This window comes from Mus musculus, chromosome 18, assembly GCF_000001635.26.
Source record: "Mus musculus strain C57BL/6J chromosome 18, GRCm38.p6 C57BL/6J".
Classification (NCBI taxonomy): domain Eukaryota; kingdom Metazoa; phylum Chordata; class Mammalia; order Rodentia; family Muridae; genus Mus; species Mus musculus.
In genome coordinates, this window is record NC_000084.6 from 14,226,823 (window position 1) to 14,371,001 (window position 144,179).

Consider the following 144,179-nt stretch of genomic DNA (forward strand, 5'->3'; position numbering starts at 1 on the left):
TCCTTTTCTCATTAACATCACAAACTACCTGACAGCAATGGGGAAAGGAGAGGATTTTCTGGATTCTTGGTTTCAAAGGCATTGCAGCCATTGACCATGCACAAGGGTGGCAACTGTCGCTTTCTTTCAACAGGAACATGTAGTTTAGCAGGAAGCAAAATGTGTGACCAGAGTCAGGGCAGGTATAACTCAAGGTCACACTATTCAGACCCTGCCTCATAAACATGCCATACCCTTCAAAGCAGCACTGTAGGCTGGAGGTCAAGTGTTCAAAACAAATGATTCTCTTCTATCGGCCATTTTATGTTAAATTGACACAAGCACGCGAACACGCGCGCGCGCGCGCACACACACACACACACACACACACACACACACACATATACACAGAGGTCTAGCCACAAGAATACATATGTACTCACACCATGAACAAACAGAGAAAATGTCTCAATGACAGATTACTACTGGCTAGTGAGCAGCATTAGAAATGGTTAAATTGGAGCACTTATCATAAGTATCTTGCCTTCAACAAATATGTCAAAGAGACCAGTTTTTTCAGAAGGTTCTTTTTTCAGTGCCTAATCACCTGCATTTTCTCTAGGACATCGTTCAGTGCAGGTTTGTTTATTTGTTTTTTTTGTTTGTTTGTTCGTTTGTTTTTTCTGTGATGTTGTTTTGTACACAATCCTTAGAGCCATAGACAAAGCATCACCAATGGCACATTGGCAGAGTTCAAGTCCAGTAGATTTTCTTTCTAGCATTTGGGTCTGTGTTCACCAGGGCAGTGGAGACACATCCGTTTTCTCATTCAGCACCAAGACTTCATTGAAACCAGGCAGTGCGCTGTGTTAAAGTTTCTTTCTTTCTAACTAGAAACATGCTAGCCAGCTAATATTAAATTTATGGCTTTACAGAATTCCCCAAGAACAGGCGAAGTGAAAAATTGTACCCACGTTGTCAACAAATTCCAAGAATAACGTTCCTGTCTATCCATCCATACCAGGAAGCTTACATGCCATAAACATATGGATAAAAACTGTAATTCACTAGCATCACAAGAAGGTGTTTTTTAGCGTATGGAGAAACCACAGTAAATTTTAAAACCTACTTTTAAAAAGTAGGATCTAACTCCCTGACCCATAATTTTGCACCCTGTTCCTTACTCATGTGAAATACATTCAGAAAACCCAGTGTAAAGTGTGCCCTGTCAAGCAAAATTTGTTAGTTTCATAAAACAGTGGGATTTATGAGCTTATGCGTAGTAGCAGAAGGAAGGCATTACACATGTGTTTACGCATGCCTGGGACTTTGTACAATAGGTTCTTCACAAAACATCTTTTTAAAAGAAGGGTTTTTAATGATGTGTATGCTGTGTGTCTGTGTGAGGGGTGTACGCACATGAGTGCAGGTGCCCATCAGGTTCTCACATCCTCTGGAGCTGCTGATACCAGAGGTTGTGAGCCACCTCCTGTGAGCATTTCAGAACCCAATTCAGATCGTCTGCAAGAGAATCTGTTTCTTAACCATGGAGCCTTCTCTCTAGCAAGAGTCTTTTTAAGGACAGCATTGCTACCTACCATTTTATAGTTTAAAGAATATATGAACAAGAAGCTATAACTAGAGAAGTAGTCCCAAAGTGTCTTCTACCTGAACCTTCTTGAGTAACACTCAGTCCTAAAAATCGTGGATATACATGTCTCTCAGATTTTCCAGGACAATCATTTTCCACGCCTATACAAAAACCACAAAATGGGATTTAAAAATTGTTACCATAACCAGAAGGTGGGGAAAAAAAAACCTTAATTGTTTAGCACATTTGTTTGTGTGTGTGTGTATGTGTGTTGCGCACGCGTGAACGCGCACATTTCTCAATATATTCTAATTCCGAACCACAAAAGGGCAAGCAGCCACTAAATATTACCTGTAGTTAATAACTACATGCATATTCAACACTTCCTGCTGCTCTGCCCTCCCTCTGCAAGGAAAATGTTGCAATTATTCGGGGACTTGCTTCAGAGAAGCGATGGAAGAGGAGACAGACAAGCTTACTGAAGTAACCATCCTCAGGACCCCACGAGGATGATGGAATGAGATGCATAAATGTATGATAGCCATCATTTTGAAGCCATACCAAACTCCAGCTTTTCCTGTCCCCATTCTGGCTGGAGAGAGAACTATTTAGCAAAACTAAGCAAATAATAAGAATGATAACTCGTTCTATTTACAAAGCACTTATCTGTCACTCCCACCAAGGTGTCTGCCTTGAAGCACAGCTGTAAAACAATTAACTTCACAGCTTTGTCTGATCCTACCCAGGTGTAGCTGCTGGCTTGTAGGAGAAGGAGTCTTTTGTACAGGACTTGCGTTTCCACCAGAGCCACTGTTGATCCTTTGTGTATCTCTAATTTCTTTTCATAACACCAATAAAAAAGAATATTGAGGGGAGAAAGGTCTTTTCTAACCAGGGGGTCTGACTCTTGGCTGTGATTTGCTTGGCAATTGGAGATTTTTGTACACTGTGTCTTACAGCAAAAGGTGAGGACTACAGAAGCAATGGCTTTTAAAAAAACAAGGAGGACTGCGGGAAGCCCTCTCTGCCCAATTACAGGGTGATCCCAGTTCATTTTTACGGTTTGTTTCTTTCTTACTTTTTTTTTTATATCACATGTTTTGCAACACAGTCTCGATATCCTGCGGGGCTGTTTTTGTAAAAAGCCATAGCTTCTGATTTAAGGAGCTTCAAAAATAGCTCTCTGTTTCTTCCGTCTGAGAGAGAGCAGTCAAGCGGCATTTATTCTCTGGTATAAAATAGAAAGATGTCGAAAGCAAAGTTCACAGAGAATTAGCCCGATTTGTTTTGCTCTTTTATGATGGTTGTAACAAGTAAACAAGAAAACAAAAACTGTTTGGCTTGTTTAATAAGCAAAACTGCTATTAAAATGAATCTCTTACTCAGAAACTTATCCTGGAGGGAAGACCACTGATATACAAGCTTCCATACAGAAGCTTCGGGAGGTCACCACCTGAGCCGCAGTCTCCATGTCATCCGGTCCTCTCGCTCACTCTACAACATTGTACAGTCAGTCCCCAGATTAAAACGACGCCACTTCTGTGGCTCGAGCACAGCTTTGATGCAGGTACCACACTTCCATCCCAGCCTTGTGGAGATGTTTGTATGCTGGGTCCCACGTGACTGGTGAATGCAGCTCTGACCGCCAGGGAAATTGCTGCAGATTTCTTCCTGGAGTCCTGCAGCTGATACCATGCTTCCCACTGTCAAAGTGATAGAGGTTCAAAACTAATCCTAAGGAAATTCTTTTCTGAGAAGTAAGACATCATGTCTGGTTTTAGATAAGATACACAAGGCTGTACTGAACTCGATCGGAACATGCTGAAACCCTGAGGTCTGAGCCCGTCATCTTCATTTTTATGACATCATCCCTAGAGGTGGGAAGTGGAAAATGGCATAGTGAATTTCTCAGGTTCTGTGACACTATGGTTCTGATCCAAGCAGACTTTTTGAAAGTCTATTTTAAAAACTATGATAGTCCATTGCTAAGCCCCCTGGAAAGGCCTTGTGCCCCCTGCATACATATAGTGGCTTTTCCTGAACAGACCCTTCTGAAGTGCATATGGGTGCCTTCACAGTTGTCAAGGACACTGACCTCTGCACACCACGGGGCCACTGCATATGTTACTCCTGCTGCTCAGGGCAGGCTTCTTTCTTGACAGTCCAGTGGGCGCTTGCTCTTCCGGCAGATTCCAGCATGGGAATTAGGCTTCCAGCAGCACTTCCCTGGCTGCACTTGACTGGATGCCATAGTAGCAACGCCCCACCCTTGTTATCACTGGTCACATGTATTATTGCACTGTGTGTGAGTCATTCATCCTTTGTCCACTAGCATAAACACACCAAGATTACAGTATAATGAATGCAGTTTGCACGTGGCTACTTTCCGATCATCAAGGGTCATAATTCATTTAGTCAGTCATTTAGCGGTATGAAACTCAACCTGTGGCCAGTGTAAAGTTCACCTCCTCACTAAGCACCATCTCTTCGCATGTTCTCCTACACTGTACATTTCTAAGAGGAACCAAATAACTCACCTGTCCCCTTCCAATTTACTGTGCCAGTTCTCTCAATGAATATTAAAACTGTCATCACCAACAACATCAAGTACAAAGTTACTATGCTCCAATGGTGAGGTAGCAATTGAACCAACAGCTGAGCAAGTGAATCAACAACAAAGGTCGTAATCTAAGATTTAAACCTTGGCTCTTCATAACTTGCAGTAAAAAGAAGTTTTGTAGTTTTATTTCATATCTCTAGCTCTACTCTTCAGATAAGTTTGTGAGTAGCCTAGGGTCCTTTTGTTAATCTTCCTTGTAGATAAATAGATAGAGGGACAAGCAATCAGATGATAGATAGGCCCAAAGCCAAGTGTCCTACATAGTATATTTTATGCAAATTTGTTCACCAGAATAACTTGATGTTCAAAGTACTGACATATTCTCAAATGCCTTCACGATCGTTTGAAGCTCTCATGTTTCTCCCAGCTGGACCTCTCCACTTCATCCCACCCCACATCCATTTTTAGACATACCAATGCCTGGCATTCCCACCACCAACTCACCTGGAGTCATCAAATCGCTTTCCCACGTAGGACTTTTTGGTCCTACTGTTATGAAGCTGAAAACAGATGGAGAAACATTAGCCACTGACGCAATGGACAATATCCTGCGGACCACTCTGGTGGTCTGGGTGGAACTTGCTCAGCTTCTCCAAGAGCTAAGAAGCTTCGAAGATTGGAGTTGTAAACCGCAGAGTAGTGCAGAGGCTGGCCAGAGCACCACGATGCGAAAGGCTTTCCACGAGGCAAAAACCCATTCCATTTGTGGCTTTCGCTAGTTTTACACTATCAAGAGAAGTATTTTTAAAAGTCCCTTTCTGCAAAGCTAGCAAAAGCCACAAATTCGATAGCTTTCGTTGATAGGCAAAACGTGATGCCCTATTCTGATTGGGTTTTGCACTGCATTAGCTAATGTACTAAAACTTCTCCAAGAAGTTGCAGGTCGACCAGCTTAGCCTCCACATTTCAAATACAAATTGATGTGAGACCTCAGCAAAACATCCAGAGTGCTGAATGGCAGCATAATTGTAGAATTTCAACCTTAAAAGATTTAAGTGGTCCTTTGCCACAACTGTATCTTCCTGATGGGCTCTCGTGAAAATCATAAGCCAGAGTTGACATTTGGCTCCATTAATATAAAAGACTCAGGTTTATATCATAAGAAGAAGAGGAAGAAGACGAAAACACAAGTCAGAACCATTCACTCAGGGGTGACCTGGGTAAAGGGCAGATAGCATAACACGGGGACAAAACAAGGATGGTCCACATATGCTACCATGGTTGAAGGATTTATGTTGCACGAAGGTGTCAGGTTGCACATCTTACAATAGAAAGCCTGAAACAGGCCTCCAGTATTAGATTCTGAAGCTTAGACGAATGGAGGTTCTCCCCCATTGCTCCCTGAGATGAAATTCACTGTTTAAAAACTCTCTTCAGCTAGACTTGCTAAAGTTCTTGCTTTCTCCATGGATCTCAGTGCTAGCTAGCATGGGTCAAGTGGCGACCTCCTTGTGCCCTGCAGTCTTGGCAGTGACGACCTCTGTTGGGTAAGTAGAACTGTTGTCATTGTCCCTTATACGATGTGTGACATGTGCTTGGTATAAAGTTTTAAGGTGACTTCTTATTGTTATTAGAACACCATAATTAGGTAATAGATAAGAAACACCTAAGAATTTATTGGTCTTTCCCTATTAACTCGGTTTTTATTATTCTGATTTAAAAAATGGTTGAAAGAGTAGAGGAAATTTTTTTTTGAGAAAATATGTGTCTCTTTTATCTACTAACACACCATTAAGCTTTGGAATCACAGAAACAAAATGGCCTGAGTTGATGAAGATGTAGATTATGGACTGAGGGCTACATAATTAAATGTAAAATATCAAGGTGAAGTTCCAGAATACATAAAGAGGATAATTTCTTTAGTCAGCAAATGGGCAATAACAGGAAAAGAATTTTTGTCTTGGGATAATGAGCAGTTGTATAAACATATGATGCAAAAGCTTTTTCAAATAGACATAACATTGCCATATGCTCCCTCCCAGAACTGCAGAGGAACTTGGGGAAATGAGAATGATTTAAGATCGCCTATCCACATCTCCACCATCACTTGGTTAGCTGAGCCTAGGCAGCTAGAAGTAAGAAGTCACTTAATAGAGGCATGTTGAGAGACCATAGTGCACCCCAGAGATGGTTGTGCTGAGATAAAGAAAGCCATCAAACATCCCCGACAAACTGCTGTTCCTCTTAAGACAAGGTAGCTCATGTGTTACTTCTCAAAGCTTGGCTCCTTAGTAGTCTTCCAGGTTCAGGCAGGAGCCGCTTAATGTGGCAGAGGAAGTTTAGACCACGGGTAATATGTGGATGTATCCGTCTTCAGCAGGAAGTTATGAGAAAGAGATGCTGCCACCAATGTGTCAAAACAAATAAACCCTGTGTAAGAGGAGGGCAGGCAGAGGCAGGCACAGTGCAAGCACTGGCTTTGTCTGCACACTCTCGAATCCACCAACCAAAGGGGGAAAGCTTCAACAGAAACAAATGGTTTGTATGTGTAACCCAGCTCCTATGTTTGCGCTCTCTCTGTGACTAGGGTGAGTAATTGTTTAGGGTACCATGTAGGCGCTGCCATCAGGCAAAATCAGTCATCTGAAAGGAAACCTTTCAATGCTCTTGGTTTAGACCTCTGCTCTCCATTACAGAGACGAAGGAGGGGAGTGGGCCTGGTGTGGGAACCAGAGACCAAAGCCAGTAGTGTGCATTGCAACAGCCCATTTGCTGCCCTGAGCTGGCTTCCTTAATCTTGGCCTGGTCCAATTAATCAGTAAGATGAACAGTGCTGTTTCTTTTAAAAGCTGGTTTTCAACACACAGAGGATCAGATCCTGTAGTCTACATATATATATATTTTTTTACCATCCAATTCTTTTGTAGAAAAAAGCTATAGGACTTTCTTAGGCAGAGTTAAACAGACTTCCCTGAAAGCCTTGATTTACCCACTCATTACTTTGAAATTCATTTCAGATCACTTCTGTTTCTACTGTCAGCTTTCCTCAAGAATCTTTGAAAACCACCTACCCACATAAACGTGACAAATGCCAGGCTGTCCAACACGGTACCTGAAATGCATGCTCATCAATGAGTAAGTTTTGTTCCTTATTTTCCATTCTGCACGGCTCCCAGAACACTTGATTCAAATCTTCCATCACTTCTGGAAATGGTCAGAATAAGTTCTGTAGTTGCAGATTGTGTCTGTCTGTGTGGCCTGGTTGTCACCTTCCCAATGCTGTCCCCTAACAGTTTTACACAATGAAAGGTGAGACCCCATGTCCTTCCTCGTGGCCTGATCATCACCTATATTCAGGATGCTACTCAACACATTTCATGATTGGATTTTAATTTCAGCAATGATGTTTTTCATTTCTAGGAAGTTATAAACTGAGAGATCTTCCTTCCCCTGAGCCTCTTGCCACTTGCCTTCTTGGAATATCATCTGCATTAAAAAACAAAACAAAACAACAACTTCTATAATATTCTTAAATTTATTGTTATTGTTTTTATTATTTTTCATTTATGGTATATCAAAATTTTTACTAGTGTCAGTGAAATCTATCATCTATCTATCTATCTATCTATCTATCTATCTATCTATCTATCTATCTATCTCTATCTCATTGACCATATTGAGATATAGGATAATGTCTGTCATATATCATCATAGTTCCATCTCCCTAGAAACATAGCCTGTAGAAGGATTGCAAGTGGTTTATTTGAAAGGAATCCTTAGAAATCAGACAGAAGAACAGGATGTGGCTTAGGGACGTGAACAGGAACATTTAGAGGCGACCTAATTACCTTGAAGAAGCATACCAGATGCTTCCCAGATTGAGACAGGACATCTTTCTGATAGAATTGAGTGTCACTCTGGAGTACTTGGATGTGGTCTATACTTTTGGTGGTGTTTTCTCAGGAGCCAATAAGGTTCTATCAGTTTTGGAAAAGACTGTGATGGAGAGAAGCAATGAACTTCAGGAAGAACATGGTCAGGGTGAGTCCTGTCACGCATGAAGCTCTCCCAGGTTGTCGCAATTGAGATTGAAGTTTAACAGTAGGATTGTCTGTGGCACTCACTGTGAGAGGCTATTGAGCAGGTGTCCTGGGTTAAGATGTTGCCTGATGGAATGGCCTTTCCACAAGGGAGCCTTTGGCCAGCTACTTCAAACGCCATCTGCCAGCAGAGGCATCCAGTCTGTCTCGGCAGTGAAAGCTTCATGTTGCCGCTGTCCTTCTAGAATGTACATCCTTACTTTTAGCAAGGAGTATGAATATCTTATTTTTAAATATACTTTCTGTAATAGTTTATAAAAAAGATTTCCACCTATGCTCAATAGTCTGCCTAATATATTCATCAGTTTCTTACAATCTGTCTTAAAACCTCATTCCTAAGAATCCAGAAATTCTCCCCTTTTCCAGCATACTCTGAATTTGAAGCCACTCCTATATTTAAAATATCACACCAACCCACCTGTTACAAAAGTATTGAAAACCCCTGTCTCTCTCCTCTCTCATCTCAACAGAGGCCAAAGTGTTAACTAGTAGAAACGACTCTGTCAGGTTCCAGAAAGTTCACAAAAACTGCAGAGGCTGTTCTACCTGCAGTGGTAGCAGGAAGAACAACTAGCAACTCTAGCAAAAATCATTTATTAGATGTCTGCTTTTGTCTAAGGCATGAGGTTACTCTGTGTAATCATTTAAAAGGGTGAAGAAAACTGGTGTATGCAACAGGAACATATCACACACACACACACACACACACACACACACACACACACGCACACGTGCATGCACATGCATGCACACATAGCTGTGGAAGGCATACATTTAAAACCCAGTTATGGGCAGACAGGTTTCCTTCTTCCGTGGCTTATCTATGTCTACCTTCTTACACCTTCACAACAGCTTCCTTTCTGGGTACGTCTCTGCCCAAGTCTCTTCTTACATACAGATCAGGCATGTTGAATTAGGACCCACTCTTGTGACCTCATTTTGACTTAATGTCTTCTTTAAAGACTTTATTTCCCAGTTTGCTTACCTTGAAAGATTTGAGTGGTTTGTAGTTAAGTGTGGGGATTAGGTGAGAGATACCATTCAGCTTAGGTGAGGGATACACACGCAGAGGGAGATTTCTGCAGATAGAATCTGGGCTCTAATGGAATGGTAGAAAACTTGCCTAGCAAAGGAAAGACCCTGGATTTGATGGTCAATCTTGAAAAAATAAAAGAACTCTTCAGATTTTATTTCAACATTGTTTAAAGACAATGAAACACCATTGTAATTTCCACTTCATTTTAAATAAAAGCAGTTACCTTGTCATGGACTTTAAACCATGACTTTTTTTTTCTTTGACTTTTAGTAAAAAATACTTCTTTTAGTGATTCCTTTGAGTGTGCAGAAAGGAACACAAGAACATACAATGAAGTGGTGGGACACACCTCTAGGTCAAACAGAAACACAGGAAAACCTTCTGAATACGTGACACTTTACAGCTTAAGTGAGAGGAGGAAACTGTTCTAAAATAGTTTTTAATTTATTTTTAAAAATAATACATACATATTGTTAAAAATTAATCAAAGAGTTCAAAGGGATATGAGTATAAAGAATGTCTTCCCACCTCAATGCTCAGTTCCCAGCTGTCCTTCCCAGAGGCAACCACTATTATCTGATTCTTAATTATCACTCCAGAGATATTCTATGGGAATGCAAACATGTATATTAATGCATCTTTTCTTTCTTTTCTTTCTTTATTAAGCTGAGCTTCACTTTCCACATACTTTGTATTGTGCTTTTTTCACTTAAAAGTCTTTGAGATTACTCTATATCATGGAAAGAAGCATCTAATTATTTTCAAAGACTGCCAGGTTTTCTGCTGTATGGACACATAAACGATGCCCCAGTCACTGACTGCAACCAGTGAGCTCTCAAGTCCTAGCCCCTTGTTTCCATCCATAATGAGATGATGGAAGCCCACACTCCACAGCTTTGCAATGACACATAAGTATTCCTAAGGATAATGTTGTATTGGCAAAATGGCAAGTTTGAGGCTCTTCACATTTTCAACTTGTGGGGCACATGGAAAAATTTCACTCCAAAGATTTCACCATTCACAATCTACCAGCAGTGGAGGTGGTAGCAGCTTTCCCACATCTTGACAGAATAACATGAATCTTTTCAAACTGTCATGATCAACTACAATCTATGGTTATTTTTAAAACTCAATTTTTTTCTACTTTGAGGAGAAATTTGACATTTTCCTATACTTCATAACGTTATTATTTTTTCTCTTTTGAAAACTTCAGTGCTCACAGTCTTTGTCCATATATTGTGTTAGTTTTTTAGTTATAAAGTAAGTTTTAAATAATTCCAGGGGAGTATTTCTGTGTTTATTTATTTGTTTGTTTGTTTTTTTGTTCTCAAACGAGTATCAAATGAACAGTATAGATTACTCAGTCTATTTGGGTCATGAACAGCAAGTGAGGCACGGTGGCTGCATCTCTAGGTAAATGGTTTATGTGTTTCCACTATTGACAACAAATCCTCTCCAACAAATCTACATGTGTACATATATTCCAATAAAAAATCCCCAGTGGGATTAGGAGGGCTTTACAAACTCTGAAAATTTATTGTGTAATGGTCAAAGAAGGATAAAAATTACAAAGAACCAAACTGATTTTTAAAAAGAAGAACAAAGATAAAGGAGAAAAAATATCTGATATTTTAGTAATTAAAACATGACAGTAACAGAAACTTAATTAAAATAACATAAAAGATTTAAAAAATAGAGGGAAAACTGATTCACTCTGTTTACAAAAATAATCTTGAATTTCTATATTAAAAGTAGATCCAGAGTTAGATATGGTGGTGCACACTAGAGGTGGGAACAGGAGGATCATACACTTGAGACCACCCTGGACTACATAGTAAGTTTCATATTATCCTAAGACAAATAGCAAGACTTTCTCTCAAATAACATAAATAAATAAATAAATAAATAAATAAAATTTAAAAATGAATACTGGATGAAATGAACATGTAAACAAGATAAAATTATAAAGCTAGTAGATCAAAATTTTTAAAGCTTACTTAAAACTTTAGGGTAAGAAGACACTTTCTGAAATAGATTCCCAAAGCACACAATGTCTAGATGTCTATAAAATGTGGAACACTGTTAACAAATCCTGCAAAAAGATGATGGCTCCAGACAAGACACTTAAAATGTCTGAAACTAAGTCAAGTATTTAGAGACCATCTACAATTCCTGCTGATGAATAAGACAAGGATCAGAAACACAGGAAAAAAAATGAGTGAAGGGTGTGGTCCTGAAGCCTACAGCAAGGGAGGACTAGAAGGCTCCATGGTTGTTGAAGGCCAGGTTTCCTGGAAGACAAACCAGGCAGAGAAGACAATGATGAGAAAGGGAAAGAAGGAACTCAAAGGAGGGACTCACCCTGGTGTACTCCCAACAAAGGACTCATCTACTTTCAGAGAGTTCAGAAGCCAGGAGACTATATAGCTCTATTTTCCACAACTCACCTGATACCACATGTTAGTGTTACGATGGGAGTGTGTCATTATTCCAGAGGAACACAGACAGTGTCTTCTTTCCTTAGAGTTTCACAATCTTTTTTCGCTGTTTCAATCAGCAGCAGATGATAAAAAGTGGTATGTGCATTTCAAGGTTAAGTAATAAAGGCTGACACACTTCGATGTTGTTCACTTGAACACTTATTCTTAGGATGTTCAGTTGCTATAGAAAGATTCAGACTTGCCCTGAGATCACCCTGCTCTGAGGAAGCCCAGGCTAATGGAGAAAAATGACACAGAGGCCCTGAGGTTACATGGAATGGGGAGAGATAGTCAGCTTGATTCTCTGTTGTTTTGGATTTAGGTTATTCTGGTGGAAACCACGCAAAACTCTCCAAGTCCCAACTTTCTTCCTGACCCTCCCCAAATTCCTGACCTACATAAGCAGTGCAAAACAGTCAAGCCATTCTTCTTTAAATAATGGAATTTTGGGGTGACTTGATAAATTGGGATGGATGAGGTGAACAATGGCCTTGCATCTGTATTAGGGCCCAATACCAAAGGTTAGATGCTTACTTCTACCAGTCATTGAGTAATAGCTGATCCAAAGGCAAGAGTGACTTTAAGCAAAATGGATATCTTCATACAAGGGCAGTTTCTAGACTTACAGAAATTCAAGAAATAAATAATCCCCAGCCTTGCAGGACCTTTTGGCAGAGCACAGCATCCTTTAGTTTCTACCTGCAGCTGCAGCATTTAGGTCTGGTCCTTACTGCAAGGGGTTTCAGGCACCCACCCCAGGCAGGTAGGACTAGGTCAGCTCTGTCCCTCTGCCATCATTTCTAGATTCCTATCACCCCAGGACCTCTTCTGATCTATGTGACTATAAGGGTTGGTATCTCCCCCAAAGTTCATGTGTTGAAATTCTAACCCCCAAATTCATGTATTTATAGTGTTTGATGTGGTACCTTGGGAGGTGATTGGAATTCAGTGAGGATACTGTGGCTGCCACCCAGATCGTGCCTGCCTTGCTTCTGATTGTTCAATGCAGACATCTCAGTGTCTAGTCTAGGCACCTTGAGCCTAGTTCTATAATGTATTACATATCAATATGTTCATATTGGCATAAATCAATACTCATTCCGTCTAAAGATACTGTAGGTTAGCAACTCAGGCAGGGCTCGGCTAGGCCATTCTATCTACGTGGTATCAATTGGCGTCACTCAAAGTCATTTAGCTGGCTGCTGAACACAACAGAATACAGTGTCATACTATTTGAATAACTAGCTCTCTGTCTGTCTCTCTCTCTCTCTCTCTCTCTCTCTCTCTCTCTCTCTCTCTCTCTCTCCTTTCCCTCTACTCCCTCCCTCCTGTCCTCTCTCCCTCTTCTCTCTCTTGCTGTACTGTGCTATCTCACCAGTAAGAGCTGAACTTCTTGCATGATTGCTCAAGGTTCTACTAGGCCTCAAACAACTGTGCAAGGTCTCCTGTGATCCAGATTGTTGACATCTCAGAACTTCCTTTGGCCTTTGTATGAAATGTCAAGAAGCTTGCCAAGTCCTGTCCAAATGCAGAAAGAAAATCAGCCACCATCTCATAGTTAGTAGATAGAGTACTTGAGTCCAACCTTAACCTGTTACAATGGAATCTCACTATCAGTCCTAGATTAGCAAAGAATGCTGTTTGGGAGTGTTACGTTATCTTTTGGTCTCTTGAATTTCTGAAGTGCTGAGTGACTTTGTTCCTGACACTTTATGGAAGGTGGGGGGCGGGGGAGGACAGTTATGTGTGTACTAACAGCCTTGCTAAATATAGTGTCTCTTTCTTTAAAGTAAAAGTCAGACAAGTTTATTGCACATTGGAAAGAAAAGCTTTAGGGAAAACTTTGTCTCTGGCAATGCAGCTTACTATAGGCACAGGTATCACGTGGACCTCTTTGCTCTGACACAATTGAAGCTAGAGGAGCCAATAGGAATGAGCGTTAATACACTCACCACCACTGTTGCCATGAATCCATGAATGATGAAATCTTCCCTCTCTGACCTAAGCATCACACATCTTCGGCAGAATCCCTGACACTATGATAGCTAACTTGTTAGCTGATGAATAGCATAAAATTTCAAGTCCCTTAAGCTTCCTGAAACCACTACTGAACTGCTCCAAAGTACTAGCATTTCTCTGCACAGCACATTTCTTGCTGCATAGTTAGATATTCTCTTGGCCTGCAGGCCTGTCAGATCTTTCAGAATCTATGTACTCTCTACTTTTTAAAGTCTTCTTTTAAATCCCCACTGTAATTCCAATGTTTAAACTCTACTCTGGGCTATCAAGAATGGGAGAATTAGTACTGCATTAGAGCCATCTCCCATTCTTGAGCAAGTATTACAGGTCTTTCCTCAGGAGACCACTTCATGCTGGTGACTCTCCCTTATCCAGTCTAAGTTCTGTCGTTCCAGTCTGACCATCTCATGAGCAATCCTGCTTGACCTTTCTCATGTCCTACTCGCGTGTGTTGATTCAAGCCATCTCTCCTTGATAGCACTATTCCAGCATTTCTCCAGCTAGGCTACCTCTTATAGGCAGAAAGGGGGTAGAGAGACTCCTAATGAGGGGAGGTTTTAGTTGTAGGCTTTGAGTAATCTCCAGTAACAGGGAATTCCAGCATCTAGCACGATGGAGTGATCATGTCAAGATCTTCAAATGCATCTATTTGGACAGTTCAAGGTCCTACTCTTTCCCAAGTTGTTTGTCTGGTCTTGAAATGGGAGACCTTCTTAGGTTGACAATGAAAATTCTCCAAAGGTATTTTTATACTTGAGTCCCAGTCTTAGAGTTTAGTCTTTTTCTACTCCCAAGTAGCCAAATGGGTTTTCTTGATTTCAAATTTAGCTATAGCTGTTTATCAATCCCTAGTTACTATCTACTATCTTTTCCTATAGCAGACATTTCTCTTAGAAGCTACTATCTAATTCCTACAAGCTAACTGTTTTCTAGTATTTCTTAAGCAGTGGCATATGGCAGTCACTAACATTCTTCTTTCATTCTTTCGGCATTTTAGTGCAGGACTAGTGGAACTTCCAACATCATTGACACCTTTCATTGGTGTTTACTATGTTTTCCTCACTTCTGGTCTGAATTCTCTACCAGCCAGGTGGCCAGAGGGTTCTTGAACTCAAGGCTCCTCCCTTAACATGCATTGTCTCAAATTATTCCAAATCTTGACACCAATGTTCACAGATTATATTCTCCAAAGGGCAAATTCTACGATAAAGATTAATATGAAGAAAATGTTTTAAACACTATTCCCAAGATCAGTACATGTGAAGGGAAGGATATCTCTGGATTGGACAGAGGAGGTGAGTGGTAATTCGGTCTCAGCAAGGTATTGAATGACCACAAGAGAAGACTCTAGGGCTGACAGTCCTGACTTGGCATGAGTTAGGTGACAGAGCTGGAGTGGGTGAGATTTCTGTAAAGATGCATAAGCCTGGCAAAGGAGTTCTTTCTCCTGTTATTCTTAGAGAGGATTCTTAGAAAATGGTCAGCCAGAAGTATCCACAGCTCCCAGAGGAACAAGTTCATTCCTAAAGAAAGATCTGTAGTATCTGCTATGAAGTAGAAAAAGCATACAGATCCATCAACAATTAGAAAAATACAAATTTAAACCATTACCTCTCTCTTACAGCCATGTATTAGAGAGATGTAGAAAAGCAGGAATTCCCATGCATTATGGATAAAACATATAAACAGGTAAAGGTGTTCTAGAAAGTATCTGGAAATACATTAAGAAAATTAAGTAAAATGTAAAACAAAATTCAACAGTTCTACAAAACTTCCCATGCATGAATAAGAATTCTCAAGACTTTTGGTTGTGGCAAAGGAATACATAGGTATATATCTTTTGAGAAATACGTGAGCAAAAGAGAGCAGTTGCAACTGCAGAATTCTATAAAGCCTTGAGGAGCCCCAGGCTGGATATATGCACAGAAGCAGGAAAAGATAGGAAAAAGAATTCCATGAAAATATGTTTAAGATCAAGACCTATAGTATGACCATCATTCAGTAAGTAAAACACAACCCACTTAGCATATTTAATAGCACACATCCCACACTCACACTTCACATATTTTATGTGTGTACATGTAAACATATATGTGTATGTGTGCATGCATGTATGTGTGTGTGTGTGTTATTGGAGTGAGTGAAGTATAGAAGAAATAAAGAAAAATAAAGATAAAAATATAATTAATCCAAGAGGTATCTTGCACGAACCAGCTCAACCTTTACACATAAGATCCAAGTGAGAACTTTAGTATGACCATTTGAAGTTGGGTCAGATTTGCTTTTACCTAATTTAGAAATTATAAGTCTAAAAGGTAGATAACCAAGCCACTGAACAGCCTGTTCCCAGGAGAAGAAAATATCTCTACTCAGAGAGTTGCCCACAATGCCTACACTTTCCACGATGATTTCCTCGTCTCTAGACACTGGGGTCTCTCTCCCTGCAATATGGTGGATGTTCTACCAATGCTGAGTGAATGTTCCAGGTGAGTAACTCTCTGAATGAGGGCATGCAGTCAATAAGCCTTCATGGGACACACGAGAGAATGAGGAAGGGGGTGTAAGCAAAGGGCCACACTTAAACCACACCGAAGAACTCATAAGTAGGGTCTAAAAATAAGGGTTTTCTTTAAGGAAAAAGCATGAGTGAGGGATTTAAAGAGAAAATTCCAGAGCGTTTTCCACACTTGTCTTCATTTTATCTGAGATTAAAAAAAAATCAGCTATAAAAAGTGTGCATTTGCCTCTTCTGTAGACTCTAAGAGATTCTTATCTCTAATTATTTCATAGACGAAAAAAAGGAATTTTAGCACCCGTTTCCTCCATACCCAACCAAGAAGAGAAGGATCTTTTGCTAAATAACACATTTACATTTTAAAATTTCTATTATTTTGGGATTAAAATTACTTATGTTCCCCTCTCCCTTCCTTCCTCTCTTTAAAATTCATGGTGTCTTTTTCTACTAATTGTGATAGCTTGCACATATATATGTATATCCATATATATTCCTAAATGTAACCTGTTCAGCCTGTATAACATCATACAGACTCCGTGTAGGGTTAAGGCCTCGTGGGCTTTTCCCTGTCCACTTTGGCATGACTATCGTCATCCTTACTCAGCTTGTGTTTAAGTAGGCATGTTGATAAGACTGTTTTAGTGCAGCTTCTGGCATTAGTAGGAAACACAGCCTCACTGAAACCTCTCAGATCTTAGACTCTTTCTTCCCCTTATTACTTGATGTTCTGAGATTTAGGTGTGGGAGTACTTTCTAGATAGAACCATTGAGACTGGGCTCCACAACTGGGAGATAATCAGTTGGGGTTTTCTATAATGGCCTCTTTCTGTTGCAAAGAGAAGTTTTCTTAATGAAGGGTGGGGGTAAGGGTGACTTACCTGTGGTCATGAGGACAACATTTAGAGTGTAGTTAGGGGTTGTGCTGGTTTAGTAAAGCAGTGGTTATAGGTTCCCCTCCAAGCCCCATGACTTGACTAGCCCTGGGTAGTTGGATAGGTTTCCAGTACCAGGCATGATTTCCCTCATTTGGGTGGGTCCTAAGTCAAATTAAAGATTTGGTTATTGACAAGGCATGCATGCCTTTACTGCACCCTTGGGGTTATAGTCCCATGCTATGGTTTATAGATGGCAGAGCAGGGTAGAACTGATGGTTGCTTGCTTCTTTTGGAAGCTTGCAGGTTCATTCTAGAACCATGAAAGCTAGTCTTAAAGAAGGAAGATTTCAGGTCAGTTTCAGCTCATGGGTCTCTGGGCCCTATGTCTAAAGTGCATGGTATCTTCATTTATAGAGACTTATCTCCCACCTATGGTGGGGGGGGGAACCAATGACAAGTATTAAAGCTCTTCAATCAGTAATCCATCCTTGATGGATCCTAGTAATAGCAACCAGATCTAAATAAGGCCTTAGAACCTCAAACCAGTAGGCAATGAAGACAGAAATTACTGCCTACCCCTACCTTTTACAGGCCCACCTATGGTGATTTCCCTAACAGTTCTCAAGGGCTCCTGAGTCATTTCTCTGCTCCTCTTCTGATCTGTTCACTTGCCTCTTCCATGTTAAAGGTCTCCAAGGTAACCCACAGTATAGAAGAAAATAGAAAGTCCTTTTACATTTAGTTTGAGCCTCTTTACAAAAGAAAAAGCTCTTTATTTGTATATGTCTTATATTTACACTGTTATATATATGTATATAAAAGCACTACTACTGTGCTAAGGATGCATAACTTTTTAGCACATACTTATAATACATTCATAATAATGCATATAAGCACAACATTCACAAATAAGTTCTGCCTCCCCCATTCCCCATTGCAGGTACCCCGAGCCCTTCTGACGTGCTCCTGACATCTTCATTTCTATAGCTTCTTATTGTTTCCCTTTGCCTTGATTCTGTATTCTTTAGAGTTCTGGTGTGCCCTAGTTTCCTTTCTCTGATGCTGTGATAAAACACTGGCCAAATTCAGCTGGGAGGAAATCATTAATTTCTTCTCACATGTTGTAGTCCATCCTCAAGGAAAGTCAAGGCAGGACTCTGAAGGCAGGCTGTTGGAGCAAGAGCTAAAGCAGAACCCATGGAAGTCCACTGCTTACTGGCTTGCCCAATTAGGTTTGCTCATTTACTTTTCTTCTACAACCCAGACCTACCTGCCTACGAATGGCACCACCCACAGTGGGCTGAGCCTTCCTGCACCAATCAGCAATTAAGAAAATGTCCGCACAGATATCTCCACTGGCCAATTTGGTGGAGAAAATTCCTCAGCTAAGGCTCTGTCTTCCCAGGTGACTCTGTGTCAAGTTGACTAACTAACCAGCACGCTGTTTCTGATGCCTTATCATGTGCCTCCACTATTAAAGCTCCAGTTTCTTACTCTGACTGCAAGGCTTTCCATTCTCACTATTCCTTCTGAGACTACATGCACTTTTCCTTCCTCTTTTGGGGCTTGGCCTCCAATCTATGGCTGGGTTGGTGGGGAAATACAGACCAGGGGAGCTCTCCCTAATTTTCTTGTGCCTGTATAGCTTTTTCTCTCTTCATTTATTGGTTCCAAAACTGCTAAAAGGAAAAATCCTGTAGCTACTTCCTCTGTATGGAAATGTGCCATATATTATTCCAGAGGATCTTTCCTTTCCAGACTATCTGTGTTTGTGCAGCCTCACTAAAAGGCATCGTAGGTCAGTTACAAGCATCTCATTTCCAAAGTAGCACAAACCTAATAGAAGAAGAGACACTCACTTACTTCTGTAATACCCTATTCATTATAATTACAGAAACATTCCAATACTTGAAAGGAGAGAACAGGTAGAAAAACTAAAGGATGTAATGACCGATAAGAGCCAGCACCAAGTTTTGCGAACTAAATCAAAGCAAAACAGCTAAATGCTAGCATAAGCAGAACACGGGAGTCGGAACACAGTCCCTTACCATAATAGGTGGTCAATAAGATTGATTATTTATGATTGAACATTATTCATTCAAAGCTGGAAAATAATCTTTGCCTTCATACTCTGCCTCTGACTGTGTTTTCATTTTTTAAAAAAATCCATAAATATGTCTCCCATGATTTTCTTATAATTAGGCCTGGAGCACAGAGCAATATCAGAGTCTGGAATGGATCACGTTACCACCTGAGCAGCAAGAGATGAATTCTGGAAGAAAGTAGAGGCAGTGTATCCACGGCATAGAAAACTCTTTTATTCTTCTGTCTAATAGAAACACATCTGAGAGTAAATGGATCTAGTAACAGTAGATACAATGGGGTAACAAATATGATGTGATCATCCTGGGGAAAAACAGACATAGTGTGGTCATCCTAGATGAACTGTGCAACAGTGGTTGGTTTAAACCTGGTCATATGACTCATTGTCACCTAGCCAATGATAAATGCAGAATGGTTGGTCAACATCAATTGGGAAATAAAGATTTAAATTTGAATAAATGCCTGAAGTCACCATAATGCTTCATTAATATTTAACCAGACAAGTTCTCACCAATTTCTTCTCTAAGCCAATTGCCCCCACTTTGTCATCAGAGATGTTTGCTGAATTTCTATAATTACTCATCCATCTTTCTTTTCCTGGCCTCCCCAGCATTAGAAATGAACAAAGACACACCTTTCAAATCATGGCATCTCTATTGGTTTTCAGTACCAAATTCCTGTCCCCGCCCATCCCAGTTTCTCATTCTTTCTCCATCTGTTTCTTTCTTCTCGTACTTTGCACCTTGGGAAGTCCTCTCCCAGCTCTCCAGCTGCACTGCTGTCTACCTACAGCTGCTTCCTATCCTTTCTTCCCTATGAGCACCTCTTCTTTCCCAAGCTGTTTACTTGATGGCTATTGGACTTTCCTCCTAAAATATGGAAAACACCAAAGATCAATATGTTCAAATCTATATTTGCCCTCAATAATGGTCCAATCTAATCTCTCTCAGTGTTTCTAGCAAAATAAGAGACATCACCATGAAATCTAAGCTATTACTTTCCCTGACTCTGTATTCCTTCTCCTCCTCACAGATATTGGGTCACCATGCTCTGCTAACTCTATCTTGCAAACACCCTTTTCTCTCCATCTCCACTGTCATAGAACAAGGCAAATCTGAGACCACCTTTCTGCTGTCTCGTAGGCAGAGTGAATTTCTACCAAGAAAGCTATGTTGGTTTCTATTTAAAACTGTTTCCTGGTTTTTAGATGTAGCTTGTCATTATTCCTCCACCATCTGAACTCTGCCTTCCTCCAAAGGCTTTTCCCAGGTGTGGTCTCCTCCTCTTGTACCTTTGATGGTTAATCTTGATCATCCATTTGATAGGATTTCAAATCACCATGGAAACAACCCTCTGGGTTTATCTATGAGTGAGTTTCCAGAATGGTTAACGGAGTAGAAAAGACTTACCCTGAATGTGAGTGGTGTCATCTCATAATCTGGGGTCCAGGACTTCATAAAACTAGGAAGAGAGTTGGGTGGTAACCATTTATCTTTCTCCCTTCTTGATCATAGCTGCAATGTGACTAGCTACCCCATGTTCATGTTCCCATTCCTGCCTGCTATAATGGAACATTCTCTCAAACTATGAGCCCAAACAAACCCTTCTGTGATTTAAGTTGTTCTTGTCAGGCATTTTGTCATAGCAATGAGAAAAGAAACAAGTATAGCAGCTACCTTGGAGATTGCTGGTATAACGAGATCTTACTGGCCTCTGAGCTGGACCACAGGCTGGGACTGATGCTAGATTCCTGCTTTCCTCTCCTCTACCTATTGGCTAACATGTCATTCCTCCCACAACTATTTGTCCCTATAAACACTGTCTTTGTATTAAGTTGAAGCACATGAAATTTGCTTGTTTTAAGGGGTTAAGAGAAGTCAAATAAAAGAAAATTCATACCGGTCAAGCCAATGCTTGACCTTTTAGACATGAATTTCCTCATGGAAGGAACTTTGATCTATCTTTTACACTGATTTACACAAGAAATATTTAATTAACATTTACTGACAGAATAAGCCTGAAATTTAATTTTTTTACTACCGATTATTTCAAATTGGCCTAATTTAAAAATAACATTTTCATAAACATTGACATATTTTCTTCTGTTATAAAAGTGCTTGCCTACTTTACCTAGTGTGATTAAGTACTTGCTAGCTATAGTTTGCCTTTTTGCTGACAGCAATTATACAAAGAGATACACAGAGTCTTGCTCTATAGGGCACAAACTTGAAGTCATTTTCCAAAGTTCTTCTTTCTTGATGGAAGAAAGGAAAGCAGAGAATCCATGGGAAACAGGACTCAAACTCTAATGAACTCTGCGACTGTGCGGCCCCTTCAGTGACACTTCCGAAACCGTAAGTCCCCTGGTGCTGCTCGAAAGGGACCATAAGAAGAGGGCACTTCCAGTAAATGACATTCAACAGGCCTCTCACTTCGAATATTGTACAGCCTCTCCACAGATGAATAAGGGCACACTAGCGCTTTGCTAATTCCCATTAACTACGGCAGCCCTTAGTGAATTGCTGCATTAATGAGGAAGTCATTGCCGATACAGTGCCTGCAAACAGAAGAGGATGTATTTGCCTCTGTTCTTCTGACGAGCATAGCTCTGCTTTAATTATTTATGTACATACCCCACAGCACGAGAGCGCTCAGGAATGTTTTGTATGAGTAATGAAGTTTGAGTAATACTAGCCTTCACTCCATCTTGCTGCTGTTAAAGCTTACAGATGAGAGGGGTGAGAATTTAAGGTTTTTGTGGATTTGACAACTGGGAGTTAGCAGGATTCCCTACGATAGACTTGTAAATAATACAATGGAAATAAATATCTACTAGTACGATTCTTATTCTTTCAAGCTCTTTAATAGCCCTCAGAAGACCCTCGATGAACCACAAGGAAAATGCTAAGAAATGAAGCAGCTAATGATAACAATAATTACAATAATAATATTGCTTATATAATAACTCTTTATGGATATATCTCTGTCAACATGGGAGATGGATGTCGAGACAATTTCTAAATAATTCAGAACAAATAGCTGATAAGTATAGGCATAGAGACACTGGGAAAGGAGAGCGCATTTGGTCAGAATTCTCCGGCCTGTGCTGGTCAGGTTTGCTGAATGATTTATTGTAGAGTCTGCAAAGCCTCCAATGCCACTATTCAATCTCACTTCTGCACATCACTTACTTTTCACTGAGGCCAAACCTCGACAATCTCTGGGAATAACGTCCTGATGTTCAGTGAGACTGGAGATTGTTGAGACTGTTGGCAACACCCTTCCACATCCTGCTGCTTTTTGACTGGCAACATTCATAGCTGTTTCAATGCCATCTATTCTTTGGATGATAATTTATTTAGCAGCACCTGCCATATAACCAAGACGCTCATTCACAGAGTTGTCTAAAGACATTAATAGTTGGTCATGACAAAATCCTTCCATATGTCCAACTTTATGTCATACACATGCATAAGAGACAACACACATACACTAATTGTAAACAACCATATTTTATTGTTTGATGTATGTTTTAGTCAAGATCACAGAGAAACATGAAGGGATTGATAAGGTTTTGTCAGGCCAAAGAATAACTGAAGCACAAGCTACATGGCATAGTCTTCCTGGTTTTTGTTTGTTTGTTTGCTGTTTTTGTATGTTTGTTGGCTATTTAATGACATCATTGAAAATTAAAACTGGTAGCCATTAAAGATGTATGATTACTGTTTTGATATCCATAAAACTTATAAAATAATCACACTACAATTCTTTTAATTAATATATCCAACAATTCACACAGTTGCCCCCCTCTTCCCCGCACTGTTCTTAGTTCCCCCTTAGCACGTTTCATGCTTGCTGTTCAGTCACCACATACACTTCCAGCACTACTCACCTTGCATATGTGAGCTCTGAGCCTTTCCCTTCCACTTCCTCTAGCCCCTGATCCACCATTTGATGACTTCGAAACTGTACAAATCCACAGGTGAGTGCCATTCCATGACTGGCTTGTTTCACTTAGCACTTATTTCACTGTGAAGCACCAGCTCTGAGAACAGTCAGCTATCCTCACACACATGCTCAGATGAGCACAATCACATCTGAGAACAGAGAGATTTGAACCAGTCAAGTAGGCAGAAACCACTGGTGCTTGTTATGGGTACTTCATGCTCAAGTGCTACTGACTCACCCTTAAGAATGAAACGTGAACTAAAGGTGCTGAAAGAAAATTAGATGACATAGGATACACTGAGGAATCTTTGCCACCTAGTAAGAATGGCCACCCAAAGCTCCCCAAATAAAGGAACAAATGACCTTTCATCCTGGACAATAAGATGAACAGAAAATATAGAATAAGGAATGATATTGTAGATTCCTGCATCTGCCAGATTTCATTCTTCAACCTTCACTCAGATAAAGAAGGACACAGTAACAGTTTCACATTGTGTTTTCTGTTCTCCAGTTCTGGAAAACGGTGAGAATCCTTGCTCTCAGATGAAGAACTTAGGACTTGAGTTAATACTATAATTTTTGGCCTTTTAGATATTGTTAAGTACATTCCTTTATATCAACAAACCCTGGCAATTTAAAGCAACGATGATCTCCTAAGCATTGAAATACTCACTGTGTGCTGGTGAGGAGTCAGAGGAGTGGCACCTGCTATATAGGAGCCAAAAAGACAAGCCCCTCACTGAAGGTGCTCAGGCCCTACAGAGAAGTATATCCCATGCACAAACACATGCTCATGTACATACATACATATAATTGTGATTAAAACCTGGGTTTTCCAAAACAATATGATGCGGACAACAGTTGGGAACATCTAACTAAAGGCAGACTTCCTGGAGGAAGTTACACCAAAAAATGAGGAGTCCGTGGAGGGGACCAACTGTACTCTCATCAGAACACCTTGGGCTATGGAGAGAGGGTTCTGTGTTTGCAAGTGGCCATTCCCACTTCCAAATGCTACTTTTGCACACAAAAGGAAAAGAAACGCTTGATTTCAGCCAGATACACACTGGAGAGGTGGGAATAACTGACAGCAATCAAAGAGTCCAGTTTATTGTCAAGGTTAAATAACTCATCTAAATGACATGGTCCTTCCATCCATTTGGGTATTTGTCTTATTTTCATGCTTAATTTTAAAAATTACCTACAAATCTATGGAGACTCTCTCTGGCCTTTTTTAGCCATCTTTGGTGCTATGGAACTGTTCCCCATGCCTACCTTGTGTCTTCAAGGTACACCGTCATGGTTTGGGTTGTGTTACTGTAATAAAACTAACGAAAAGCATCATAGGGAGGTAAAAAGGTTAGTTCACTTCTGAGTTACAGTCTATCATGAAGGTAAGTCAGGACAGGAACTCAAAGCAAAGGCCACAGAGGACCACTGTTATTGTTTGCTTCCCTGGGTTACCTCACTTACATAGGCCAGGTTGACCTGCCTACAGCTGGTACTTTCCACAAGAGCCCCTACATCAATCAGCCATCCAGAAAACGCCCCACAAACATGTCCATAGGTCAATACATTCTTTAACTGAGAAGTCCTCTTCCCAGTCAGTTGTGACTAGGTTGTGTCAGATTGTCAGGAACTAATTTTAATACATAATTACTGTACTGTTTCTTATGTATCTCTTCAATGAGAATATGCTTGTGATTATACATACATATATATATGTATATTATATAAATTATACAAATTATATAAATGTATATTTTTATGTATATTATACATATATTATACAAATGTATAATAAAATATGGCCATCATTGTGAACATATTTGCCAAAAGACTATGAAATATTTAGAAGACTCTTAGTCAATTCTCTCTCTCTTCCCTGTAAACGACATTGTATAGTTTCTTAAGAATATATAAAGCTATTCCATAGAATTTGCCTTGCTTCTATTTCAATGGTAGTTAGGAAATTATCATTATATATGTTTGTATGTACATGTGCATATATGTAGTTACCTATGCATGTATGATGCTGAACCAACATGTAAAGCAATATGATCGTTCATAAACATTTTATTCAGTCTGAGCTGTGAAATGGGTGCAGAGCCAACCCCCACCCTACCCCCCCCACCCCCACCCCTGTCTACAAAACATCCCCACACAGAAAATTCATCCAGCGCCCTTGGGCTTACTGTTTTTCTTAGAAGTTTCTCTGCTCTATCCTCTCTCATGCATCCCCCTCCCCCGAATCCTGCCACACTTACACCATCAGTGGTCCATCAGTAATCCTGTTCTCTCCTCTTAGGCATTACCACCACAGGCTCTCAACATTTACATTTTCCTCCCATATTTATCCATTATCCCTTCAAAGGCTCTTTCTTTCAAAACTGAATTCTTGACCTGAGAAACAGTAAACACAGCAGAGGTGTCGCTGAGTGTGGCATGGCCCTGACATAATTATATAATTGCATACATGTTGCATTTGTAATTTCTCTGCATCCGTGTGCCTGTTCAGTTCCCACCTCGCTTCTCTATTACTGTCTCAATGCAACACACTCATAAAAGCTGTCAAAACAACATGACCTGTAAACTCTGAACAGATTCAATGAACTGTTCAGCGGCTTTTTCTTCTCATTTCCTTCCACTTGCTTCAGGAATCCTTGGGCTTTGACAGTGGGAATTGAAAAACCCTCAGGGCAAGTCCCTTTGTGGCTTGCTCTGCATCTTATTTAGTGCTGGTGTCCAGAGGCTGTAAGTAATGCTGAACAGGCTGGTGTCATGGCAGCTCAGGTGACTCACAACATCATTCAAATTTGTCAATAGTCTCCCTTAACTCTGCCAGCATAATGTGTCAGCCATCAGGATGGGTATGCAAGCAAGCAGGTCTGTAACCCTGGGGTTCAGCCCCACATGCTGACATGTCCAAATGTAATGAGTCCAAATAGGAATAGTCTCCATTCTTCTCTCTGCAGAAAAGAAATGGTTTTCAGGGCGGTAGGGTGGACACAAGTTAGAACAAAGATGAATCCCCTGAGTACGTGGGTTAGTAAACACAGGAATATGTTACCAAAGGAAGCAGAAGAATATGTTTTCCCTAGTGAATGCTCGTTTATTTTTCTTAAGTACATTTCCCAGTGTCTGGACTCGCTGACAGATGGTCCTACTCGAATTCAGGAAAGCAGCCTTGGTGACCTTTGATGTATACCTGGCTTGCCCAGGTCTCTCCTTAAATGTCACTTCTGCTGAGAGGACCTTGCCTTCAACCCCTGCTAATTAGATTCTCCTCTTTGCATTTCTCTCGCTCCCCTGTTATTTTCTTTGCCTTCTCTTTTAGCAAATTCTAATTCTGTTTGTTTGCTTATTTTTGTCTTTGCAGAGCTGGTTGTTAAACATTTGCCAGCACACCAGTCCTCCTGTTGTGCAGCTGACTCCCCCCTTGGCTCCTACACAGCAGCCAATGTGCTCCTTTAAATACTTGAATCTGCTCAAGTCATCCCCTCGACTCAAGAACTTCCATTGGCTCCTCGGCTGCCTTGATTACAAACCAAACTTCTCACCAGGACTAAATGCAGGCATTCTGTCTGCCAAGCCTTGTTCTGTTCATACTTCTGATCCTATTCTCTTCTCCACAGCACACAGATCCAGCCATACCTCATCAAAACTGTCTAAACAGTCTCCTTCCTCAGCACCAGGCAGTGACTTCTCTACCTGGAAAGTCCTACCCAAAGAGGAGCAAAGTTTGATGTCATTTTTCATATACTTATTCCCTTCCTCTACTTGATCAAAGCCACCCCTGATTCTTGTATACAAAATGGCAGTCCATGGCATTTTCCACTCAATTTTTCCTGGGTTTTGTTTCCTCTTATGGCATGGACATTGCTTTCTTCTATTTAATTGGCAGATAACATAGTGTTGTGCATGACGTAAATATGAAATAGTCCCTACAAGTTCAAGTGTCTGAACAGCATTGGAAAGTCACCAAAACTTTAGAAGATAGGGACTGGCTAGGAAGACGTGGGTTGCTAAAGGACAGGCCTCAAGGGTTATAGGCCAGCCCTGCTTCTGGGCTCCCCAATCCCAGGTCAACAAGCAGCAGCTACCTATGATAGCAACCATACATTCCAGTGCCATGGACTAAACCGTTCTAGCTGCCCTACCCTCTCTGTGGTATGGACCAAAGGCCTTTAAACCATGGCTTGAGAGCAATCTTTCTTTTTTAAGTCATTTCCTCCCGGTATTCTGTCCCAGAGACAGGAAATTGTACCATAAAGTATGGCCATTGCTCTGACAAGCCTGCCATGTGGTTCCTAGGCCTTTGGACCTGGTTCATTGGGAAAAAGTGGAAGAGTTCAGAGCTGTAGGCTAGAGAAGCCCAGAAATTCTGTGAGCCAAGTAATGAGCTACTGCAATGGGAGAGCAGAGGACTGAAATGCCAGCAGACATGAAGCTACTGAGTGTCCTGTTCGCTCATGAGGTTTCAGAAGGATATAGGCTATCAGCAATTATGCTAGAGGCTATTCTTGTGATATTCTGGGGAAGTATCGGATCCAGGACTGATTGTTTGAGTGAACCTTAATTTAAAGGTAATGAACTAATTTATTTAACAGAGGAATTTTCAAAATGATATATCCCTCAGAGTGTGGCAAGGGTATTCACTACTTTTAGCCTGATTTGAATGAGATGACAACTAGACTGGTGAAGACAAAACTACCACAGCAGTTAAAGAGACTGTTGTCACTAAAGAGAAATCCCAAATGTCTCCATAGTACAACACCAAAGATTCCTTTAGGGCAATATTGCATCCACCGAGGTCTTTAGGGTGCAAAACTGAACCCTAGTTGGAAAATAGTCATTTAACAGGATTCAGGGTGCCTTTGCTGGAAACTAACTCCTAAGGAAGTGGTTTACCTAGTTAAGCCACACAGACACTCTGAGGCCACTATACTCCTGAGATTGTACTTCAGGAGGGTCAGTTTTCAGCTCCAGTTGGCAGCAGAACTCAGTATTACCAATGCTGGTTACATTGAAACACACAGGTGCAAGATATAAGAGTACTGGATCACAGAGCCTTGCACCATGCTTCCAGAAATAACCCCATGATGCCAGGCAATCTCTAGAAGACAGGGTCCTGAAGAGAAGACCTGAGGAATAATGTGTGAATCTGTGTATAGACGCATAATACACACTGGGGAATCCCAGGAATATATGATATCCATAAACGATAGCTGTAGGCATGAGGAGAGAAAGAAGCCATGCATAGGTAGTTCAGGCATTGAGCCTGTATGAATGAGGACATCCAAGCTTCCTAGAGCCTAGGTGGTATTACCAGGAGCCCTGGATATCAGATGGAGAGTTATAGTTTGGTGTTTGCTGTACTGTTTTGGGACCTTGTTCTGTTCTTGCCTTTCCTTGATACTCTTCATTTCATTTCTGAAATGAAGAAGTTTATTCTGTGCTTTGTATATCAGAAATGTGAAATTGGCTGTGGGTCTTTATTTGTTGGTTTTGTTTGGTTGCTTTTCATATTACAGTGGTTCACGGCTCAGAGCTTGCCTTGAGTCTCGAAAGAGACATGATTTACATAGGGATCATATAGATTAGAGGGACAGGGCTGGTGAAATAGCTCAGCGATTAAGAGCACTGACTGCTCTTCTGGAGGTCTCGAGTTCAAATCCCAGCAACCACATGGTGGCTTGTAAATCACCTGTAATGAGAAACAAAAAAAAAAAAAAAAAAAAAAAACAAAAAAAAAAAAACCCAAAACAAAACAAAACAAAACAAAAATTATGGGGCCATTTGAAGTTTGAATAGATGCATCTTGAGTTATGTGATGGCCACAAGCCTATAGAGGCCAAGGGCAGAATGTCATGACTTAAATGAGAAATGTCCCCTGCAGGCTCATGTACTTGACAACTTTGTTTGTGTATGTTTTGCTAGGTTGTAGACCATTCAAGAAATGGGATCTAGCTTGAGGAGGTGGGTTGCTGGGGGCTGTGCCTTAAGGATCCTAGCTTTTAGCTCAAGTCACATGTCAGCAAAAGCAACACTTGCGAACTCCAATCACCATGTACCCAGCTGTGCCAATTGCCATTCCTTTCCTGCCTTAAAGGCTGTGAGCCAAAATAATTTCTTCTTCTTCTTTTATTTTGCTTCCGTTAGAATTGTTTCAAAGCAATTAGAAAGTTCTAATGTGTGTTCTGTTTTTATTACATATAATATAATGTTATGAAGTACACACATATATTCTATAGAATGGATAAATAGAGCTAATTAACATATCTCCTCCAACAAGACTATATCTCCCAATCCTTCCCAAATAGTCCCACCAACTGAGGATCAAACATTTAAATATATGCCTGCAGGGGCCATTCTCATTCAAACTGCCACAGTGCTGAATAAGAAAGACAAGATCTACATCATAGCTAGACAGGCAGTGGGGGGCTGTTATTATACAAATAAATAAACAAATGAATGGCTACTAGCTGCTCGGCAATGGAAACATAATGGAAATAAAGAAGGCTGTAAAAACAAGTCCTTCCTGTTGGGAGCTAGGAAAACATTGAGCCAGAAAGATGAAAAACATATTGTATCTACAGAATGGCCCCCATAGGCCATCCCATTTGAGTATTTGGTTCCTGGTTAGTGGAACTGTTTGGGAAGGATTGAGAGGTGTGTCCTTGCTAGAAGAGACATGTCACTGAGGGTAGGGTTTGGGGTTTCAAAAGCCTACATTTCCCCAGTTTGTGCTGTCTCTCTGTCTATGTCTCTGTTTCAGTCTTCCTCTTGCCCCCCCCTCCTTCTCTTTCTGTGTCTCTCTTTCTATCTGTCTGTCTGTCTTTCTCTCTCTCTGCCTGGAGACGGTTGTTGTATCAGCATATAAGCTCCCTGCTACTGCTCCAGTACCTGCCTGCTTGCCTACTGCCATTCTTCTTGCTAGGATGATCTGTGACTCACCCTCCAATACTGGAAGCCAGCACCCAATAAAATGCTTTTCTTTTATAAGTTGTCTTTCTCATGGTGTTTTAATATGGAACAGAAAAGTAACCAAGATAGACATATTTCCCTGGCTCTTGTTACCATATCCATCCCATATGAGGATGATCTGTTAAGTGTGTTTGCATTCAAGGACAACTGAGCCTGGATTGCAGGCTCACAGGAATCATTCTAATACTTGGCCCTATAAAGTGCTCAATAAACAGTTATAGGTTTGATTAGTATATATGGCTCTGAAAAACTGTCAAGGCTTGCTAGGATACAATGGTTTCCCATCAGTTTCAGAGGATATATCTCTCAGAATATTTTCCACTCATGAGAATACTGATTTACACACAATTGTGTCACATCAAGAGAGCTTTTTTTTTCCCAGAATGCAACATAAAAATGATTGAAGCAAGGGGCCATAGGATTTAAGTCTATGTGTGGTGGGGCACAAATGGAAGGAGTTAGGAAATGAACTATGCATAGACAAACAGTCTTCCCATCAAGATTCCTCTTTGCAGTGGTTTTTGGTTATTTTTGTCTTGTAAGGCGTTCTTGGTATTTTGAAGGGACAGATTGTCAATTTCATTTACTTTTCTCTAAAGCAGACTAAGTGATAAAGGGTAAGACCAAATTAGTACATGACCTTTTTTGTTTAAAATAGTTGCCATGTTCGGGTTCCTGAATAGGTATTCAACCTGTACATCAATTGGTCTTTATACTCTTCTCTTTGCTCTGATGCTATTTCTAAAGTAAAGTGAACGCCTCCCATGAACACAGAAAAGTCTATCATGCATCATTTTTTAAAACTTTCCAATTTCTATTTGCTGCTTTGTTCTCCATACTTCTCTGTCCTCTCTTTTGTTTAAAATCTCATTTAGCATTCTCTTGAGGGGAGAACACAAGATTACAATCTAATGATTGTAATGGGAACGGGTTAAGTTGGTGCCATTCCCCGTTTTCATTACAATCTTGGTGGCAAGGATAATGTAACAGAATTTTTAATGCCTCATATATTACATGAACATTTTCCCTTGTGTACCAGCTCCCGGTCCACGGACAGAACTGTGGCTTTGTGCTGTAGGACTTTGATCTTTTTATATTCTGCATTATAATCAATTGGCCATTTTGCCCCTTCCCCATAGGTTCCAGTCAAACAAGTAAAAAATATTGTGATCTGTAGCCCACCCCTACATCTTGTGCCTGTAAAATCCTATCAACCACAAAACATCAATGCAAAACCTGTGCATCCAGTCACTCAAAGCATACAGAAGGCACAATCCAGGTGTTCATCTGGACAGTCACTTCTCTGCAAAGCATCCTGGGAATTGTAGTTTTTGTCAGCTAACATATAGTTTGTTCCTGTTGATATCCCGTGTTCTTGATGGGGTTGGATCTTAACCCATAAGGCATTGCTGCTAGGAGCAGGAAGTCTTACAGATCTCTGTTATTCTAAGGGTGTTCCTCTGGTCCGCAGGGTATGAGTTTCATCTGTAAGCATATGAAATAGAAATCCAGATTTACTTTATTTGAATCTGCATTATACTAAGATCTTCCCATGGTCACTGCAGAGAAAAAATGTGGTATTTCTTTCAGGGCACACTTGGTATAAATAGTAGGATGCAGCTCCCTTAACTTTGAGTGACCTCTGATGGTCAGTGTAGGAGCCCAGACTAGAAGCACACCCCAGAACAGCACACCCTGGCTTCTCAGAATCACCCTGAGATGTCAGCTCCACATGGTACTCTGGTTTCCCTACCAACTTTTTGGGTTCCAAAATTTAAAGGATTCAAATATTTTGATACATTAATTCTCAAATCGTCCTTCCAAAGGAAATGTATCGATCCCAATCTCAGTTGAGGTCACTGCATTCAAAATTATTTCGCTTTTCTGTGCATCAGTACCTTTGTTTATAACCCCCAAACAATAATATTATTAATAAATACTAGGAAAATGAGAACAAACTACTGGAAACCAAGATCCCCTCCTCTGAACAAACACAAGGACAAACTGTGCAAAAGTGTCTTACTTCATAAAGCAGCCTTTGTGCAGGAGGGCACTGCCACCCCAACTCTTTCAGAAAGTGAGTTTCTCTCTAGCCCAGTACACTGGAATTCCCAGGGTACTGTCCCTTTCTGCTCCACTGAAGCTTCATTGCCACAGGCAGAAAGGGATTAAGGTCCAGATGGGTCCTACCTTAGCAATGGATGTCACCCAGCTGGAAGAGATTGGGAAATGTGGTCTTCATCCAGATGTTTCACTCTACTGCATGACTTTGAAATCAAATTGGGTGTTTGGGTGGGCACCCGCAGTTCCCACTACACTCATCTAGTTGGTTTATCCTGGAAGTTAAAGGCATTATGGAGATAAATAATTTAGCCTCCAACCAATACACATTGGCTACTCAAAGTAGCTGTTTTTCCTTTCTTTCTTTCTTTCTTTCTTTCTTTCTTTCTTTCTTTCTTTCTTCCTTCCTTCCTTCCTTCCTTCCTTCCTCTCTTCTCTCTCTCTCTCTCTCTCTCTCTCTCTTTCTCTTTCTTTCTTTCTTTCTCTCTTCCTTCCTACCTAAAGATTTATTTATCTATTTATCAATTCATTTATCTATTTATCAATTTATTTATCTATTTATCTACTTACTTATTTATTTATTTATTTATTTATTTATTTAATGTAAGTATACTGTCGCTGTTTTCAGACACACCAGAAGAGGGCATCGTATCCCCATTACAGATGGTTCTGAGCCATCTGGTTGAGGGAATTGAACTCAGGACCTCTAGAAGGGTAGTCATTACTCTTAACTGCTGAGCCATCTCTCTAACCCAGCTATTTTCTTTATCATCTTATTATTAGGCTTCTAGTAACTATGGTATTTTATCTCTGTCATGGCTATTCAAAACTTCAACTCATAGAATACAAAGAGATTGAATTTCAGCCCAGTTTGCCTGAGGGGTATATGGATACCTCAGATCAAGTAACAATGGTAACATGGGGTTGACATGGTGTTAGCACCAAGAGATTTGATGTCTACAGAGGTAGATAGCCAACCCTCTTGGCTATACCTTGCTTTATACCATAGTTGGTATAAACTATACCCTTGGAACCTTCATGGTCCTCAGAAATGCAGATGCTCATGGCCCACCAATGGAAGGCAGTTTTTTGGAGAAAGCTCTGAGGGAGTCTGGACACAGTGAACTGCACTGACTTATAGCAGAGAATTAAATCTCTCCTATACATGTGGCACTTTAGGCTGTGGCTGCAGGTAAATAAGGTGAGCGAGGCAACTTGTTACCCTAAGCAATCAAGCACTAGCTGCTACTGGGGTGCAGGTGGGGCCTACAGCTCTCATTCTCTGTGGGTATCTGTCGTTTTCACATAACCACGAAGTAGATGGAATCACAACAGAAGAGAACTTCTCTGTGTGGGTGGATCAGCAAAGCCTCTGATCTCAGGGACAGACTAAACCTGTAACTCCAGCCAGCACTTAGCCACAGGGGAAATCACAAAAAAGTCTGACTCATTCAATGTCATTTTTACCCTTGCTGGAAAGTTTATTTCTTCCACTTCAAGAAGCAAAATGTTTTCTACAAATACACATCCGAGCTACTGATTATTTGACTTCTGAAAGCAGCATCTCTTTTAGAGACATCCTAGGCCCTTTAAAGGAAGTTTATGTCCCTAAGTAAGAAGATGAATTGGTCCAAGTCTAGATAAATTAACACAAAATAGAAATAAAGTTTGGGTCCTGCAAGGAATTTATTAGAAAGATTTCAAGATACTTACAAACAAACATTATATATTATCCACTTTCTTGCACAGCATCTCTTCCACCAGGCTCACTAGTCTAGGACCACCATCCAGTGCCTTATCACTTCACACACGGATCACAGGCTCCAATGGAGTCTCTTTTGCTCCTGACTCTAGGGTGAATCCCATGTGGTAGTGTTACCTCCTGTCACATTGAACTGGGCTCTGTATGGTTATTTGTTTGGCTTGTTAGTTTTATATTTGTCCTTGTTTTGTTTTGAGACAGGGCCTCTTGTAGCCCAGGCTGGCCCCAAGCTTGCTGTGTAGTCAAAACTGACCTTGAGCTTCCATTTCCGTCTCCCAAGTGCTGGCACTGGAGGTGTGTGCCAGCATTCCTGGTTTGACTCAGTACTGGTGACCAGGGCTTCACACATGCCAGATAAGCAATCTACTAAAAGAGACCGGTGGCCAGTCCAGACTCTGGGCTTTGTCTCACCATTTTTGTACAACCGCAGTGTGCCCTGTTTCTAATAGCTGTCTCGGTGTTTCTCCATGGCCATATTTTCTGCTCAATTCCTGGCTTTCTGCTCCAGGTCCCTCAGGACTGGGTCCGTGTGTCCCTGAGTCCATTCAGAGATTTGCCTGATCACCAGTCCTGTGACTTCCTGCTGCTTGGTGACAGATTCCCTGGGCCACCTGCCGCCAGCCTGCCCACCTGCCTGCCTGCATCTGCACCTATCGTCTGCTGCCAGACAGCCATCCTCCCTACGGAGGGGTAAGAACAGATGGAATGCTCTTAACAAAGCACTGTAACGAGAGAAAATGCCAGCTAAACTGCTAGGAAAAAAAAAAAAAAAAAAAAAAAAAAAAAAAAAAAAAAAAAAAAAAAAAAACGAGGGTTAAACTCTTTCATTAGGAAAAGGAAGTTGCTTTAGATGAAGGCCAAGGACACAGAGAGGCTGCTTCCATGCAGTCTGGACAGCAGTTGTTCACAGGCTTGGCAGAGCACAGGGGTCAAATATTGTGCTCTGGAGTTGCACCGATTGAGCCTCCCAGTCCACCTTTACTAACAACTAAGAGGGGACAGATTATCATCTCTCCCAGGTTCAGAGTCCCATCTACAAGACAGTGACACCACCCTGTGGACTGCCAGTATTCTTACTGATGGTGAAAGACTTCGGGCATAAAGAGTCTCTTCCAATAGTTCCTTAAATATGGGTCTGGATATAGAGCAATCAGTCGGTTTTCAGATCCATCAGTTCTAGGGGAATGATACCAGCGTAGATTTTTCTCATGGGGTGGGGGAAGGAATACTGTACAGAAGAGCAGCAAAACTATGGCTGGATGAGTCACCAACCTGTAAAAGATCAATACATTCAAAGAAAGTGTAAGTGATGGAGCCAGTGAAGTGGGAACCAGCCCTAAAGTCGGTGTGTGGCAGAGAAAGAAGAGCACAAATGGCCACCCTGGGAGACGAAACACTAAGCCTGGGGAAAGAGTCATAGTGGAGACCTTTCAAACAGAGCAAGTAGGAGGGAGGGGGCACCCTGCGTTTACGGAGTATCAGCATAAAAGCAATGCTTCCCAAGGCACCAGGAAGGGAAGCAGACTGGCTTGGAAGAACAAGTGCATGGCTGAGGAAAGGAAATGATACAAAGTATCCGTAGCAGCTCAGATAGGGAGAGCAGGGTAAGGAAGTCTACAGAGGCAGAGGTAAACAGGCAGTCAGCTGTGACAGAGAGAAGAGGCAACCAAGAAACATAGTAATAGAGAACACTGCTCCAAACAGCAGCTGGGAATAGGGAATTGATAACAAAGCAATAAAATACCAGCAATGAGGGAGCCAGATACCATTAAAGTACACAGTAGTTAATAACAGGGAGGTCAAAGTTAGGAAATAATTAATAAATTGATAAACAATAGCGAGGTTTAAAATGAATGTAGACAAAAAAAGAGGTTATCTGGGGTGATCTCTTCAGTGCGTGAAGGGCAGGGGCTGCCTGGAAGTAATGATGGCATGGTTCAGCTGTGTTGCTGTGCCCATGCTGCTGGCTCTGGGATGCTGAGACAGGAGGAGACAAAGCTGGCCCTCATTAAAATAAGAGGGGAGTCACAGTCAGTATTATTCTCTGCTGACCCCAGAGAGACTCATATTCCACTAGAACGGGAAAAATTGCCTCAGAGTCTGCCTACCTCAATGATGCTGACAGCCATGCCAACTTAAGTGGAACTTCATTCCGAAGATGCTCACAGAAGAAAGTACTAGAGAACTGTTCTCAAAATGTAAGTCTAGGGCCAGTTAGAGACCCTACTCTCACTCTCCATGCCCAGCCATCAACATCAGTACATTGTTTTGGGTAGTATAGGAAATCATCAGAAAACTATAAGCCAATACGAGTCTCCAAGGGTCACATGGCTGCCCATTAGCAGAAACTCCAGCCCTAGAGCTGAAAGCTCCCACCAGTAAAAAGTACCTCAGCTGAGTATATGTTCTACAACATGGTTTGCTTAATGGAGTACAAGAGACGAGTGAACAAAAGTATCGTAATAAAACCCTTCATCTTGTATAACAAATATATACTAATTACAATTTAAAGTATTATTTTTCTTTTTCTAACACAATGATAGCACTAGGAACTGCAAAGGTCAAGGCTTCAGAGGCCTTGGTTGGAGTGTATTTTCTGCTCCTAGGAACATCCCCAAAGCAAGACTGGAAATTGCTAAGTGGATAGAGTAGGCCAGTCTTCATATGGCTTTTATAAAAGCTGTCCCAGCTCTGTGTCTGTGTGATACAAGATTGCTACTCTTAGCATTTTCCCCAGACATGTGTCCAGAAGGCAGGGTCCCTGTGTCAGTCTCCCTTGCCTGCCAGGTGGTTCGTTTCTGCACGTTGAATGTTTCTTCCTCTGCCTATTGCTATTTGTTCTGTGCTCAAGAGTTGGCATTGTAATGTTGGCTGTCCTGTGGATGAAGAAACTTGGTTCTCCAAAATACCCAACTGAGGAACATAAAACCTACAGAGATATTGCACATTTGTCATCCAACGATGAGACTTAAGTGTGAGGGAGAGAGGAATAGAAGTAGAGGCTGCAGCTCATTACAGATAACCCAGGCTTACAGAAAGAATAAAGGAAAGAGGCAGAGGAATTGGGAGTGACTGATGTAAAATGGAAGGACAGGGAGGAAAATAAACAAGCAAGAGATGAGAGAAGGAACATATGGACAGGAAGGCTTAGTGTCACAAGGTGATATGCCTTCCATATTGTCATAAAAATGTTGATATGATAAATAAACTAAAATCAATAAGAAACTCTCATTACATGGCATGTATAATGTATAAAGTAATATCAATAGATTTCCAGCTTAATAAATATGAAAGTGTTTTCCCTGAGTCTGTTGCTGTAAAGCACACATTTCTCATCTTAAATAATGTTAAAATAATTGATTAGGTGACCATTAAGCTGAAGCAGCTTGAAGCCCTGGATTCCTACATGGAAGTTATAGGTTGTACTCACATCTGGAAGGTCACAAAAATTTGCAAGAGTGAAAGGTTCACATTAGAACGTAACTCAGAACCAAAGAGTAAACTGAGTGGTGGTGATTCTGGCAGCATGAGCCTGTGCTGCTGTGTCACGTGACCTCACTGCTGCCCTGATTCAGAAGACACATCATGAGAATCTCACACAGTGTGTACTGTGACGCTATGCCCTTCAGTGGCCACTGTCTGGAACAGCTCAGATTCGAAACTGCAGTATGGGAGAAAACACGGTGTTTTTTTATGGTACATACAAATTTTTCTGCTCTTACCGATATAGAATGGTTTAACTGTAAAGCCAAACATTTCTCATATTTTCCTATCTCTCCTTGGCAGCTAAGTATCATATACTGGGTTAAAAGGCTTGCATTTAAAAATGGAGTTGTTAGCTTAAGTCTCAGTTTTTAAAACTCATTAAACAAGTTTTGGTTTAAAATTGGAACAGAATTTTCAACCCTTTCTGAAATGACTCTAGACTTTACTTCTGTCATTTTATACAATGCATTTATGCAAAAAATGACAATCTCAACAATGACACTTTAAAACCAAGTAAACAAATGCATCTCTCTTACAAGCGTGAAAGTTCTCTTTCATCTTTAACAAATACTAAAATCATGTATGTGCCCATATAGTTATGTGGACAAAAACACAGACTAATGCCATTGGAACATAGTTTGGTTTTTGGTCTCTGACATCTGTTTAAGCAACTTGGTTGACGAAAGAGGACATCAGGGTCACCGAGTCTGGTTTTAATTCCATCACAGAAGGATTTTATATGGCTCACAGTATGCTTTGTCCACACCCATGGACTACAATGAGGACACACACACTGTGCAAAGATTGCAGGAAGTAACAAAGAACATACACTACAACTCTCCCAGGCTGGAAAACTGGCCTACCCTACCCTCATCCTCCGGATTCATGGGGAAAGCTGGGCATTCGTGTTGTGCCAACTCTTGCTCTTTCATCTCTGCCCTTGACTACTTAAATAAACTCTCGTTTACAAGGCTTATCTCAGTGGTTGGCATGCTGCTCCCTAACAATGCTTATCCATTTCTATCTACCCCAAGACACTGACAATTACTAATGTATCATCTGTCTCTATAGACTTCACTATCCACTAAATATTCACTATTCTGAATATTTCATATAAATAAAATTATACAATATGTGGTCATTTTCCATCTCAGCAAATTATATTTTAGGTTTATCCAAAATATAATTGTATGAGTCAATATCCATTGTCTTTTATGGTCAAATAATACTCCATGTTATGTAAATGGTTGACCTGCTAATCAGGTAACACACATTTGTATTCTTCTGACCTTTTGGTCATTGCGAACAGTTCTGCTGCTAACATTTACGTACACAATGACATGTTTGTATTTCTCTTGTAGATATGCTGTCTTAGTCACCAGTCTACTTATATAAAGAAATGCCACACCCAAGGAAACTGTTATAAAAGAACAATTTAATTAGGGTTTGGGGGAGCTTGCTGATGGTTTTAGAGTCGTAGTGCACTGTCATCATGGTGGGAAACATGGCAGCACACAAACAGTATCTGAGACCTTTATTTCCTGATCAGCAGGCAGGGAGAGAAAGACACTGGGGCTGCTGTGGGCTTTCAAAATCTCAAAGCACATTTCCAGTGACATACTTCCTTCAACAAGGCCACCTCTCCTAATCCTTCTAATCCTTTCAAACAGTTCAATTTCTGTTGACTAAGTATTCAAATATTTGGTCTATGGGGCCATCGTTATTCAATCAGCCACATACGCATATAAGTAGAAGTAGGGCCACATGGTAACTATACATGGAACAATTTTTAAAAATGCTGAGCTATTTTCCATAGCAACTATAGCATCTTTATCCCACTACCAAGGATATTTGAGGGCCTTTCTTCTCAACCTTGCTATACTTTTGATTTTAGCAACCCTAAGGGATGTGATGTGATATCTCACTGTGGGTTTGATTTGAATTTTGCTAATTATTCAACATCTTTTAAATAGCTAAGTTGTTATTTGATTAACATTAACAAAATAGTTTATTAACATGAATTAAACATTAATATTTACTTCAGTGAATGAAACATGAAAGATTTCAGTTTCATTTGCACTTAGGAGAGTTCCCCAGGGGCTGGAAAATAGCTCAATCAATATGGCTTGCCATGCAACCATGTAGACCTGAACAGGACCCCTAACACTCACAGAAAAAAAAAAAACTAAATAGAGCTAATCATGGTGGATAACACTTATAATCCAAGTCCCATGAATGAGGTGACAGACTACTGGAACTCACTGATCAGCCAACTAATCTACTTGACAAGTTCTAGAACACTGAGGAAAAACCTGTCTCCAAAAACAAGATAGAGAGTTTCTGAGGAATGACATAGAAGTTGACCTCTGACCTCCACACAAAAGCATACCCTCATCAACACACATCAGAAAAAAATAAGTGATCTCTGACCTCCACACACAAGTACACATGCATCTACACACACCAGAACAACATTCCAGTGCGCTGATAAATGTTTCAAAATTACAGTGTAAACGCCAAATACCTGTCTACTTAGAATTTTAATGTTGGAGCTGGGGAGACTGTCAGAGGGTAAGGCACTTTATCTGGCCTCATGAGATAGAAGGTCCATAGAAGGTTTGTCAGACTGGATGCCTGCTACTATGTGTCTATGACCGTGAAGCACTTATTGTGAAGTCATGAGGATTCCAGAGGCCCAAGCCACCTAACCTTGTATACAAGCAGCAAATAAGAGCTCCTCTCTTTAAAAAGATAGAAGGCAAGAGCCAAGACCCGAAGTTGTTCTCTGACCCCTCCACCTAGCATGCACACACCGGTACACACACAAAACACTCACACACACACACACACACACACACACACACACACACTCACTCACTCACACAAGATATAAAATGTAGCTGTAAATTTAAAAATCAAATTCAAAGGCAACTTAACAGTGCTCTCTCTTTTTTTTTCTGGATTCTGATGTCTATAAGGTTTAAAAGATTCTATGGATTGCTTGTCCTTAAAATAGTATCCCTACTCTTAACTGGCAATGTTTATTTAATTTATTGAGCACAACATAAGAAACATATTTCCTATCCATCCACTATATTTAAGAATGTTGTAGGAGTTGGAGAGATGATTCAGCAGATAAGAGCACTGGCTGCTCTTCCAGAGGTCTACACGGTGACTCACAACCATCTATATTGGAATCTGATGCTTTCTTCTGGCATACACAAAGACAGAGTACTCATACACATTAAATAAATAAATAGATAGATAGATAGATAGATAGATAGATAGATAGATAGATAGATAGATAAAATAAAATGCTGTGATTTCCCCCTGTTTTTTGTCATTAGCTCCTCTTTCACCGAGACTCAATATCTTATTATAGTTTATTTGGCCGTATAATACTTTTTCAAATAAACAACCATTTTTGAAAGAAAAGTATTTAAATTTTTAAATATATTTGCATATATGGGTGTGACACATGCCATATATGTGTGTGTGTGTGCCCTAAGATGTCAGAAGAGGGCATCAGATTCCTAGAAACATTGAGAGTCACCAGCCTGGGTGCTGGAAACTGAACTCAGGTCCTCTGGGAGAGCATCTCTGTTAGTTCTATCTCTCTAACTCCATAAACAACCATTCTTAGGAGCCTTAGGAAGGGATAGGAAGAGTAGGTGCTAAAGCGATAACATGTTTGTTACATGGCTGACAGGGGTCTTTATTCCTGAGTTGGGAATAAACATCCTTAGCCTCTGTGGTGCTCTGGATAAAGGAGAACTGCAAATTGTTTGCACAGCAGAGGTTTTGTTTCAAAATCAAATAGTATCAAACAAAAAGGAAGAGGCTCATTCATTCATTCATTCATTCACTCACTGTACAAATAAGAATCAAGAATGAGCCATGTGCCAGCCATCAGAGCTTCGCCTGAGAAGAGCACACACACACTCTGATGACGGTGTGCTGCACACCAACCTTTCACTGCCGTCCTGTCCTGTGAGGATGAAATGTCTGGCTCTACAGCAGCCATTTTGCCCCTTTGGGGACAAAAGTCAACACACTGTAGATGACAGAGCTTCAAAACAGAAAGAAACGCGTTTAAATGAGTGTGAACGGCTCAAGGCCCCCAAGCAATTCCCATGCAGCGGCCATGGCTTTTCTATTTCTAATTCTCAGAGCTTACTTTCAGAGCGCTGATGCCTACAGAGGAAAAAAACACTGAAAAAAAATCATAAAAATCAAACTCATTCTGACTCTCCGGATCATGGCCCCAATTGCTGGCTGACACATTTCTGAGGAGGCGGTAATGCAGAAGGGGAATTTCTCTACATACACCTTATTCCAGGCTGGAAATAGCCAGCTTCTAGAACAGCTCCTGTCCCGTGAGGTTAATTCCCAAAACTGCAGCGCTCCAGTCCTGCAGACCTTCCAGTCAGGCAGTCTAGGGTCCCTGGGACCTGGAGGCACCACAAATAGCTCAGAAGATTTCTAAAAGCCTGGGCCTGCAGGATGCTTCTGGCTGAATCTCCAAGTGTATCAGCGCTTTCTGGGTAGAAACAGAGCAAGACTTTGGGGATCTTTAATCTGAGACCATTTTTCTGATGGATCTAGTGGGGAAGAAGCTTTAAAGAGGAATTGGGGGTTCTTTAATGACAAGCACAAAAATCCTAAAACCTCCAGACCCAAATAGTACACTCTCAGGGACTCCTGGATGATTGCCTATGTGGCATTTGTCACAGTTGGTTGCTTTTTAGTATTTATCTGACCTGTGAAGGAAGCAACCCGACATTCTCCATGGAAGGAGGAATATGTATATCTGTTCACTGGGTAACCATGCCAGTTGTATAGAAAGCTGACTTGTTTAGCCTTCCCATTAAGGACAGAATTGTGACATTATTAAGCAAGTTGATTTGTAACATATTACCCTATGGCTCATGGTCATTTATTTGATGACTGGAATCCTCGTGGGTGGACTAGCTCTAGTGATACATATGCTAGATTCCTCCATATCACTGGTGACTGGTGTCTTGGCCGGTCCTGGTGTTAGGCTTTGTCTCTTGAATATGCTGTCATCTTTGCATGGCTTCTCCCAGCCAAGAACCACCCCCCCACCACTTTAAGACAGTAGGCAGGCACGTCATAGTGAAAGAGGAGGAGGAGGAGGAGGAGGAGGAGGAGGAGGAGGAGGAGGAGGAGGAGGAGAAGAAGAAGAAGAAGAAGAAGAAGAAGAAGAAGAAGAAGAAGAAGAAGAAGAAGAAGAAGAAGAAGAAGAAGAAGAAGAAGAAGAGAGGAGGAGGAGGAAGGAAGGAAGATGGGAAGGAAGGAAGGAAGGAAGGAAGGAAGGAAGGAAGGAAGGAAGGAAGGAAGGAAGGAAGGAGGAGAAAGAGGAGGAGAGGCTATTTATTAACTGTTTTAGTGGCGTACTTAGCTTTAGGATTGGTAGGAACCAGTGTCTGTTGAATTAACATAGTTTAGAAATTTTATCCTTTAGTTGAAAGAATGGTCAGCCAAGAAGTGGACAATGAATGACACGAGGGAGATAGGAGCAGACCGTGATACTTAGTTGGAGAGCTTGTTGAGCTGGTCTTGTGCTTATTGCGCAAGCATGAGGTCCTGACCTCAAATCCTCAGAATCACAAGAAAATGTCAGGGATAGCTGTGTGTACCTGCAACTCCAAAGCTAAAAAGAAAAGGATTCTAAAGGCTTGAGGCCATCCCATGCAGTTACAAGTTAAGTGTGAATCCCATAACTCAAAATATTCATCTGCAGAGCGATTGAGAAAAGACGTGTGTTGACTTCTTGCTTCCACGTATGCTTACACAAACACACATGTGCACATACAAAAACACAATTTTTAAAAAGATCTTTGTGTTGAAGCAAAGCATGGCTCTCACCTAAATGATATAATATATTGATAACTCTTTCTGAGTTGTACATGAGTAGTTGTGGCCTGGGAACATGAGTTGAGGAGGCTGGGAATAATTTGTTCCAAGTTAGAAATGGTTACACAAGCCGGGCGTGGTGGCACACACCTTTAATCCCAGCACTCGGGAGGCAGAGGCAGGCAGATTTCTGAGTTTGAGGCCAGCCTGGTCTACAAAGTGAGTTCCAGACAGCCAGGGCTATACAGAGAAACAAACAAACAAACAAATAAACAAACAAAAAGAAATGGTTACATAAACTTTTATAGTCTCAGAGCAAACGAAAGTCACAAATCAAGGTATTTTAAAGTACTTTGGTGGGGACAGTAGGCAAGCAGGACATAGTGAAGAAGAAAAGGCTGCTATGTTAACTGTTTTAGTGGCGTACTTTAGGATTGGTAGGAACCAGTGTCTGTTGAATTAACATAGTTTAGAAATTTATCCTTTAGTTGAACGTTTGGCCAGCCCAGAATTGGACAATGAATGCCACCAAGGGAAATAAAAGTAGATCATGACACTTTGGCTTGGAATCTGCAACCTTCGACCACCACAGAGTTCTAATCAGTCAGGCCTATGGACTCTTCCCACCGCTGCTTGAGTTCACACTGAGTTGGGAGGTGATGCTTCCAGCCATACTCTATGCTCAGTTTCGATTTGCTCACTTTCTAAAATTTTCCAAAAAATAAAAGATATTAATGGTGTCTAGATGATCTTGGAATGTAGCATCCATGGTAGAACACTCAAGAACGTGTTTTCCTGTGCTGATCAAACAGCGGCTGAAATGTAGGATTTGTTCAACATCAGGATTAGAATCTGAAGCAGCTGCATAGACAGCTGCTTGGATCCAGCTACATGTAGTATATGCACGTTTGTGTTTTCTCTCTCCCTTTTAATCTTCTTTTGAACGCACTTTAGCACCTTCATTTTATTTTCCTAAGAAACTTTCCTTAAAATTCAGGTTAAAAAAACTTAAGTTTAATCCTATACAGTGGTCCACACGTATCCCTGGGTGGTGTCTATGGATTCAACCAACCATAGGGGGGAAAAAAAAAAAACTATTGAGAAAGAGGAAAATCATTGCATCAGCACGAGAAAGGTACACTGTTTTTTCTTGTTATCAATTACTAAGCAATGCAAAATAAAGACTATTTGCATGTCATTACATTGTATGAGATATTATAATTACTACAGATGACAGAAAGTACACAGGTTACTAGTCAATCATAAGCTACTCTAGGCCGTTTTACTTATGGATTTGAGGAGCCTGGGGTTTTGGTTTTGGACATCGTCTTCAAGCCAACTGTCTTTAGATGCCAAGGCACAAGTGACAACTGCATGTCATTACACACAGCTGCTTCCAGGGCCTTCAGAGTTCCTTAGCAGGTTATTAACAAAATAATATGTATATATAATTTTGAAAGGTACAGTATTTGTGTGTTGTTCTTCTCTATCACCCCCCCCCCCCAGCTCATAAGCATAATCCAAGATGGACCTAAAAAACCCTGATAGAAATCCTTTTACTATGTATTTTTAATTTATTCTTGGAAAAATGTTATAAATGATACAAGGTAGCTTGGCCATGTCCATCTCCTACTTCCTCCAGCTTTCTGGAGCTGTCCTCCAGTGTCTCCAACCTCAAGTCCTTTATAAAGTTTAACTTAAAGCACCTCCCCCACTTCTTTTTGTCCATATGTTCATGGGTATGGGGCCATCTACGGAGGCATGGTCAACCTGTGGCCACCCATCTCTCCCAGCAGCCATCAAGTAGAAATAACATCTCAGCCAAGGGTGAGGCCTAACGAGCCCCTCCGCTTCCCATGCTGGACTTGTTAGCTTGCTCCATCTTATGCCGGTCCTGTGCAGGTAGCCATATCTACTGTGAATGTTTGTGACAGCCATGTCACATCCAGAGGACAACATTTTTCATCCTCGAAGGTTTGCATGGCCCTGATCTTGGTCTCACAGTCCATAAGTGGCTTCCTCTCGCTGGGATGCCCCTCCTGTGATATTGTCCCTGCCACTACTACTTATGAAACTAGACTCTACCCAGGCTCTTTATAAAGCCAAAGTGGTCTCTGGATGGTGCTGAATGCGCTTGCCAGAGCATATTCCTCATCGACACACACCTTCTCTGGAGAATAAAAACCAGCGGAGGGGTTCTTCCAGATGCTTAATCCAAAATCAGCCTTTGCAAATAACAAAAGAACTAACATACTTATTTTTAAGGATATACAGGGCTGGGGATAGCTCAGTCAGTAAAGGATTTGTCTTACAAGCACAAAGACCTAAGTTTAGTTCCCAGAATCATCTATAAAAACAACAGGTAGGAGGGTGCATGCCCACAATCCCAGTTCTGGAGAGACAGATGAAGGGGAATCTATGAGACTTACTGGACAGCCAGCCTAACCTATTTAGCATGTTCCAGGTAAGAGATCCTGTCTCAAATAAGGGGAAGTGTCTTAGTCAGGGTTTCTATTCCTGCACAAACAGCATGACCAAGAAGCAAGTTGGGGAGGAAAGGGTTTATTCGGCTTACACTTCCATGCTGCTGTTCATCACCAAAGGAAGTCAGGACTGAAACTCAAACAGGTCAGGGAGCAAGAGCTGATGCAGAGGCCATGGAGGAATGTTCTTTACTGGCTTGCCTCCCCTGGCTTGTTCAGCCTGATCTCTTATAGAAGCCAAGACTACCAGCCCAGAGATGGCACCACCCACAAAGGGCCTTTCCCCCTTGATCACTAATTGAGAAAATGCCTTACAGTTGGATCTCATGGAGGCATTTCCTCAACTGAAGCTCCTTTCTCTGTGATAACTCCAGCTCTGTCAAGTTGACATAAAACTAGCCAGTACAGGAAGTAAAAAAGTGGACAGTGCCTGAGAAAAGATGCTGAGTGTGTCCTCTGGCCTTCATGTGCATGTGTTCATTTGCATAAGTGTACACACACATGCACACACACACAAGCACACTACACACTCACAAAAGAGTAATAAACAACTTTATGGAGACTTGTACTGAAATAAATGCATCTCTTTCATGGTGTGAATATTCAGACAACCAGTGGTCTCAGAGAACTTCCCATCACCAACAATGTACACACAAATGTACAATCTATGCATATATATGAAATCTTTAAAAAAGAATATATTTTGACTGTGGGGATGGATTCAGTATGAATAGAACCCCGAGGCACCTAAGAGTTTAAATAATAGTTTCTATTCCAGGGAAGGGAAACTATTTTTCCTTGATAGCACTCTCTTATATTCACAGCATTAAAATTACTTTTTCAAAATCCTGCCGGTGGAGACTTATCGTGTTTGCTATTGCTGTACTGTAAAGATAAGGATGGAAGCAAATGCAATTCAGGAGCCGAGAGCCTGCAAATTGGCACTATCCTTCACCACACAAAGCATTCTACCATTCCAGAAATTTTTTCTTCAAATCCAAACAGAAGTTTTCTCCTACGGCATTTTTCATAGGCTTGAACCTTTTCTGTTGTTTGAGTCTTACTTGTTCACAGACCGTTCAAGAAACGGGTAGTGGGAACAGGGACAGCAGATAGCAATTCCATTGTAGAAAACAGAAGATACCCTCTGGTTGAATGTTTTCATATAAATTCTGGTAGACATTAGTGCATTTCAATATAAGAAGCATTATTCTTTCTTTGTACATAGAGAAAGCATTAGAATCCATACAAGGTCCCATAAATTGTTTCACTGGGGTTTTGTGAAGGGAATGACTGGATTGGAGATGTTTTATGGACTGAGTGTCTGATAAGCAACTCCTAACTCCAAGTTCATGAAACTTCACCTTAAACATACCAGTCTACCCCTTCACATAGGTCAGCTTTCCTGCCCCCTTTCCTACTTGTGTGCTGACTTCTCTCACATCCCCGTTTCTCAGTCACCCAAAGGTTCCATGAAAACAGGATCGTCAGATGGTCCTGCCTGTCCTCATCTTTCCACTGCAGGCCACCTCAGGAGGGTCAGTAAAGTGCCTGCCAGGTGTGCGACTAAACAAACAGGCAACAGAGCACCACACATCCCTTGCCTGCATCTGTTGTCCTACCAGAGCTCCTCAACACACCCGATGACCTTTTAATACATTTCCTCATGTTGTGGTGACCCCACAAGCATCAAATTGTTCCCTTGCTACTTCATAACTACTAGGAATGATAACATAAGTAATCAATTGTCTTAGGTGACCCCTGTGAAAGGGTCATTTGACCCACGAGATGAAAACCACTGTCCTAACTGGTAAAAATAGATTGATTAATGTTTTGCTATTAGCTGCCAGCGATTCTGTCTCTATTAGACGAGGAAGATCCAGAGGGCTCCCTGACTTGCCCTCTGCCTTTACCTTATCTTCTGAGGAGGCAAGGAGGTCAGCCTGAGCTAGCGCTAGGTGTTAATCTTACTTTTAAATATTAGGACTATTGGACCGGGAGATAGCTCTGTGGGTGAAGGACATGCTGCATATACCTGGAGATGTGAACTGGACCCTCAGCTGCCACACAGAAGTGGAAGAAGAAAACTAAATCCAAACGTTTTTCTCAAATCTCCACATACTTGTACCAAAGCATATACAGTCCTGTGCATATCATGCACACACACACGCACACACACACACACACACACACACACACACACACAACCCAATTAATTGATTATATAAATCATCACATGGCACAAAGAAGTAGGCACACATGATAGACAGTGGTATTCATCTCTTTCTTGCTGCCCCATGTGACCTCTCACGATCCTAGACCTCTTCCAAATACTCAAAACGCAAACCCCTTTCTCAGTAAGTGAGCGTCTCCTGCACTATTTCAAAGGGAAAGACAGATTCACATAAAAGTCCTCAGTGGAGCCTGTTCGTATCCACTGATTCCCTTCCCTGTCACAGGATCGCAGCAGCTTGCGAATGCACACGCAGGAGCTGCTGCTGCTCAGGCTGTAGCCAACAGAGCACCCGCAGCCCTCAGCTTCCCTGTCACAGCCTAATTCTGAAATAATTTGGTGCTGTTTTTCTGTTTGTATCAGAACTTTGCTTTATTATGGTTGAGAAGGGGGCTCCATATTTCTTTCATAAAGATAATTGTTTTCTTGGGATTTGGGACTTTTCTCCCTCCCCCACCTTGGAGATACCTATGTGGTTGGAAGCCGATAAGACAGACGCACCTCTTCATTAAAAACTTTAACCTCTCACTAATGATTATATTAATACCCAGCGTGCGATAAACACCTGAGACGTACTTTGTCCTAAACAACACAGCCTTGGAGAACCTCGTAGTCAATAAAATAAAATACCCCTTTCTCTTTAATTAACATATGAAATAAACACAGCCTGTGACACCTAGCGTGCGGCAGCAATTAAGAGGCATTGCTTAGTTAAACCTCCTAATACCTCATTTAAATATGCAATTAAGGGATAATTGCCTTCAATCAATAAAAAAATTGAAATATTTCGCAGGGGCTTCAATTATTTTTTGCTAGGCTTTCCACTTTGCACTTGGCCAGCACTAATGCTGCATGCTTCCCCCCTTTGGTTAAAGTGACATGACCCCCTTTCTTGGCCCTGGCATTGAAGCCTACTATTAACATTGCAAGAGGCCAACAGCAATGTGGAGCCTTGGAAATCATCTCTTTTAGCCTCAGCTAAAATTCTATGACTCAAAAATAGCCTCTTTCTGACTTGCCTTGGGTTATGTTCTTTGTTTCATCTCAGCCCAAAGGCCTCCGTTTTCATCTCCTTGCAAAGGATCTTTTTGGGGCACATGATGCACCTATATAGTCTACATATACATTTGCTTCCTTGTGGCTGACTGAGCTGCATCCCCCACACACACATACCTCCAGCCTGTGGGTATTTTCAGACTGTTGTAGGCATAAAAACATTTCTAACCCAATCTTCAGTCAAGCCCTCCCAACGTGTGTGCAGAGAACCGGGGTGTATGCAAAGCCACCAGGAAGGATGGAGGACTTAGAGGGCAAGGGGTGAGGTGACACAGCAGAGCCAGATGTCATTCTGGAAGAAGCAGAGGTAATTATGTATGGTGACAGGACGAGTGTTCAAGGCACTGAGGGTGATAGCAGATGGGACCTTCAGCTATGATCTACAATAAACCACAAAATAAGAATCATTACGAACAAGCCCAAGGGAAAGGCTGGACGATACCTGCTGGCTTAGGCTACCCCAGCAGCCTCGCATCCTAACCCGGGCAGCAGCAGCAGACTGGATTTATCTAGATTGGAAGCCTGGCACGTGCCTAAATGTCTTTTTCACTTTGATCAAGTAAATTTGGTCTTAAAAGATCCCTGACACTTTTTTCTGAACATAGAAAATAGCCTAATTATGACTCTGCAGGTGGGCACATGTGTGCCTTTCAGTTAGGAGGCCAGTTCCTAAGACGGATCCCCCAGCCTTGGACTCATACAATTAATGACTGAAAGCAACTAGGGAGATTCCAGAAATTCCCAAAGAAATGTGAATTTCCTGTACTCTGAGTGTCATGTTGAACCCGCACAGAGCAGTAAGAAGTAATATGTTGATATTGAAAACCACCTAGAGATAAAGTACATGGGAGAGGATCTGCATAGACCGTATGCAAACATTGATAGATAATATAAAAGATGTCAGCTTTATAGAAATCACAATGGATTGTGTCTCAGCAAGGTTCTGAAACTCATCCCTAGAAGAAGCCATGTCTAGCTGCATTTACTGATCTTTCAAAATAGTACCCTCATGACTGCTGGGGGGAGAAACACTCCCTTCTCTTGGGAGCATGCCCACTAGTGTGTCACATGCGCCCCATGCGGGCAGTGTAACTGTTCTCAGTGGGTTATGTTCTTTTTAAAAAAGATACAAAGTTAGAAGATGTGTCAGGAAGAATTGGAGGAGAGAGGTGGAAGGTTGGATATGATCAAGATACACTATACACAAATATGGAATTTTTTTAAAGAGGAACAAATTATGGAGACCCAACAGGAACCTTAGGAACAGTTGAAGTTTGCACACAGGCCCTGGTGAGTCTTCCTGTACTGGCTGGATTTGTGTGTCAACTTGACACTGGCTGGAGTTATCACAGAGAAAGGAGCTTCAGTTGGGGAAGTGCCTCCATGAAATCCAGCTGTGAGGCATTTTCTCAATTAGTGATCAAGTGGGGAGGGCCCCTTGTGGGTGGTAGCACCCCTGGGCTGGTCGTCTTGGGTTCTATAAGAAAACAAGATGACCAAGCCAGGGGAAGCAGGCCAGTAAGTAACATCCCTCCATGGCCTCTGCATCAGCTCCTGCTTCCTGACCTGCTTGAGTTCCAGTCCTGACTTCCTTTGGTGATAAACAGCAGCGTGGAAGTGTAAGCTGAATAAACCCTTTCCTCCCCAACTTGCTTCTTGGTCATGATGTTTGTGCAGGAATAGAAACCCTGACTAAGACACTTCCCAAGCAATCTCTCCTTGTCTCCCTGTATAGTAACCCTTTCTGATCTCATTGACTTCAACTGACAATGATTCATTGTGTTCTCAGAAAACTAAGATGCATCAGCATATGCACATCTGTAGACAACCCAACACTGAAGTTTGTCCGACTCTCAGTACCTGACAAAGCCAGCCTTGGGACCACTCCGCAGTGGGACTTCCACTGAGCTTGAAGCAGCTAGCGCTGACCACTGTCTTAAGCAGAAGTCACTGATGAAGAGGTGGCACTCAATTCTGGACACTATCTTAACCAACTACATGGTCTATCACCTGGAATCCTCATGACACAGGAGATGGGTAAATTCTCGTCATTTTATAGATGATGAGAGATGCACTGCATGGCTAGCAGCAGCTGACACTTGAGACACCTTCCATGAGTTCCTATACTGAGCCACTACCTTTGACTAATTCTGTTGCCAAAACCATGGTATACACCACATGGAAAGATGCAATTAATTTGAAACAACATAATATCTATCTCTGGCATCATCTGACCTGCATCAGTGACCTTCAACAGAACTGAAAGCCTTCCCACAATATCCTTGGGTTGGTTTTGTTTGTTTGTTTGTTTGTTTGTTTATTATTAGAAAGCAATCCTTGACTTGTAGGGGAAAAAAATCATAGTATTTATGCATCTGTTCTTTCGGCATGTGTTCTCTTATTCACTAGACATTGCTAGTCACTGTCACAGACTAAGGGCATTTGTGGGCTTACACATTGTGGACTCATGTGACCATACTGTGCTAGGGAAATATATTTGGCTGGAAGGATGAAATTGTTATTCAACTCGTTCTGAGCTGAAAAAATAATAAAGGTGTTTCGTCTGACCAAATAAAGCAACAACTTTTTAAAAATCTTGGACATATGCCTTAGCTGTGCAGAGTAGACAAGTCTGAGAGTGCTGGGGGCTTGATGCAGAGTAGACAAGTCTGAGAGTGCTGGGGGCTTGATGCAGAGTAGACAAGTCTGAGAGTGCTGGGGGCTTGATCCTTTCTGACCTGCTCTGTTCCTCTCGGGCTGCCTCACCAGTCTCCCTCCTTTGCCCTTGTTCCTGTGGTGACAGGCTAGTGGTCCATTTCCTGTCATATCTTTGGAGGTGTGTGTGTGTTTGCCCACCAGCTTCTTTTGCTCTTCAGACTATAGGTGTCTGGTTTGCAAGGCCCTCAGACTCTATCTAGGCTTTTCTCAAAGTTGTGTGTGCAGAGAGCAACATTCAGATATAAGAGATTTCCCTCTGGACCAGCAGGCAAGCATGCTTATTTCACATTACAAGATAGTAGAGTCCTCAATTTCAGTATTCCTTGGCCGCAGTGCAAACTGATCTGAATTTATGGCAATGACTCAATGAGCAGGGAAAACCAGATATGGACACCCATGCTGATGCTCAGCTCTTCTGCATTAGGCAACTTTCTAGAGTCTATAAAAACAGGAGAAAATAGCCCACCTAAGCTAATACCCCTCCATTAGATTCAAGGCACACATCTGTCATGATTTTGTCAAGTCCAGCCTATTTCTTCTGCATCCTTCAAACATGACCACATTTGATGGTCTCTCTTACCTAATTATACTTAATATCTTTAGTATTATTTAGAGGAACCCAGCCACAAAGCATAAGCATCATTGTCAGGGGTGAGGGAGGGGGTCCATTCCTGTTTTTATTCTGGTTTTGTCCTGTGAAATCCCCAAGATCTTTCTTGAGAACTATTGGCCACCCCAAAACTGTCCAATTAAACATTTAGCTACATTAGACTAGAAAACCATTCCTATTTGTTAATAGCTTATTACTTAAATTTGTCTCATTGATAGCTTTTTGTTTGTTCATATAAGATATGTTTAATATGGGAATGAAGGGATAAACTATTTTAACACAAATTTATGTAAATTGAAACTGAAAGCAAGTCTCCTCTCCCAGCTCCACACTTCAGATCACTGCCATTCAATTATTCAGACTTCTAATGTTTCCTGCGCATTTCAACCCCCGTCTCTTTCCCTTTTCTTTACGTAACTTAAATAGCAACTCCAGTCGACTAATCTGTTTTTTCCCATTTATAACATTGTCGTTGACTTTTCAAGTCAATACAGATCTCATTATTTTTAATGGCTACATGGTGGTATTTGCTTACCAGTTTAAGGTTACAGGCTGCATAATTTACTTGACTAATCTCCAAAGATGAGCACTTTTGGCTCCCCCCCCCCCCAGCCTTTTCTTATTTTCAGTTTGCTATTCAGCAGTGCGCACTTTCATGTGCACGTCTGTGTTTAGTTCTAACCGTATCTTTCATGGAAGTGCCAAGAAGTAGAATTAGTCAAGAAAGGTAAATAGATTTTAAGTTCTTATATAAACTTAACAAATGCTGTTTTGCTCCTATAAAAAGTGCCAGTCGGTATAGACGGCCAAAGAGCATCGAGGACCTGTGCTGCCATGTGCTCTTTTAAACATTTTATTTTTATAGTCAATTATGGGGTTGGGTGTCTCTGCACGTGACTGCAGTACCTGTGCAGGCTGGAGACTTTAGATGGCCTTGGAGCTGGAATTTCACACGGTTGTGAGATGTCGAACATGGAACCTGAACTCAGGTCCTCTGGAAGAGCAGTGTGTGAGCCAAGTCTCCAGCAGCTCTTCTTGAATGCTTTCTGTATTATACAAGAGCCTTTGTATTCCCAAATGAATATATTAGTGTCTCATTTCTATGTGTTTGAATGTATTTTATGTAAGTATTGCTATTTGTCTTATCACATGTGTGACTTACCTGTTGTAGTCTTTCAGAATCTGATAGATTTTCAAGAAAGCATTACTAATTAAGAAAAGCTGCTCATTTGCAAAGGTATTTTTAAATAATGTTCTTATGTTCTTGGTTGCATTTCATTTCTCTGTAGCAATTTTTCAAACTTCATATTTTATCAAATTTATCTTACCTTTAGATGTCTTTAAACCCTTGTCTACTGTCATTGCAGATTTGTCTACATTTTTTAGAATCTTGAGTTGATTTTGAACTCTGATACCAGTCAGCCCAACTTTGTCTAGTTTCTTCATAACTGTGCCCTAGTTGGGTAAAAACTCAATATGGCTTCTCAAACAAGGCCACGCAAAATACCTGTGGATTTTCTGCCCAACATCATTATGAAGATAATGTTAATGCAAATTTTTAATGAGAAATGTTTGTGAAGTTGCAAGCTTTTGTACAAACAGCACAGTAATGAGTCTGCTATTCATAACTGTGTTTACTGTGGACACCGAGAGGCCCTTGCTGTCTGCACAGACCTCTGTTCCTGAGTGGGGTGGAACTAGAAGTGTGTGCCTCCACGGGGGCTACTGCTTGGCCTGCTGTGGTTTTTGTCTGTATAGTTTAGGTTAGGTTAGGTTTAGGTTAGGTTAGGTTAGTTTTCCTGCTTTTGGGGCAGATACTTTCTTAGTAGTCTGATCAATCCTTCTACCAGTCACTCAAGATGACAGAAAAGTGGAGGGAAAGGATTAAGATCCCGGTTGTGGACTCTGGCTCTGTTAAAGACAGAGCGGCTGTGGTCTCAGATATTCTCACTCAAAAAGAAAAGTACAAAGTGGGGCCCCAAAGGACAAAGACTAAGCTAATGTGAGATTGTAAAAAGAGATCAAATCTAGACAGGACAATGTTGAGAAACCATGAACTAGCTAGGCATGGTGGCTCACACATTTAATATCAATGCTTGGGAGACAGAGGCATGTAGATTTCTGGGTGTTTCAAGGCAGTCATGACTACATAGCAAGACCCTGCCTCGATAAAATAAAATATTTGTAAGTGATCCTGAGAATGTGGGGCTCTGATGCACAGACTAACCTGTCTTTTCTTGCCCTGCACCTTTCTATAAAGATTCTATTCTAGGCTCCCTGGGCACTTGCCTGGGACCCTTCACCTTCTGACATCTGCTTCTCAGGAGCTTGCACTAGAGTGTCTCCCATCAACACCATAGATGGCTTGCTATGCGACGCATCACACTGGGGTGGTGCCCACCTCCTAAGAGCTTCCATCCTAGCAGGAAAGATGTGGGTGAAAACACTGATTCCATCATTTACTTTGCATTATAACAGAAGAGAAAATGCTCTACTGAAAGGCAGGAGATAACCAGACCCAGCAAGAGGCTGAGGAGAGGATGGCAGCTTCAAATGGCCTGGACACATAAAGATGAGCGTGAGCTAAACAGCTGGGGACATAGAGTGTTCAGGTCAAACGGGAGACTGCTGAGGGACACACAGGGTCAGGAAGAAGCAAGCATGGAAAACATGTTTCTGAAAAGGAGAGAATGCACGGGATAGAGGCAAGGGAAGAAACAAGATATCAGTTAGAGGGATGCTCAGCAGCTAAAGCCTCACCATTCCTGCAAAGGACCAGGGTTCGGATCCCAACACCCACACAGTGGCCTACCCTGTCTGTAATGCCATTCCCAGGAATTTGATATCTTCCTCTAACCTCGGAGGGCCCCAGGAATGCATATGGTATGAATATACATTCGGGGAAAACACTCATGCACATAAACTAAATAAATCTAAAAAAACTGCAAGTCCACCTCATGTTTATCAAAAGATGAATAAAAATCAGGTATATATACACAATGACATGTTATTCTGCTTAAAGAAAAATGAAGTCAGGACATTTGCAAGAAAAATATGACTGGATATGAAGAATATAATATTAAGCAAAGGGATCAAAAGTCTGAAAAAGAAAAATGGTATCTTCTCTCTCATATGAGGATCCCAGTCTTATGGTATACATGCATAGGTAGATAGATCAGACAGATGTATACATACATACATACATACATACATATATACATACACACACAGAGACAGATATTAATGTAGGTGAAGCCTTAAAAGCTGCAAGAGAGCAACAGAAGGTGAAAGAAGGTGATGTGGAAGGATGGGGAGAGGCAAAGGACATATGGGACACAGAATAAAAAAGAAAAGGAAATGAAGATTAGGAAGATTGGAGGAAGGGTGGGGTGGGTGGGGAGGATTAGGGGTAGGGGTGATGGAGGAAGGATGGGGTGTGGGGTGGGGAATAGAGAAATCACTGAAGCATACTTTCTTTGAAATGCTGTAAGAGTTCCTAAAACCTTGTAAGTAAATTAATTTTTCTTTTTCATTTAAAAAATCTTCTAGGTCATAGATAATGGACATGCCTCTAAAACAGTGTCCTGCCAAACACTTGTGGAATGTCAAAGCACAAAGATTGCCGCTCCAACTTTGGAGACCAACGAAAGCTGGGTCAAGACTCCCAGGCCTGGATTCATTTGTGAAATCTCAGTATTTTTAGTGTTGTTCAAACTGCAGATAAAAACAAGCCTTTGAAAACATGCCATGGGCAGCTTTGCCATCGGTTGACATCCAGGCTGCGGGAACAGCATCCACGGGGCACACGGTGTTTTCCTGACTCTATGTATTATGGTCTGGTTGAATGTGTGTTTCAACTACTCCCTTGGAAGAAGGAAGCACATGGCTTCCTCTTCCTCCCACTGAGGTGATTTCAATACATGCCACTTCTGAGTAAATATCTCAGCTCAAATTTCTTCCTGGCTTGAGTTTACACTGGTTTTTATCAGGCCTCTTCAGTTTATTAAATCATAAAGGTCTCACAAAAGTCAATGGAGCGTATTGGAATTCACAACAATGTAAGCAAGCCCGGGACTTATTTTCAAAAGGTACTTGAGGGGCTGAAAAACAGATGGGTGCAGATGGAAGATACATCCCCAAGTTTCATGGAGTTCTCCTCACCGATATGCCCATCCATGTGCTTTACCTAAGATAGGGTAAAATAAATAAGCAGATGGATGGAAGGATGGATAGATAGATAGATAGATAGATAGATAGATAGATAGATAGATAGATAGATGATAGATAGATAGATAGATGATAGATAGATAGATAGATAGATAGATAGATGATAGATAGATAGATAGATAGATAGATAGATAGATAGATAGATAGATAGATAGATAGATAGATAAAATGTTAGTCAGGTCTGAAATTGTTCTTAAATTAATTTCAGTTCTTAAGGAAGGGTAGCCAATTACCTACCCCTTCACAGTCCATTGAACTGCTGTTCTGACAGTGTGGTAGTTAATACACTCTCAATTCTTCTCAAAAGAGTAGTAGTTCAAAGAGTGTGAATGTGTTTGGAAGAGAACTGATGGATACTTATCAAAACTGCTTCACTGATGTTTAGATGCAGTGTGTGTGTGTGTGTGTGTGTGTGTGTGTGTGTGTGTGTGTGTGTGTATCTGTGTCTGCCTGTCTGTCTGTCTGTCCACCCATCTATATATCTGTGTCTCCATTCCTGTGTGCCAACATGCACACATTTGCTCATGGTTATGTGCTGAGGTCCGAGGTTGATGTCAAGTGTCTTCCTTCCTCACACTCTACCTTGGTTTTTGAGACAGAGTCTCTAACTGAACCTAGAATTTGCTGTTTTGACAAGACTAGCTGGTGAACAAGTCTCCAGGATGCTCCTGTCTTTCTACTTCACCCTGGTTCTGGGATTAAAGATGCCCACTGCTGTGCCCAGTTTTTCTATAAGTCCTGAGGATCTGAAATCAGGTCTGAGCCATCTCCCTAAGCCCTGGGTGAAGATATTTTAAAAGTATTTATCTAGGGACTAGAAAGGTAACTTAAGAGCACTGGTTGCTTTTTCCAAAAGACCAAGTCCAATTTCTAGCACCTGTATGGCAGCTTACAGCCATCTGTTTCCAGGGGATCTGATGTCCCCTTCCACCCGCTGACTGTACCAGTCATGCACAGAGTACGCGTACATAGTGCAGTCTAAACACTTATACACCTTCTACATATTAAGTAAATAGAAAAATAAATAGATAAAGTAGATGTTTAAAGCATGTTTTCTAATAATTTTAACATAAATTTATTATGAAAAATATCCAGAAATACAGGTACAGTGACTCCTAATACCACAAAAAGTATATATATATATATATATGTGTGTGTGTGTGTGTGTGTGTGTGTGTGTGTGTGTATCCATACTTTGGTCTTTGTTCTTCTTGAGTTTCATGTGTTTTGCAAATTGTATCTTATATCTTGGGTATTCTAAGTTTCTGGGCTAATATCCACTTATCAGTGAGTACATATCATGTGAGTTCTTTCATGATTGGGTTACCTCACTCAGGGTAATGCCCTCCAGGTCCATCCATTTGCCTAGGAATTTCATAAATTCATTCTTTTTAATAGCTGAGTAGTACTCCATTGTGTAAATGTACACATTTTCTGTATCCATTCCTCTGTTGAGGGGCATCTGGGTTCTTTCCAGCTTCTGGCTATTTTAAATAAGGCTGCTATGAACATAGTGGAGCATGTGTCCTTCTTACCGGTTGGGACAACTTCTGGATATATGACCAGGATAGGTATTGCTGGATCCTCCGGTAGTACTATGTCCAATTTTCTAAGGAACCACCAGACTGATTTCCAGAGTGGTTGTACAAGCCTGCAATCCCACCAACAATGGAGGAGTGTTCCTCTTTCTCCACATCCACGCCAGCATCTGCTGTCACCTGAATTTTTGATCTTTGCCATTCTGACTGGTGTGAGGTGGAATCTCAGGGTTGTTTTGATTTGCATTTCCCTGATGATTAAGGATGTTGAACATTTTTTCAGATGCTTCTCAGCCATTTGATATTCCTCAGGTGAGAATTCTTTGTTTAGCTCTGAGCCCCATTTTTAATGGGGTTGTAAGACTTTTATATATAGATATACATTCTAAGTACTTCTACCACTCAAACTTGTGTGCAAGGCGGGAGTTTATCCAATATGATACATTTTCTAATAGTGCATTGTGTGTGTGTGGTATGCATGTACTTTGCTTCCTCACTCTTGGGCAATTAGGTTGCTTATACATATTACTGATGTATGAAAATGTAAATATATCTAATGTCACCATGTTGGAGACTAATAACCAAATTATAGATATGAGGGGCAGATACGACAGAGGAGACTGTGCTGGCTGGACCTCAGTGTTAGCGAGTAGTAACACTAATGTACTCAGTAGATGCTTCTAGAGAATAGAAGGAGACAGGAACAGCACAGAGACCACGATTCATAAGTTGCAAAGCATCGCCACAGAAGATAAATCCTTCTATAGCTATGTGTTCTGGTTTTTTAACCATCTTGAACAGAACCATGCCTGACTCTGATTTTTAAATAACAGAATCCATAAACATACTTACTTACTTATGCTGAGCAAGACAGTTTCCTGGCTGTTTATGATCTAGCTGTTGACAAATCATAAAAGATTCAAAATTGCTTTATGAATTGAAAAGCCTTTGGATTAAGTTGCCCACGGTGCTTTTTGATATAAGCATGCTGTCCTGGTGGCACAGCTTGGACAGACTCCCAGGCTCAAGACATATTCTCATGCATCATTCAGACTTTTCCTTCGATGCCATCAAAAGTAAGTCTAGCCCCGGACTATTCCTTGTGGCCTCCTAACCCAAAAGCTTCAAACTCTTCCTCGGTTCTGTTGGGTCGGTTCTTCTACTTGTAATTCATTGAGATCTTAAGCAAAATAGACAGAATTCGATCCTCTCCTTCTACAGCAAAGGAGGTTGGGAAGACCTCCTTCCCAGTCTTACTTAAATTATAGTCCATGCCAGTGCTGTATCAGCTTACTCTTAGCATTTTAAAACATGCTGAATTTGGAAATAATATTTAAGATTGTATATACTTCAAATATGGTCATCTATACAAAATAATCTTTTCAGATTTTTACATTGTATGTATATGAGTGGTTTGCTTACATGTATGTATCTTTGCTGTGTGCACAAAGTGCGAATAGAAGCCAGAAGATTTCCCTGGATCAGCAGTTACAGTCAGTTGTGAGCTGCTGCATGGAATGCTAAGAATCAAACCAAGGTTCTCTGTAAGAGCAGCTAGTTCTAATAACTGCTGCTTTATCTCTCTAACCTCTTATTTAAATAAACACTCCAACAGACATTAAGTTGCAAATTTGTTATTCCATATTCCCTGATACATTCTATTTTTTTTTTAAAAAGCTATATGGGTTACGCCATTCAGTAGAATATAAATACATCCTGATAATACAGAAAAGGCAGCAACCGACCAGGTACCCAGCTTCAGTTGCACATCATGCAAAATACTCTGTACAGAAAACGCTAAAGGAAGCAGGTTGTGGTGGCACTGTCCTATAAGCCAGCACTGTGGAGACAGAGATAAGAGAATTTTTAGAAGTTTGAAGCTATTCTAGTCTACACACCATGTTCCAGGTCAGCTACTAAAATATACCCATAGCCCCAATCAAACAAACAAAATGCCACCTGACATAGAATAAAAGTTATCCTTACTTTTCAAAAAAATTTTTTTTCTTAGAAATGTTTGTACCCACCTGAAAATAGTATATGATGGTTTAGGGATAAGGATAAAGCATTCAAATCTCTTCTACCAGCACCTAAAATATTAGCTTATCCATACAATTGCCTAATCCCTAATGCCACGTGATGCCCGCTTACAAATACTGCTTTTCCCACAGTGACACATCCACACACTCTGTCCAGTCTCGGTGTGACCGTGCAGACATCTGCGATCATTAGATTGTGCTTTCTCCATGAGACAAACCCATCTTTAGGCAGGTATGTCTATAAATAACTGAAAGAACCTCTTAGTCACTTTTTCTCCGTGATACATATTTTCAAATAATGTCTTTTGTCATCCAGCTGAAATTTTTATGTGTCAATACAACTGACTTCTAGAGAAAGTACCCAAGGAGCTAAAGGGATCTGCAACCCTATAGGTGGAACAACATTATGAACTAATCAGTACCCGGGAGCTCTTGACTCTAGCTGCTTATGTATCAAAAGATGGCCTAGTCGGCCATCACTGGAAAGAGAGGCCCATTGGACTTGCAAATTTTATATGCCCCAGTACAGGGGAACGCCAGGGCCAAAAAGGGGGAGTGGGTGGGTAGGGGAGTGGGGGGTGGGTATGGGGGACTTTTGGGATAGCATTGGAAATGTAAGTGAGGAAAATATCTAATAAAAATTTTTTTAAAAAACTGTGGGGTTGGGGTTGGTAATGGGGTGATGGCCTGGTTGTTACAAGTACATTCTGCTCTTCCTGACTGTAGTTCCTGGCACCCAAATCCATCAGCTCTCAGATGCCTAAAAGTGCAACTCTAGAGGATGCAACACCCTCTTCTGGTGTCTAAGGACACCTAAACTCACATGCATATAACACCCGCATATACATATACACATATGTTAAAGGAAATAAAATCTTTTTAAAAAGAAGGCAGATGGCAGAATAAGGAACAAACATTCTCTAGAGCCTGTGGCAATGGTGCTGTAATTGCAATAGTGACTCTGCAGGTGTCTGTAAGGTTATGAATGTTGAATTAAGGAGTTTACCTTAGACTAGATAAATTAATCCTACTCACTTAATCCCCTAAAGGTAAAGAGATTTTCCAATGGTGTTGAAAGGCACAAAGTACTACAGGTTTTCAAGATAGATGACAGACTCACTAGCCAAAGACTGTCAGTGGCCTCCAGAGGCTACATCTTCTATAAGATCTCCAGGAAAGCGTATAGGGTCTTCACCTCAACATCTACTCAGTGAGGGTTTTGACGAGCTTCAGCCCATGACACTGAAAAATGAGTTCTATAGTCAGTTCTGTCATTAAGTTTGTTTGTCTTAATCAGAGGAAATAGACAAATAACACAATTGGTATTCTGGCGTTTTTGTTCTATGTTATATTGCTAAAGTTTCACATGAAATTTACTAAGTTCGTTCTTTGTTCACGACTGTGGTGTGTAGGTTCTTTATGTCCATCAATTTCACACCACTGGCCAGGACTTTCAAAATAGAGACTAGAAGTCGGTAGCTTCCCAAAGGCTAGTCTTGGTTTTAAGAAAATACTTCAAATTCCCATTTTTAATGACATTCTGGAATACACTCTTCACCAGCTAGGAAAGTTTCTTCCCTGTCTTGGATTTCTTCTCCTTTCTTTCTTTCTTTCTTTCTTTCTTTCTTTCTTTCTTTCTTTCTTTCTTTCTTTCTTTCTTTCCTTCCTTCCTTCCTTTCTTTCTTTCTCTCTCTCTTTCTCTTCTTTCCTTCTTTCTTTCTTTTCCTTTCTTCCTTCCTTCCTTTCTTTCTTTCTTTCTTTCTTTCTTTCCTTCCTTCCTTCCTTTCTTTCTTTCTCTCTCTTTCTCTTCTTTCTTTCTTTCTTTCTTTCTTTCTTTCTTTCTTTCTTTCTTTCTTTTTCCCTCTCTTTCTTTCTCTTCTTCCTCTCTTTCTTTCTCTCTCCCTTTCTCTCTCTCCCTTCCTTTCTTTCCCTTCCTTTCTCTTTCTTCCTTTCTTTCTTTCTTTCTTTCTTTCTTTCTTTCTTTCTTTCTTTCTTTCTTTCTTCCTTTCCTCCCTTATCTCTTTTTCTTTCTTTCTCTCTCTCTTTCTTTCCTCTCTTTCTTTCTTTTGAGTTAATTTTATTTACTTTCCATCCCTCCTCTCCTCCCAGTCCCTTACCCTGACCTCCCTTCTCTGTGTACCATCCACTCCTCCTCATTTCTCTTCAAAAAAAAGGGTCAGCCTTGTTGAACATCACCCATGGATAGCATATCATGTTACAGTAAGACTAGGTGCCTCCTCTCCTATTAAGGCTGAACAAGGCAACCCAAAAGGGGAAAGGGGTCCCAAAGGTAGGCAACAAAGTCAGAGACAGCTTCTGCTTCCACTGCTAGGAGTCCCACAAGAAGAGCAAGGTACACAATTGTCACATGTGTGTGGAGGGCCCTGTCAGTCCCATGCAGGCTCACTGGTTGGCAGTTCAGTCTCAGATTAATTGATTGGGAAGGTTTTCTTGTCATGTCCTCGACCGCTCTGGCCTCTCATCCTGGATTTCTAAAGTGGCTCCTTGTTTCATTGTGGCTATAAATGGCTGTTAAGATTTGTCTTTTGGAGTAATCATATAATCTAAATTTTAATCTATTAAATAATAAACCATATGTAAGAATTTCCTTGTGCTAAATAAGAATAAATCTTTCCTGCGGCTGGAGAGATGGCTCAGTGGTTAAGAGCACTGACTGCTCTTCCAGAGGTCCTGAGTTCAATTCCCAGCAATGACATGGTGACTCACAAGCATCTGTAATGGAATTTGATGCCCTCTTCTGGTGTGTCTGAAGACAGTGACAGCACACTCACATATATAAAATAAATAAATCTTAAAAAAAAAAAAAAAGAATAAATCTTTCCTTCCCAGAGTAAATCCCGCTTGGCCTCAGTATTTTCCTTCTGTGTCTTTATTAAGCTGGTTATCTAGTTGGTGATCTAGTGGTTTAACTAACCATTAGACAGTTTGTTAGTCAGGTTGTTCCACAATGCTCCTCTCTTGAGCTGTCCTGGAGGTGTTCTGATGGTAACCATAAGGTTGGACACTTTCAGTATGCAGATTTTCTGTTTTGTTAAATTTTACATAAGGTTGGAATGTTCCAGAGTGTGGTGGTGCAGCCCATTAAGCTCAGCACTCAGGAGGCAGATCTCTGAGTTTAAGGTCAACATATAAGATTCCAGGCTATCCAGGATGGCTCAAGAGACACTTTACATAAAGCAATGAATGGGTGGATATTCTTTCCATTGACTTCATGATTGAATCTCACTACAGCTTGCCTGGAATTGCTACTTGACATTTAGTGAAAAGTCTTTAATAATTACAGAACTATCCTGGCTTTCTGTTTGACTTTTCCTTTTTCAGAATGTGTTGATTTTGTCTAATTTTTAACCTTTAATTGTCATGATTATCTTAACACCCTTTGTAATCTTGTCCTGAGCTGAGGCGATAATTTGCTTCCGAGGTGGAGAACTTCTATTGTTACAGTGCTTGGGGGCCACTTTTTTGTTATTCTTATTAGATATTTTCTTTATATACATTTCAAATGCTATCCCAAAAGTTCCCTATACCCTCCCCCTGCCCTGCTCCCCAACCCACCCACTCCCACTCCTTGGCCCTGGCATTCCCCTGTACTGGGGCATATAAAGTTTGCAAGACCAAGGGGCCTCTCTTCCCAGTGATGGCCGACTAGGCCATCTTTTGCTACATATGCAGCTAGAGACAAGAGCTCTGGGGGTACTGGTTAGTTCATATTGTTGTTCCACCTATAGGGTTGCAGACCCCTTCAGCTCCTTGGGTACTTTCTCTAGCTCCTCCATTGGGGGCCCTGTGTTCCATCTTATAGATGACTGTGAGCATCCACTTCTGTATTTGCCAGGCACTGGCAAAGCCACATATGAGATATCTTCAGCAAAATCTTGCTGGCATATGCAATAGTGTCTGCATTTGGTGGCTGATTATGGGATGGATCCCTGGGTTGGGTAGTCTCTGGATAATCCATCCTTTCATCTTAGCTCCAAACTTTGTCTCTATAACTCCTTTCATAGGTATTTTGTTCCCTATTCTAAGGAGGAACTGAAGTATCCACCCATTAGTCTTCCCTCTTCTTGATTTTCTTGTGTTTTGTAAATTGTATCATGGGTATTCTAAGTTTCTGGGCTAATACCCACTTATCAGTGAGTTCATATCTAATGGCTTCTTTTGTGATTGGGTTACCTCACTAAGGATGATATCCTCCAGATACATCCATTTGCCCAAACATTTCATAAATTCATTGTTTTTAATAGCTGAGTAGTACTCCATTGTGTAAATGTACCACATTTTTTGTATCCATTCCTCTGTTGAGGGGCATCTGGGTTCATTCCAGCTTCTGGCTATTGTAAATAAGGCTGCTATGAACATAGTGGAGCATGTGTCCTTATTACCAGTTGGAACATCTTCTGTGTATATGCCCAGGAGAGGTATTGTTGGATCTTCTGGTAGTATTATGTCCAATTTTCTGAGGAACCGCCAGACTGACTTCCAGAGTAGCTGTACAAGCTTGCAATCCCACCAGCAATGGAGGAGTGTTCCCCTTTCTCCACATCCTTGCCAGCATCTGCCGTCACCTGAATTTTTGATCTTAGCCATTCTGACTGGTGTGAGGTAAAATCTCAAGGTTGTTTTGATTTGCATTTCCCTGATGATTAAGGATGTTGAACATTTTTTCAGGTGCTTCTAAGCCATTCGGTATTCCTCAGTTGAGAATTCTTTGTTTAGCTCTGTACCCCATTTTTAATGGGGTTATTTGAATTTCTGGGGCCCAGCTTCTTGAGCTCTTTGTATATATTGCATATTATTCCCCTATCAGATTTAGGATTGGTGAAGATCCTTTCCCAATCTCTTGGTTGCCCTTTTGTCTTATTGATGGTGTCTTTTGCCTTACAGAAGCTTTGCAATTTTATGAGCTCCCATTTGTCAATTCTTGATCTTACTGCACAAGCCATTGCTGTTCTGTTTAGAAATTTTTCTTGGGGGCCACTCTTGTTTCTCTTAGTTGGTTTTGCCAGTGACTGCCAGTTTTCCTATGCTTTCACCAAAACCCTACTGTGTGGTACAGAATGCTTGCATTATTGTGTAAACCTTAAGTCTTTCTTTTAATTTTGTCACCATTTACTTAGGGACCTATGAATTACTTAGAAAAATGATTTGTTTTAACTTGTAAGCTATGAGATTTTTGACTATTGATGCTAAGTTGTAGTATAATTATAGTTTAACAATATTATCAGAAGTAATATGAATATTATTAAATTAACCCAGGAAAATATATTCAATTAATTATGTAAATTTATATAGAATTATCAATCAGTATTGCAGTTCACTTTCAGGGCATTCTTGCTGCCACCTCATTAATGAGTCCTCATGCCATTTTTCAGTCAAACTGTAATGATATTTTAGGCAAATTTTGTGTTCTGTATGGACCTGACTCTGAAATGCATTGCTGGCTGCTTTATGGCTCTGTCTGTACTGCACACTACACAATGAATATCCATCTATATAATTATTTAAACTAGCTGAGAATCAGTTCCTTTATCTCAGTTCACAAATGAAGGATGTTCAACAGTTGCATATCACACAGTCTTGCACAGAACAGCTCTGTACCTCCTGTAAAAGGGAACTAAACTCTTTTCTCATCTGTCTCCACACCCTTCAGAACATATTATGGGAATCCCTGACTCTGACCATAATTTTAATCATGCCCTTCACATGCCCTAATCTACTATTTGTATCTATTGGGTATTTCACTGTTCTGTGGCCTTTAACTAAAAGCACTTAACATTTACTGTGCTCGAGTCTCTCATTTGTGTGTGTGATTACACTCACCCATGATAAACAGAAAATTCCTTGTGAATTCAATGCTCCATTTCAATGCATAAAAAATCCTATGTGCCTAACTTAGAGACAATTTTCTTTAAAAAGATGATTTTTTTGTTTTTTTGTGCTTGTTTGTTTGTTTTCCTAAAAGTCTCTAGTGAAAAAAGACCACCTGATCTATCATCAGAATGTCAGCTAAAAATCAGATTCAGCCCAGACAACGTCATCCTTTATTACCTCAAGTCCTGACTCCAGGCCACATGATATACTTCAAAGAAGATAGTAGCTCCTTCCAGAATTTTTGTGACCTTTTAACAAGACCACTTATTTACAGTTTGGCTCTGTTGGAATGAGCTGTACCACATAGGACCTTCATACTACCTGGTCCTCCATGCCACTGAAATTTAAATAGGATACTTCTATGAGCAGCTTTCTAGTTTGGGTTCTTGGCTGGATCAAATATCATCACTAAATGAAATTGGTGAAGGAAAGGAGAAAGGGTTTCTTTCATCTTACTGCTTACAGCCCACAATGAGTGGAAGTCAGAGCAGGCACTGAAAAGGAGCCTGCAGGCAGGGACAGAAGCAGAGGCCATAAAGGAGTGCTGCTTACTGGCTGGCTCTTTCTTCACGCTTCTTTCTTACATAATCCAGACCCTCCTTCCCAGTGGTGACAACTGGCCACGTCTGTCCGGCTCCTCCTCAATTCATCATTGAACAAGACAATGCTTCAAAAGTTTGCCTAGAGGCCAAGCTGGTTGAGGTGTTTTCTTAACTGAAACTCCCTTTTCCTCGATGACCCTAGCTTTGTCAGGCTGACAAAAAAAAAAAAAAAAAAAAAAAAAATGGCACAGTGGCTTACACTGGCATTGAGTGACTTACTTTAGATTTATTTCTCTAACAGTGTTTCTCTTCAGAAGAAAATAATCCAGAAAGGACAACACAGAATACTTTGCAACATTTGAATAAAATGGTGTCATCTCTTAGGTGGAAGCTAAACATCTCACATCATGTTTAGATTGTGGGAGGCCTTTGGTAACTAAGAGGGTGAGCATGGAGTGGCAGAATACCTTGGGCTTCAGGCCACACAGTACTGAACACCCATAGCTTATGTGCTTTATGCGACCAGGCAGTGTTTTGAACAAGCACTTTAATCTGGGCTTCCATTTCCTCACTTGTGCAAAAATAAATTATAAGCTGTGCCTATCAGAGTCAAGGGTAAATGATGAACGACATGGAGATGATTCGGACAAAGTTGGTGCCTCTGCTGGTGAACAAACACAACGACGTGTAGCGAGGCTCTGAGATAGGCTTTTTCTTCCAATAATGAGGACCCAGTGAGTCCACAGACACTGTGCAGTTTTGTGAAATTCTGAATAACGAGTGCAGGTACCCATAGCCTCTAGGATAGCCAAGCAGCCACCATTTGCCTGAGTTGGGAATGGAACTAGATATGTAATGTCAGATGCCCTGGCATAGCCTCTGGTGGAGCAGGACAAAACTTAGAGAGATAAAAGAAGGGGCGGGTGCCACAGAGTGCCTGTGGGAAATCTTTATACTTCATTCTATCATAGTGCTTCCTGAAATTCGAACACTCTATGCTTGAACTTGATCTACAAAGTCATTAGGAAAGAATAGTTGTTGAAGTAAGTGGCCAACGGCATGTTTTATTTAACTGTGCACTCAATATTTATACTCTAGCCTGTGGGTCTCCATTTGTTCTCTTACTCCTCCCCACACATACCGGGGTAAGCATGTTTGGGGGAAGTTGCTATGCTGTCGTGTGCAAAGAGAGAGGTGGCTGTTCTGCGACTGCATTACTCCTAACTGGCTGATAGAAAATGGCAGCTGTCCTTCACCTTTTGTGATCCCCTGATAAAACTCGGACATTGTAGGCTTACAATTCAGGCCAAGGTTCAGAACTCTGTTCGTTCCAACCATACTACCTGTTGTGACTCAAATTAGAATGGTTCCCAAAGACTCCCATGTCCCCACCTAATGATGATTTTTTTGGGGGGGGGAGGGACTCTTAAGTTCTGGTCCCTCTTTCTGCTCCCAGATCAGCTGCCATCAAGCTCCCACTGACCAGGGAGGAGCCTCTTCTTCCCCTCCACGATGGGCGATTTCCCCTCAAGCCATCAGCCAAAATTAGCCATTCCCTTTAAGTTGCTTCTGTCACGTGTCCTGTCACAGCGCTGAGACGACAAATATAATGAATGCCTTTCTGCCCCTTGAATGGCATGAGGGTGGGGGCCAGAGTGTGAGCACAGGAGGATTTGAACGCTCCATAGTTTCAATAGTTTCAACTGAGTCCAGCTCTGTGAGCTGTCTGTAACCTCCAGTTTCCGGGTCGAGCGGCTATCCACGTGACTCTTCTCCCATCCCCTCCGTAAAGTCTTCCATCGCCAGTGGAATAACTTTTCTCTAGGCCTTATTGACTGCCCAGACAGCTTACCTGAAACAAGATTTCACCTGGGTAAGCGGTTCTTCCATATGGCGATGAATAGCAAACAAATAGAATTGTTTAAACCCGCGAGAGTTTGGATTTCATCTCCGGATACTGACTCAGAAGGACGTACCAGGCAAAACTTGAGGACTGGTTTGTAGTTGTTATTGGTTTTGCTGTTGTAGAGCTGTGTATGCGATATAAATATTTATGCCATCTATATGTTCATTATTAAACACACTAGGTAATCTAACACAGCCAGGACTAAAAAATTTGAATTTGGAGCTGAGGAGATGGCTCAGTAGTTAAGAACACTTATTTTTGCAGGAGACCAGGGTTCAGTTCCCAGCACCCACGTGGCAGCTCACACCTTAGCTGTAACTTCAGTTCTGGAAGATCCTACACCTCCTCTGGTCTTCATGGGCACTTCACACATGAGATGCACAGGCATACACACAGGCAAAACATCCAAAAACACCTTTTTTTAAAAAAAATTTTGAATTCTAATTTCATTTGTTTCTTATATGCTTAAGCCTTGTTTTCCTATATAGATTTAAGAAACATTTTCATTTATTTACCCTCTCTCTCTTAATCTGTGTGTGTGTGTGTGTGTGTGTGTGTGTGTGTGTGTGTGTGTACATATCTGTGTGTGTGGGGGGATGTGTACATATCTCTGTGGGTGTGGGTGGGTGTGGGTGTGTACAGATCTGTGTGTGTGTGTGTGTACAGATCTGTGTGTGTGAGTGTGTGTGTGTGTGTGTGTGTGTGTGTGTGTGTGTGTGCTTAGACACAGGGGTGGAGCTCAGAAGACAACTTGAGGAGCTGGTTATATCCTTCCATTCTTGGAGGATTGGACTCCAGCTGTCAAGCTTGATAGCAAGTGTCTTTACCCGCTGAGCCATCTCATTGTCTCTAGGTAGACATTAAGATCCTGAGAACAGAAGCTGTGTTTTATCCACACTAGTAAATGCTCAGAATCTGAACACATGAACCATGTCTAGTACATAAGACAAAGAAGCTCCTTAAGCCTGTACTGCTTCCAAAGCCAGACCATGGGTCGCCATGCCTGTATGATAGTGTCACCTCTTCTGGCTGTCCTCTCTTTTGTGTTGTGCTAGTGCTGTGGACATGGAGACCTTCTGTAATGTGTGGCATATTGGCAGCCCCAAACTCCACCTCTCCAACAGTTCTTGGTTTTGCTTGCTTGTTGGGTGAAGTTGAAATCCACATCCAAATGCTCACTATTCAAGGCAGGGATTTTTCTTAAAACCAATGATTTGTCTTTGGACCACTGGCTGCCCCAGCCCTGGCTTGAGCCATGTTCCTGTCGGCAAGAGTTGTGAGAGGTGGAGGAAAGCCAGCTGTGGCTGCCAGCTTTTAACTCCTGCTCAGGGGGGTTAAAGAGGTTGTCCAGAGACTCCTGCAGCCATGCCCTTCTTTAAAATCAATTTTAAAAAGCAAAAACATGAAAACCTCATTGTAGCAAAAATACTATCTAGGGGATCACACTTTCCAAATGGGTAACTATGCTTTTCTTTGAGTACGTGGGAGACAATGTCCCTATTTGAGTTTGATACAGGGGGGTGATTTGAGACATTACTAAGGTGAGAACCTTTTGTTAACCAGAAAATTGTTCCCTTTACCTCCCTGTTTTTGCATATAAGTAGGCTTTACCACGTCTGTTTTTTCCACCCCTCCTAAATGGTACTTATACATACACCTGATTGGCATTTTATTCGTGTGGACAAACTGCTTCTATTATGTGAATGTGCAATAGCTGGAAGTCAATGGGAATCAAACAGCTAAAGCAATAAGCAAGGCTTCAGAAATTGTAGGACTGATAATAACAACTTATGAGCTTAACAGACTTAAGACAACTTCAGTGTGGACTGTGCACATTCATCACCAAGCTCTCGATGGCTCTACTTCTGTTTCCTTAAGTAGGACGAGCCTATGATTCATTTCAGAGAAGCACATGAAGTCTTCTCCTTGCCCTGTAACAGCTCCACGAGCACACCCAGTGCCTCCTAGGAGCTAAGCACTGCGAGGCACGAAGCTGTTCAGATTACCATTGCCTCTAAAACACCTTGTATGTGATAGACACTCACACCATTCACCTCTGGAGCACTCAGAAGAGACGTGAAAGGATTCACGTCACAGGGATAGATAATCAAGACTCACAATATGGATACCTCATTACCTCCCAAAACTCCTCTCACCATGGAAAGTTCTAGAAGTGTGAGGAGAGGCTATACTGGGGATGGGGAACAGCAAGTAATTTGTAAGGAATAAAATGATTATAACTACTAAAGATAGCAGAGAAAATTTGGTGTGTTTAATCAAAACTAATTCTGCGAATTTCATTGGTAGTCACCATACATTCAGATTCAAATAAATTTTCACCTTTGTTCAAAAATTATAACAGCAGTTGTATCCAAAAGTCTCTGAGACATTTCTACCTTTTCCTACCTAACCACCAACCAACTGATTCTGCCCTGGGTCTGTTTCTTTGACACAGACCCCTGAATCTTACACAGGTCAGCACTGTGTCCTCATGAAGTCCCCCTAAATACAAACAACTGTGCTTTGGTCAGTTAGTTACTTTCATGAAGCTGTGCCGGTTTGAAGATTAATTTTCTTTGTGTATGTGCGTGTCTTTTAATGGTGGCAGGAATTCTATATCAAGCTGGAGCATGAGGTGTATTTAGCTTCTACTGTACTCAACACTGTCAGTTAGTTAAAAGAGAGATGGGGTTAGAAAACAAGCTACTAAGAGACACATCACAGACTCAGGGAGGTTGGGTAATTTAGAGACTGTCTTACACACAGAAACCTGATTGGGTGCCAATAGTGACCACATTCTTTTCATAATCTTGTTCAGGAGCAAAGGAATAGAAATGAAGCCCCCAGGACCAAATTAACAATAGAATTGGGATTCTGTTATGATTTTATTTTATTAAAGATTATACATGTAGCTGATTTAAGAGGCATCAGATCTCCCAGAACAGGTGGTTGTGAGCTATGTAACCTGGGTGGTTAAGAACTGAACTCTAGTCCTCGGACAGCAAGAGCTCTTAACCACTGAGCCGCCTCTCTAACTCCACTGTGATTTTAGTGAAAATTATAGCTTTTCACAGTTCCTGGGTTATTATTAATGTTCCAGGGTGGGGTGATACCCCAGGGGTGTTTCCCCTTCTCCTTAGAGAAGGGGTAATGGAAGGAGGGATTTGTAAGGGCAGAACTGGGAGGAGACGAGGGAGGGGGCTACAATTGGGATGTAAAGTAAATAAAAAATAAATAGAGTGAAAAAAGAAAAAACTTTCAGTAAAGATTTGCAGGAGGTTTGTATGTATGGGTGCTGGTTCCTAGCACCGAAAGAACATTTAAAACCTCTGGCAAGGTGCTGTGCCCACCTGATCACTTCACCATTATCAGAATGGCTGCATCACAGGACCGTGCATGAGTCTGCTAGCCTGTGTGGGAGGAACAAGAATTCCCCAGTCTTTCTCTTCTTTTCCTCTCAGTCTTTCTCTCTTCCTGTGCCCTATCCTGGTTAATTCATCCAACTTCATCAGTCTCCTGGCTGCCTTCTCAGGCTAATGGCTAGATAGCATCTTCTTCAATCTTCTAAGTAGCAGGTAGAATGATAATAGGTAGATAAGAGATATATAACTGATTGGCTGATTGATTCATAGATAATAGATAGTAGATAAGATAGATGATAGATAGATAGATAGATAGATAGATAGATAGATAGATAGATAGATAGATAGATAGATAGATATCAATGTTAGAAGACAAGATAGAAGGACATATACTTGCTATATATAAATTATTCTATTATATATAGCATATAATATAGTAAATATATTACATATATAGTTATATATATAATGACTATGCAGTCTTACCTGAGCATGCAGTTTCTCTGTAGACCTGTCTCTTACAGTTGTTACATTAGCATCTATGTGTTTCCTCTCACTTATTCCGGTCATTGCAATCCTTGCCTCAGCCCTCATTCTTGACCTTGCTGAACAAGACACTTGACCTGATGCTTATCTCTACAAGGTGGCTAAGCTTGTATTTTCACTTTCTTGAATTCTTCAAGTACTAAGATTTTCATTCAAATAACAAACAGTTCACCTTCAGGATAGCAAGGCCTTTAAAAAAAAGCAAAAAACAAAAAAGCAATGTCTCAGTGAAGCAAATGGAAGCTGATGTTTGTGTGTTGTGTTTGTTGTGTTTCTTTCTTCTTGTAAGGGCCAGATCATCTAGCCAGAAACTAAGGTGGAAGAAATTAAGACAAATAGAAGAAACACACCTCAAACTTTGTAGTCCAGTTTAAGCTCAGGTCTCAGCAATAACAGTTTAGGCAAGGCCACCCTTCCTGGTCCCTGTGCTGACACAGCATTTCATAGAACCTTACCTTCAGAAGCCTGGGATATCTCTGGTGATGCAATTTCCCTATGTGCTCCCTTCACATTCCAGAACACTTCTTCCTCTGGAAGAAACTGCGATCATTGGATGGTCAATTTTCTCTATGCCTTATCCTTTATTCATCCCCCTATTTTCTACCAACGTCATCTAGGGATGAACATCCACTTCAGTTGTCAAAGACACCACCCTGAACTCCATCACAACCAAGAACTCTACCACCTTGTGATCTGCAACCTCAGCCAGCTCTCAGTTTCTGTCTGTCTGCCCATTAGTGACTCTTGCAGAGGACCTGGCCCATGGGTCTGAATTGTCCCTCATGTTTGATGCTTGTCAAGGTGGAATTTTCTATACTTGCCATGGTGAAGCAGTCCATTTCTCTTGCAATTGGGTCTCTATGAGGTTTCCAGCATCTAATGGAGGTCTTCCTTTCTGGACTCTTCATAGCAGGACTCTACCTGGACTGCTCTGCTTCTGCCTCTCTCCAAAGTTCTCCCACAATCCTCGTCTAATGAGTCAACCTAGCTCTCAAGGATCTCAAGTCTGCATTCTTCATTCCTTTTTTATGCCTTTCCAGACATGCATGTCCAAGACTTGGTTGGCAATCTCAACTTCAAACTCAGTCCAGGATGGTGCCTGGTAAATAATTAACATTTAAGAAGTATTAACTCAGTTGAATATACAAACTCAGTGTAAGCCCCTGAAACCAGAGAATGAGGCCCCAGACCCACCTCTAGTGCTCTAGGAAAAAAAAAAAAAACAATTCTAAAGAAATTATAAGGGAAAATGGGCCAAAATTGTATCCAGAGAGTCACATTCATCCTGAATAGAACCATATACAGTTTACCCATAAAATGTATTCAGACAGTATTCAGGAACGTATTAGAGGTCTCTTTAAGAGAAAATTAAGACAGCACAAAGCAAGCACCACAGGATGAAAGGAAGCTGCTGCTGTCTTCTTGGGTAAAGCCCTCACAGTACAGTTGTGCTCATTCACTTCTGTGTCGTCTAAGGTTGCCTTAGAGAAGAATGGCTATGATCAGGACCACGTGGCTCCCAGGCTCTCAAATATTTGCCGTTTGCTACTTGAAGAAAAATCGTTGTCTACCTTTTCTGACCAGTATGCCAGTGCCTACATACCTTAGTCTAAATACAATGAGGAGAGTTTCTTTAAAAATGTATTTCAAAGTTCCAGCCCAAAGAAACAGAATTTCCAGAGAGTAATCTGGGACTTGGTGTTTTTAATAGTGACTTGGGCTTGGAGAAACTGAAGAAACTGTCTGCTTTCCAAAGCTCCATCTTAACAGCCTTACAACTGTGGCTTTCCCCCTTCCCACCTCCGTCTCCAGCTCTACTACTGTGAACTCCCTGAGCTCTAGGGTCCCTCGTGTAGAGCAGGAAAACAAGTGAGCCCTCTGCACAGGGCTGTGGTGGCAGTTAAATGAGAAGACTCTTCACGTGGTATACGGTCCAGCAAGGGCTTTGTCACCATCATGTACACCAACAGTATTATTCACGTCCCTCCTCTTCCTCCTTGTCCTCATTTAACTACACCTCCCTCATGATTGATCTGCTTAAGGTTTCTTTGGTGTTATTGTACTTAGACGTGGTGGATCAGCTTACTTTTACCTCACACATCCTGAATTCTATATTCTTATATATTTTTTAGCTTAAAAATCGTCAGGAAATAAATCTTTAAATGATTTACAGCATATTTTATTTAAAGAGCACAAAGTACTATACAAAGAAGTGGGTCTGATGGAAGAGATGGGCAGGGTAAGTGGACATACCCCCAAACCACATTTCAGAGCACGTCCAGGAGTGGACGCACAGTGGCTGACTCCCAGCCCAGGACCTGGCCTCAAGCCCCAGCACACCTTTCCAAATCTGTCTCCTCGTCATTTATTTAAGAGCCTCTCACAGATAGGATGCAGTAAACCCAGCCGCCAAAACCCTTTTATGGGCCCACAGAAGACTCTTGGGCCTTCTCTGCTGTTCCCAGCCTAAATTTTGATGGAGTGAAGGGAGCCTACACTACCTGCCCAGAGAACCCCAGAATGACTCTGCTCAGGGTCACTCCCCTTCTCAGAACACTTCAGCTTCTTCTCAAGCTACTCACATAAGCTCTAAAGTCCACCATGCCCTCTCATCTCTGCCCTCAATCCCCTGCCCTGGGTTCATTTATATCCCACCTCTTGGTATCTATCGGAGCCAACAAAACCAAAGCACTGAGCTCAACCAAGGTTAGGAATTCATACTTGATCTTAATGTCCATTACAAGATTTTCCTGACAGACACAAATGACGGTCTTTACCATAGCCTCTTTCTGCCAAACCACTTTTAAGAAGTCATATCCCACTCCAGGAAGGGCATTCTAAGAGGGGATTGCAAAGAGCCGGTGGTTGCTTGGAGGTGAGGCCATAATGTAGAAAGTGGATGGAGAGTTCTGCACGCTTACACCATGATAGCATCCTTTACTTTCCAAAGGCCTGTTACTGGAAGAGGGTTAGATGAACTTCGAAGGCCTGCCCCAAAACGTGAAGTCAGTGGACTAGATTGGTACTTCAGAGAAGTGGATCACTGTTCTGTGCAAGGGAAGAAGAAACCTGGCCATTTTTGACACTGCCCAATGCTGATATATAGCATTGGAAAGGTGTGTGACATGGTTGAGATCAAATCAACCTAAGACTTTTTAGAACGGCAATATATGTCCCGACAAACTGAAATCAGATGCCTTGCTGAGTATAGCCCAGCCACAAGCCCAGCCTTTCAGTCTGTCCTCGCTGGGCCTGGACTCTACTCTGTCTGCATATACCCTGTGCTATGGTTTGAATATGAATGTCCCTCACAGACTCGTGTATTTTAACACTTAGTCCTGTGTTCACCGCACTACCCTGGGAGATTGTGAAACCTTATGGGCAAAAGCCTACCTAGAAGAGGTATGTTACTGATGGGAAGGGCATGGACATTACAGAGCACAACCACTTACATGGAGTTTTCTGCCTCCTGAACACCAAACTGTAAGCAAGCTGCCACATTCTCTCTCTCCCTCCCTTCCTCCCTCCCTCCCTCCTTCCCTCCCTCCCTCCCTCCTTCCCTCCCACACACTATGGAGCAACCCTGCTATGCCTTTCCCATGGTAATGGACTGCATTTGCTCAGACCACAAATAAACACATATCTGTCCCCCTTAGGTTGTTTCTTGTCAGGGATTTGGTCACAGCAATGAGGAAATTTCCCTACAGTTTCTGGTACTTTAAGCCTCTCTATACCTCTGTTTCCTTATGAGGATCACGTCAACTGTTACCTTTACAGAGAAGGGTTAAAGATTGAAGAACCTAGAAGTTTGCATATAAGCGTCACATCTCTGTTTTGTGTTATTTGGTAACTAAATCCTCTGTCTTTATATGAATACAGAGCAATGGTGGGCAGTTGTCTTTATATGAATACAGAGCAATGGTGGGCAGTTGTCTTTATATGAATACAGAGCAATGGTGGGCAGTTGTCTTTATATGAATACAGAGCAATGGTGGGCAGTTGTCTTTATATGAATACAGAGCAATGGTGGGCAGTTGTCTTTATATGAATACAGAGCAATGGTGGGCAGTTGGATTTCTATAAATGCAGGGTCTCCTTCTACCCATACAAGCACAAAACACAAACACTTGGGCGTGAGAGACCGAATACTCCCAGGGTAAACAGGGCTCCAAGAAATCCAAAGAAGAGGGAGATAGAGTTCTTGGCTCCTTTCTTTCTAGTGTTCGCATACCCTGTAGTCATGGTGACCTTTCATGTAAACAGCTCTCATTAAAACAGAGAAGGCACAAATTAGCCAAATGGAAGGAAACGAATCCAAGGACAGGACACTGGAGTTGGCTCAGCAGCAGCACCTGGCACAGGGAGGGACAGCACCCAAGACACTAGCACATCCTTAATGCAGACAAACATGGCTGGGCATGAGCAGAGAGAAGTAAAACTGAAATCCAAGGAACCCATATCAAGCATAAAAAAGGAAGTGTAAATAATGTTAAACTATTCTTTATAAATATGAAGACATGCCACGCCAGCACAATGTCCCTGAACATTTCTGGATTGAGCTCCGAATGTTTCTGGATTGCCCAGATCTGCTCTTGGTCTTCTCTTTGTTCTCCTAAATATCCTAATTGCTTATTCTATCAGGGCCAGAGATTGTAGGCAAGCTTTGCTTGTATGACTTTATATTGTGAATATTCAAAGTATGTCAAGTGTCAAAAAGTGTCCAGGTATTCAAAGTGTCAATCAAGTTAACAGGTATCTTGGTCAAAGCACTTTAATCTACTCTCTCAAAATATCATCACATTCAGCTCAATACTGACCATAGGCATGCTGAAGATTAGACCTTATCCCTCCTGTCTACTGCAAACTTGCATCCTTTGGTCCACTTCTCACCCCATCTCTCTCATTCCCACCTCCAGAAAGTACTGTTCTACTCTGCTTCTATTTCTTCTAATTCTCATTTAGAATATGCATTAAAAGAACTGCAGAGGATTTTTTTTTTTATGTTCAACTCCATCATTAGGAATGACATCATCTTTTGAAGTCTGGGTCATAAATATTTCACTGAATGGATTGTTCCTACCTTAATGTAGCAACTCCTTTGTTTTGTTTGGAGCTAGTAGTTGTGCCCAAGAACTTCTGCATACTGATCATGTGCTTTGTCACTGAGGAGCCCTCAGCCACTGTACATATTTTTTTACCCATTCATCCACTGACAGATGCATATATTGACGTCATCCCATGGCCATTATGAGGGATGCTGTAGAGAGCCTGGAAAAGCAACTGTCTCTAGGAAGTGTTGAGCTTGTTTCTTCAGAAAGATTTCTGAGGCATGTATCTGAGCTTTAAGAGCCCTTCACAGGTTGTCAGTGTCCTACCTGTCTCACTTTTTCTCCAATCCTTAGTTCTAGGTAGCCAAGGGGACCTACCTTCATTGCTGGATAAAACCATGTCCCTGACATCCTCCTCTTCCCCCACTTTGGAGTGCTCAACACTGGACTTGCTTTCCTTGTGAGTCTCAACTGTTAGACTACATTTCCTCAGACCTTTGATCATGACTCCTTTTTCTGTGCCTCCTCAGTGTCTAGTATCATTTCTAATAGACAGGAGGGGTCATTTTTTTTTTTAACAGTAAAGGAAAAAAGGAATCAGAAAAATCAGGTCCTGTTAGGCTAATCCCTGAGTCAGTCTTAGAAGCTGTGGGTACTATCTGTGTACTTGAAGCTTTGCCTGATGTCATGTGCATACGGTATGTGTGTGTGTGTGTGTGTGTGTGTGTGTGTGTGTGTGTGTGTGTGTGTGTTTAATGACAGAAGTACACCTCACCCCCTCAATGCAGAAGGCTCCCCTTGAACCCAGCAGCAACCTTCCTACGTCCATAAATACTCAGAATTCTCCCTGGCTCTATAGAGCTGGAATTATTCATGGTGTAGTGGTTTCCACCCATCTTTTGTTTATATTTATTTGTTTGTCCTGTATTCATTACAGTCTAAGTCTCTAGCCATAAGCATGGACTTCCTTTGTAACTCACCCCAGTATACAAACTATACGTGCTTGACTGGCTGCCACACTAGTGAATAATGTTTGATCATTTTATTGAAATTCCTCTTTACCCATGGACTGATTTCTTTAGGGTTTAGTCTAACTTCTTTCAGCTCCTGGTCTGCAGGCCCATGTTGATTTGCATTATGGCTGCATTAATGCTTTTGAATGCTATCCATGTGCTAGGTGCTGTTTAGAACTAAATAAAATGTCTTGCCCTAGTGATTTGTTTTCTTTCAACTTGGCAGATTTGTGACCCCTGTGTTTCTAGGAGCTGAAATTGTCAAGACTCTTTTAATGCACCTCTTTGTTCGGGCAATAGCACGCCTGGTGGCTTTGAGAATAGCTGTCGTTTTGAGAATAGCATTTGTAGACACAACTGTTGTTGAAAAGGGAAACTATACATGGACTATTTCACTGGGAACAGGCAGCAGAAAGACTGCTATTGTTCTTCATTAAAAGAAGTAAATGAAGCCTCATGCACTAATTTCATCCTGAACATGATGCAGCATTTTGCTCTAAATCTGTATCTATATCGACCATCTCAGAGTCGTTCACATTCCAATTAGTGTTTGTGAGCAATCCCGCTCCCCTCCCCTAGACAGCCAGGATAGAAAGAGCTGGCCCCCATTTCCATGAACTTCCAAGATGGCTTTGAGCAAACAGCTCTAGCCACAGTGTGAAACTCCTCGGGTCCTTGTTACACTCTAGAGAATCATAAACTCAGGCAATCTCAGCACCGTGAAAACCTCAGACATCCCAACAGAACCACAGGCTTACGGTACTTCTTTGCAACTTGGAGCTGTGCCACTACAGTTTAGCATGACTTGGAGACAGATAGGGCACATTTGTCCCTCTCCTTGTTGTGAAATGGGGCTCCTCCAAGCATGTCTGTGCAACATCGAGGGCTCAAAAACTAGGTGTTTTCCACTTGGGCGACACTGAATCTTCTGGCTCAAGTGAATGTGCCAAGTCCCTCTCCACACAACACATTAAAAGCCAAAATGCATCTGTCTGTCTCCCTTTCTAGCACAAATGTACATACCATAGAAACTTCTTGAGAAGTTCAAGAAGACCAAATTCAGAGGACCAGCAGGAGACAAACCAGCACAGAATAAGTAAGGACTGAATGAACCACAGGCATGCATCCAAGGGCTCCTAACAGTGCGCTGGGTGATGAGTGTCACCCCAACCCACAAGAAAGTTACCACCTTCAAAGCCACATGCAAACAGGCGCAATGAAACAGCCGTGATAAAGAGTTAGGAAGAAGGAAGAATGCTTAAGGTTAAAGATAAACTCCCAAGGAAGTTAAAACATCCAATGAAAATGAGTGGAGAACAGACATAAATCAGAAGGTCTTCTGATATTAAAAACAAATCGGCAAGTCTTCACAATTTTGCCAAGTTGATTAGCAAAATTGACTCAAATCTTTCCAGTTTGCATTAATTGATCACTAGAAGAAATACTTTTTTTTCTAAGTACCAATCTTACTTCTTAATTAATTACTTCCCAATTTTCTCTTTTTCAAAATATTTTATTAATGCTTATCCTTCCAAGTATCTCCTTATCAATATGTTTGGTAACAACATATAGCAAAGGTTGCAGTATTTACTGTGATTGGAAAAGCTCTAACTAATGGCTTAGTTATAAGTTTTTAAAAATACAATCTCATTACCACCTTTTAATATAAATGTATACACAATATACATTTAATATAAATTTACATATAATAGCTGATGCTGATAATTTTGCAGATTGATTATAAACTGAGAGCACACGCTCCAAAGGCTATGGTATCAGAGAAATTAGACATGAACAGCTGGAGAGAATGTGTCAGGCAGCAAGACAGGACAGCTGCATGGGCTGACCTGTGCAGGATAGGACCACAGTCAGCCTGCATGGCCTCACCTGTGCAGGATAGGACCACAGTCAGCCTGCATGGCCTCACCTGTGCAGGATAGGACCACAGTCAGCCTGCATGGCCTCACATGTGCAGGATAGGACCACAGTCAGCCTGCATGGCCTCACCTGTGCAGGCTAGGACCACAGTCAGCCTGCATGGCCTCACCTGTGCAGGATAGGACCACAGTCAGCCTGCATGGCCTCACCTGTGCAGGATAGGACCACAGTCAGCCTGCATGGCCTCACCTGTGCAGGATAGGACCACAGTCAGCCTGCATGGCCTCACATGTGCAGGATAGGACCACAGTCAGCCTGCATGGCCTCACCTGTGCAGGATAGGACCACAGTCAGCCTGCATGGCCTCACCTGTGCAGGCTAGGACCACAGTCAGCCTGCATGGCCTCACCTGTGCAGGATAGGATCACAGTCAGCCTGCATGGCCTCACCTGTGTAAGACAGGACCACAGTCAGCCTGCAGGGCCTGACCTGTGCCTTCCATTTGATGGATTGCTGTAGAACCCAACAAAAGTCGCTGAGTTAGGCTAAGTCCAGTGTCTGTAAAAGCCACTGGGGCAGCTGGACATGGAGCTGAGTAGGTGCTTAACAGAGAAGAGCATGAAAGCTAAGGTCCTCTCCGCCTCATCTTGAATTTTCCTCGTTAGTTTCAGAGTTAACATTGACTATAGAAGTTCATCAATATCCTCGATGTGTTCAAGGCTGAGTCATATTCTCAATCCTATTTCATGCATTGTGTTATTTAACTGACTATAATATGCTCCAAACTCTACTGATCCAGAAGACAGTCTGCTTTTGACGACTACTAGATGCCAGTATCTACTAGGAGGCACTATTCTACTACTAGTATGGAGTATTATTGGTATCTAGTAAGAGTTAGAATGACAACAAACAGCAACCAAATAACGATCGGCCGGGGAGACTACAGTAAAAAGTGGCTCCAACATGCACACAGCATGTATACACACATACTCCTACAAGTGCACGTGTCCATACGGCGAAAAAGGGGGAAAGTAGGCTATAAGAGAGTGGGGAGAGAAGCGGATAAGAATAAGGAGAATTGAGGAAGAGGTTTGGGGCTACGTGTGGGTAGAGCACTCGGCGGGAGTGGGGTCCAGGGCGCCCAAGGGGCAGGGACCTGGTGGCAAGCAGGGCAGCAGCATCCACTCAGGCTGCATCACCACGGTGCACAGCATGCCAATTGCTGTGCTCATCTGGCTCCTGCCATCTGAACTGGACCCGGCCAAGGTGCAGAGTCTCATGGACACAATCCTGGAAGACCCTGACAGTGTGCCCCCCATCAACACCCTATGGATCTGAGGGGCCCAGGGTGGTGACTACTCCTCTGGGAGTTACCATCACTATGCAGCCTACCAGCAGCTACAGAGAGAGACCATTCCTGCCAAGCTTGTGAGGTCCACCCTGTCAGACCTGAGGATGTACCTGGGATCATCCACACCAGACTTGCAGTAGCAACTTCCTCATCCCGCCATCCCGTCCACATCAGCACCACTTCCCGGTGCTCGGAAGACACATGCAGCCCCCAGCAGGCAGAATAGAAGGGATATGTTCTCTTTATACTTAAGGTCTGTCTCTTGGTGCCTCTGCACTTGTTCCCGGGGATGAGGGGTCTCAGTTCTTCTGTCTGTGAAATATCATGGCCTTGACTCTGAAGGATTACCAAGAGGAGGAAGGGAGAAAGGAGATGGACTGGGAGACAAAGACTCTCATTTTAATCTTTATGATATCCTATCACTATATGAACTAGGTGCTAGGAAGTAAAGGAAAACCTAGGCTACCACGGCTTCAGTGAGAGAAGCTGGTTATCCATCCCCATAGCCTGAGTCCTGGAACCCGTGGCTAACACAGCAGTATTGTGTCAACAGCTCAGCTCAGTGAAGGCAGGGCTTCCTCTCAGGAGTCCTCTGGCCGTGTCCTCATTGCTCCTTACTTCATAGTTGCTGTTGCTGTGTTTCTCAGAATCATGTCTGTGCTCAAGGAAGAAACCCACTGGACCAACTTCTGTCAGAATGGACAACCTTGTTCAGCGGTTCAGGATCCTGTTCTCTGCTTATTTGTACATAGTCACCTTGGTCTGAGCTAGTCACCATTGCCATTTACAGCTGCAAAGAAAGCAGACATCAGGAAACGGTGTCTGTCACAGCTGAGCGTGACTGCCTTGTTCACCCCCTGGAACTAGCACCGTGCCTCCTGCAATACAATTGAGATTCCATTAGCAGGAGGGGGAGATGTTAGCCTTTGGTATGAAACAAGCCATCCCCAAACTCAATAGTTAAACAAGTATTCATTTACTCATGAGAGGGGGAGAGGGGGAGAGGGGGAGAGGGAGGGAGAAGGGGAGAGGGAGGGAGAGAGGGAGAGGGGGAGAGGGAGGGAGAGGGGGAGGGGGAGAGGGGGAGAGAGGACTAATCAGGGCCTGGAGCGGTGGCTCCACTGTTAAGAGCACCTACCTGGTAATTCACAACACTGTCATCCCCGTTTCTGACGACCTGATACTCTTTCCTAGCCTCTGTGGGAACAGACATATACATTTGAGAAAAGTACCCAACTACATTTTTTTTTTGAGATACAGGGTTTTTCTGTGTAGCTCTGGATGTCCTGGAATTCACTCTGCAGTACCAGGATATCCTTGAACTCACAGAGATCTGCCTCTACTGCCTCCCAAGTGCTGGTATTAAAAAGGGTGTGTGCTATTATCACCCAGGTACATTTTTTTTAAGGTGACAAGGTTTCTTCAGCCCTGGTGCCAGGACTATGTCTCTGCTGGTCAGTTCATTCCTTAGATTCAAGGGGTGCAGCTCTTGAGGGGAGTAACTATAAAGAACATGGGTTATCATTCATCACAGGTGAATCTTGGTGGGCAAGACACAGAATTCCTCACTCCCACACATAAGCACTCCCTTTTCATAAGTTTAGCACAGAAGCACACAATGGGCCTTGCCGCGTCAGCCGTTAAGTAACGGTTCTCAAAACCTAGAAGTCATGGCATGGTATCTTCAAGAGCTGGGTAACCCAGCCCTAAGGATGACTCGCAAGCAGAATGAGGTGCATAATTGGGCACTCAGAGGGGCTCTGCAAACCAAGAGTCAGGAGGTAGTGGATGCAGTAGTGAGGTGGCACTTGCCACGCCCCCCAGAGACCTTAGACACTTGCTGTTTTCAAGCCTCTGTTTTCCCAGCTCAATGATGAGGACACCAGCTTTCCCACCACCGAGTGTCCCAGACAATGAGACTGAAAGGGTAAAATGCATGGTGGTGCTGGGTTGATTCTTAGGACTAAAAGGAGCTTAGGGCGAGAAAGCACTTCAGCAGTATCATACAGTCTACGTTTGCTTACCTTCCAGTTTGGGTAATCACATCTCTGGGGTGATCTGGATGAAGAATGTATGGGAACTCTGCAACTTTTCTGTGACTCTAAAGTCATTCTAAAATAAAAGTTTACTTAATTAAAAAAAAAAGAATAAGGACTATTCTAAAGAATCCATAAGATTATTTCTTTTCATTGAAGATAGCAGAGGGAGAAAGAGAATAGTATTGTGTGAAATTCGTTAGTCAAGTATTTTAGACTGTATATTCATAAAAGGCCAAAGTTAAAATACCTCTCCTCTGGCAGTTGTTATTAAGGATAGCTTGTATTTTCTCTGGCTTATTTTCTCAGATGTTAACACAAATATCAATCTTAAAATGTCTGCCTGTTCAGGACCTATTTATTACCCTAAGTCTCCCCTCTTGTTTATTTTCCTTTTCTTCCTATGTCCCCCTAAACAATTACAACAAGCAGGCCCTTAACAGGAATAAAAGCCCGTTACAGCATCATGTGGACAGGAGTTGATATGCTTGCCTTTCTGCACTTAGAATCTCTGGAAAGAGGTTAGGATGTGTGTCCATGTGTGTGCACACACACGTCTGTGGCTGTGTGGGGGAGCCTCTGTGTGTGTGGTCACCCTCTGGCTTTACCCCAGGAGCTAGCCACCTTGTTTTCTGAGATAAAGTCTCTCAGTGGGAACTGGGTTAGTGACTAGGCTAGGCTGCTGACCAGTGAGTCCCAGGAATCCTCCTGCCTCTGCTTCCCCAGCTTTTATTTGGGTCCTAAAACTGACAATCAAGTCATGTCTGGACAGCAAACACTTTACAGACTGAACCTCAGATCTGGGCTTTAAAATTCTTGTTTAAATTTTTCATCATTTTTATTCTATTCAAACATCCCACCTTCATAATTTCTCAGAAGATTGTTGTCATTTGGATTTTTATAGACAACGATAGCTGAAATTTAATAAAGCCACACACACATTGTTTGGAATAAACAATGAGCAGCACACACATTTTACCACCTAGTTATTCATTTGATTTAGGTTTACTGTTGCACATGGTGATAGCAAGTAGAGAGATGGGCTCAGATGTGGCAGGAGCCCTGCCCCATAACACCTGGCCATGGTTTGAAGACATAATACACTTTGATATTTCTATAAGAGGTATTTATTTGTGTATAGTGGAGCTGCAGAGTAAGAGAAGGGAAGCGGTGCCCACTGGCTCTACTTTAAGGACAGGAAACTTAAATCATCACTTAACTGAGCACTCTGAGTCTGCCCGAAGTGAGGAACAGACTTCAGATATAATCTTCAAAGCTGGGGCCGCTAAACAAAAGCGGCGAATGAATGCCCACTTCAAGTTGGCATGAAGTGGCTCCAGGGCTGAGAGTTTGCAAATCTGCTTCAAATTCTCTAAAGAAAAAAAAAATCCTTTCAAAAATATAGTTACAGAGCACTAATTAACACGTTCCGACGTCCCTCCACTTCAGTCACCTCGAGAGTCTGAAATTGTGTGCCACTTAGCCTGGCTTGGCAAGCCACATCCCTCAGAATGGAGCCCTGGTGGTCTTTCTGACAAGCTAAAACAGAGACATACTTCTGCAGACATGAAAGGGTCCCTTCTGTGAGCTGTGTTGAACACTCGGTGTTTTATTAAATGGTCTGAAATATTTTTTCTCTACATATCTCTTCTTTCCCAGCCACAGTAAGTCTTAAAAAAAAAAAAAAAATCAAGCCCACTTTCCAGAGTCATTACCCATCACAAATTCTATAATTTTAAATGAGGGTGGGTTTTTTTTTTTGTTTTTTGTTTTTTTCTGTAATTCAGAAGATAACTCATTCCTATTTCCAGCATTTAATGTATTTTTCTCTTCTTTTTTTTTCCCTGAAAGCAATATACGTGTGTAATTAATAAACAATTTAGTGTGTTGAGGAACCTAGGAAGTTGGCAAATGTTCTGGGGATATGAAATCTCAAGAAAAGCAGCGCATTATAAGAAATACTAAGTAATTACTTATGTAAGCTTTCTTTTTAAATTCTAAGAACATTAACTACTAATTACCTACTAATTACCAGTACTTCAGCAGGTGTTTGCACTTAACTGTAGGCTAAAGCCCCTGTGAAAAACAAGCGCCTCACAGCCTCTCCCTAGAGCACAGCCAGTCCCGCTGGACCAGAAGCACACCACGGGCTCCGCAGCGTTGGTCACAAGCCAATGCCGGCACCATTTGGCTGCCTCAGGTGACAAAGCCAAGCCAAGGTCTGTCTGTTTCCCTTTGTCTTCTCTCCAAACGCTACCATTATCGAGGAGTGAGGACAGATTCAGATGGCAGCATCCAGGAATCTGGGGTTACACACAAACTATGATGAAGAGGCCTTCATCGGGAAGACATCCGTCTCACTTCCGGTGAAGCTGTCCTGTGTGGCCGCCTGGCTGGGGCAGTATTCCCTCCTCCTAGTGTTTCGTCTGGAAAGGAGTCTGCGCTTAGTTTTCCGTGTTTATCTAGCTTTGAAAATGATCTTGAATATCCCTTCCAGCTGGAAACGGGATTCTTCGACTCTACCCTTCTCAGAGCTCTAGACATTAAAGGTGTTTCATATTTCCTAAGATCTGGGAGGGTCAGGTCCCTCTCCGTACAGAGTGGCAGCTCTTGGCCCTAGAACTAAGTATTGTGTGTCTTACCAGAGTCAAGAGATAGGTTTTTTCCATTCTGCACTTCCTTTCCACTTTTTCTTTCTTTACCCTTTCTTTTACATGTTGTTTTCCTTGGTTTTATTGTTTAGCCTTCTGAGACAGATCTGTGCAGTTAAGCCCGAACTCAAACTGGAGGTCTTTTTCTCCTGCCTGCCCAGTTCTGGAGTTACAGTTACACACCACCAGGCTATATGCCCACACCTGAATAACAGTTACTCCGTTAGGACACTTCAATCATGCCTATGCCGTTCCTTGCTTAGACTGTAAAGGGATGCAGGATGCATAGCACAATCTCACCTGAAATCCACCAGAAGGTGTTCCGCTCTGCCAGGACCATCTTCCAGAGCATTCACTATCTCACGCTTCAGTTTCCTGTGGCTACCATAAGGAATTAGCATGACCTGTGGCAACAGCAACAGCGATTTATCCTCTCACAGTTATGAAGATCAGAATTATGAAATCAAGGTGTCAATAGGTCTTCCACCAGCTTCGGAGAAATGCTTGGCTTGTGCCTGCATTTGTACCACCTCTTTTCAACTTCTATCAAACATTCCATTATGCCTTTTAAAAGATACTCGTCAGTAGATTCAGCATCCACCCAGATAACCCAGGATGCTCTCAGCTTCAGATCCTTAAGTTAATTGCATATGCAAAGAAATCTCTTCTAACTAGCATCATATTAGCAGATCTCAAGGATTTAGATATGGACATTTCTATTAGGGGTCATCACCACTAGACCACTGTCTCTATAAGTGATCTTTATTTTTTTTTTTAAATATTCCCATGGATTAGTTAGCAGCTTTTCTATTTTTTTAACATTTATTTATTTATTTATTTATTTATTATGTGTGAGTACTCTGTAGCTGTCTTCAGACACCCCAGAAGAGAGCATCTGATCTCATTACGAATGGTTGTGAGCCACCATGTGGTTGCTGGGACTTGAACTCAGGACCTTTGGAAGAGCAGTCAGTGCTCTTACCTGCTGAGCCATCTCACCCAGCCCCCTATAAGTGATCCTTAATGTGTTCATTTATTCAGTTTAATCAAACCCTATGCTGTTCCAGGCACCTTTCCAGATGAGCGAGATTGTTTTAACAAGATCTACTAAGCCCCTATTCTCAGAGTTTATCGAAGATCTCCCAACCAAGCTCATCTATATTGTCTATACCCAGCTTAGATATACACCTATCCTTAGAGTCTATGACCCAGTACAGGCATTCTAAACACGTAACTCTCAGAAAATATAGTTAAATCATAGCATGCGTGCAGGTTGGGGAAACAACGGATGCCCATGAAAAGCTTCAAGCTTTTAGAAGAATAAGAGGGAACCACACAGATATGTAAATTTTATAAAATCACTGTGTATTGTAATTGAAATGCCAAAAGAGTGAAGAATCCAGTGTTGATGAAGAAACAGATATTAGTGCAATGTGTGACAGCTCTGTCTTTGTCAGCTAGATGTCTTTTACATATCACAAGCTGTCACTTTCTGCTGCATTTCAATTGACTAATTGCAGAAGTTTATTAAAACTGAATATGAGTTCACAGCTTCTGCTTTCTAGGCATTCAAGTGTTCTGGTTATTAAGAACTGTGACCCAGGCACTGTTCCACAGTCCTGGGTGCTCTGAAATGAGGAAGAAATGAACCAACCCTAGTAGGGGTTAGGAGAAATGGAGACATCTGTTTGAAGACAACTGTTAGGTATTAGGATTGTGAATAAGCACAGACATTAGTCAGAAAGTAGGCAAACCAAAGGGTAAGTAAGACGAGGTGCCTGATCATGTCCAGGGGAAAGTAGGAAGGCAGATTGAACTGCAATGTGTCTCTAATGGAGAACTCTTTTCCAGTTAAAGGAAGAAAACATAAATTAGTCATCTGTTGCACATCTGAGGCCAGCCCCATCTGCTCATTATAGGCCTCAGGTCTGCTGGGTCTCGGTGAGGGAAGAGAGTGGCTCTCGGGCTGCTGATGTTGGTGGGTGGGTTGGAAGGATTTGGCAGAGGCCCTATTAGAGTGCAGTTCACTTACAGGTATAATGGACAGGGTCCTGCTTGATGAAACCAAAGTTGGTTTCATATGGAAAAGCAAATGTCATCCTTCTGCAGCTGAGTCTATGTGAATACAGGCTTGAAAGGACCCACAGTCAGGACAGTGGGTTCTGAGTCTATGAGAATACAGGCTTGAAAGGACCCACAGTCAGGACAGTGGGTTCTGGGTCTATCTGAATTCAGACTTTAAATAAAGGATCCACCGTCAGGACAGTGGGTTCTGAGTCTATGAGAATACAGGCTGAAAGGATCCACAGTCAGGACAGTGGGTTGAGTTTATGTGAATACAGGCTTTAAAGGATCCACCGTCAGGACAGTGGGTTCTGAGACTATGAGAATACAGGCTTTAAAGGATCCACCATCAGGACAGTCGGTTCCTGAACTGGGTCGACAGCACCTGGCTCTCCAGCACAGTTACAGCAGCCCTTTACAAACTACGACACAGGAGGCACAGCTCAAGCAGCTGCTTCCTACTCCTCGAAAGGATGGCGTGGATTCTGTCACAGGGGATACATGAGACTGAGATAGGGCCTTGTTATGTAGCCCAAGCTGGTGGTAAACTCACAGCAGTCCTCCTGCCTTAACCTCTAGCGTGCTGGGATTTACAGTCATGTGGCACCACATCAAGTTGTTGACCTTCTTTTACTGGCATGATCAGGTTTGTACCAGGTATGTGGCATAGTATTTTGGTTATCAGTAATTCTTAGGAACATTTTCATAAATTGCCAGGGGAAGGGGGAGTCAACATTTGTAGGAAAAAGAAAAAGCAACAATACCTTGGGAAGCTGTGTAGGTGTTTAGAGCTGGCAAGCGCAAGTCCCAGTTACGGAGGAAAATGCCACTTAGCCTCCACCGTTTTTACAAACACAAGAACCCCAGGGTCAGGAAGGGGAAGGAGGCATGTTTTTTCCTTAGCAGATTTTGATTGTTTGTTAAGAAAATAGTTATTGTGTGCTTTTCCACAGTTAATCAAGCCATCTTGTTCCAATCAAAACATATTTATGTGTCAATTTGAGAGGAGGCATCAAACCCAGGTGCAGCCCTGATATCAGGTCACAAGTAACACGTTGTCCAATGTCTCTCATAGTCAAAGCCCTCAATGCACCAGCTCTCCCTCCATTCCCTTCAAGGACTGGGTTACCCAAATGAGCCGGTATTCTTAAAATCAGGGTAACTGACCTAAGTGAGCTGAAGTCTGCATCTCTGTGAACATTGATTTTCCTTAGGCTGAATTCTTCAAAGAAGCAGTGAAGCTAAATGCCAGGTTCCCCTTAAAACAGGACCAGCCTGCTCAACTGCTGCAGTTCTACTCTGGGGTCATTTGTGAATGACCCTGCCTGGCCTGAAGGAACACTGGAAGTTAGTTCTGATAGGGCTCAGTGACCTCAAAGATTCCCTGTTCAGAGACTGCTTTCAGGGTGTTCCTCTGTTCCCCTTCCCAAATGCGGATAGCCCCTACTTAACCCTGCAAAGAGCCCACCAAAATGTCCCTGCCTTTATCTACCTAGTTTACCCCAGTGCCATCAAGAGCCACTCACCCACAAGTCCTGCTTTCTAATGTCTTCTTTGGAACCCAGTGTACTGAGAAGATGACTGAGAGCCTATTTGCATGTGTCTGTGGTGAGGGTAAACATACCCCACTCTTCTCAAGACCACTGAACTACTTCAAATATACCTCCGAAAGACGTCAAGATCAAAATCTCCGGTTTATGTCTTCATGTGTATTTTCATACGGTATTTCACATTAGTTCTCCATTATTTTGTGTACTCTGTTATCCTGTTACTATTAAAGAACCATCTCTAATGCTTATACTCTACAGCACATATTGGAGCATCATTTGAAATGGACGTTGGCTGCTATATTTTGGGATAGTCATGACTCTTAAGAAATGAAAACTGTAATGGGAGCTTCCCAACAGAGGTGACAATGAACATCGGTACCTGGAGGATGCGGTGTTCTTCCTTCCAAGGCCTCAGCACCAGCTCACTCATTCACAGGGTGCCTGGTATGCCTTCCCCAGATCCCAGGCAATGTGGCTGGTGTGCCTTCCCCAGATCCCAGGCAATGTGGCTGGTGTGCCTTCCCCAGATCCCAGGCAATGTGGCTGGTGTGCCTTCCCCAGATTCCAGGCAGTGTGACTGGTATGCCTTCCCCAGACCCCAGGCAGTGAAAACAGTGATGGTGAACACTGGAAACTGAATAGTCCCTTTTGTTGGCAAAGTTTGTTGTCCTGATCTGGGTACTGCATCTACAGATTGTGCCATTTGTGATGGTAGCTGGGGCAGGATTGCCAGGAGGCTAGCCTGAGCTACACAGCAAGACCATGTCTAAAAAGGAAGCTTCCGTTTGACTCATCCAGAGTAAAGGGAAAATCATCTCATTCTTTCAAAGCTGTTTCATAACAGTGTCACACTCATTTGAGACTGTCCCAGCTTCTCTCACCCGCCCCCAGCTTCTGATTGGTGGACCATAGATGGCAAAGCTGTTTTGCAGCTGTCATTCATGAAGTCATGATTACCAATAAATAGATTAGTGTTCCACTCTGTTATCAATCTTCTCACAAATGAAAGGTTGTATGGCACCCAGAATAACAACTTCTCCAAGACACCCCCAAACCTGTGAACATACTTATGACACACGGCTCAAAAGAGACTTTGCAGATGGAATTAAAGTTACAGATATTAAGATAGAAAATCCTCCTAGGTTTCCTGTGTGTTAATCACACAGGCCATTAGAAGCAGCAGCAGAAGGCTGAAGATAGAGCTAGGGAAAGAATGGGGTACAGGGAGAAACCACTCAAAATGTGAGAATCACTTGAACACATCATGTCTGGCCTTGAGGATGGATAAAGGAAGCCATGAGCTAAGGAATGGGAGGGGTGGTCTCCAGAAGTTGAGAATGTCTGTCCAGAGACAGCCAGTGAAAATGGAAAGGTTCTTGTCTTAGAACCACAGAGAACCAAATTCTCCCCCAAACCCAAATGAATGAAGAGATTTCTGGTCCCCTCGATCACCTAGCAGCAGTGCAGAACTGCTGATCTCAGCTGTTGTGAAGAACTCCTGCACTAGACTTTGGTGGACAGGGCTGTCTGGCAACAACCTTCTGTTGTTTGAAGCTGCTAAGTGTATTGCAATTTGTCAGTCACAGTAGAAAACCAGTATAAAAAGCCAAGATTCCCATCGGGCTAGCTTCAGTAGCAAGGTGTCACAGAAGTTCTGAGGTTGTTGCTGTTGACACTAATAATTGTTCCTCAATTCCTATGAACTTCTGTTTCCATAGCTGCTAACAGTTCTAACAGCACTTACCACTTACCTGAACTACACATAAACTAGATCAAGCCTGTGGAAACACCTACCAAGACGCTAGGGCTACAATAGAAGCTGGATCGATGCATTTTCAGAAAGAAAACAAGACGTGAAAGCCCTTTGCTAATGAAAACACTCAACCCAGCCAACAGAGTGTCTCAAGTCCATCTCTGGGGAGCCTTCATTATTTCCCTGTCTCAATGGTGGCGCTGTTGGCTTTGCTGTGATAATTTGCCCAAGAAAGACAGAAAGTGGTTTGTGCTGGCTCACAGTTTCAGAGGTTTCACTGAACAGCAGTTTGGATGGATGGCAAGGCAGAAAGTCAGCATAGAAGCAAATAGTGGGGCTGGAAGCAAAACCAGTGCAAGAGGTGAAGTCACAACACCAACTCCAAGGACAAGGCCGCTGACGACCTGCTTTCTCTAACTACAAATTGCAGCACCCCCATCACACCACTGGTTGAGGACCAAGCCTTTAACACATAAACTTTGGGGGAACAGTCCAGATCCAAAACTCACAGCTGCTCTTACTTAAGTAGAGTGAATTCTTCTCTGGGCCACACCCTAAGCGCCATTAACTTGGGTAATGCCCTTGGCTTAGTCCACCAATTCTGGCTACAGCTTAATCGTGTCAGCTGCTAAACCACTCTCAACCAGTTGCAGGATTTGCACTATTTGGCCATGCTGTGGTGCTATGGCCTGGTGTCTCCTAGGCTCTCAGATTCCTTTCCTCACCACTCACACCTGGGCTCCTGTCAGAAGAGTCCATGTTGGGTCATGAGGAGACTGTGACCTTGGCTATCAGGCCAGGGAGATGTCACCCATTTAAAGTGTCTTGGCATTTCCTGGAGTTTACCACAGTGCCCATTATTTAAACATCCCTGTTTTGTTTTAACATGAAACATTAACTTCTCAGTATTGCTAAATTTGCAGTGCCCAGAACAGTAGATTGTCTGACTTCTTTGAAAGCCCAAGATGTGAAGTGTATTCAGTTTGATATTCACTAAGAGACTAATTGCCCATGACATTCAAGGTGTTATAAATACACACAGCATTCTGGCAATCTCTATGCATAGAAAGAAACCACTCTCCACTAGAAAAGGCAATCATTTGGTATTGTCCAGTTAACAGTCCCTGTCTTCTGCCTGTAAGTTCTTGGTTTCCTAAAGAATGGAGTCCTTCAAAACAGGACAAGCTTAAGGCTAGGAGTTGAGTTCAGCAGTTTCCATGTGAGCCTTGTGACTGACTGAACCTTAGGATAGTGCCATCTTTTTATTAAATACACACCATGGTTCCTCCAACCATATTTTTGCAATGAGGTGTATTGAGAGTGGAACAAAAACTGCCCTGGAAATGATAAGGTTCTGATAGTGTGAGGGCCCAGTGTGAGCCATCAAATGGTTAAAGCTGGGGAAAAAAAATCCCAACTCAGCATTAACCCTTCCTGCCTTCCTCCAAGGCAAGCAGTGAACACCTTTATTTATTCACTTAGCAATGTGTGCTCCCATCACATTGCTTCCACTCTCCATGTCACCTCTCCCTCCTTCACCGACATTTTTTACTAGAAACATTGTAAGATGCTCAGATGTGGCCAGGCCCCTGCCGGGTACATGCATATGTATGAGGTAGAGCTCATGCCCCTTGGAGATACTGATGTCACAACTCTGGGGAAATGGCTAAGTAACCATGACAACATGGCTCGATGTTGCATCCTGCTTGAAGGGCTCTGGGATGGCCAGCCCTCTATGCAAGCAAGACAGAGACATTCCCTCAGCAAAGAGTGCTGAGTGTCCAGGTGATGGCAACCGGCCAGAAGTGACAGAGGGCCATACTCGCTTCCCTCCATCTGGCTCTCTTTGCCTGCTCTGGTGACTGGTGAGCAGCCCGTGATTTATCAGGCTGAGCATCCCACTCGGGAGCAATGCAAGAATCTGGGAAGGCAAGGGAAGCCGGGAAATACGATGTTCATCTTGAAGGCTGAGGTCAGAGATTTGATCTTTGTCAGTTTCTTTCTCATTTTAACCAGGTGCCACTGACCCTAGGGTAGCTATTCAGGGTGATTTTCGTATTTTCAAGTCATTATCTTCACCTAGCAAATTCTGCAATGTGGGAAAAGATGGAAAAACGACAAGTTCCAGATTAAAAAGCAACCAACATATTGCTAGCTTTGGGATGTGTGTCTCTCTCAAATGACCTGCCAATGATAATAATTTAGTCACTGTGTTACTTCCAAGGTGAATTTTCTCAGATAACCCCCATCACCACTACATTTTCTAGATTTTTTTTAAATGCATAAGTATGTGTTTAGAGCCTCCACTACGGACAGCTGAGGTCTGAGAACTGTTTTATTCCATTTTCTCAGCCCCTCCCACTACCCAAAAGTAATAATGCATGACTACACAGCGTGTGTACATTGCACTCGTCAATTTCAGAAACATTTCCACTATTAAAAAATAATAATTTAATGGGGATCTGGTATATGTATGCTGCCCTATTGTTCAGGGCTATAATTTGAATGGCATTTTTAAAAAAGGAACAAAGCCCCCTCATTAACAGGATGTATGTGGAAAGCTTTATTCAACATACCATGCCCAGACAATACTTGAGTGTGTGGAAGAAAAAAAGGCTGAACATTCAGCAACAACAATAAACAATGAAGTGAATGGGTAATTGCTCATAAAGCAGAGGATATGGAGTTAACAACATACACACTGGGGTTCAGGGGACTTGGTGAGAGCCCTGCAGCATCAAAGCTCAATCCTAATAATGTCACACTCTTGCTTGATAGCCTACCCTACCTCCTTAGAACCAGACACCAGAACCAATAGGCTCAAAGTTACAGGAACTGGGGGTCCTGTGTAGTCCCATAAACTTTCTAGGCAGGGAGCCCCGTTGAGAGGCTTCCTTGTCCTCTATGTGTCCCCTCTGTCATTACTGCATTAACAACTCCTGTCTTCCTCATCTGCTACATGGTCATCTGATGCCTGCAGCTCATCAACTGCCCAGGGTGGAGATGCTCTGACTCCTGCCACCTGCCAACAGGGCATCTTTGGACTCCATGCTCTCCAATGTCAAGACAGTTGAGCCATTCCCACTACCTTGTAGAAATAGAAACTTACACCCACAAGTATCATTCACAAATGTAAAAAAGTCATAGTTGCTAAGAGGCCAAGTGCTACAAGGATCAATAGATCTCCCCCAGACAAATGTGCTGGATTGTGTTCCACAGTGTAAGAGTTCCCTATTCTGGAAACGAAGAAGAAATAGCTTGGCTATCCAGGACACTTTTGTTTCAAACATGAGGCCACTAGCAGCTGTGTGTGAGCAGTACATATTCAAAATTAACCACTATAAGCTAGACAGCCATTTATCGCTACCTCTCTTGGGAGACCTCGAAAAAGATGGCTTCTCCAATGGAGTTGCTGCTACTGATACATATGTAGCCTCAACACCTGCATGCCGATTGCCAGCCTAGTCAAGGCGCTTCAGGACAGGACTAGGACACTTACCTCATGACCCAAATGCCTACCTATGAAGAATTCCATCTGAGCTATAATCATCAGGATTCTTAACTGTAATAAAAGCTGCTTCTCACTGATCACATTGGGACCATATGTAATCACATGATCCATCACAAAAGCCACAGTTTTACCTATGCTACTAGGTAGCTCACAGGCACAGGTGGATAAGAATGCAACATGAGACATGAAAGCTCACTTGCAGGAAACACATCTCAACCTATGCTTGAACTGGGAGATAGTCTCCCCAGTGTTCCACCCACACTGAGTCCTCGTCTGCAAGAAAAGATGAGTTGACAGCACATACCCCTGTACCCAAAGGTCAAACACATCACCTTGCCTGTCTCACAATGCTCTTTGTCATGGTTACAAGAAACAAAAACAAAAACAAAAAACAAACAAACAAACACGCAGGTGCTTCTGCCCTGAATATAACTAGGTCCCAATCCTGAGGGATAAGCAAGAGGTGCTTCTGGACACTCATTCCCCAAAAGACCTGAATCCTATCCTCTAACATTCTTGATCTTCAAGGAAGTCCAGAAAAGGAAAACAAACAAACAAACAAAATAAGCAACAACAACAAACAGACACCCTCTGAAGTGGTGGTAAACCACCTCTTAGGGTAGCGCCCACTGAGAGTCCTCCCAGACTCTGAGCTCTCTTGCCAAGTCTGTAAAAGGAGTGTTGGCCCATTAGTCAGATCAACTTTATCTGCGTACTTCAATTTGTTCTCGACTCCTAGCCCTGCTCCTAAATACAACACAGACTAGAAGAAGCACTCCCCTCCGCTTCAGGTAGCCCGGCTTGCTTTGCATTCTTTGTTTTGTTGGTCCAGGATTCTGAGACTGCACCATGTTGAAGAAGCTGTACACAAACTCTCCACACAGCAAAGTGTGAGAGCTCCACAAACCCGCAACTCATTGGCTCCTGGTCTCCCTGTTCCTTCCCCCTGCCATAAGTGCTGGGGTGAGAGGTGCATGTCACCATGCCCAGTTGCAACCTGTCTTAATCTACAGTGGGAACACCCAATCCCATGACAGAGTCAGAATTCTAGTCTTAAGAAAAACTCCCCTCTGTCATATTTTCCCAGGACTGTCTCCATAGCTGGCACATGGGGAACACTCTTGCATCCATTACCCTCCCAGTTTTCTCTCCTTTGCCAGTGGCTGAAGCTCTTCATTTCCTGGCCCATGAATTTCTTCCAAGTTCAGGAAAGTATGAATTTCCCAAAGAAGACAGGGTCAAGCCACTCTCACAAGGCTGAAGGAAGGAGAAATGTCCCATATTTTACACTGGGGAGGGTGGAAGCCCAGCGTAGCATTATCTCCTCCAAAAGAAACCCCCTCTCAGGGTTGGATGTGTGTGTGTGTGTGTGTGTGTGTGTGTGTGTGTGTGTGTGTATCTTCACCACATGGGTGGGTGAAATTTTTAAGAGCCTGTAAGTAGGTTGTGGATACCTCATTGTTAGGTCTTCCAGCTCATACTAACATGTTTTCTGTTTATGTGGAAGAAAATGGTTATATTTTCCACCTTCTGTGGCCCTTAAAAATCTAGCATGCACTTTTTTTCTCCCTTCATGAAGGGCCTGTTGCTATGGGAGTTATTCTCTTACCGCAGACAACAAAAATTCAGAAAAAAAAATACATAAAACAATTTCTTTCAGACACTTGAAAGAAACAATGGAAAGCCATGCTCACCATGGGGGAAATACAGAGCCAAGATGAGGCCAACTTAGGCCTCACTTTCAAGTAGCAGCTCAAAGAATGGGACAAAGACAGATCTCCAAATTCTCTCTGAGTTCATGAACTATTGAACAGGAAAGCTGAGACAGCTAACATGGTCAGGGCAAAAAAAAAAAAAAAAAAAAAAAAAAAAAAAAAAAAAGGTAGGGAATGAGAGCTCCGGAAATCAGCATAGCTGCTCACCCTTCATCTCCTGACGTGTGTGTCACTACTCCATGAGACAGCAATGAGCAACTTCGAAAGAAGGGGCATTTGTCCTAAGCAACAACTGGAACACTCAGTTACTCAGTTCATACTGGGGTTAGAATTCTTGAGTTCTCAGAAGTACTACACCTTGGAAGCACAGATAAATCAATATATGATAGGCCAACTATAATCTGACACAGTCAGTTATGTATCTCAAGTCAAATTAAAGTTTCTAAATATATATATATATATATATATATATATTACTTTTGATGTCATAGAAAATTGTTCCAACTTGATCACTATACATTATATAGAAGTATAAATTTATATATATAAATGTGTGTGTGTGTGTGTGTGTGTGTGTGTGTGTTTCAAGACAGGATTTTACTATGTGGCCCCTGGATGCTCTGGAACTCACTCTGTAGATCAGGCTGGCCTTGAACTCATAGAGATCTAACTGCCTCTGCCTCCTAAGTGCTAGAATTAAAGGCATGTGCCACTACTGCCCAGCCTATAAATTATAATATTATACCCTATAAATAATTCAAATATTATGTCAAACTAAAAAATTAAAACTATACCTTCAAGCTATATTATATATTATACTATTATATATAATATATATATAATTACTATATATAATATATAACTAGCAATATAATGGTAATAGCCATTAGTATGTAACTTGTAATTGCATTAAAGTATATGATAATAGCTCAAGAAATTATAAAGGGAAATCAAGATATGTTATTGTTTGGTTCTCCCATTATCCATAAAAAGCTTCAATGTTGTACTAAGAAGACTGTGGTAAATTAAAGTTGGAAATAGTACATTTTATTACAACCACATATATAAAACAAACAGGTATAACCAATAACCCAATTATGGAGATAAAATGAAATAATTTATAGCCCAATTAGCAAAAGAATAAAATAAAACATTTCAAGAACAGTCAAGAGTTTTGCTATGATTTGAATACACACTTGGCTTTCTATATTTACTGGTTTCCACCTGTGGATTCGACCAACCTCACGTTGGAGATATTCAGAGACAAAGAAGTTGCATCTACTGAACCAGAACAGTCTATGACTCTTGCCATCATTGGCTACGTAGCATCCTGTAATCACTATCACCATAGCATTGACATTGCGTTAGATGATGTGGGAATCTTGAGATGATTTAAGCTTAAGAGAAAACATGCATAGGCTACATGCAAACACTCACCCATTTTTTAGAAGGAATAAGCAGCTAGCTACAGATCTGGGGTCACTGGAAAGAGTCCCCAACCCAACCCACTGCAGGCACTGAAAGAATTTTGTTTGCTTTAATGAAGATATGTGGCCTCCACTTAAAGACCATGCTTTCAGAATTAAGCTTTGGATACTCTAAAGTTAGTCCAAACATACTTTGAAAGCACAGCTGATACAAATAAGAATACTAGGGTGGGCTATGAAGACGGCTCAGTGGACAAAGTGCCAGAGTCTTGATCCCGACCACCCGTGTTAAAAATTCAGATGCATTGCTTGGAGGCAGAGCTCCTGGGATGGCTACACAATCAATTGAGTCAATAGGGAAATACAGCTCAGTGAGAGACTTTGTTCTTAAAATAAGGTGGAGAGCAACTGAGAAGACATCAAGTCAAACCTCAATATCTGGTCTCCATATGCATGTGTGCAGACTCCACACACATGAGCATATGAATACACATGTTCTCTCTCTCTCTCTCTCTCTCTCTCTCTCTCTCTCTCACACACACACACACACACACACACACACACACACACACACAGAGTGTGATTCCTGGAAGTACAACATGCCAATTACCACAATATTATTACCATAATCACAAAGGGCCAGCTTTGCCTAGACACAGGTGACATTGTTTTGTGCCTGTGAAGTCCAAGGCATAAAGATGTGGCTAAATTACTAACTCACAGGAAGATGGGGTCAGACAGGTGTCACACTGCTCTGCAAGCTCACAGAGGGGCAGAGTCTGCACTGGTGTTACCTTAAACAGCAACTGTCATTTGTCCAGCACTTGGGAGAAGGAGAAGGGGCTGGCGTGCAGCACAGTGTTGAGCACCCACTTGGCAAGCATAAGGACCTTGGGTTCCATTGTCAGTCCTGTAAAAGCTGAATAAAAGTGAAGAGAAGGCAAAAAGGTGGGAAGGAGATAGAGAGCAAATAGGGAGGAAGAGGGAAGAACACCCTGGAAATATATGACAGTGCACATCAGAAATCCATGTATTTCTGATACTCCTTATACATGTGGACAATATGGTTGACAAAGTCTAGAAGCTGCAGCTCACCAAGAGTAAAGGGACTCAGTACATGTGGTCCTTAGAGAAAAGACCCACGTGCTACTGCTGCAAAGTGTCGGATTCCTCCTCCTGGATGCTGCAAAGGATTCTTCTTACCTAACTCGTCAGCATGTGCCAAGAAACAACCACTTAGTCTCCCAGCTCAGCTAGCAGGCTCGTCTGACAATTGTCCTGCAGATTGATGGATAATGTAATCAGGATAGTGTATGTGCACAAATTGAGAGGTGTGGTTATTACAATACGATCTTAATGCACATCAGAGGCCATTCCAAAGGCAGAATATTCAATTTAGAAATCTATTGTCACCTAGATCCATCTGCCAATAAATCGCTGGAGAGGTGCACTTATATTGAGGGCAAAATACTTTGCCTTCTGGTTCCTCCAAAGATCCTTGAAGATAAAGTGGTTTATCCTGAGAATCTTTGTTTAATGGCAATAAAAGGCTCACCTAACGTGAAGGTCAAGGAACAGGAAGGTTAACATAGACACGGATTCCTCACTAAAGGAAACAGCTTGCATTCTGTACTTAGCAAGGTTTGAAGACTCACTGTGTCCTCGTCAAAAAATCTCACTGGTTGTCTGAATGCATGAAACACAAGATCTAAAATGTGTGAGCACACACGGCACTCAGAATTTCTTTACAGAAGGACACTATGGTTGGAGAGATAGCACCGTTGGTAAAGAGCTACAAGCATGGGGGCCTGAGTTCGATCCCCAGAGCCCAGGTGAGAAAAGCCCAGGTGTGGTGACACCTGCTTGTAGCACCAGCACAGGGCAATAAAGATTCCATGGCCCACAAACCTAGAGTAATTGGCGAGCTCCCAGCCAATGAAGAAACCCTGTCTCAGAAAACAATGTCAATAGCTCAATAGCTCCAGGGGAAACACAAGCAAGGTTGTCCTCCGGCTGCCACATACATACAAACACATGATGTGCATGCACACCTCCCCTGCAGACTTACAAGCACTCTCGTGTGTGTGTGTGTGTGTGTGTGTGTGTGTGTGTGTGTGTCTGTATGTGTGTGCTCGAGCACGTTCGCGGACACAAGATAAGAAAATACCAAACAACTAAACAAAATTTGTTTTGTAAAACTATTGTCGTATAACTAATCCAATGCAAGCCCCCAAATAGGGCTGCCAACCCCCTCCTGCCTCCATTGCAGCTAAGAAGCACATTCATCGACAGCATCTGAGCATTACCTGCCCACTGTCGTCTATTGAAATGAATTCACGGAGGTCCAGTCTCTCCCTTGCTCCTTCTCCTCTTCCTCCTCCCTCCACTCCCGACCCCTTTCATCTTCCGTCCCTCCTTCCTTGCATCCTGGGATGGACTATTTTTCTGTACCCACTCCCCAAATGCTCCGTCTCCATCAGCTACTAAGAAATCTACATTTTTCTCAGGGATATCTATCTGATCCATTGGAGTAAATTCTTTCCCAGAATCTCCTGACACTGCAGGAAGGCTGGGAAAGGAGGGGAGCCTTCCAAATGGGACAGCTACTTATTTTTCATTTAACAAAAGGATAAGGGCTTCTTATATAAAAGTTTTGACTCAGGAGCCCCGAACATAAACTAGCAAGGGAGACCTAAGTTCACCTTGGAAACATGGTTAGCTGACAACTACCCTGGGAGAGAACAAAATAATTCCGTCCCAGCTTGCTCAGACATCTCTAAACTCCTCTTGCTGCCACTTAATACCACAGGTTTGATTTAATTTGATGAGACTTCCAAGACAATTTAGAAACCTAAGCATTTAATACCAACTCTGGTCATTCCTCCTCTGCACAGACTCAAAAGGTTCCCTGGTTCACAAGTAAGTCAAAGCAGATGCGAGGTCCATCAGAGTATTCTGGTTTTCTAGTCTTTTGTTTTTCAGGTCCAAGTTATCATCCAAAGAAAAGAACAAATGGGAATTATAGAGAATCAGGTTGAAGTTACATGGGGAAGAAACAATCTCTACTGATCAAAGCTATTGACAGTGAGAAAAACCCCCTTGATATGGGAAAGGACCAGGCAAAAACTTGGGACCACCGGAGGATGGAGTTTTTTGAGCTATGGAATCTCTCACTGAATATGGTGTGCTTCCAAAGATGGATTCAGGTTTTGGTTATAATAAGGTGCACCTGTCAACAGTGTATCTGGGAGATACATCAAAAAGACCAAGGTTCTGGGCTAGAAAAAAGGTGCTATGGGTAAAGTGCTTACTGCACATACATAGGACCTAAATTCAGAGGTGCAGCACTCATGTAAAAGCTGGGCATGGATGAACACAGCTCTAGCTCAGTTCTAGCAGACAAGACAAAGATAAGCAGATCCCTGTGACTAGCTGACCGATCTAATTGAATTGCTGCGATCCAGATTCAGTGAGAGACCCTGTTACACTGGGACATTAAACTCTGACCTCCACACATGTGCCTGAATGGACAAGCACACCCACCCATGTACATATGCACACATTCATACAAAACACAGACACACACACACAAATGAAGCCCAAAGGAAGGAAGTACTTACATCCTGAAACCTGACCTGGGGTGAGCCTTCTTCTTTGTCTTCTAGACACACAAAACATATGAAATCCAACTTGGACTTGGTTATTCTGTTATGTGACTTCATGTCTTGACAAAATACTCGTGTAATTTTTCTTTACTGAAGGCAACAGGTTATAACATTACTGTTTTAAGATCAGAAATGAGACATGCACTGTGGTTTCTGCTACTGGGGAAGTCACTTCAATTCAAACTGAAATTTAAGCCTTTAAATAGTTTCTACCAAGCAAACACCTGTGTGCTAACATCAGTCCAGCTCTGTGTGTGGCATCAACCTGTGGAGGATGAGACTGTGTCTGAGGACACAGGAAGGAAGCTGGTGCTGCCCTGAGGTCCCTGGGAGTGCATGCTATCATTATACAGCTCTGATTCACTCATCTACTGGTACCTGGGTCCTCTTTCTGCTACAGAAGCCAGCTGTGACCTGGTATCATTCATTCACAAGTGCTTCTCAGGGACCATCATATACCGCACCCAACACATCATCTTATCTTGCTTGCATGGGATCACTGCATACCCTCTCATTGGGTTCTCACTGATCCCATATTCTCTATCTACCACAGGAGATCAGGAAGCAAACCAGACAGATGGTGGTGTCCCGTCATGTGTTTTGTTTACTGTGTATAGTCACATGTCTTAGTTACTCTTCTAGATGCTATGAGAAAATACTTCATACATTGGCATAAGCACCTTCAGGAAGAAAGAGTTGATTTTTTACTTAAAATTTGAGGTAACAGTTCATGATGGAGGCAAAATGGGGGCAGTAGGGACTTGAGGCAGCAGGGTCACACTGTACCCAGTCAAACACAGTGATGAATTTTACCACTTAGATCACTTTCTCTAAGAAAGTAACAGTCCAGTATCCTAGCCCAGGGAATGGTGCCACCTATTGTGGGCAAGTCTTACCATCTAAGTTACCATAATCAAGATAATCCCCCCATGGGCATGCCTAGAGGCCATTCTTCCAGGTGATCCTAGATCTCACTAGGAGGATCACAGAGATTACCTATCACATCCACCATGAAGGAAAGCTCTGTCAAGCTAAGGTCTTTGTTTCTTTGGTCCTTCACTTGGTCAGTAGCATCCACAACAATGGCAGGGACAGTATGTATAATTAATAAGGTTTTTTATTTGTGTTTGCCAAGGGATCATATGAATAAGATGTGCTGTGGTCCATGGCCACTACCAAGAGCACTGACTCAGAAGTATGGTACCTCTTATGTACCACAGGTACCTGGTGATATTTTCCTGAACAGGTTGCTAGGGGTATTCTGAAAGGTTTATAGTTATTAACTGCTTTGCATAGACATAATTAAGACTTAGTCCATCTCACATTGACTGTCACCGAGGAAAGTCCTCATAAAAACAATGACTTTAGAAACATCTTTGTTGCCCAATGCTACCAGACCTCCAACATTTGATAAAGGGGGAAAAAAATCACTGAACATTATCAAGTGTTTGTATCCCCTTTAAAAGGTCTGTCCTGCTTAAGTAGTTGTAAGAATCAGAGATCATGTACATGAGGCCCCAGGCACAATGTCAAAGCAATGACCCCACCTCCTCTGTTGTTACTATTTACAGACTGTGATGATGGCTTCCTTCCTTGGGGCCTGGGCTTCCTTCTTTAGGGAATGTCATCTCCTGTTGCTGTTGATGCATAACTCTTTCTGTTGTTGGCTTTTCCTGTTACTTAGTGACAAACGCTAGTGTTTGTCATCCCACAGTCTCTGAGTCAGGAGTCTGGGTACAACCCCTGGGCTGGGTGTCCTCAGCTGCAGGCTATAATTAAGGTTTGGGCAGGCATGGAGTCTGAGCTATGATTTCCATGTTCACGTGGTTGCCCAAAATTCATTTTTAATCACTCTAGAATTCGTGGTAGCTTCCATCTTCAAAGCCAGGGGGTGCTAGACTCTCTGGATTCTTTCACCTTGGACCTCTACCTTTACTTTCAGAGGGATCATCTGATTAGATCAGACCTACCCAGGGTAGTGTCTCCATTAACAGAGAGTAGACTAAACAAGGAGCACGCTCTCAGCAGCAGCACACTTCACAATGTCTGCAGACCACAGCCCAGGGACAGTAATACCATCCCATCAGTTGGACAGCTTCAGTTTTTAAGAAGCACATTACAGGCCCTACCTGTGCTCAAGGGCATCAGCTGAGGACCAGCTTAGCCTTCTGCCTGGCACAGACATCAGTGTGTCCATGGAATCCAACCATCACTGGCCGATCTGTGGTCACGAGGCAGTGCAGCTGTCTGTCGCTGGACTTTCTTGTGAGGACTCCAGAGAAGCAGACACAGAGGGCCTGGCCATGGCAGGGAGTCAGAAAAGGGCTGCGGAAGGAAATGAAAGTCCATTAAGGGTTACTCTGGGATTCAGCCCTTCCCTCCACTGAAGAGAGAGCAGAGTGATGGGGTGCTGTGACAGTGTCACTGCCTAGTTAACCAAAATCAGCTGGTCAATGGCCATTGCCCTCCTGGGAATGGATGACTCAGAACAGACCCACGTAGGGGTAAGAGGCTGGGAAAGGACCGTGAATAAACACATGTGCATGACAGGCTTACAGCCCAGATGTCCTCTGCTGACAGTCAAAGACTCCATGCCAGTTTCCTCCGTGTGGCTTTCTGGGTGCCAAGGAGTGTGGGATCCGCAACAGACTTCTCTGACTCGAAGGAAAGAAGGCAGTTCCCCTCATGAGTCGTCCTGGCAGCGGCAGCTGTTCCTAAGCTAATGAGGTCATCTCCTACTTAGGCCACAGAGAGGAGGCCTCCTGGGTGAATTACACACTGTGGGCTCAACAGCTGTGCCTGGGATTCCAGGCAAACAGCTGAAGTCTGAGGGCCACCCCTCCCCAAGTTGGCCTGAGCCTGGGAGCAGGAAGGAGGTGTTCTTTCTGCCTGCCACAGGAGCCTGCGTAAGAGTGTGTCTGAAGGGGGCTTTCTCAAAACACTCAGAAAAGAAGCCTGTACTTTGCACCGGCCGGAGGGGTTTCAATCCAGCTGGTTCCAGCTGCTCTGAGGCGGGGTGGTGTGTTCTTTGGGAAAGAGGTGTACAGGCTTCTCCACTGGGCAGAAAAGGGGTGCCTGATCATTCTGCGACTGTGTGCAACTGCTTCTGCAACTGTATTTAACTCTTTTTTTGAAAATTCATTTACTCACTCCATGTCTCCTGCCTTTCTTCTTTCACTATTACTATTTTTAATATCTTCTCTGACTTGTGCTTTGATCTGGTTCGCCTGCTTGTCACATTTCATTCCTCCTACTGCCTCTGTGACTGTCTTCTACATTGTCCTCTGACCTGCTGTTACTTTATTTCTATTTCTCCACATCTCGATTGTGCGTGCATGTGTGTGTGTGAAGAGAGGTAGAAGGAGGGGAAGAAGGAGAGAGAGAATGCTAGTCTGCTATGTGAGTGTGGGTGCCTGAAGAAGTCAGAAGAGGGCATCAATAACCGTGAAGCTGGGGACAGGCACATAGCTATGCGCTACTCAAAATGATGGGTGCTAGAAACTGAACTCAGCTCCTCTGGTAAAGAACTATGTGCTCTTAACCCCGAGTCATCTTTGCAGCCCCCTGCTTGGTTGGTTGCCTGACTGTTTCAGGTATTGTTTGTCTGTTTCCTGTAAAGACAGGAGGCATAGAGTTATTTCTAAGCCTTTGCCACATAGATCATCTAACCACTGGCAAAGGTCCTTTGAATGTCTTTTACAGAACAAATTTTTAAGTCAATAAACAGATTAGATGTAACAGTCAGCACTCGTCAAGGCTGTAATTCCCTTAGAATCTAATGTACTTTGGTTGGATGGAGAGGATACAGCTGGAGAGGGGGGTGCTCAGGCGACACAGTGTTTCTGCACGAGCTGAGAACCTGACTTTGTTTCCTGGAAGCCAAACATGCATACGTGTACCTGCACACACCCATGGGGAGATATACTTGGTAAATGGGACCAGCAAGATCAAATAGTAAAGTACTTACAAAACCATGTTTGATGGAAATGAAATCTCTCACAGCGAATGTTTTTCTCCTTGGTATTGACAGGTGCCACTGTAGCATTGTGACCAGCAGGTGACTTCATTAGCAAGCACACGTGACCCTTAATGCATTGGGGAAATGAGAACCCCTTGTGTGGCTTCTATCCTGGTTTTGCTTGTTGAACTGTGAAAACTTATGGTTCTAGGCAAGGCTCCTCTTACTCCTTATCCACCCTCTATACATTTTTTTTCTGCATCCTAACAAACACAAGCAACTTGGTGATGACTCTGAAAATCTGAACACTCCAGCCATTCTGCTAATATCTGTGAAAACTATATATGCCTGACCCAGCTTCAGCCTCACAGCCACGTGTGGAAGCGCCACCCCAAGCAGGAGCTTCCAATTCACTGCAACCCAACTTATTGCATGGTTGAGCAGCTACTGGAATGAGAAGAAGCTGGGCAAGATTTTGCAGGCTTTGGTGTAAGGAGAACAACAAAGAGGAGGCGTTCTTCTCACCTCTGCTGGAGGAAGCTGACACGCTGTGCTGCTTCTCCTCCTGCTCCTTGGAAAGTTGCTGCTGACAAGTCTGGGCCCATGTGGGCTTCCTAGTCAGGTATCTGGACCTCTTGGTCAAATAAGTACCAATGTAACTGGAACTCAGAGACACGCCTAAAAGTCAGACCTGGCATCCATGAGTGCCTTCCACGGACCCAAGAAAGAGAGTGGTTGGAGGCCATCTTTTTCTTCTCTCCCTACCTACCATTCTCCCTTCACTTCTTCATTCTGTCTGTGATGGTTTAAATACACTTGGCCCATGGGAAGTGGCACTATTAGGAGGTGTGGCCTTGCTGGGGAAGTGCATCACTGTGGGAATGGGCTTCGAGGTCCTATGTTCAATCTCTGCCCAGTACAGAAGAGGCCTTCCTGCTTACTACCTGTGGAAGCCAGTCTCCTCCTAGATGCCTTTGGATCAAGATAGAGAACTCTTGACTCCTCCGGCACCATGTCTGCCTGCATGCTGCAATGCTTCCCACCATGATAATAGTCTGAACCTCTGAAATTGCAAGACATCCTCAATTAAGTGGTGCCTTTTATAAGAGTTGTCTGGGTCATGGTGTCTCTTCACAGCAATCAAACTCTAACTAAATAATAAATAAATAAATAGATAGATAGATAGATAGATAGATACTGTACTTACTGGTTTATTGTTGATGTTTGGTTTGTTGGTTGTTGTTTTGAGGTAGGGCTAACCTGGGCTTCAAGATCCTTGTACCTCAGCCCTCTAATTGTTGGGATTACAACTGAGTGTAACACACCTGACATAAGGCTATCTTTAATTATTGGTTTTAATTGAATTAGTCCTGCTGTTTCCTGGGTGGCTCTGTTCACTCCACTGAGGTTAACTGAAATGAATCTGTAGGGATCTTTAGCTGTTTCTCTCTTATTAGGACCAAGAGCCCTTCAGTAAAGGCAGTCTCTTCTGTTATCCAAAGATGTGTTTCCTCACATGCTATGGTGAGGAAGATGTGGCTGGGAGAATCTGATGGCAGAGGAGTTACCCTGTGTTATAAAGGATGATTTTCATGTGCTGTTGGCAGGGCTTTCAATGTCTGTCCTTTTAGAAAAAAAGGAAAATTGTAATTCCTCTTGACCTGCTATATAGAGGCCCTACACATTTTAATTTCTTAGCAATGAACTGGTTAAACCATTAATAAAAGTCAATGTTTGCAGTACTCCATATGCCAATATCTATAAGGATGCCACCTTTCTTAGAGACAAAACAAGCCAAAGCAAATTCAATGAGCAGGGGTTGCCCCTCCACCATCCTGACTTCAGCAACTGGTCGTTCCAGGCAAGCATTTGTGGGAACCCAGGCCTGACCATTAATCTCCCTTGTCAATTTTACAGGTTTGGAGTCACCTAGGGGGCAACCTTCTTGGGTGTCCAAGAAGGTGTTTCCAGAGAGGTTTAACTGAGGTGAGAAGTTCCACCCTGAAGAGTGTTTGCCACCATCCTTCCTCCCACAGGCTGGGGTCCTAGAATGAATGAAAGAGAGAAAGTAAGTTAGTCTTACTCCCTTCCTGTGCATGCGACGTGATTGGGGGCACCAACTCTGCGCCTTGGTTTCCTGTGTGTGGAGAGCTTTACCTCACTGAAGTAGCTATCTGCAGAGAGTAACATGTGCCTGCCATTACAAAAGTCCAAAATCTAAAGCAAAAAGTTCTTGTAATGTGAGGTCAGGCCATTGTAGGCACATTGATATTTTCAAGCGGAATTGTCCCTAGAAGTTGTAAACTAAGACATAAAAGAAAGCAGTTCTCCAGTGTGTTGAAGCACCTCAGGCCACAGGCCTCCTCAAACTGAAGCATCTACATCAGGTCAATGGAAACTGTGATGTGAGCCAATTAAGCCATTTTACATTCTCTAATAGCACATCAAGACGGATAAAGAGAAGCAGCTAAAATGGATTTTAATAATATGTGCCGTTTAATCTAATCTGTCTAAAATAGCACCATTTTAACAAGTAATCGATATAAAACATGGCTGGTGAAGGTCTTGGTTTTGCATTCTGCATTCTTGTATGGAGTCATGGGAAGCTAGTGTGTGCTTTATACATTCAGAATATCTTGATTTGAGCAAGTTATATCTTGGGTGCTCAGCACACTGAAGGGCAGCCCCACAGCTGCCATGACAAGCAGGTTCGCAGTTGTGATGATGACATATTAGTAGTAGAAATAGACAGAGCAGGGGTCCATCCTGACCTATGTTCCAACCCTTGTCACATCATTTCCTGGCTGGGCTTCCTTGCTGAACACACAGCTGAAGAACACTCCCAGACAGGTCCCACTGACAAGTGTTTTTAATTATTTCACACTTTTCACATTGCAAGCTTTATTGGCTCTATTCTGACTGCCTTTGTGTTCAGAAAGGAAGCTTTTAAAATAAATAAATAAATAAAACCTGGCTGTACCCTATGACTATATAAACAATGCAGAAAAGAGGCATGCAGACATCACTGAATGTCATGACACCTCTACAGAGAATTTGTAAATGAAATCAGCCTCTTAAAGAGAATTATCAAAAGAAATAGCTAGAAAAGCTATAAGGAGCAGGGGGAGAGGTTAGCGTGCCTGGTGGTAATGAGGAAGACGATGACCTGAGGTGACGTGAGACTGTGAAGTAAGCTGAACACAAGCAACAGGTGATTCCTCAGCGCTGTATGATGCATACAGAATGAATGGTAGCAGACCCTCTTAAGGAACAGGATGAGGTTAATGCTGTGGCAGAGGGAGAGGCTATTAAATTTCATGTTGCCTTTCCCCTGTATGAAAAGACATCGCATCCAATGTGGAGAGGAAAAGGTTATCTTCTCTAAATGGAGCATAAGGGTGTGGTGAAACATAATACAAGTTTATAGTTTCTAAGAGGTCTGTCCAGTATACTCAAGGAATGTGTGGTCCTTATTGTTCAGCCATCTTTGAGGGATTTTAAAACAGGGAGTAGCCACACTGGAAAGATGGGTTGGCAGCTTAAGGTGCTTGGTGCAAAATCATGAAGACCAGTGTGGATGAATTTTAATCCAGCAACATGACTGCTCTGACAAGAAATCACCAAAAATATGCCCCAGTCAGATTCAGGCACACCTTGGGTTACAGTATGATTTGGCTGGAATACAAACTCACCCTTAATACACACCTTTAATCCAAAACAATAAAGGATAAATCGGTTTGCAGAAGGCAGCAAACCATGTTTGAAAGTGACTCTAGTTGAGGGGCAGACAAAAATGACGAATCAGAGAATGATTTCAGAGGGGGACGGAGAGAGGGAAAGGGAGAAACAGAGAGACAGAGACACAGAGAGAGACAGACAGAAAAGAGTGTGTGTATGTTTTATTTTTTATATTCATTCATTCATTCATTCATTCATTCATTCATTCATTGGTTTTTCGAGGTGGGGTTTCTCTGTGTAGCCCTGGCTGTCCTGGAACTCACTCTGTAGACCAGGCTGGCCTCGAACTCATAAATCTGCCTGCCTCTGCTTCCCAAGTGCTGGGATTAAAGGCGTGCCCACCACTGCCCTGCTGTGTGTGTGTTTTATACCAGGACAGTTTTTATTTTCTTTTTTTATTGGATATTTTCTTTATTTACATTTCAAATGTTTTCTTCCTTTCCAGGTCTCTCCTTCTGAAACCCATGATCTCATCCCCCAACCCCTGCCTCTATGAGGGTACTCCCCCACCCATCCACTCATTCCTGTCTTCCCACACTGGCATTCCCATACACCCTCAGGCCCAAGAGACTCTCTTCCCACTGATGTCCAACAATGCCATCCTCTGTCACATACACAGCCGGAAGCGTGGGTCCCTCCTTGTGTACTCTTTGGTTGCTGGTCCAGTCCCCCAGAGCTCTGAGGGGTCTGGCCAATTGACACAGTTGCTCCTTCCACAGGACTGCAAACCCACTCAGCTCCTTCAGTCCCTTCTCCATATCCTCCATTGGGGACCCCATGCTCAGTCCAATGGTTGGCTGAGAGCATCTGCCTCAGTATTTGTCAGGTTCTGGCAGAGCCTCTCAGGAGACAGTCATATCAAGCTCCTGTCAGCAAGCACTTCCCAGCATCCATGATAGCATCTGGGTTTGGTGACTGTTTATGGGATAGGTCCCCAAGTGGGGCAGTCTCTGGATGGCCTTTCCTTCAGTGTCTGTTCCACACTTTGTCTCCATATTTCTTCCTGCGTGTTCTCCCTTCTAAGAAGCACTGAAGCATCCACACTCTGATCTTCCTTCTTCTTGGCCTTCAAATGGTCTGTGAATTAAATCTTGGGTATTTCAAACTTTTGCTAATATCCACTTATCAGTGAGTGCATACCATGTGTGTTCTTTAGTAACTGAGTTACCTCATTCAGGATATTTTCAAGTTCCATCTATTTGCCTGTGAATTTCATGAAGTCATTGTTTTTAATAGCTGAGTAGTACTCCATTATGTAAATGAACCACCTTTTCTGTATCCTTTCCTCTGTTGAGGGACATCTGGTTTTTTTCCAGCTTTTGGCTATTATCAATATGGCTGCTATGAACATAGTGGAGCATGTGTTCTTATTACATGTTGAAGCATCTCCTGGGTATATGCCCAGGAGTGGTATTGTTGGATCCTCAGGTAGACTTTATCCAATTTTCTGAGGAACTGACAAATTGGTTTCCAGAGTGGTTGTACAAGCTTGCAATCCCACCAGCAATGGAGGAGTGTTCGTCTTCCTCCACATCCTTGCCAGCATCTGCTGTCACCTGAGTTTTTTATCTTAGCCTTTCTGACTGGTGTGAGGTGAAATCCCAGGGTTGTTTGGATTTGCATTTCGCTGATGACTAAGGATGTTGAACATTTCTTCAGGTGCTTCTCGGCCCTTTGAGTTTCCTCAGTTGAGAATTCTCTGTTTAGTTCTGTTCCCCATTTTTATTAGGGTTATCTCTGGAGTCTAACTTCTTGAGTTCTTTGTATATATTGGATATTAGCCCTCCATCAGATGTAGGATAGGTAAAGATCTTTTCCCAGTTTGTTGTTTGCCATTTTGTGCTATTGACAGTGTCCTTTGCCTTACAGAAGCTTTGCAGTTTTATAAGATCCCATTTGTTGATTCTTTATCTTAGAGCATAAGCCACTGGTGTTCTGTTCAGGAACTGTTCCCCTGTGCCCATGTGTTCAAGGCTTTCCCCCACTTTCTCTTCTATTAAATTCAGTGTATCTGGTTTTATGTGGAGTTCCTTGATTCACTTAGACTTGAGCTTTGTACAAGGAGATAAGAGTGGATCAATTCACATTCTTCTACATGATAACCACCAAGTGTGCCAGCACCATTTGTTGAAAATGCTTTCTTTTTTCCACTAGATTGTTTTAGCTCCCTTGTCAAAGATCAAGTGGCCATAGGTGTGTGGGTTCATTTCTGGGTCTTCAGTTCTATGCCAATTATCTACCTGCCTGTCACTGTACCAACACCATGAAGTTTTTATCCCTATTGTTCTGTAGTACAGCTTGAGGTCAGGGATGGTGATTTCCCCAGAAGTTCTTCTATTGTTGAGAATAGTTTTCACTATCCTGGGTTTTTGTTATTCCAAAGAAATTTGAGAATTGCTCTTCCCAACTCTATGAAGAATTGAGTTGGAATTTTGATGGAGATTGCATTGAATCTGTAGATTGCTTTCAGCAAGATGGCAATTTTTACTATATTAATCATGCCAATCCATGAGCATGGGAGATCTTTCCATTTTCTTTTTTTTTAATTAGATATTTCCTTTATTTACATTTCAAAGGTTTTCCCATTTCCTGGTTTCCTCTGTGAAAACCCACTATCCCCTCCTCTCTTCCCCCTGCTCACCAACCCACCCACTCCTGCCTCCTGGCCCTGGGATTCCCCTACACTAGGGCATAGAGCTTTCACAGGACCAATGGCCTCTTGTCCCACTGATGACCAACTAGGCCATCCTCTACTACATATGCAGCTGGAGCCATGAGTCCCACCATGTGTATTCTTGATTTGGTGGTTTAGTCCCTGGGAGTTCTGGGGTTACTGGTTAGTTCATATTGTTGTTCCTCCTATGGGGCTGCAAATGCTTTCAGCTCTTTGGGTACTTTTTCAAGATCCTTAATTGTGGACTGTACTTAGTCCAATGGGTGGCTGTGAACATCCACTTTTGTATTTGTCAGGTACTGGCGGATCCTCTCAGGAGACAGCTATATCAGGCTCCTGTCAGGAACACTTGTTGGCAGCCACAATAGTTTCAGGGTTTGCTGATTGTATATGGGATGTATCCCCAGGTGGGGTAGTCTCTGGATGGTCTCTTCTCCACACTTTGTCTCTGTAACTCCTTCCATGGGTATTTTTTTCCCCTTCTAAGATGAATTGAAGTAAGAACACACATGATATGCACTCACTGATAGTAGATGTCAGCACAGAAGCTTGGAATACCCAAGATACAATTCACAAACCACATGAAACTCAAGATCTTTCCATTTTCTGAGGTCTTTCTTTCTTCAGAGACTTGAAGTTCTTATAGTACAGATCTTTCATTTGTTTGGTTAGAGTTACACTAAAGTATGTAATATTATTTGTGACTATTGGGAAGGGTGTCATTTCCCTAATTTCTTTCTCAGACTGTTTATCCTTTGAGTATAGGAAGGCTACTGAATTGTTTGAGTTATTTTATATCCTGCCACTTTGCTGAAGCTGTTTATCAGCTGTAGGAGTTCTCTGGTGGAACTTTTGTAGTCACTTAAGTATACTATCGTATCATCTGCAAATAGTGATATTTTGACTTCTTCCTTTACAGTTTGTATCATTTGACCTCGTTTTGTTGTCTAATTGCTCTGGCTAGGACTTGGAGTACTATATTAAATAGATAGGGAAAGAGTGGGCAGCCTTGTCTAGTACCTGGTTTTCCTGGGATTGCTTCAAGTTTCCCTCTATTTAGTTTGATGTTGGCTACTGGTTTGCTGTATATTGCTTTTATTATGTTTAGGTATGGGCCTTGAATTCTTGATCTTTCCAAGACTTTAAACATGAAGGGATGTTGAATTTTGTCAAATGCTTTTTTCAGCATCTAATGAAATGATCATGTGGTTTTTTTCTTTGAGTTTGCTTATGTAGTGGATTACATTGATGGATTTCCATATATTAAACAATCCCTGCATCCCTGGGATGATGCCTACCTGATCATGATCGATGATTGTTTTGATGTGTTCTTGGATTTGGTTTGTGAGAATTTTATTGAGTATTTTTGCATCCATATTCATAAGAGAAATTGGTCTGAAGTTCTCTTTCTTTTGGGGTCTTTGTGAGCTTTTGGTATCAGTGTAATTGTGGCTTCATAGAATGAATTGAGGAGAGGTCCTTCTCTTTCTATTTTGTGGAATAGTTTGAAGAGTATTGGTATTAGGTCTTCTTTGAAGGTCTGATACAATTCTGTACTTAATGCATCTGGTCCAGGACTTTTTTTGGTTGGGAGATTTTTATTGACTGCTTCTACTTCTTTAGGAGTTATGAGGTTGTTTAAATGGTTTATCTGATACTGATTTAACTTTGCTATTTGGTAGCTGTCTAAAAAAATGAACATTTCATCCAGGTTTTCCAGTTTTGTTGAATATAGGCTTTTGTAGTCGGATCTGATGATTTTTTAAATTTCCTCAGTTTCTGTTGTTATATCTCCCTTTTCATTTCTGATTTTGTTAATTTGGATACTGTCTCTGTGCCTTCTGGTTAGTCTGGCTAAAGTCTTATCTATCTTGTTGATTTTCTCAAAGAACCAGTTCCTGGATTTGTTGATTTTTTTTTTGTATAGTTCTTTTTGTTTCTATTTGGTTTATTTCAGAGTTCATTTCCTGCCATCTACTCCTCTTGGGTGTATTTGCTTCTTTTTGTTCTAGAGCTTTCAGAATGCACTTGTTTTTTGTTTGTTTGATTAGTTGGTTTTGGTTTGCTGTTGTTGTTTTTCTTTTTTGGTTTTTCAAGACAGGGTTTCTCTGTATAGCTCAGGCTGTCCTGGAACTCACTTTGTAGACCAGGCTGGCCTTGAACTCAGAAATCCGCCTACCTCTGCCTCCCGATTTCTGGAATTAAAGGCGTGTACCACCACGCCCAGCAGAATGCACTGTTAAGCTGCTAGTACATTCTCTTTCCAGTTTCTTTTTGAAGGCAGTCAGACCTATGAGTTTTCCTCTTAGCACTGCTTTCTAGTCTTTATTTCTTTTTTCATTTCTTCCTTGACCAAGTTACAATTGAGTAGGGTCTTGTTCAGCATCCATATATACGTGGGCTTTCTGTTGTTTTTGTTGCTATTGAAGACCAGCCTTAATCTTTAGTGATCTCATAGGGTGCATGGGATTATTTCAATATTCTTGTATTTGTTGGGGACTGTTTTGCAACCAATTATATGGTCAATTTTGGAGAAGGTACCATGGGGTGCTGAGAAGAAGGTATATTCTTTTGTTTTAGGATGAAATGTTCTATAGATATATGTTAAATTCATTTGGTCCATAACTGATTGTTTTCACTGTGTCTCTGTTTAGTTTGTGTTTCCACGATCTGAGCAATGATGAGAGTCGAGTGTTGAAGTCTCCCACTATTATTATGTGAGCTGCAATATATGCTTTGAGCTTTAATAAAGTTTCTTTTATGAGTGTGGGTACCCTTGCATTTGGAGCATATGTTCAGAATTTAGAGTTCTTTTTGGGAGATTTTTCCTTTGATGAGTATGAAGTGTCCTTCCTTATCCTTTTTGAAAACTTTTGGTTGAAAATTGATTCTATTTGATATTATAATGGTTACTCCAGCTTGTTTCTTGGGACCAGTTGCTTGGAAATTTTTTTCCAGCCCTTTACTCTGACATGGTGTCTGGCTTTGACACTGGGGTGCATTTCCTGTATGCAGCAAAATGCTGGGTCCTATTTATGTATCCAGGCTCTTAGTCTGTGTCTTTTTGTTGAAGAATGGAGTCCATTGATGTTAAAAGATATTAAGGAATAGTGATTGTTGCTTCTTGTTATTTTTTATGTTATTTTTATATTTGTGTATCTGTCTTCTTTTGGGTTTGTTGAAAGATTATTGCTTTCTTGGTTTTTCTCGGGTTTAGTTTCCCTCCTTGTGTTGGTGTTTTCCATTTATTATCCTTTGTAGGGCTGGATTTGTGGAAAGATAGTATATATATTTGGTTTTGTCATGGAATAGCTTAGTTTCTCCATCTATGGTAATTGAGAGTTTTGCTGGGTATAGTAGCCTAGGCTGGCATTCATGTTTTCTTAGAGTCTATATGACATCTTCCCAGGATCTTCTAGCTTTCATAGTCTCTGGTGAGAAGTCTGGTGTAATTCTGATAGGTCTGCCTTCATATGTTACTTGACCTTTTTCTCTTACTGCTTTTAATAATCTTTCATTGTTTTGTGCATTTTTTGTTTTGACTATTATGTGATGGGAAGAATTTCTTTTCTGGTTCAATCTATTTGGAGTTCTGTAGGCTTCTTGTATGATTATGGACATCTCTTTCTTTGGGTTAGGGAAGTTTTCTTCTATAACTTTGTTGAAGACATTTATCAGCCCTTAAAATTGGGAATCTTCACGTTCTTCAATACCTATTGTCCTTAAGTTTGGTCTTCTCATTAAGTCCTAGAGTTCCTGGATATTTTGGGTTAGGAGCTTTGTGTATCTTGCATTTTCTTTGACTGTTGTGTCAATGTTTTCTATAGTATCTTCTGAGATTTTCTCTTCTATCTCTTGTATCCTGTTGGTGATGCTTGCATCTCTGACTCCTGATCTCTTTTCTAGGTTTTCTAACTCCAGCATTGTCTCCCTTTGTGATTTCTTTATTATTCTATCTCCATTTTTAGATCCTGGATGATTTTGTTCAATTCCTTCACCTGTTTGGTTGTGTTTTTCTGTAATTCTTTGTGGGATTTTTGTGTTTCCTCTTTAAGGACTTCTACCTATTTACCCGTGTTCTCCTGTATTTCCTTTATGTCCTTCTTAAAGTCTTCTATCATCATCATGAGATGTGATTTTGAATCAAAGTCTTGCTTTTCTGGTGTGTTAGCATATGCAGGGATTACTGTGTTGGGAGAATTGGGTTCTGATGATGTCAAGTAACCTTGGTTTCTGTTGCTCATGTTCTTGCCCTTGCCTCTTGCCATCTGGTTATTTCTTGTGTTAGTTGGTCTTGCTGTCTCAGAATGTGACTTGTCCCTCTTACAAGCCTTAGTCTCAGTACTCCTGGGAGACCAGTTCTTTTTGGGAGGAATTCGGGTATGGAGAGCTGTGGAACAGGGTCAGCTCCAGAGTGCAGACAGAAACCAGAAAAATCCTGTCCCCGGCTGTTCCTTAGTTCCTATGTCCTGATGACTCAGGGTGGGTCCCTCTTGGCCAGGAATTTGAGCGGAAGTGGTGGTCTTACCTGTGCTCACTGGGAAACCATCTCTCTCCCTGTGGTATTTGGGTATGTAGCACTGTGGCACAGAATCAGCTCTGGGAGCTGTAGCACATCTTGTTGTGCCTTCTGGAGAAACTCAGGAGTGGCATTAATATGAAAGGTTCCTGAAGCACTTTACCATGTCTCTGAGATTATCTCCTTACTAGGACAGTTTTCTAGAGAAAATTTGCAGAGAAAACAAGCTAGACAAAGGTGAAGACAGAATGAGCCAGAAAATGAAAAGGAGCCATAGTATTAGAACATATTGCCAGAATTTGTTTGAGGCCTGGCAGAGCAATTCAGTCAGAAGCTAAGAAAAGATGATTTGAATTAGTCAGTTTGTAGAGGAGTTTGGGCCAGGACAGCTGAGTTGAATCAGCCAGAGAGAGTTCAGAAAGAAGTAGAAATGGTGAGCTTATTCAGCAGAAAGCCTTTGAGATGATAATTACAGATGACATATAAAAGCAACTTTTACAGACCAGAGTTCAGATACCAGCCCTAATATGGCAAGGCAGATATCCTGCAACAGCCTGTAACTTCAGAGGATCTGATGTCTTCTTCTGGACTCTAAGTGCACAGTGACTTGCACACACATAGAGATAAGCAGGGAATATCACAGTGGCAAACTGTTTGCTGCACAAGCATGAAGACATGAATTCACATTTCCAGAACCCTCCTAAAAGCTAGGTACTACAAATGTACGCACACCTGTCACCTTAGCATTTGGGGACATAACAAGAGGGATCCCTGTGTTTCAGCCAGCCTTTCTAGCCATAACAGCAAAACTCAGGTACGGTAAGAAACCCTGTCTTAAAAACTAAGGTGAGAGGGACTGAGGAAAAATGTCATAGTGTCAACCTCTAGTTTACACACACACACACACACACACACACACACACACAGAGAGAGAGAGAGAGAGAGAGAGAGAGAGAGAGAGAGAGAGCAAGAAATAAACACAGACACAGAGAGACACACGTAAGAGGGCTGAGGAATGTGTTGTTTTTTCAAAGGGCAGATGAAAATGCAGAATTATTAAATACTAAATGATTGGTCAAAAATGCAGTCTGAGTCAATAAATCCATAGGAATCCCTAAGAATATATTATTAGCCAGTCTAACTTTAATATCACTACAGAATTGAATTCACACTAGCTTATAAATTTGTTCAAAACAAAACATCCCTTAAATTTGTTTAACCAAACACTTTAAATGTCCCAATCTTTCCCTAAACAAAAAAGTGTAGAAGAAAAAGACAGAAGGTAGATTAATTTGCCTATGGTTTAAACAATTATAGCATCAAAACTGTTAACTGATAACATGAAAAGGTATTGTTCCACTTTACATTTTTATGAACAAGCAGGGTCACTGCAGAAGGTATACCTACTTGATCAATTTCAGAAGTGAAATTGGATGAGCTAACCAAACCCACATTGTTCTCCAGGCTCTTGATTCCAAGTCTTAACTTTTTAGAAACAAACCACTCAAATTAGTCAGTCCCTTTGGGCATAGTTGCAGCTAATTGCTCCAGTAATGTGGTCAAGAATCAGACTCTTTATACAACTTGATGTGATGTTCTTCCTACTTGCTTTGTTCATTTATTTTGGAACGTTTCTCCTGAGTAAAGTCAGAATGGCTTCTAGCCTCTCCAGGCGTCTTTTCTCTTAGCTCAACAGCCACAATGGAAGGAATATCCCTTTGCTCAAGAGTTCCAATCCAAGTCTTTGGTGTAAGTCAAACTGCCCATTTGATGGCATGTGCTCTTTGATAAACCAGTCATAGTTATGTAAAGCTTCCCCAGGCTGGTAAGTGTGTGTCCTCACAGAGAGCAAGGACTAAGCCCTGGAAAGGTTTCATTCTTCAAGGAGATTCTATGCAGCAAAAATACAGCAAACAATTACACCCAAAATAATGGGCTGAACTGATCATTTTTTTAAAAGAACTAAATAATAAAAGTCCTAAACTTGATTTAAAACAATGAATTTCATAAATTAAAGATGAGGATGGACCACATTTGTGAAGAAGCAGTTCATCTGAAAAAGATTTAGAGGTAGTTTTAGACAATAACCTCGTTATGAACCAACAATGTGCTACAGAAATGGGAAGAACTAATTCAATTTTAGGCTGCCTTAATGGGAAAAATCATAGCCCAATTATGGGACGTTATGGTCTCTCTCACAGTTTTCCTCATAGGTTGGACCGCAGCTGAGTGTTACATTCTGGAAGGACATTCACAAGGTCTGGTATTAGCCAGAGGAATCTGAGTAGAGCAAAGGACTAAATACCAACATCCAGGAGGACCTGAAGATGGACATATGCATCCTAGAATATGGATCATCAAATAGTGATGGTCCAGTATCTGAATAGGAATCACAGGGATGTGAGAGTGACTCCACATTTAATGCTTTGGTGGCAAGATCTAATACCGGCAGTGAAATTAAGAGAAAAAAAGATCTGCTTTGGTTTAACAAGTTATACTGTCCAGAGAAATAATTGACTCCCTTGGGATGAGACAAGCTTCCCACAAATGCTGTAGGAGTGTGTTGGCCACTAGTCAACTCCTAAGATATCTCTCCCAACTCATAACTATGATTCAATGACTCCAGAGTATCTGCTAGCCTCTCCATTGTGGGCACGTTAACAGGAAACATCTACTGTATTCATCAGCTGTGCATAGCTCTAATCAAATACCTGATAGAAGCAACTTAGAGGAAGGTGATGCTTGGTTTGAGTCACAGTTTTAGAGATGTTAGACCATGGTCTTCTGCCTTGTTGATTCTGCATTTCTGCCGAGGCAGAGCATCACAATAGGGGAAGAGAAAGAATGTATGGACTTCATGATAGATAGGAAACAGGAAGTGATGGTGAGAACTGTGACAAAGCAGACCCTAGTGACCTATTTCCTTCAATAAAACCCCACTCCTAAAGCTCCAGAACCTTCCAAAAATAGTGTCACCATTTGAGGTCCAAGCGTCCAGTACATGAGCCTGGAGGGTATGTTTCCACAACACATATCTGTTCTTAATTTCCACTCTTAGAGAAACAGTCCAGACACTCTACAACTGTTATTTGAAGACAAAGGATTCACCACTGGAAAAAAGGAAGCAAGTGCTGTGGGGAAACCTTGGAACACAAAACACTGGAGAAATAGAATTTTCAAACATGTTTCTCTCCCTTGGAACCCTCATGAACCAGCCAGAATTCAGCACAGTTTTTAAATTAATTAAAACATCACTGTATGATTATTATTTTTATGTCTACTTCCTGGAAATGATTCAAATTTCTATTGGAAGTATTTTAATTGAGCCGACATGGTGGTACACGCCTTTAATCCCAGCACTTGGGAAGCAGAGGCAGGCAAATTTCTGAGTTCAAGGCCAGCCTGGTCTACAGAGTGAGTTCCAGGAGAGCCAGGGCTATACAGAGAAATCCTGTCTCAAAAAAGAAGAAGAAGAAGAAGAAGAAGAAGGAGAAGGAGAAGGAGAAGGAGAAGGAGAAGGAGAAAGAGAAGGAGAAGGAGAAGGAGAAGGAGAAGGAGAAGGAGAAGGAGAAGGAGAAGGAGAAGGAGAAGGAGAAGGAGAAGGAGAAGGAGAAGGAGAAGGAGAAGGAGAAGGAGAAGGAGAAAGGTGCTTTCTGATGTGTAATTTCACATCAAAATATTAGCATCACTGTCTTCTCTCTATTAACAGTATTCTCGCTGTCTTACCACAGTGAACCGACTCCAGATATACAAATACCTAGATGAGGTTGACTTATCTTGATAATCAATATCAGAATTCTGGAACAAGAGTACACATCATTGGTTAGCTAATATGTTTACATGGGTGGTTTGAATACATTGAATCCTCTCTGATAGCTTTATTATCAGAGGATATAATGTCAAAATATACTACACATCACAAGTCACTCTTTCTTTGTGACAGTCCCGATGGTAGTAGTAAAAAAAAAAAAAAGTAATAGGCCAGTAAAAAGTATGTTGATATAGTATATTAATACTATATCCTTCAAAAAACCATCAATATCCTTCTGAGGCACCTGCCCCGTAATTCCCGAAAACCAATAGGTATGATTCACAAAACCTAAATAATCTTTCAATTTATGTTAGATATTTTTAAATAAGCGATTTCAGTGTCTGGGATGAAGATAAGTGACAGACCATGAAACTAGAATTCCTTGTTTTACAACTTTAGACTGAGCATAGCTCGAAGTTTCTCCAGCTTTCAAGGAAACATTCTTTTAGTGACACCTGAGTACATATTTAGCAAGACCACCCAACAGTTTCTAGTCATCTTTCTTCACAGTTATGATTCCCATCAAGTGTTGTTAAACTTGCACAAGGAGGCCCAAGTTAAGCAAAATGTTGTACTTAAAAGACTACATCTCATTTCCAATAATAAACAGGATTACCACCAAGGAGGAATAAAAGGTACACTAGTGTGTAGGGCACCTGAACAAAACAGTCCCTCTTTTTTTGCATATAGGTAGTCTGCAAAGAAGTGTGCCCATTAGTACAGAGCTGAGCAAGGGCTTACAAAGAACAGATGCCATGGGGAGAAAGCTGGGTGGGCAAAATGAAGGGTGCTTGACACCAAGCCTGATGGCTTGGACTCAAGCCTTGGGATGCACAGGGTAGGAGATCTGGCTCCCTTGAGTTGTTCTCTGACATCTACACATGCACCAGGGCTCATGCATGCATACACACACATACACACAGAGGGAGAAACAGACAGACAGACAGACACAAAGACAGAGACACACATGAGAGAGAGAGGAGATGAGGGGGATATATATAGCAAAAGATTTTAAAGGAAGATGGATGGAGAACAAGAATATTGACCCTGTTTTCTGTTTGGGTTTTAAAAAATGCAAAAAGATGCTTTGGCATCCTTTACCTCCCCGAGGGCAGCATGTCACTTAATTAAAAAGATCCTTGAGCATCGCCAGGGGTGATTTCTTTGCCAAGGAGTATTTTCCTTCTGGATGATGGCTTTGGCCAAGGATGCTGCAGTCACAGCACAGGTGAATGTTCTGATACCTGTGCAGCCTGCACAACCACAGGAAACTCACATCCTCGTTTACCATTCTGAAAACAGTTTTAGACCATTTACAGGTTCAAAAGGAAACAACTATGACTATGCATATAGAACGGCCATTTTAATCAAATTAAATTTTCCAATTAGAGATAAAAGTCCTATTAAGACCACCTAAAATTCATATTCATAAAAGATTTCTGGTTATAGCAAGACTATTTTTTAGAACAAGAGGGTTGGAGTCTTGCCATGATTTATTTTTGAGAACGTATCATTAATGATTTTACTTTGTCTGAGACAGTCATTTTATAAGCTACCTGCCCCAGATTCCTGAGTGCTGAGACTAAAAGCATGTGCCTGCCCATCTGGTTTTGGTGACTTTTACAAACTCCTCAGTAATATATAAACACCCATATATCCATAATAATATATAAACACACACACATGAATTCTTTTTGGTTGCTAGCTGGCTCAGGACTCAGTGGCTCAGTAACAATGAGAACTGAGTGAGGGTGTTTTCACACAGCACCATAGCTTCAGAATACAAAACAGCAAAACCAAACCAAACAGAGCTGGAATGCTGCTTTTCATAATAAATGCAGAGTGTGACACCCTTCCAAAGCTGCTTTCAAATCACTTACCCAGGTTTCTGAAAAAGAAACAAATCAACAAAGAGTACGATTATAATATCTATAAAGAATGAAAGCAAACCAGAGTTGAGTCAGGCCAGCTTGGGAACTTAACAGTGTTATTCATAATACATCTATAAACCAAGTCCGTTGAAATGCTGAAGCTGACTCTTCAACAGAATGAATAAATAAATGTACCCCGTTGAATCAAAGAGTTTCTAGGGTGACTCATGACTCCCAACCCCAATGCCACCCTATTGACATCACATCACACTTGACCAAAATTAGGAACAATCTTCTTGACCTGATATTTAGAGTTGTTGGATTTTAAAGTTTTTCTTCTAAACTTCATGTGAATGTTTTGAGACACTGGGATTCAAACTTCACAATTCTGTGCAGTATTATTAACAAGCTGCCTGATGTCAATAATCTAATAAGGACTTCCATACTTCCTAGAAGCTCAAACTCTACCAGATAGATGGCCCACCGCCTTCCCATGAGCAAGTGCTGAAAGTGAATCAGGTCTAGGTAGAAGAGGCTGTGAGCCACATTAATCACTGGAGGGGATGGAATAACACCTTCCTTCTATGACTGGCCTGCATTGTATCTGTTGTTATTCTATTTACAAAAATATACAGCTCTATGAGTCTGGACTGTACCTGACAGAACCCTCTTTTAAGTGTATACTGTCATACTACATAGATTTAACCAACAAATACTTAGTACCAGTATGTTCCACCATCTACTGTGTTTCAGTACCTACTATGCTCCAGGTATATTATGAAGAAGAGAGAAGTGAGCAGCAAGGCTGTAAGAAGTATCAAGAAGCAAAATACATTCAAGGGCAAAAAACTTAAGAGTTCATGTCTGACATCATCCCTAACTGGCTGTAAATCCATGGGTAGACTAAGCTCTAATGTCCAGCTCTGCTATCTGTGTGACCTTGAGGCACCGTGGTCAGTCCTTACTCAGAAGGATAGGACATCCTCTATTTACACACACCATGGGATCCCTCAGAGAATCAGGCAGACCTCCATGCAGATTTCCCGGCTCTTGATCAAAATAGCTACTTGCTCTCTCCAACTCCTCTGCCCTGCAGTCTCCAGCCAGGGTCTCCTCCCTGAGCTCTGAGCACCGCACCATCTCTCGACTTTTCCCTCACCTAGTGCCTTTAGCCTGGAATTTGTGTCTAGAGCAAACATGAATGGATAAAACTGGCCTCTGTGCTTTCCTTCTCTGAGGAACCAGTCCTGGGTTAAGTGGAGTGTGATGTCTATCAGCAGTTGTTTTCTAGATTTTTATTTATTCATTTTTTATTTATAACTTTCTAATTCACATAGCAAAATGATTCTAGACTTCATACCACTTTACAGACAGAAGCAAATTCCCAAGATTGGAGATGTTGAAAACTACACTCTTAGTCTTCCACCGAAAGGACCAGAGACACAGCAGTGATGCAAAAATCATCTGGCTAGAGCGTCTCTAATTTATCAAATTATTGTCACAAGAATTAGCTACTTTGGCTGTGTCCATTGCAGAATGACATCCCAAACACTTCAGATTCACTGTGGTAATGCTTCATTTTCACTGTGCATTTGTTGGAATCTGGAGACAGTAAGAGGCTTGCCTCTGGGGCGGTCTGTTAAAGTATTCACCCAAAGATTTCACGGTGGGCAGAGGACCCTTCAGAATGTGTGGTGCCTTCCACCAGTGAGTTTAAAGAAGAAGCAATACTGCTATTTTTGCCTTGGCTTCTTGCTTGTGAGTGCATCTATCCTCCTCCTCCTCCTCCTCCACCTCCTCCTCCTCTTCCTGCTGCTGTCACTACTACTATCATCTTTCCCTGACATCAAAGCCCAGCTTCTTCAGCCTTTCAATGTGGTCTGAAGACTAGCAACTTTCTGGTATTTGAGCACCAGACTAAGACTGCTGGGGCATCCCACTTCACAGATTGGATAGTTTCCACTATCCAACCCTTCCTCCAGCTTCTACTGGGAAAGCAGAGAGACAGGAGCATAGGGAAATGAGTATGTGCACCTCTTCCTGCTCCTTTGGGAGCTCTCTCCACAAAAAGTACATATCTGATTCTCCCTCTGTGCTGTAAGCTGCAGGATGCGGCCCCCATCTAAAGCCAGTTGCATACCTCCTGTGGCCAAAAGAAGTAGGAAGTCCATTGTTGCTACAGCCACCCCTTGTCAAGGCACCCAGTGCTTGCTCAGCTGCCTCTTTATGACAGTCTGCCTGGGATCTTGGTCTTCCTCAGAGAGGGATTTAGGTAAAGGATGCAGTGGACTGGCTCCGCAAAGCTCTAGCTATTCTTACTTTGTGCCTAGAAAGCCTCTATATTCCTTTTCTATCCACTCCCATTGGCCATCCTCTCTGTGACATCAGGTCTGACTGCAGTCAGTGTTTTCCAGATGTGACAGATTTGAAAATATCAACGTATAGCAACTATGGCTATATTCACAGGATCTGTAAGTGATGAAGCTAGACAAAAATCTCAAGATGGGGGAGGTCACAAAAGGCCCACCCCTAGCTGAGGAGCTAACGACAGTTTGTGGCTGCTGGGAAGAGGGAAGTTGACTTTTATTCAGTTCAGAAATGTGGCCCTTGAGAAGCTGCCCATGTTCCAGCAGATGGGGCCATGTTCATGAAACTCAGTGGATCTTTTTAAAGCAGAGCACATGGAACTGAGATCCACAGTGGCACTGAGATGGAGAGTTCAAGGGCAGACAATAGAGACAGAGTTGATCAAAACCCATCATGCACACGTATGAAGCAATAAGGAAGTCCAGCCTGAAGTCCTCTTCCATGTGAGCTGCTTCACCTTCTTCAATACGCTGCTGATATCAGTAGTGTATCATTTATACAGTGATGTGCCCATCTACTCCTACATCTGTACTGTCAATGACTGATCCCTTTCAGATCAAACTTGACGTCCATTTAATGCCCCCAACACTGGCATGATGCCTCATCCCCTGCTACATTCCTAGCATTTTAAAGAAAAATGAATGAAGCACTCAATCTCCTCAGTGAGTAGTTATTAATTATGAACAGTGGTTGGCTCTTGCAATCATAATTGTTTTGATCATAGACTCTAGGAACTCTAACGCTTAAACAACACAATATATCACAATTAAATTTTTAACTGGCACTGATATTATTAGATTAGACTTTCTAGGCTCTAAAGGCAACATACTAATCTACTCATATCTTCAATGGTGACATTATGGCATGAGAAGTTAAGATTCCCGAGTTTCACTGCCTGTTCTCCCCCTGACATAATCTTTGTCTCTGATGACATCTCTTCAATGTTGCTTTGGTTCTATGTGTATGTAACGAAGCCACCACTTGTTCTTTAACTCGTTCCAAGTTCATTTTTACAAAGTCATGCATTTCATTATGACATGTAGTGGTTTTGATACTATTATTCTTTCTCTTATACCTTTAGGCTGTATTTTAATATATTTATTCTGGGAGAGAGGAAAGTGCACATGAGGAGGTCAGAGGTCAGTTCTCACCCTCAATCACATGGGTCTCAGGGATAGAACCTGAGTACTTGAGGTTGCTGGCAGGAGCCTCTACCTGCTGAGCCACTTCATCAGCCCTACCACCACCCTTTCCTAATACCCCTTATTTGTCTACCTTTCTACTTCCAAATCCCCAATATGCTTCCTTTTGCTTTTATAAGGTGTTAATTTTCTTGATACAGTCTCATATCCTTTATTAACTAACACTTTTTACACATAACCTGTATTTTTAGTACTGCACACTTAGTTATAATTTAGAGCACATGTGACCCTCTGAAACTTGCTTTAAAAAATCTCCTTCATTTAATGCTAAAATGTAAAGTCTTCGCCATTTTTTCTAGTACAAAAGATTTATTAAATACTGAAAGAACCAGAATCCATAAAATTACTTCTGTTCAATAGAGAACTAATCATTTGTATACTTTGATTAAATTAAGGAATAAAGATGAAAATTGGTATTATTAAATTTGGTGATATTTGAGAAATAATAATCACATTAAAATGTATCTGTTGAATGGTTATTTTAATAAGGAGGAAAGTGCAGTTGGGCACTGGAACAGAAGCACGCTGTTTTAAGCATATCTGGTAACTGGAGAATTACTCACTAGTGAGTGTCTGCTTCTATAGCTGATGAAGAATAAGAAGGAGTGTGAAGGGCAAAGGCTCTCCCCCCTCCCTCATCTACCGCTGAGATGACCAGTGGCCACTGTGAACCTTTCCTTCCTAAATGAAACTCCTCATTTATTCTAAGCAGCAGGAGTCTGAGATAGTCTGTTTAAAGGCACTTAGGGTCCTTCTTGGAGCTAGGCATGGCCCTACCTTTAAGTTTTGACCAAGAAATTAATATCAAAGATTGTTAGAGCATCTTAGAATTGTGACATACAGACAGACAGACAGACAGGCAGGCAGACAGACAGAAACCACTCGGGATGGAGCTTTGCCGTTTGCACTTTCCCTGTCTCCTGAATGTTGAGGAGATGGCTGGATATCAACACTGTTTTGGAATTCTGAGGACAGAAGCTTGTGCTAAGGGTGGGATCTGAAGAGGATGGGGAGATGGCTTCAGCAGTCAGGAGCACATTCTATGACCATTTCAGGAAACTACTCCCCTCTTCTTACCCTTGCACATGCCTGTATTTTCATGCATATACTCGCAGACATATGATTAAAAACTGAAAGTTAAATCTCTTCAAAGACGTTACTTCGAAGAACCTTGGGCCTGAGGTAATTTTATAGACTTACCATGTGACTTCCCAGGCATTCTCTAACATTCATTACTTTCTGCTTAGGAAAATCAACTCTTCATCTGCTTAAGCCATTGGGTCCAGGTTGTTGATGTTAGCTGCTGAATATAATTCCTTGCGGTAGAACACACCCTCTCTTAAGAAAGACAATGTAGCCACTGATGAAAAACAAAATAGAACAGCATTCGATGTTTTCATTGCTCCTACAGTTTTGATCCCATGTGTTAATGGTTTGGTCCTTGCCTGTGAGGACACAGTGATTGCTTTAAGGGGTGGAGACTAATAGGTGGGTTTAGGTCTCAGGAAGCATGCCCAATGGAATTCTGACCTCTTCCTACCCTGTTTAGTATCTTAGATGTGAGGCACAGCATGGCACAGATATAAATTAAAGGTGCAAAAGCAGGAGTCATAATCTGAAACCTCAAGACAAATCAACCTTCTTCTCTTCTTATGTTGACTCTGAGATGCTTGCTACATAAATGAAAAGCTCACTAACACACTTACCAATTGAACTGTAATGCTTAGGTTGTAAATGCTCAGCCATTCCTGAAAATTCTATACACGGACGAGTCCTTTATCCTTTCTTATAAGGACAAGCCTCTTATCTTCCTGGTAATAGTTGTCTAAATCAAACAGTCCTCCATTTTCTCTATAAGTTACCCAAACTGTTCTCCTCCAAGCAGAACAACAGATCCACTGTAGTCCTAAGCACCTGGGCCTTTGAGACTATGTGACCCGGGAAGAATGGAATTGGCTCCTGAGAATATTGCACCATGGCTTCTTTTCATTACAAATAGTTGCCCATAGGTCTGTTTCTCTCCATGGACTAAATCCCTTCAGAGCTAAGATGATTTAATTAATTCCAAGTAGTAGGAACTCTACATTAAAGTGTTGGGTTAATAAATGAATAAATAGAAAATAAACTATATCTGGGATCTAATGTTCTCACAGTATTAATCCCACTGGGCAAGAATGAGACCACTGCCACAATTTTTGAGCAAATTTCGAGGCAAGCTTTATCGAGTACTGGCCAGGTTGATGGATCCTGGCCAGGCCCATATCCAGGGTTCCTAGAGAATAGCTGCAAATTACATTACTCTGGTGCTTATAAAGATAAAACCCACGAGGTTATGTCCTTCCCACCTCCATCCAATTGGGGGCAAGCATGCATACTGATGTACTGCCTATAAACCTCCTGCCTACATGTGATCAAGCACACCTTGTGCTGTTGGAGCAACCAAACTTTTTTATAGAAGTGAAAACCAGTGGCTTAGTACCTTACAAGACAATAGCTCCCAGCATTAGAGGACGTTATCTGTCCTTGGGCAAATGTGGCTTACAGGTTAGAGGCATTTTTCTTTTATAGATCTTTTAAGCACAGTGCTTTAAACTTAAAACATAACTTCAGGCATCACAGCAGGCCCTACATATGCCTAAGCTTTCATACATGTGAACAGTTTGGGATACCATTTGCTGGCATCAAATATTATTAGAATCCAAGAGTAACCTGTTTTCTTCTGAAAAAAAAAGTAGGCAAATGGCATCAGAAAGGAGTGAAATCACTTTCCCTCCACATTTAGGGGAAAGATAATCCACATGGAAGAGATGGTACTGACTACACTATGACACAACCATCTATAGTTGCCTATGACATAAGGAAGCCACATCTCCATTTTGATACAAGAAGAATCATCTGCAGATGCAGAGGGAGGGAGAAGGGGCTTTCTGTCACAAGGTCAAAGGAAGATATGCCATCAGAGGAGAGACATGGCAGCATGACAGAGTAGGAACATCTGAGAAACCCTTTACACGCAGTGTCCATGTCCATGTAAAGCACAAGTGGCTCACATTACTAAGAGTAACTCTTAATCCAGTGTTCATTGTGGTTTGGGTCTAACATGTGAAATAAGCCAAAGCCTGGGAGGTGGATGGAGACACATGAGACCACCACCCACTAACTCACCATCCACTTCTGCACCCTCCTCGCGTATGTCTGGGATACAGACAGCACAGCCTGAAAACCTATCTGAACACTCCCCCATCTTCCTGTAGATGAGTCCAGTAGATAAGAAAGTATTCATTCCTTCACTCATTTCACTGACACAGAAACAGAAGATGACTAACTCCCACCAGAAAGTGTAGCATCCAAAATGGCTTCCCTTCCCTGCCATTTATTTGACCTCACTGCCATTCAAAATGAAGAAGAGGTCAACTCATTCTTTGAACATTTGCCTGCATATACCTTCATTTACAGAGTCATTTGTTAAATGGATTATACACAAAGCTTTAACATCTCCAGCAGCCCCCTCTCTTAGGCCTTTTGTTCATTTCCCAGAATGGCCTCTGGCCATGGGAAAGAAGCTGAGAGAACCCATTTCAATGCATTGTCTATTCTCCTTGATCATGCAACCTTGTTGGCAAAGCATAGGCTTTCAGTTTCCCAGATTTAGAGCCATCCTATCTGGACACCAGATGTTTTATTTGAAAATTGTTCCTAGAATATAAATGAAATGAAAACTAACCAGGTTGTTATAAATTCAAATTAGATAGCTATTTCTTTGAGAAACTCTAGTGAATGAACAAGCAGAGTACTTTTGCCTAATGAAAACAGGTAACACACTGGCTCATGGCTCTGGGTACTCCATAAATATTAAATACTAACAATAAACTCACCATAGACTTGACCTATAATACCTCTGAATTCTCCTAGCTTCTCATGGACACCAACTGCTACCCTGTCTAATGCCATAGCTTTTGTAGGGGAAAGACCTGTAAGTAGAGATTCTAATTATGAACTTAGTAAAAGACAGAAGTGTAGTGTGTGTAGTTTTGTCTACAGCGCTTTATGTTCCTGGCCGGTGGCACGCGAGCAAGTGCGCACCCACCCAGAAGCTATCTCAAATCTGCAAATAGAAAACACACACACACACACACACACACACACACACACACACACACACACCAATTATTGTCAAAATGCCTTTGCTAAGTTAATGACTAGGCACTCCTAAATCTTGCCCTGCTATCCCTGGCCCAGTCGGGGAAGTGGTCAGAGGCCACTTATCTGAAACTCAACATGACTGGTTGGCTTTATCTCCTCTGCTTCTCCTTTTCCTCTCTCTGCCAGCCCCTCCTGCAGCCTACCTGTGCAACTCTCAGTGTCCTGCCCATGCTCAATTACTGGCTACTTATTGATAGATAAAAATCCAGTTGGGGACAAGGACCTTCAGCATCAGTAAGCAGATTCCCAATCGGAGCATGAGAACCACCCTCTACAGAAACGCAATTCTTCTCAACTGTAGAAGTTTAAGGATTTATTTCTAGATAGCAATATAAATATAGTAACTTTTCCTACACTTAGTAATTTGAAGGGCATACTTAGAAGTTTTTAAAGGAAAGTCCAGCTGTAAGCACAGAACATTCTAGAAACTATTATTTCCTCATTATTTTGATTTTGGAACTCTGCATAAGCTTCCACAGGCTGGGTGACTAAAACAAAATGTTCCTCTCTCATCATTCTAGAGGTTGGTAGTAGGAATCCCGCAGAGTGGGATTCTTCTAACATCTTTTTCCTCGTGACCTGTACATGGACAATTTCTTCCTCTCTGTCTTCATATGGTCTCCCTCCATGTGCACCTGTGTCCTGGTCTCACATTCTTGTGATACTGGTAGCCTAGAGCATACTCCGTGTAACTTGTTTGAGCTTGTCTTTCTAAAGGACGTGTTTATGCAACCCATCCCTTTTAAATGAACTTCTGAAGATAAAAATTCAGCATAGAAATGTGGGAGAGACAGTTCACTACAAATCAGTGTAACCCAAAGAGGCATTGTTTGCACCTGTGGCCAATCCCTTACCTAATAGTTAAGCGTTTGGATTCTGATATGAAGCATCAGGCAGAAGAGACTTCAGGCAGGGAAAGAACAATATTGGAGCAGGACAAAATGTCTCCTCCTCCTCTGTTATTTAAAAATTTGGAGAGAAAAATGGTTTTGTGAAATCATTGTTTTACACCCCAAGTTGTAATGTAAAAATCACTATGTTCATCCCAGTGTCCTTATTATGGATGGGGAGAGAGACTCACATCAACGCTGCCCACGTTTAGTCTCAGTATTAGATGGCTTTCACTTGCAGATTTGTGAGCAAAACTAGGTGACTTTGCAGAACCTGTCCAGGAGTGTGCGCATTGCAGGTGCCCTCAAGACAATCCTCTGGAAGCAAGAAGCAAATATTACAATGTCTATATTAACACTAAGCAAGACATAAGTCACGTCAGATACTAAATATACACATAGACAGAGGCTGGGTGCTGTGTGGCACCAAAGGAAAAAGGGTTTTCTGAGAGCTACTTTCAAGCATTACCATGCATCACAATTTATGTCATGTGTCTGCTTAAATGAATTTATGATTTGTATCATACAGTGTGAACTAAATTACCCCTCACAAAATGGACAAATGGTCTGAAATGATTCTTTTGAAGAAAGTGCAGATTGGAGGCAGCATAAATAATACAAGGACGGTAAATGAGACCATTGCTGAGTGGGTTTTATTCCTAGTGTGTACTCACTAAGCCACACTGTATGAGGGAGAATCGGGGTGACCTAATTACATTCGACACACTAAATTACACTTCTCTTGTGCTTTTTTCTTCTTCAAGGATGGGAGGATTTCAGAGAATAAAAAAAATACCAACACATTTTAGAAATATTGAAAGTATCTCTCTCTTTTGTCATCTTTGTGATCCGGTATTCAGACAGTACTGGACATGTCTCATAATGTCCAGGAGAACATGGAAAGGCACAGCCATGGTGTGATGCTTCACTCAAACCACGCCTTGTGGATAGGAAAGTCAGGTGGCTGTCAGTTTTTAAAGTTTGATGACCACTGGTCACAGCATTCCGATGCAATGGTAAGGCGGTATCTTCTGCAGGAAACTACCATTTCTTCTCGTTTCCTGCAGCAAATTAGCAGATGTATGTATTAGGGTGCCTTGTTTCATATTGCTTTAAGTTTTCAATAAAGTTGCACAAATCACACTGACTTTGGGAAAGTCTTATGTGTATGAATCAGGATGCACATGTAATCCATGCATGTATCCAATACCAGGATACAGGGGCCAAGTAAATGAAAAACCATGGGACTCCACCCACCCCTGATTTGGCCTGATAAGGACGACCCTGCTTCTGGCCCAACAGTTGCTGAACTTCACTGCAATGGAGTCATCCTCCCCAGCCACCTGCATCCTCTACAGTTCTTTACATAGTCTGAATGCATACTGAAAGCATCCGTGTATCACGTGCATTGAAATGGTTATCATCTTCTTCCATCCTGTGATCTGAGCTACTGGTGGCAATGCTCAACTGTCTTCCTCACTAGAGCCCCAACATGGACCCTTGGTCTGGTGAACTCTGCAGTTTCCTTCTTCAGTTTTCTCTTCTTCGGAACTGTGTTGCATGTTTTACCTCCTTTCCATGTGCACATTTAAAATCAGCACAGGTCGAGGCATGGAAATGGCCATGAGTCTGCAGCCATCCTGGACTGTTGAGTGAAGCTTTGATTTTAATTAACTAATAATAGATATGTTAGTATTTCTTAGTTTCTGATCCCCTCCCCCAAATATAAAGCCATTTAATATATGGTTCAACTTGGGAATCACTGGCATTCACAGTTTTAAGTCTTTATGGGACAGCACTCCATTTATTTAGATCAACTACTCTAACAGCAGTAAATTATGGTATTTTTTCAGCATAAAACGTGTATTTTCATCTTCAAACTTTTCATTAAGTTTACCTTCATATATCTGATGTTTTGCCACCACTGAAAATTATTTCAGTTAAATAAATATCACTTGCTAATTATCTGTTGCTCCCAAATGGAAATGCAAATGAATAGATCTCCCACCTGTCTCCCACCTGCTAGTGAGGCCAAACTTACTGAAGCAAACCAGTAAGCCTCTTCCTGCACCCCAGTCTGGCTGCATTTGCTTTGGAACATCATAGCTCATTTACACATAATTATATCCTCTATAAGCAGTCCTAACATGCCATGGTTTTGTTTTTGTTTTGTTGTTATTGTTGTTTTCGGTTTTTCGAGACAGGGTTTCTCTATGTAGCCCTGGCTGTTCTGGAACTCACTCTATAGACCAGGCTGGCCTTGAACTCAGAAATCTGTCTGCCTCTGCCTCCCAAGTGCTGAAACTAAAGGCAAGTGCCACCACTGCCCAGCTCACTCCATGTTTTCATTCCTCACATGTGCAGATTTCTTTGTTCCTCTCCTGTCCTAATAAGAGTTTTTACTTAGGGCTGGACAGAGGCAGTCAGGAACAGCTTCCGAACCCTGCTCTCAGCCCACCCCCGCCCCCCGAAGCCATGTGCTGTGTTACTAGCATGATTTTCACTCTTGCAATTTTTAATTTTTAGACAATTTTTTATCAACCTAAGGACGTTCCTTTCTGTTGTGATTTGTCAAGTATTTTGTAGTGAATTGGTATTGAATTTGCAGTATTTCCTCCTTATATGTACTACTGTGGTAAGTTACATTCGTTTATTTTTATTACTATTAAAACCCTTATTCTTCTTGAATAGCTTTCTGGCCTTAATCTTTGTAACTATTTAATTTCGGTTAACTAATATTATGTTTTTAATTGGTTCCTTGAGAAGCTTATACACTGGATTTTGACCATACTCATTTCTCCTCCCCAGTTCCTCCACCCCTTCTCAAGCTCATTCAAATTTTTCTTTAATTGAAACTCAACAATTTCTATCATGTTTCTCAGAGTTTCTAACTCTAAGCCGTTCGTTCCACTTGCTTAGCTACCAGTGTTCTCATCAGTTGGAAATCGAGGTGAGATCGCTTCATAGAGAAAACTTAAGGAGCTTTTGCTTTGTTTTTATATCTATTGAAATGTCTCCATGAACCTCGTGTGATTTATTCCATAATGGAAGGAAAATCTATGATAAAAACATCTCATCTGTCTGGTAAAGTTTTGAGTTTCCACAAATAGGTTCTTTAAACACTTGAAGACATTTCGTTGTTTCTGCCTCATGTTTCAGGTTTTGTAGACTGTGTTGTTTGAAAAAAAGGGGGGGAGGGGTCCTTCTTCACTCCCTAAATACACTGATAAGGAATTGTTAATAAAATCTCATTTTCTTCTTAATGTTAGTTGGTTGGTTAATACTATTTCTTCTTTCCTTCTGGTGGCTATCACTTGTCTTTTCCTTAGTTGCTCTGAGAATCTGTCAATGTCATTAACTGATAGAGGCCAGCTCTGGGTTTGTCACTTTACTGAGTCACTCCTTTCTTCTCTCTCCCGGTGAATTCTCTTCTCGCCGTTACCCTCTCTTTCTCCTGTTCTTAGTATCTGTTTTGCTGCTCTGCTCTCTCCCTTCCTGAGCACAAGCCTGGTGTCTTTAATCATCACTACCTTTACATGGTTTACTGTGTGCATTTACCTCTATCAATTTCTCTGAGTGCTGTATTAGCCTTTTGCAGTTTCTGTTGATATGTTCTGATTTTTCAGCTCAAATTTTCTAATTCCTACTATTGTTTCTTCTCCACCCACTCAGGACAGTATAATTTAACTTCAAAAATCAGTGGAGTATTTTCTATCGACCTACCTAAAATTCATGTCTATCTTATTATACTGCAGACAGAAAGCATGCTTTGAACACTTTCAAACTTTTGATTTGCTGGGCTCGTCTGGTGACTCTCTTGAAAAGCACATGGGTGTAGTGGAATTTGCTTGCTGCGGTATTCTATGTGTGTGAATCATGTCAACTTGTGCATAGATTCTAATACTTAATGATAAAGACAGGTTTTCACTTCTCTTAATTCAAAGCTTGCCTTATTTTAAAACCACATTATCAGGCTCATGCAAAATAGAATTGCAATATTCTCTGATGGAACTATCCTTGATTGTTACAAAATGGCTCTCCTAACCTCTAAATACTAACCGATCTGATGTTAACACAGATTTACCAGTGTTACTGTCTTAAAATGTCCTAACAGAAGTAACTTAGGAAAAGCAGTTTGTTGTGGTATGACTCTAACAGACAGTCCATCATGATGAGGAAGTCAAAGAGCTGTCAATCAACTGAAGGACCTGTCACTCTGTGTCCTCAGTCAAGAAGTCGAGAGTGACAAGTCTCACCTAGCGGCCTCCTTTTGATACAGTCTAGAACCCAACACCAGGGACTGGTGCTGCTGGCTTCCAGGGTTGGTCTGCCCACCTTCTGTAACCTGGTCTAGACAACCCCTCCCAGCTGTCTCTGGAGGTGTGTCTCCTGGGTGACTCTAAAGCCTGTCAAGTTGATATTCAGCATGAACCATACAAGAAAGGTGTGCATTGTAAGGTACAAAGTGGAGCCTTTGACATCACTATATATTAAAATTTGCTTTCCAATATCACTATCTACTCTTGTTTTCTGTTGCTGTGATAAAATTCCTCACCCAAAGCAACTTAGGGAAGAAATAATGCCTTTGGCTTACAACTCCCGCCCCCCTCGCCCCAGACACACCCACAGGCTAACCTAACCTAGGTAATTCTTTGAGACTCCCTCTTAGCTAATTCTAGGTTGTGGTAAGTTGACATTTAAAATCAACCAGCACACCATTTAGTCTTACTGCTAGGATTTAGTCTACTGACACTAAATTTAATATGATTTAATCGGCCTTGCATATATCACCTTACATTTTTATCTATCTGACTTATCTAATTTATTCCTGGTTTTCATTTGGATTCAAACTGTATATTGAGTACTTCTATTGTGTGTACATATCAATTCCATACGTGCCTATTTCCACTCTTTCATCTATTCTTTTACTTGGATAATTTTCATTAACCTGTCTTTTCGAGTCCTGCTTTGCTATATGTCTAACCTACGCTAACATCTATCCATGAGGTAATTAAATTCACATATTCTAGAGTCTTATTTTTCAACTTTTGTTTACATTTTCGTTAGATTCCAGCAAATTTTCCTACAAATCTACACGTCTTTGTTTCCTTCTGTGTTGCTCAGCCTAATAGTTATAGTTGTAGATAAAGTAATCTCACTTAAGTATGTCAGACAATCTGTGAGTCTGTCTTCATGGTCTGATTTTAAAAAGAAGATTCATTTTTTATGTATGAGTGTTTTCTCTGCATGTGTGTACCATACATTCCATTTGTGTGTCTGATGCCCATGAAGTTCATATGTACAAGTCCTGTGACTGCAGCCACAGACAGTTGGGAGCTGCTGTATGGGTGCTGGGAATTAAACCCCAGGCCTCTGCAAGAGCAGACTTATGTAGGCTTCTCTCCAGCCCCCAAAGCCTGACTTTGCTTTGGAATTGGATTATGTAATCATGTTTTGTTTGTTTGTTTGTTTGTTTGTTTGTTTGTTGTTTTTGGTTTTGGTTTTTTGTTTTTTCGAGCAGTCTTTCTCTGTGTAGTCTCTGTAGACCAGGGTTGCCTCGAACTCAGAAATCGGCCTGTCTCTGCCTCCCAAGTGCTAGGATTAAAGGCATGCGCCACCACTGCCCAGTGTAATTATGATTTTTTAACCTCTGTCTGAATGACATACATGATGAGTCTTGGAGATTTTTACACATTCCCCCTGCTAGATACAGAACATTTTAGAGGTAGAGTAATATTTATCCAACTGGGACTTAACTGCAGCATGCATTTTGGTAGGACTTACTGCAGCTCTAATTTAACCCATTCCTAAAACTCAGGAGTTTTTTGGTTTGGTTTTTTTTTTGTTGTTGTTGTTTTGTTTTGTTTTGTTTTTTTTTTTTGGTTTTTTGAGACAGGGTTTCTCTGTGCAGCCCTGGCTGTCCTGGAACTCACTTTGTAGACCAGGCTGGCCTTGAACTCAGAAATCCACCTGCTTCTGCCTCCGAAGTGCTGGGATTAAAGGTGTGTGCCACCACTGCCCAGCTAAAACTCAGGAGTTTTAAACTGAGAAAATGAGTTTCTCTGATAGATCACCAAGCCTGTGGGAAATCCGTGTGCTCTTAGGCTCACCAAAAATACTTTCAGAATTTAGCAAGTGCCTTGATAGGAAACAACCAAAAGCATTTGAAGCCCCAAGTATTTAATTTTTGCCATTCTAACCTTATATAATAACAACATTTCTATTGTATTTTTTTAAAATTCTGGCAGGAATTTTCTGCTTAAGCCAACCAGCTTTGGCCTAGAACTGACAAAAATCCTTCAGAAAAAAAAAAAAAAAAAAAGACAATAAAAGTGGCCAACTCATTACCATGGGTTCTCTCTTTCCCCAGAGCTTTAGTCCTACTGCTGCTCATTCCTCTGTGTGTGTGTGTGTGTGTGTGTGTGTGTGTGTGTGTGTGTGTGTGTGTACATCATCTGTGTGTGTCTGTATGTATACCTGTGCATGTGTCTGTTTGTCTGTCTGTCTGTGTTTGTGTGTGTACCTGTGCATGTGTCTGTCTAAATGTCTATGCATGTGTGTGTGTGTGTGTGTGTATGTGTGTGTGTGTGTGTGTGTGTGTGTGTGTGTGTGTGTGTGTGTGCCTGTTATCTGCCAGTGTATGTGTGTCTGTATGCTTTCTGGTTGTTTTCCACACGAACAGAGATTTGACCCAGCTTCCTTCCACCCTCCAGTATAAATCCTCAGTCTCCTTTTGTGTGGCAAACCACCATGAGAAACCTTTTATTTTGCTTAAAAAAGGGTTTGAATCACTAAGTTCCAACTAAAGAGCTTACTTTCTTTGTTTTGGGTTGTTTTATGAGGAGGAATTATGTTAGGACCAATATTCATTTTTAAAATCCTCTTTGTTGAAAAGCCAATGGCAACAAAGAATAACAAAATCAAATGGCCTTTCTGAAGCTTGAAGTCTAGCCAGATATAGGAAAACTACGAAAGGTAACTAGTCACACAAGCATAAAGCATGCTGGCAAGAGCTCCTAGAACATGGTGACACGTGCAATGTTCTCTTTTCACTGTCAAACAGAAGCCAGTCCCATCAACTGAATGTCCAATGAAGTGGCTGCAAACACCACAGGCTCCTTAAACACACCACACACACAATTGGCCAACTTCTTCTACAATAAGTTATTCACGAAAGCTGCTTTTTCATTATATATTAACTCTGATCTGAATTGCATTGGGATATGAAAATTACATAAAGTAAAATACTTATCCATATGAATATATATCTCTGAGGAGGTTATTTTGAAATTAGTATTTATCATATCTTTAATTGGAGAATAATACTTTCCTTCAAGTGTTTAAAGATGTGCAATGAATTTTAGAATAATGTATCCAATTTTCCCAACATAAATAATTCCTGCCAGTCCATTTTATTTTCATGTGTAATCAATAATAATAAAATATTAATAGCAATATTATAATGCATAAAGACAGTTAACTGCATACCAATCCTTGTAACACCCAGTGCCTGCTGCGTAACGCCCCTGGGGTGGGTAGGCGAGCACTCGGGCACCACATTGTGTATATAGAGGTCAGAGGACAACTGGAAGGAGTCGGGTCTCTCTGCTCACCCTGAGGGTTCCAACGGTGGTACAGGGGTTATCAGGCTGGCAGGCACGTGCCTTTACCTGCCGAGCCATCTTGAGAGCCCTGTGTGTTCATACTCTTGACCCAATTTGTAGAGGAGGAAACTGCACGCAGGCGTTATCTGCTCATACCTGGGTCTGCTTCATTCCAAAGCCCTGGCCCACCACAGTTCGTTGTCTCTGAGGATCAATGAAAGCTGAAGCATTGATTTGCGTTTGATAGATGCCCTATGTCTTAGTCCTTTTCAAAGTGCATTACTTAGATAGACAGGGTAAAGAGATAAAAGTGCAAGTCAGATTTATCAATTCTATCATTTGTCAAAAGCTCAAATCCATCTTGACCGGGTAGAAGGGGTTGGAGTTAAAAATGTGTTTCTGGCATTCTCCTCAGACTGCAGATTTCTGTGTTGTCTCTGACTTTAATTATTTCCACCCTTGTTCTTTTTCCAAAGATTGCCTTTCTGTCTCCTTTGCTGTGTCTGACAGCCTGATCCGATCCTAGATTCTAGTGAACGTAGGGAACGTTTAGTGACTGACCACTCCTTGGGGAAAGATACAGCTCACTGTGTAATGACACTGGTCTAACCTTGTCTCCCTACTCCCTTCCTCTATGCCCTCAGTCAGTATCGCATCCCTGTGGCTGCTGATGCTACCACAGCTGGTATTATTATTGTCAGTGTATCTTAATTAATCCTCTAACTTTTCACCATTTAGTCAGACATGTCTACCTTCCTATTATTCCCCCCACCATATGCCTCTTTCTTGTTAATCTTAATAAAGATATCAAAGACTCCAAACTCACCATAAATTAATTCCACCTCCTCTGGGATACTTGAAAGTTTTAGGGCTCTATAAAGGCATCTGCTATAAATTTGATTTGTGTTTCTATTCTGTAGCTTCTGTATAATTTTGAATCAAAACAATAAGAATAAAACTATATCTTAAGGAATATTCCCTATGCCCATGTTATTTGCATGGCATTCAATTTTAATTTTCCTAGTATTATTATCAGTTCATTATTCAAAGCAACTCTTTCCTTAGAATGAATTGACTTACACTTGAAAATAGCATCATGGACACTTCCTTAAACTCTTTGAATCACAGCCCAGCATTTGGAAGAACATTTCTGAACATAACCCTTTGAGCATGGCCAGACCACACAGTGGCAAGTTGGGTTGAGGTAGCCAGGCAACAATTTCAAAATCATCCATCTCTTCCCTCAGTCACATGGTCAAGTGGTAAAGTGAATATGAAAAATGCAGACAGAGATTCTCAGAACCTCTGGAGGGGGTGTCTTCCTATTAGCATTTCAAAAATGTCTCCAGTTCCCCAATCTAAATACATAATCTGTGAATAACATTATGGGTTTTCAGCTGGCAGTGAAGTGTGATATATTGTTAATGCTTTTCTGTGAATGTTAGAATGAATATCTATCGAGAGCTCTATTGTCTCTGATGGATTTCATATAACACAGTCCAAAGAGCACCTCAGTCTCCTACTTAACTAGAGCCCTTACTGTTCTGCAGATCATTCCAATTGTTATTACATCAAAGTAATAAAAGCCATTACTAAGGTCAACTCATAGCTGTATAGTTTGCAGTTTTAGAAATTTTTTCCCATGAATCTGACTTGGATTCTGAATATAAGCTAGCTCCCTCCCTCCCTTCCTCCCTCCCTCCCTCCCTCCCTCCTTTCTTTCTTTCTTTCTTTCTTTCTTTCTTTCTTTCTTTCTTTCTTTCTTTCTTTCTTTCTTTCTTCCTTCCTTTCCTGAGGATGATGGGAATAAGTTAACTTTCTGTGGTTACCCTGAATGGGAAGACAGCCCTGACAACATTTAAACACTGTGCCAGAATGCCAAGCATCTCAGGTTGCAATTAACATTCTCACTCTACCTGCTGCCTCATCTTCCCGCAGTCGAAGGAGCCCAGGCTATACTGAAGGATTGTGTTTATAAAGTGATTAAGAAATTTCCTCCCGTCACTCACATTTGTGTGATGTCTCTGGGCCATTTCTGATGTTGCTACTATAGCAATAGCATATTTAGTGCTTGTCACAGACAGGAGCCTTTTGAAATTGTGAGGGAGGAGTTGCGATTTATAATGCGCTACGAATTGCTCTCAATGCTAGAATACAAATTCAAATATGATAGTTGATACCAATCTGCAATGTATTTTGGAGTAATCCCAATTGCTTAGGAAAATCCCTTGATGGTTTGGGGATACATTTTGTCTACCAAACAGTCATTCTAACTGCATTGAGAATTCAGACACAATTTTTAAAATGCAGAAGGGATTTCAGGGTAAATTATATTTTTGAAGCCCCGAGTGTTCAAAATAGAAGCATCTTTGCTTGAAGCACCAAGACCCTGCAAAACCGTACAGATAGGGTGGCTCTCAGACAAATTCCATTCCTGGAAAATCCAACAGGGAACTTCGACTGAGCACAACTTAAAATGTTCTGTACATGTTAGGCATTTCCATGAAGATAAAACAGTGAGTGTCTCATCACATCTTTTCACGATGTTTTTATTGAGTGAGAAAAAACATCTAGTATGTATTCTCTCTCTCTTTCTCTCTCTCTCACACACACACACACACACACATACACACACACACACACACACACACACACACACACACACATAGCAGCTGTTTCTACAGTAGCTAAAGAATGTTAGAGTAGAAACAAGTGTGTTTTATGGGCCATGGAGCCAACAGAATTATCACGTTTTGATCACTTGTTCAGAATCTAATACATCCATAATGCATGCCTTGGTTAGAATATGAGAGTAAATTCATCATAAAGAAATCTCAAGTTCAAGTGCCTGTATCTAACTTGAGGGAAAAAACATAGAGGGACACAGCTAGCTACACTAATCAGTGCACTGCCCCCAGCAGTGAGGAGAGATGTTTTCAACATGCTTGCCCGGAGCCCTTGTTATCTGAACAAGATGACCAGAAAGAAGCTTGGTGGTGGGCAGCAAAGAAGCAGTGTGGAGTTTTATTTTAATCGCTATGAATACAATTCTTGGCTAGTGGAAGGCCCAGGAGAATTGACCTTGGTCCCTGCATCAGGGATAGGCTAAGACCGGATGGTTTTTTTCTTCTTTGTGTTAAAGTCATGCAGGTGGACAGTAGAGCTGCCTTACGGTGGTGAGTTTGCTACAGTGGCCGCAACAAGCTACCACAGAGTGATTAGCTCAAATAACAGGAATTGGTTTCCTTACAATTCTTGAAACTGTAAATCCCCAGTTAGAGATCAGCAGGGTTATTTTCCTCTGAGGCCTCTCCTTAGCGGGGCAGCTGGCCATCAGAGCTGTCTTCTCATGGCCCATCTCTGAATTTGACTGTGTTCTAATCACATCTTATCCTGTGAATGCCAGTTGCACTGAATCGGGGTCCCCCTGCACGGGCAGTGTAGCTCAGTGGTGGAGTGCTTGCCTAGGTTGTATAAGACCCTGGGCTTTGATTGGCAGCACCATACAAAAGTACGTGAAAACCAACAATGTTTCCCATGAGTGAGTGCTATTCTATGATCTCTTCTTAATTACTGTAAGGACTTGAACACTAAATGTCTTTATATTCTGAAGTTCTAGAATAAGGCCTGAAATGTATGGATGCAGGAGAAGGCATCACCGCCCATGACCAGCAAGGAGTGGATATCAGTTATGTTGGATCTTTGCGGGATTTCCTGATGCATTTGAAATCTTGGCTGAAAGCATTTTGTCACAGCGGCTCTTCCCTGTCTGACAGGATAAAAACATGTTGTTAATAAAACCCAGTATAACCCTTATGCGTGTTACTCTGAAATGCACCTGTTAGTCTTACCTGTTCAGTTTTCAGCTTTCTTGAGTTGGCACCTATACAGAGTTGTGTTGTGACTGATGCTTGGGCAGATGCTAGGATGGGTCCATGGGCCTGTGATGAGGCCAGGACTGGGAGCTCCTAAACTCCTGGACATTCGGGTGCTGCTGAGTCACAAGGAGTTGAGAGCAGAGTCTGGGGCCTGTGTGCTGAGGACAGTGTCTAGCCTGGGGCAGGTGGTATGGGAGCTCCGGCTTAGCTTAGCTTACCTTAGTTTAGCTTGGCTTGGCTGCGGTTATGGCTGGGAGGGCAGAGAGGTCTTCTACTGGAGATTTAGGCAGTGGCTCTGTAGGCAAAGTCTGCTCCATGCTCCCCTTGGTGATTCTCAATGAAAGAGACAGTCCTTGGTTCCAAACTGTTTATTGGTTCTTCATTGTGGAAAATGAATGCACACCACACCAACTTCTCAGGGTAGACTAGAGTTTAAATACCCTTTGCAGGGAGAAATGTCCTGGAAGGAGAGCTTATTGGCTAAACCCTCAGGGCCTCTAGGCACCTCATTAGCATGGAGAACTCTGTTCTGAGCCTACGTGACCACAGGTCACATTTCCTTATATGGGATGAATAGCACGTGTTCCAGGCCAGGAACTTGGCAGGGAGTAAGCAGGTGCCTACTGTCTCAGGTGTGTACCCACCAAGTATTTGGGGACTCCGACCCACTCTACCCACCAAGCTTCCTGGCATGGTTTACCATCCCACAACCTATTACTCCTGCTTCAAGCAATTAGAAAGAATATATGGAAAAGAAAACTCAGCAGTAATAATCGTAATAGTAATGATAATAAATAGACTAGAAAGATGTTCTTTTCAACATCAAGTCAGACATTCAAGCTCGGCAAACAATGAGGGGAAGAGTGTGCAGCCATCACTGGCTCACAGGCTCTGTGCTGGGTGCAATGCTTGCTCCTTCCCCACAATGGAGAATGAACATGTTCCATTACAGACAGCAATCTGCAGCTTACTGCTTGGAGCCTAAGCTGGAGTATCCCTCCACGGCTCCCAAATGGCTTTGGAGGCTGAAGAAAGCGTCCAAGGATTCTAGTGAGGTATGAGAAGAGACGGTTCCTCCGTGTGACAAAGGAGCTATTTGCCCTGTGTCATCAGACACCATCTGACTATAAGGTACTTGTCATAACTGGGGTGGGGTGCTGTAAGGAAAAGCACACAAGAAGAGAGCCAGGGGGAAACCTGCTCCTCGCACATGAGCACATAAACGCAAACCGTAAAACACAAACGCTAAGAAGAGAGCCATCAAAATACAC

At 41.8% G+C, this 144,179-nt stretch overlaps 2 long non-coding RNA genes across 3 annotated transcripts; one reads left to right on the forward strand and one right to left on the reverse strand.

Annotated features, from left to right (window-relative positions):
- Positions 1-5,483: 5,483 nt before the first annotated feature.
- On the forward strand, positions 5,484-51,720 carry 8430422H06Rik (RIKEN cDNA 8430422H06 gene). Its single transcript, NR_045373.1, has 4 exons — positions 5,484-5,677; positions 7,148-7,265; positions 34,525-34,706; positions 50,941-51,720. It is a non-coding gene; the product is annotated as an RIKEN cDNA 8430422H06 gene (long non-coding RNA).
- Positions 51,721-82,199: 30,479 nt separating this feature from the next.
- Gm29992 lies at positions 82,200-105,083 on the reverse strand. Of its 2 annotated transcripts, XR_386070.3 has the most exons (7): positions 104,750-105,083; positions 104,323-104,518; positions 102,149-102,283; positions 86,809-86,912; positions 83,846-83,933; positions 82,960-83,018; positions 82,200-82,699 (listed from the first exon to the last, which is right to left on the reverse strand). It is a non-coding gene; the product is annotated as a predicted gene, 29992 (long non-coding RNA). The 2 variants fall into 2 exon arrangements; XR_003952596.1 differs by having other exon boundaries at positions 104,323-105,083.
- Between the last annotated feature and the right edge of the window lie 39,096 nt (positions 105,084-144,179).